This window comes from Pyrgilauda ruficollis, unplaced genomic scaffold (genome assembly GCF_017590135.1).
Source record: "Pyrgilauda ruficollis isolate IOZ18807 unplaced genomic scaffold, ASM1759013v1 scaffold72, whole genome shotgun sequence".
Lineage (NCBI taxonomy): Eukaryota > Metazoa > Chordata > Aves > Passeriformes > Passeridae > Pyrgilauda > Pyrgilauda ruficollis.
Window position 1 is genome coordinate 2,155,687 of NW_024529044.1, and position 138,855 is coordinate 2,294,541.

At 51.1% G+C, this 138,855-nt stretch overlaps 6 protein-coding genes across 11 annotated transcripts in view; 4 read left to right on the forward strand and 2 right to left on the reverse strand.

Moving 5' to 3' along the window:
- The first annotated feature begins 1,713 nt into the window (after positions 1–1,713).
- WIPI1 (WD repeat domain, phosphoinositide interacting 1) lies at positions 1,714–21,891 on the forward strand. The gene is made up of 13 exons (XM_041485839.1): positions 1,714–1,866; positions 3,592–3,674; positions 4,946–5,115; positions 8,639–8,735; positions 12,017–12,114; positions 13,150–13,242; positions 13,488–13,558; positions 14,235–14,342; positions 14,708–14,872; positions 15,001–15,108; positions 16,449–16,570; positions 17,269–17,369; positions 21,356–21,891. The coding sequence occupies exons 1-13, from the start codon at positions 1,796–1,798 to the stop codon at positions 21,401–21,403; spliced, it is 1,335 nt and encodes a 444-aa protein (XP_041341773.1). The 5' UTR covers positions 1,714–1,795; the 3' UTR covers positions 21,404–21,891.
- Positions 21,892–22,763: 872 nt separating this feature from the next.
- On the reverse strand, positions 22,764–40,970 carry ARSG (arylsulfatase G). Its single transcript, XM_041485840.1, has 13 exons — positions 40,245–40,970; positions 39,747–39,934; positions 38,906–38,953; positions 38,716–38,827; positions 38,310–38,450; positions 35,462–35,652; positions 34,728–34,808; positions 31,147–31,255; positions 29,040–29,045; positions 27,879–27,930; positions 25,499–25,527; positions 23,615–23,751; positions 22,764–23,337 (listed from the first exon to the last, which is right to left on the reverse strand). Exons 1-13 carry the CDS (start codon positions 40,445–40,447, stop codon positions 23,009–23,011), a joined length of 1,626 nt encoding a protein of 541 aa, XP_041341774.1. The 5' UTR covers positions 40,448–40,970; the 3' UTR covers positions 22,764–23,008.
- Positions 40,971–47,593: 6,623 nt separating this feature from the next.
- On the forward strand, positions 47,594–55,165 carry SLC16A6 (solute carrier family 16 member 6). Of its 2 annotated transcripts, XM_041485837.1 has the most exons (6): positions 47,594–47,749; positions 50,024–50,265; positions 50,851–50,994; positions 51,662–51,790; positions 52,635–53,456; positions 54,030–55,165. In XM_041485837.1, the coding sequence occupies exons 2-6, from the start codon at positions 50,031–50,033 to the stop codon at positions 54,275–54,277; spliced, it is 1,578 nt and encodes a 525-aa protein (XP_041341771.1). In that variant the 5' UTR covers positions 47,594–47,749; positions 50,024–50,030; the 3' UTR covers positions 54,278–55,165. The 2 variants fall into 2 exon arrangements, with proteins under 2 accessions (XP_041341771.1, XP_041341772.1); XM_041485838.1 differs by lacking the exons at positions 47,594–47,749; positions 50,024–50,265 and having other exon boundaries at positions 50,450–50,994; positions 51,534–51,790.
- Positions 55,166–65,155: 9,990 nt separating this feature from the next.
- On the forward strand, positions 65,156–66,247 carry LOC121363472 (splicing factor 3B subunit 2-like). Its single transcript, XM_041485843.1, has 2 exons — positions 65,156–65,233; positions 65,870–66,247. Exons 1-2 carry the CDS (start codon positions 65,162–65,164, stop codon positions 66,227–66,229), a joined length of 432 nt encoding a protein of 143 aa, XP_041341777.1. The 5' UTR covers positions 65,156–65,161; the 3' UTR covers positions 66,230–66,247.
- An 8,558-nt stretch (positions 66,248–74,805) lies between these two features.
- On the reverse strand, positions 74,806–105,130 carry GNA13 (G protein subunit alpha 13). Its single transcript, XM_041485730.1, has 4 exons — positions 104,032–105,130; positions 101,625–101,851; positions 83,904–83,954; positions 74,806–79,527 (listed from the first exon to the last, which is right to left on the reverse strand). The coding sequence occupies exons 1-4, from the start codon at positions 104,312–104,314 to the stop codon at positions 78,955–78,957; spliced, it is 1,134 nt and encodes a 377-aa protein (XP_041341664.1). The 5' UTR covers positions 104,315–105,130; the 3' UTR covers positions 74,806–78,954.
- A 5,308-nt stretch (positions 105,131–110,438) lies between these two features.
- RGS9 (regulator of G protein signaling 9) overlaps positions 110,439–138,855 on the forward strand; it is a 31,530-nt gene continuing 3,113 nt past the window's right edge. The window contains exons 1-17 of one of the 5 annotated variants that reach the window (XM_041485801.1): positions 110,439–110,553; positions 116,598–116,694; positions 119,188–119,238; positions 119,403–119,509; positions 119,965–120,016; positions 121,072–121,130; positions 121,527–121,603; positions 122,979–123,060; positions 123,409–123,471; positions 129,048–129,077; positions 129,668–129,729; positions 131,868–131,981; positions 132,858–132,973; positions 133,565–133,652; positions 134,161–134,299; positions 134,915–135,000; positions 136,288–136,455. In XM_041485801.1, the coding sequence (XP_041341735.1) occupies positions 110,491–110,553; positions 116,598–116,694; positions 119,188–119,238; positions 119,403–119,509; positions 119,965–120,016; positions 121,072–121,130; positions 121,527–121,603; positions 122,979–123,060; positions 123,409–123,471; positions 129,048–129,077; positions 129,668–129,729; positions 131,868–131,981; positions 132,858–132,973; positions 133,565–133,652; positions 134,161–134,299; positions 134,915–135,000; positions 136,288–136,455 (1,454 nt within the window). In that variant the 5' untranslated portion in view covers positions 110,439–110,490. Of the gene's footprint in view, positions 110,554–116,597; positions 116,695–119,187; positions 119,239–119,402; positions 119,510–119,964; positions 120,017–121,071; positions 121,131–121,526; positions 121,604–122,978; positions 123,061–123,408; positions 123,472–129,047; positions 129,078–129,667; positions 129,730–131,867; positions 131,982–132,857; positions 132,974–133,564; positions 133,653–134,160; positions 134,300–134,911; positions 135,001–136,287 lie in introns of those variants that run through there. The other 4 variants (XM_041485802.1, XM_041485803.1, XM_041485804.1 and 1 more) reach the window with 4 other exon arrangements.

Here is a 138,855-nt window from a genome sequence, read left to right on the forward strand (position 1 = left end):
AGACCCACACACTAAAGCAGCACAGAATATGAAAAATAGAAAAGCTAAACCTGAGGCATCAGAAAGACTCACAGTTTCCCCCCAGAGCACCCCAGCTTCTATTTCACACCCAGCACCCAACTGCTCCAACGTTCCAGAGTACAGATCCTGAGATTTCCAAGGGCTTCACCAACACACAGAGGCTTTTCCAGCCCGAGGAGCAGCTTGCCCTGACCTCACACCCTTCATGGTGACATGGCTGTACCCAACCTCTCCAAAGGCCACCCACACTTTTCTTGCAGCAGCAGAGGACAAGAACTCCCTGTTTCTGCCACCTCTGCTGATCAAACAGCCTTTGCAGGCAGTGAGCTCAAAGGAGGATTGACCAACATGCTTGCATCAGTCAAACTGCAAAAATAATTGTTACCCAAGTCTCGGGTGCTTTATCAAGGTTTCATTTTAAAACCATGGTGATTGCCCAAGCAGCAAACATCCAGCTGTTGCTGTTGCTCAGAAACTGTTTTTTTGGTTTGGTTTGTTTTTTTTTTTTTTTAAACACAAGGCAATGTCTCCCTGGCTTTGTTTGTTGGAGGGCTTTGTTTTGTTTTTAAATTTTTTCCTGCTCCACAACCCCACTTCCTGTCTGACATCCCTGTTTTAAAATCAAACTGTGCTGATCCACAGGGACAGTTTCAGGACATTCAAAAACAGCTTTTCTAGTTCATGTTTGGGTTTTATTAGAACTTCCCACTAGGCACCTTGGAAAAGATGATTTCCCCCCAAACATGATGTTTTGAAAGTTATTGCCCTGCAGTGTCACTGATGTGCTTTGAGTCCTAGGGATGACCCACCATCCACCTCCCTCCAAAATGGTGTTTTGAAGATCTGTCTTTTCCTACTTCCTCCCCAAAATCAATCTATCTTCACTGCTGCAGGCTTCCAGCTCCCTCACAGGGGAATATTACAGGCACTGCAAGGCCCCCATGCAGCAGAGGGGCATTAATCCAGGCAGATATATGTGTCCACATGGAATCTGCCTCACGGAGATGGTATTGCATGTGCCTCTTTTTCCAAAAGTCCTGTGGTGCACGTCAAGTGATCTGGGCCCAATGACTTCAGCCCTCACATGAGGATTACTCATCTAATTAGGGGGTTTGCAGGCCCTGCCCCGGCAGAGGTTTCTGTGCGCCGGTAATGTCACTGCACTGACTCCTGGAATATTTGTCATTTAGCGACTGGCTCGGAGGTTTGTTTTCCTTTGTGTTTTCCCCGATAGATCTGACCTCCCCACGGCAGCAGCGGTGTTAAGCACAAATGCCGTTAGCTTTAGGATGTCAATGCTGTACAAAGACAAAAACTCTTCAAAGCGCTGTTTAGCCAAGGAAGTGGAGAGGCGGACTGACTTGTTTTCCGGTCAGCGGTGCCACTATTACTTTTCCCCGCCCCATCCCCTCGCCTACGCCTTCCCTGGGGCCACCCCCGGCCCCTCCAGCAGCCCCTAGTCGCCGTGTCCCCCTGGCAGCACCGCTGCAGCCGCGCTCCGCCAGATGCGCTCCCAACATCTGTCCGCGCCCGTCTGATGCAACCACAACATCACCACGTGGCCACGCGCAGCTGTTCCGCGCCGCCAGCCAATGGGAGCCGGTTCCGCCACTCCGGGGGGCGAGCCCGCCCCGCCTGCTCCTCATCCCATAGGTCACCCCGCGCGTCCATCAGCGGCCAGCGAGCCAATGGGCGGCGGTACCGCCCGTGCGGCGGCGGAGCGGGGTCGGGGCGGGCGCGGGGGCCGCAGCGGCCGAGGCGCCGCGCCCGCTCCATGGAGGCCGCGGCCGAGGCCCCGGGGGCGCCCGCGGCGCTCAGCTGCTTCTCCTACAACCAGGACTGCACGTAAGCGGGGCGGCCGCCGCGGGGCGGGGGGGACGGCGGCCGGGCCGCGCCGGGCGGGGTCGGCCCGGCCCCGCGGCCCGGAGCGGGGCGGGTCCCCACAGGGATGGCCCGGCGGAACCCCCCCTTCACCGCGCACACACGGGCCGGGGTCGGGCTGCTCCATCCCGCCGGAGAGGCCCCGGCCCTGCCCGCTGCCGGTGAGCACCCCCCGAGCCCGGCGGGGCGGCACCGAGAGCGATCGGCGGGCTTTGCCTCCCCCGCAGCTCGGGGAGCGGCTGGGGACGGGCAGGGCAGCGGCGCTCCCCGGGCCGTGTCTGCTCGGCGCTCTGTGGCGCTTGGGAGGTGCCGGCGTTGCCCAGGGCCACCAGCACCCCCCGGAGGCTCTCGGTGAGCAGCTGTGCCAGGGCACCGCCCCAGCTCGCCATAAATGACAGCCGCGCTCCTCGCTGCCCGGTGCTTTACCTGCTCCGGTTTGAGAGCCGTTCCCAGCCGGGACGGCAGAAACCGCCCGGAGCAGCGAGGCACGCACGGATGTGGCAGCCGTAGCCCGGAGCCAGGATCGGCCCGGAGATAAGAATCAGAGATATCGGCCTCACTCACACCTGGAAGTGCCCTTTCCTTGGCAGCCCTGCTTTGCATTGGTGTGCCCGAACAAAGGGTGCTTTGAGGGATGTGGATGTGCTGCTGGCCACTGTCCCCACTGCAAACGCTGTGCATTGCTATTATGGGCTGGCTGCTGGTTTAAGACCTAGATCTCACTGCTGACTGCATCTGGAGCTGGGCAGAGACAGCGCTTGGTAAGACTCTGCCCACTGCCCTTAACAGTGAGAGCAGAGCTTCCCCAGCCTATGTCAGTGCAGGTGGATCAGCCCCTGGCTGAGGAAGCAGCCCTTTCTGTGACCCACAGCTCCTGTCTGCATCCTCCCAGGTAGATCTGGACCTGTTTGTTCCTCCAGCAGGTACAGGGCCATAGGAGAGGATGAGTTTGCTCTCTCAGAGGGATGCTTGCCTTCTGTAGGCTGCAACAGCCTCAGATGGAGAACTGAATTCCTGAGTTTGTTACTCTGTATTATTTAGGTTGGAATCTGAAGTTGTGCCTTCACACACCACTGTGCCAGGAACGACTCATTTCCTCAATGTCAGGGTTTAACCCCAGCCAACTCCTCACTCAGTGAAGTGGAAAGTGAACCAAAAGGGTGAAAGTGAGAAAACTTACAGGCTGAGATAAAGACAGATCAATAATTAAAGCAAGAGCCATGCATGCAAGCAAAGCAGAACAAGGAATTAATTCCCCACTTTTAATGTCAGGCAGGGGCCCAGCCATCCCCAGGACAGGAGGACAAAGGCCATCACTCCAAATGTCCTCCCTTCCTCTTCCTTTATTCCCTGAGCCTGACATGGATGGCCTGGGATGTCCCTGGGGTCACTTGGGGTCAGCTGTCCTGGCCGTGTCCCTTCCCAGCCCCTTGTGCCCCTCCAGCCTCCTCACTGGAGGGGTGAGGAGCAGAAAAAACCTTGACTGCAAGCACAGCTCAACAATAACAAAAACATCCCCAGGTTATCAACCCTGTGTTCAGCACAAAGCCAAAACACAGTCCTGTACAAGCTGATATGGCAAAAAATCCTCATCCCAGCCAAAACCGTACACCATCCCTGCAGGGACTCTTGCTGTCACCTGGAGGGCTTCAGCTCTGAGCCAGCAGGTTTTTTGCTTTGTCTTTGCAGCTCCCTGGCAATTGGAACCACAACTGGATACAGACTTTTCTCCTTAAGTTCTGTGGAGCAACTGGACCAGGTCCATGAAAGCAGTAAGTCTCCTGTTTCCCTGGGAGGAATATTGACCAGCAGCACCTTAAATTTGTGGGAATCCTTCACCTTTGTTAGAGCCCAGTTCTTCTCCACTGGTGCCATCCTGACAGCAGCAGTCTGTGCTGCAGCCCAGCACTCAGAGGCAGTTTCCCACTAGAATGTTTCAGGTACATGAGCAGCAGCCCACAGGCTTCCAGCACAGCTGCTGGACAACTCCCAGGCTTTTAATCCAGCTTGGTATTTACAAGCAAGATGTTTTTAACAGGTTTTCCATGTCGAGAAGGTCACTCCCAGCAGGCCTGCAGCTCTTAGCTGTGCTCACAGCAGCATGTAGCACACACTGAGCAGCCCAAAACAAGCCTGGCCTCATGGAGCAGGGACTCCAGGCTACTTCAGCTGAGCTGCACGGGAGATAACACTTGCCAGCTGGGTATGTTCATCTGTGGATATGTTCTCAGTGGCTGCAGGAGGAGCCTCAGCAATCAGACACAGCTGCCTCATCTGGAGCAGGGTCCAGGCTCCTTTCTCAGAGTCAGGCAAAGGGAAGCAGGTCCCTGCTGGTGACACACTCAGGGTGATGGGCTGAGGCACAGCCAGTCCCACATGGCAGTTGTGGGGCAGCCTTTGTTCCTCCAGTGCAGCACAGCCCAAAGTGAGCATCACTCAGGGCTGGGCAAAGCTGGAAATGGCAGTCCCTGGGGATTTAGGTGCAGGGCCACCAGCACCATTGCCTGGTGCCTTCTCCACACAGCAGGGGTAATCCCAAAAACAGTCCCTGCAGCCACTGTTTGCTTCCTCAGGGAGGCTGAGAGAAACCAGACACCACACAGAAGAAACAGCAAGCTACAACCAGCTCCTGCCTTACCTCACTAAACCCCTCACATCCCCCAGGACACTCCTCTGCCCAAAGGAAGGGAGCTCCTCCCTTTATATCCCCTTCCCAAGGATCTAGTGCAGCTGGAGGGCCTGAGGATTAGCTTCAGCTGGGCCCTGCCCAGGGGGGAGAGGCACAGCAGCACTGTCAGAGAACTGGGTATGTTCATCCAGTGGATATGTTCTCTGGTGCTTCGTTTCTGCCTGCAGGGCAAGATTCTTTTACCCCTTCCTGCTCCCACCTAATTGCTTTGTGCCAGGCACAAGAAATTTTTCACAAAAATGATGTTGAACACCTTAGCACAAAGCCTCCCAACCCCATCCCCTCTTGAGCTGAGTCTTGTTGCTGCAGTCAAGCCCAGCTGAAGGCTCTGCCTTGCTCTCCTTGTGTGCCCAGATGAAATCCCAGATGTTTACATCGTGGAGCGTCTGTTCTCCAGCAGCCTTGTGGTTGTGGTCAGCCATGCCAAGCCACAGCAAATGAATGTCTACCACTTCAAGAAAGGGACAGAGATCTGCAACTACAGCTATTCCAGTAAAATCCTGTCCATCCGGCTGAACCGGCAGGTGAGAGGGGTTACCCACAGTCAGCCCACTCTGCCTCTTTGCTGCTTTTGCCTTTCCAGCTGGGAGCATTCTGGGAGCTTTGCAGGGGGGCTCTGAGTGGGATTGGAGGGCTGGATGCCTGTGCTCTCCTCCCAGCCCCACATGAGAGGCCTCTGGCAGGAGCTGCAGGGCTGTGCTATCATCTTCCACCACTGTTTCCTTCAGGAAAATGCAGCCTTGTTTTGGTGGCAGTTATTACACAAAGGTTTTTTGTCATCTGCCTTCTTGCCTGTTCAGGACACAGCTCTGCCAAAAAAACACCTTTTCATGTTCCTCCCTCCCTTGGATTCCACATCATGGCTTCAGGCCTACCTCTGCCATCTTGGGTGCAAATGAGACCTTCAAAGTTGGTTACAAAAACGCAGGAGTAACTTATCTGTAACCCAAGAGTAACTTTTCCACACTTATCTGTGGATAAGGCAAAAAGCTGCTTTCCAAGTGCTGCTAGCAGCCTTGTTTTTGTTTTAAAGGTATAAAACCCACTCAGGCCACTTACAGTGAGAGTTTTAGAGTGTTATTCTCTGATGTGACACAGCCTCATGCAGCCCTGAGCTCTTTTGGAGGATTTTAAGTCATCTTTTCTTTTTGTCCATAATTATTTTCCAAGTATATGCCCTAAGAGGCAGAGGACATTTTACAATGAAGAAATAAGCAGTCTGGGTAATTGTATATAATCAGCCTCTCCTCAGTTAGCAACAGTGAGACCTGCAGTGAGCTCTCTGGGCTGAGCTTCCAGTAAAGCTGTCTTTGACCAGGAGTTCCTGCACTACAATTAAATCTGTCCTAAATGGATTTTTTTCACTTAAGCTTACAGTGAAACTGGCAAAAGAGAGACTTCCTTTGAATTGCAGATAGATGTGTGTGTATAAAAATAAACTGGGAGGTTCTGCTGAGCAGCTCTAGGAGATTGGTGTGAATAAAATAAGTTCAGGCTACTCCCCATGTGCTGCCTGAAGGTGATGCACAGTCCCAGTCTTGAATCCACATTTCTTGGCTGCATTATAAGCTGGGGTTTAAATCCTGGGCTGAGCTCATCCTCTGGCTGTGCCACAGACACACCTGGAGGGATTTGAAGATGCTACAGATGTTTAGAAACACAGAATCACAGGGTTATTCAGGTTGGAAAAGACCAATAAAACCATCAAGTCCAACCATTCCCCAGCACTGCCAAGGCCACCACTAAACCCCATTCCAAAGTGCCACATCCACACATTTTTTAAATCCCTCCAGGGATGGTGGCCCCACCACTGCCCTGAACATGTTCAATGCTTCATAACCCTTTTCACAAAGAACTTTTTCCTCAAGTCCCATCTGAATCTTCCCAATTTGGGTAGGTTGAAGAGAAGTCATTATTTCAGTCTGCATTCAGGAGTTAAACTGGTGGCCATCAGATTCTGCATGTGACACTTGAGCTCTTGCCTGAGCTTCTGTAGGAAAGCTGTACTCCCCTGGAAGTTCACAGAAGGACAAATCCCAGACAAGGCATTAACTCAGGGAAATGGTGACAAATTAACCAGGAACAGGTCTCAAACAAAAGGTGCATGTTTCAATCTGTTCTCTCTGTGAAAAAGTCCTCATTGTGCAAACAAGCAAAGCCCTCTGTTGTTGTTGTGGGAATTCTTAGTTCCAAGTTCCATGATAACTCTGAATGTGTGGAGGTAAATCCTGATTTGTCTCAAAGTGGGAAATCAGGCTGTGCTCTGGGACTGCTGGGAAGCTCCTGGGTTTTCATTCACTGCTGAAACCCTGCTGAGCTCTTTGGAGAGGTTTGAGGTGTTTATCTGGCTGTGTCCAAACCCATTTCAGTCCCCAAGCACAGCTCAGCTGACCTGATCCATCCAAACTACAGAAGGAGCTGGTGAGCAGTGACATTTTGGACAATAAGCAGTGCCTTGACCCTGTGTAGCAATCACAGCACCACCTCTGAGGCTCACAGTGAGGATAAACCCCATCCCAGTGACCTCACATGGCCACAGGGCTGCATGGAGGCCAGGAGGGGTGAACCAGCCCTCTCCAGCTCCTGCTGAGCTTGTCCAGACCTCCTCTGCCTCTTCACATCCCAAACTTTCCTGGATTTTGTCCCTGTGGGTGCCAGCATCTCTGGCTGCTGCTTTGCCATCATCTGGAAACCTCCCTTCACCTGGACATCAAGAGCAGCCCATTCTGGGAAAGCACATGGTGGCTTTGCCCAAATCAGCTGTATAAATATTCCTCTGCTTGCAAGTGGATGGCTCTTACTGTAGAAAAGGCAAAGTCTTCCTGGAAATGCAAAATGGCTCTGACACAGCCCCAGATGCTGTGGTTAGCAGGAATAGAAGTGGGAAAGAGTTTGATCTGAGAGTAATGGTGGAGCAAGGCAAAGATTTTTAATGTGGGTGTTTCAAGTTAGTGACTAAGCTCCACATTTAGATACTAAATAAGTGGCCTCATTTCTGAAGAGGTGGAGGCTTCCTGGACATGGATTTGGGTGCTCCAGCTTCAGGATGGATGGGGTCTGGGCTTAGGCTTTTATTGGGATGTTTGTAGTGCTTCTGGGCTCTTGGCATAAGGGAGTTGAAGCTGTGCACTTGCTGGACTTACAAAGCTCAGCCCTTCAGGCAGACCCAAAGCCTGGTCCCAAAAAAAGCCTCTGTGCAGAAAGCCTCTGTGGTGACACAAAGCTGAGTGACCACAGAGATGGTGGCCCAGGGCTAAGGTTACAGCATCAGGCTTCCCTTTGCCCTTCTGCCCTGCCTCCCCTTGGCTTGGCAGCTCCTCGTGGCTGGGTGGATGTTCTTGGCAGGGTCAGCAGAAGAAGTGCGAGCACCTGAACTTGGGAAATCCCAGCCCCTCAGCCAAGATGGTGCAAGGGTGATTGTCCCTGAGCAAATGTGTCTCAGCTCTGTGTTTGTGCAGTTCTGCAGGGCACAGAAAGCAGAGTCTTCTCTGCTGACACCAAAGGGGAAAAGAAACATTCATGTGCTGGGCAGCTGCATTAAGCTTAGCAGCAGTGGCAGACCCAGCACCTCCATTTGTCTCCCAAATCAGGAGGCAGTCAGGGCAGAGGGCCTGCATTCCCATCTGGAGGCACACTGACAAGCAGGATTGCAGCCTCTCTGCTGCCAGGTCTTGGTGATCAAAAGTTCATTTTGAACTGCAGAGAAAAGTTGGGGTAGGGATAGATGGCAGTCAAGGCCTGAGATAGGTGTAACCATGGTGGGTCTTCCTGTTCCTGGGGATGTGGAAGATGCAGAGGAGCAGAGAAGTCATGGTGTTTAGTCTTGTCTCTAAAGCAAGGCTGGATGCAAAAACTCTCAAAACAAGAGTTGTACAAGCCAAACTGTGAGAGGGGGTGAGAAGCAGAAGAGATCATGTTTCTGTTCCATTTCAGTGTGTGGGAAATTCCTGTTGGGTTTGTCTGACAGCAAAGGTTTGGGTTTGGGAAGTGTGGGAGCAGCAGCCAGAGGCACTGCTGGTTCTGTGCATGTCCCCTGTGTCCTTGCAGAGGCTGGTGGTGTGCCTGGAAGAGTCCATTTACATCCATAACATCAAGGACATGAAGCTTCTGAAGACTATTATGGATACACCTCCCAACACAACAGGTGAGCATGGCAGAACTGTGTGAAAGGGAGCTTTGGAGAGCCACAGCACTGTTAGAATTTAAACCAGCCTGTGGCTTGTGCACCCAATCCAGCACTGGGAAGTCAGAAATGCATGGAGGCAGTCAGGCAGGCTTGGGAGAATCATGGGATAAGCAGAGTTGGAAGGGACCCACAAGGATCACTGAATGCATCTCCTTGCCCTGCACAGCAGCATCCCAGCATCCCACCCTGTGCCCAGAGCATTGCCAAACTCTCCTTGGGCTCTGTCAGGCCTGGTGCTGTGATCAGCTCTGTCCTGAGCAAAACCCTGCCCTGTCTGGAGCAAACCCCTGCTCTGGCATCAAAGGAGAGCAGAGATGGGCAGAAGGGTCTGACTTCCTTTTGGGGTCAGCTCCCAAAGTGATCACTGAGGACAGAACACACAGCCAGGCACAGCCCCAGTCCCTGCCAGGGAGTTCCCAGGAGCTGCCACCTGCTGTAACTGCATGCAGGCTGCAAAGCTGAGGGCAGGTGGCTGCAGCACAGATCCTGTGTGTGTGGCACAGGGGAATCCGGCTTTCCTGCTGCTGGGAGAGGCTATTTTTAGCAGCAGAGAGGGAAGCTTGGCCGGGTGCCCGTGGTGCTGTGCTGTCCTGCAGCATCCTTTCATGGCTGGGTGCTTGGGAAGCTGCTGATGTGCTCACGCTTGGCCCCGAGGCTTTCAAGGGATGCTGTGCCAGCAGCTCCCCTGACCTACTTCAGGTCTCACCAGATGGGCTCTCTGTGTGGATTAAACATGCTAAGTGCTGCAAATATAATTAAAGTTTAAAACCTTCCTGAGAAGGCCCAGCAGCAGGATGGGCAGGGATACCCAGGCCTGGAGCTGTTCTACAGAGGGGCTGGAGGATCAGGTCATGGTTTAAGAGCAGCAGGGCAGGACTGGGATGCTGCAGATCACAGGCTGTGTATGGGCTTAGTGTTTTAAACCCCTTTTACTGCAGCAGCTGTCACTGAAATGAGCTGTGTGACAAATGCAGTGCCCCTGTTGTTCCTGGGCCACCTGATTTTGTCCCAAGCTTGACCCCAAGGACGGTGTGTCTAGGAGGTCAGGGCAGTCCAGCCTCAGTGCTCTTTGTGCAGCTTGTTTAGGAGTGGGAATCTGTGCTGGGGGGTTTAGGAGCACATGGAAAATGTGCCACCCCCTAAAGTGTGTGCCCTGGGCACGGTGACAGCAGCACAGGAGGACCAGGGTTTGCTGCAGCCACACTGGCCAGTCACAGTGAGATCTCTGGCTGTTCCTGGCCAGCACCTGGCTGCTGATCCAGCCTCCTCCACGTAGGAGAGGAAAATGCCCACGGTGTCCAAGACAGTTGTTTTTCATGTGATTCACATCAGGGGCAGGATTTGAACCAAGGAGGTCACAGTGCTTGAGGTGGCTTGTGTGCTGTGGGGGCACGTCTTGGGAGTGACTGCAGCTTTGGAAACCACCTCGTGTGGCTCCCCCCAAGCCCTGGACATGCCTGGACCTGCTGCCCTGAGGGCAAGGCCAGGCTTCCTGGACACAGTAGCATTTTTCCATGCAGGTTGAGGAAGCCACCTGTGACGTGGCACTCCCAGAGGTGCCATCTGAGCAGTGCCAGCCTGCCTGAGCCCACCACTGCAGCACCAACCCTCACCATGGCTGGGGGGCTGCTGCTGAGGGGAGAGGAGCATCTTCAAAGGCTGCCCGTGGCCCTGTGATCCTTGTTCTTTGTGTGTCCCCGAGGTCAGCCCAGTACACTCACATCTGTGTTTTCCCCTGGCCTGGTTTTCCGGCTGCTCTGCAGCCAGAGGAGCAGAGGGAGCGGGTGACTCAGCCGGCACTCAGAGCTCGCTTTGTTTAGTTCCAGCCTTCCCTGATCCTGTCTGAAAGGCTGTGCTGATCCCCCCGTGCTGCCTGGGCCGGGGGATCACCATCCGGAGGGGGCAGGCTCATCACAGCAGCAGTCTCTGGGCTATCTTTGCCTTCCTCTCATCCCTCCCTCCTTAACTGCCTTTTAATTGCGCGCCTTTGCTGCTGCCGCGCTCCTCGTGCCTCTCGCTGTGCGCCATTCCTGGCGTGATGTGCACGCTCTGGATGCGTGGGGAGCGGATCCCTGGGGCCTCTGGCCGATCCTGCAGCTCCTGGCTCCGCTGCGGTCTCTTTGTTTGGTTATAAACAATGACCTAAAACGAGAGCTCCGGCCGATCCTTCCCCGCTGCTGCTGGGCGGGGGCCAGGGCCGTGTCCTGACACGGGGCTTGCACGGCACGGCACGGCACGGCACGTCCCATCCCATCTACGTGCGGTGTGTGGCTGTCCCGCCGGCCCCTCCGGGGACCGCGGCAGCGTTCCCGCTGCCTTTAACCCCGCGGCTTCCTCCGCACGTGGGATTAGGTGGGACCCCCGCCGCGGGTCAGGAAGCTCAGGTCGTGCTGGAGCCTCGGGTCGGGTTAGGGAGGGCTGTGAGCACACGGATGTGGGGCAGGAAGCGAGCCAGGCACGTTTGGCGTGTGACAGGATTCACCGGGCTGCATCCTCAGCCAGCAGCGGGACGAGAGGCAGGAAGAGATGCTCTTTTCCGAGGTCACCTGGGGGACAAGCGGATGGATGTACCCACACACGTATCCATCCGTCCCTGTCTCATCCTGTAATTCCTGCCCACTTTGAAAGGAGTGGCATTTGGGAACCTTTGTGCTCATGTTGGCACAAAACCAGAGGGCTCTTATGGGGAAGAATTCCCCCTGTGCTTAAAATTTCGCTACGTTCAAGTTCTTCGTCGGCCGGAAACTCCCTGCACAGCTGGCGCATTTCCTTTGTCTTTCTCTGCTTCCCTTTTCCATTCAGAGCAGAAGGAAATGGCACTGCCTTCAGCCAGGCTGCAACAGAGCTGCACCCATGCTGGGCTGCTCCTCTGAGCTTCCAACCCGGCACCTACACCCTGTGCACATCTGGACATGTCCAGATGTGGCTGGACAGGAGTTCTGTCAGCCCTCAGACCCATATTTGCTGTTTCATGCACCTACTCCTGCCTTCTCCAGGGAGATAATGCAAGGGGAAATCCCAGAGTGTGCTGAAAAGCCGGATCTGGGTTCCCCGTGCTCGGGGAGGGTGGCGGGGCACAGCCGCCGTTCTGTCCCGTACCAGCAGATGTCCCCACGGCCGAGGTGTTCCCAGCGCCGGTACGAGCAGTCCCAGAAGGAGCCGGAGCCCGAGCCCCCGCCGTGCCCCGTGCTGTCCTCCCCCCACTCACAGCCTCAGCCGTGTCCTTGTACCCCTGCCAGGTCTGTGTGCTCTCTCCATCAACCACGCCAACTCCTACTTGGCTTATCCCGGCAGCGCGACCAGCGGAGAGATCGCGCTTTACGACGGAAATACTTTGGTAAGTGCGAGGCTCAGCCTTTGGATACCGGCAGGGGCTGAAAACAAACAGAGCCAACGGGGCCCTTGGGAAGGATGAATAAATACACTCCACCGAGCTGGAGTGCAAGGGAATTGCCTGGTAGGCACATCTGGACGTATCCCCCATGCTCGGAGCAGACAGCTCTGGGATCAGGACGTGCATCTCCCAGCACAGGATATTCAGGGAAACGTGACCCACTGCCCTGCAGCCCGAGGGCCACTGCCAGGCTGACACTGGGGCTGTTGTGGGAGCATCAGCAGCAGATCCCGTGGGAATGATGTGGCCAGCGTGGGTCAGGGGGGTTGGAGCTGCTCCAAGCACGACACAGGACCTGGAGCAGCTTTGCCACACTGAGGGCTGGAAGGGATGCTTGACTCTAAGTCACAGAGAGGGCAAAGTGTCCAAAGTCCCCTTAGGAAATCTGTCCCTGGCTGGATGCAGGGTCATGTTATCCACTGTTTATGCCAGGGCTTTGAGTTACATAAGGCTGGTGGCTCCGTACGTGCAGCCAGAGCTGCGGATCTGCAGCAGGGGAGGAGCAGAGCACAGGGAAAATGCTGCTGCTCCAAGAGGTGCTGCAAGGGCTGGGGCTCCCTGCAGGTACCAGGGTGGTGTCACTGCAGCAGGACTTGCTGTGCAGCACAGGGAATTGCAGGGAAGCCAGCTCTCACCCCGACACGGAAGGGCCAGGCCTTGGAGAGGATGCAGGCACAATCCTGAACCCTGGAGAGGCAGGGAGCTGAGGTTCTCTGCCCTGGGGTGAGTGTCCTGTAATCACAATGGCCGTAATATCTGGGGAATGAACTCAAGGCAGGGCAGAGATAAACTGCTGAGGATGTTGAAGGGATACCATCAGCACATGATGATCCCGTGAATCCATATCAGCAGGTGTGGATAGGCTGCAAGGCAGGAACACCCTGCCCTCACACAGTCCAAGGACCAGCGTGTCCCTTTGCCCACACAGTCTAAGGACCAGCGTGTGCCTTTGCTCTCACGTTCCCTTGTGCCCTACAGAAAACAGCCTGCACCATTCCTGCCCACGATGGGCCTCTGGCTGCTCTCGCCTTCAACTCCACCGGCTCCAAGTTGGCCAGTGCTTCTGAAAAAGTGAGTGAGTGTGCCTGCAAGTACCCTCCCTCTGCCCAGGGCTGCATCAGCACCCCTGAGCTGCCCCTTCTTAATCACAGCCAGCACAGAAGGGCCACTGACTGGTCAGTGTATGGGATCAGATTGAGCCCAGCTGGCAAACAGGAGGAGCCTTTGCACATCCTGAGTTTCCTGGGTGTGTCAGGGAATGGGCTTGGGCTCCTTGGCCTGCTCCTACGTGGTATTTCCATTTGCATTTTTTGCAGGGCACAGTCATTCGTGTATTTTCCATTCCTGGGGGGCAAAAACTCTATGAATTCCGGCGAGGGATGAAAAGGTCAGTTCATTCTTCTGGCAGTGACAAGTACACAGAGGGCTCCCGGAGCCAAAGTGTAAACACAGGGACACAGGGCAGCGTCAGATCCTGGTGGCTTTGGCATCTTTTGCAGAAGGAAAACAAGAGCAAATGTATCAGCTGGAAATGTCACTGTGCCAGGCTGTGCCCAGCTCATTGATTCCTTCCAGTGTGTCACAGAACAGGGCGATGGCACGGAGCAGACATGGAGTCGCTCCATTTACTCTGTCCTTTTTTCTTATTTGAAATTATGAAGTCCCCAAAATTGTCAGAGACCTCATTCTTGCTGAACCTCTGCAGGAGATGCTGTTTGTATCCCCTGTTCAGCACTTTGGATATCTTCCCTGGTCTCTGCAGCACCAGAAGCTGCAATGAGGCTGGCACAGATGTTCCCTCCACAGGCAGCTCTGTGAGCAAGGACATTTCCCCCTCTCTGGCTGTTTGTTACCAGCTTGAGGCTATCCCCATCCTTGCTGAGCAAAGGGATTAGGGAATGGCTCATCATTGAGCCCACAGGCTCAGCAGCAGCTGTGCAGGGTGATCCTCACCATGGATGGATCTCCTTCCTGCCCATCCCCTCCTCTGTGAGCCAAACCCAGCAGTTGCCCTTGAATGCATTGCTGTGGGAGTGACCAGTGCTGTCCTTGCTCGGCTCTAGGTATGTGAACATCAGCTCCCTGGTGTTCAGCATGGATTCCCAGTTCCTCTGTGCTTCCAGCAACACGGAGACCGTGCACATCTTCAAACTGGAGCATCTCACAGACAGGTGAGGAGTTAGCCTGGCTTAACCTGCCTGCCCCAAGGCTGTGTCTGCTTCAAAGGTGTGTGTTTACACAGCTGCTCTCCACGTCCTCACCACGTACTCTCCATGAGCAATTCCAGGTGCACAGTGTCTTTGTGTCCTGAGGGACTCATTCTTTGGAAAGCCACACACTGCACCCCTGCTGTCGGCCTTTCCAGATCTCTCTGGCTTTATTAGGTGCCACTGTCCCCTGCCTTCTCCAGCCAGGCTGGTGCACAGTGTAAATGTGCTCCAGAAAACCCTTCACCCGTGTGAGATCAGGTCTGTTCCTGACATTTTGTCACGCTGATCGTGCTAACCCCACTGACACTGCTTTGTGACTCCCTCAGCCGGCCAGAGGAGCCTCCAACCTGGAGTGGTTACATGGGAAAGATGTTCCAGGCTGCTACCAACTACCTCCCTGCCCAGGTGTCGGGCATGATGAGCCAGGACCGAGCCTTTGCCACCGTCCGGCTGAACATCTCCGGGCAGAGGAACATCTGTGCCCTGTCCACGTGCGTACTGAGCTGCTGAGCCCTGGGCCAGGCCAGCCTTACCTCATCCCCTGCCTGCAGAGCACGTGCTGTGGGTGCTGCTGTGTCTGTGGGTGAGGGTTTTGGCCTCAGGATGCTTTTCCCAGCAGGATTCAGAAGCTGCCTCGGCTGTTGGTGACGACGTCGGATGGACATCTCTACATCTATAACCTGGACCCACAGGATGGAGGGGAGTGCGTCCTAATTAAAAATCACAGGTAACTGTGCTTCCACTCACACCTCATACAGAGACTGATCTTTTAAAAAATGAAGGGAATTCTCACCTGGCAACACAAAATGGAGGAACAAGAAGGTTAGAACTGAGTTTGTGACTGGAGTTACCTGATCTGACAGACGTGGCTGGGAAGCACATCAGCGGGCAGGGACACAGGGCTTCTTGCAGGAGAAACCTGAGATATCTCAGATGCTGTGGCAGCTGTGGGACAACCCAGCTTAGACTGGGCAGGCTGTGCTTTAGGAGATGCCTCCAGCAGCAGAGCTCTGACCATTATGGTGGCAGGAGAGCAGAGCACCTTCTCCAGCTTGGAGTAGGTGCTGGAGAGCTGACTGGGGGTAGGATGGTATGGAGTGACACTGTGAGCTTCTGAGAACAAAGCCCAGTGCCAAAGCAGAGGAATTTCTTCATGGAAGGGGTTGTTAAGCAATTGGAAGGGGCTGCCCAGGGAGGTGGTGGAGTCACCATTCCTGGAGTTGCTCCAGGAATGACTGGATGTGGCCCTCAGTGCCCTGGTCTGGGTGACAGGCTGGTGGTGATCAGTCAAAGGTTGGGCTGGATGATCTCAGAGGTCTTTTCCAACCGAAATCATTCTGGGATTCTGTGAAAACAGAGCCTCCCCCGCCGCTCTTCAGGCCATATGCAAATCCCATTAAGCACGTAACCCCCCCGCACACATCTGGGCTGCTTGGCTCCAGATGTGAAGCCTTTGGGGTGGGGTGAGATGTAACATGTGCTCCAGGCCAGGAGGTGGCTGCCAGCCAGGAAAGTGCCAGCAGCTTTTGGAAAAGCCACAAAACAAAAGCACTTCAAAGCTGCGCTGTCCAGCGCGCGCCGCCCGCAGCCCCCAGCCTTGTCATGTGGGCTCCTCTGAGCATCAGAGGGCTGAAAAGGGCCCTTGGGTCATGAGTTACATTACATCATACTATATCTCTGCTCAAACTCTGTCCTAAACTAGCCAGGACTGCTTTTCCCATCTAGTCTGCTCCTGTTGGAAGCCCTTCGGAGCCCCCTCTGTGATTAGAAACACTGTTTGCCTTTGTAACCTAAAGCTTTTGTGGTCAGTCTGTTCCCTTCTGTTCCCGTGCCAGCATTGTCCTCCAGCCGAAGTGGTGCTTCCCCTATCTCCTTCTTCACCCCCTGCTTTCCTTGTGGAGCACAATGCTCCCCTGTCCACAGCACTGCTGGGGCTGCTGCATGCAGTGATGGGGATGGGTGATGTGCTTCGAGGAGATGTGGATGCATGGGCTTGTCTTAGCTGGAGCTGGGGAGGAACAGCCAGGATCAGAACTAACTCTTCTCTCTCTTGATCTGTACAATTAGTCTGCTTGGCTCAGGAAAGATGGAGGAGAACAAAGAAAACGACCTTCAGCCTCCAGTACCTCAATCTTATGCAGCAACTGTAGCCAGACAAAGTACAGTGCCTTCAACTTCGACCATGCCAGGTAAGCACCACATCTGCCCTTGGCAGAAGCCACAAAACCACCTGGGGCAAAGTGGAAAGTGTCCCACATTCCAAGGGCTCATCCAGGATCACCACATGTGCACTGCACACTGGGGCAGCAGGACTTTGGAGCTCACCAGGTTCATCCCCTGCCACAAAAACAGGGCATGAGTTTTCTGCTCTGCTTCCTGTGCCAGCTCTGCTCCCTGTGCCACAGACAGGCCCAAGGCAGAGCAGGAACCACTCTTTGGCAGACAGCAGCTGCTGCCAGGTGGTTTCCAGGAGTTGTAACCATGGGCGTAGGAGTCGGGGCTCACTGTTTTTGTGTCAGTCACTGACACAGTCAGTCACTGTTTTTGTGGTGCTCTGAAGCTGGTACACCTTGCACTAAGCTGCTGCAGGAAAAGACTGGATGACTGTCTCATTATGTTCCCAAGTGTAAGATCCGCATACAAATGCAGATCTTACTCTGAAATTGGTGCTTAGGTTCATGGCAGGAGGAGGAAAGCTGCTGCCACAAGAGCTGGCCATGTAGTTCATCCATAATCCATAGTATCCCTGGAGACACCTTCCTCTTCCTCAGTCCACGAAGCCAGAGGAAGCAGCTCAGTACTGAAGAGGTGGTAACAGTGTCTGCTGCTTGTGTGCAGCTCCTCCCATCCCTTCCTGCAGTAACCCTTGGTGTTTTCCCCTGGCCAGGTTACTCGGAGGACGGCGGAGCCCTGCGAGGGGAGGTTATCCCAGAGCACGAGTTTGCAACTGGACCAGTCTGTCTGGATGATGAGAATGAGTTTCCTCCTGTGAGCATTCGGGACCCCTAAACCTGCAGTGCAGCCCTCATGCTGAGAAGGAAGTAGTAACCTCTCCCAGAAGAGATTCCATGGCCCCCTCCTTGTCCCAGCTCACTGGGAAGCCTAAAATAACTGGATGGGTTCTAGGGACAGTGCCAGGAAAATGACAGCCCCACTAAACAGCAGCTGGGGATGGGGCAAAAGTGATCAAACCTAAGCAGAGATAGATCTGAACTAACTTGCTGAATGGTGTTCAGATCCAGACCTAACCTTTGTGCCTCGTGCAGATTTCTAATACTACCAGGAATAGTTTTAATTGGAACAATTTAGAAATAAAAACTTAATACCCCGTTGCATTTTCAGTCAGTTGTGTTAGTTCATGGAATGCAACTGGAACATACCTGAACCTCACCAGTCTCTTCATTTCCAAGGTAACTGAGAAGGAAACTCCTTTTCCAAGTACAAAGATGAAAGGAATAACAGAGTTTTAAACCATTTTATGATTTTTATGTGGCACTTTCTCAGTTACCATTGGAAGGAGCTAGTGGATTTTTCAATCTAACTTCAGCCTGGCAGTGTCTTTCTGGCTCCTTTTCCTATTCCACACTCATTAATTAAGTATCTAACCCCTAATTGGACAAATGTTGGTCTGTGCTATGATCTGGTTGTAATCAGTGGTGTCTTCATAGCAGTAATGCAGCAGAATACTGTAATGGATTTCAGGTTGCAGCTTTGGCAGGCTTTTGGAATTCCTTACTTCATTTTTACATATCCTGCTGTTGGAGTTTTGCCTGAAAAGGAGGAAGTACAAACCTTATCCCAGGATTCATTCCATGTGCTGAGCTGACCTCTGTGAGGCACCTTCCTCTGAGCTGAGGCAAAGTGTTACTTAGATAAAAGGAGGCTGGCTCATGACTCTCTTTGAGACAGCACCACCTAAACCCTGCTCAACTCACACAAGCCTCAGATTATTTCTTTCCTTACCTGCAACATTCTGTGCTGCAAACTGGGAGCAGGAATTTCCCACTTGTCCAACTCCATTACTCAAGAAGGGTATTTAAAAAGTCTCCCTCGCTGTGCCCAGAGAAGGTGATGGCCCAGGCCCCTGGAAGGAGCAGCAGGGACAGAGAGAAATCCTTTGTTTCCTTCTGCTAAACCTGCTCTTGAACTCATGGTTTGGGGACAAGCAAATGCCAGCACGCAGGGATCACGCTGCTCCTGAATGAGGCTTCCTGCCGGGACTGTGCTGGATGAAAGCAGCCCCAAACCCCTGCTGTAGCACAGCAGGTGCTTTATGAAATGAACTTTGATCCCTCCCAATCCTGTCATTAACCTGACAGAGCAGTGACATGTGTATTGTTAGGGAGGAGGTGGTGTGGGAAGGGAAGGTGCTTTCCAAAAATACTCCCTGATAACGGTGCCTGAGCAAACGGAGCTTCCAGATAAAGCCCCCGCTCTTGGGTTTGGGGTTTGCCCTCGCAGTGGGAGCACTCAGGATGTTTGGATGCTCTGCATTTCACTGAACTTGGCTGTTTTCTCAGCACTTGAGATCTCCAGTCTCAGTGAAGGGGGTTTCAGGCATCGGTCACTCCTGTGCAGAGAAGGAGGGGGAGAAAACCTGACCTTATCCAACAAAAATGTTTTGACAGCGTTCGGCTTTGCGGAAACATGGGAAGGGTTTTGTTTGTTTTCCAGTGTGCAACAAAAAGACTTTTCAAAACCTCAAAACTTGTGACAAAATGGAATATTCACCCGCAGCCCACGGTATGGCTTTGAACTCAGACATGGTTCTGGAGAAACAGCAGTGCTCAAACCCCACAGTTTCTCCCCATTTTGAAACCTCTTGTCTTCCCTTGACCTCAAGCAAGACTTCAGAGGCTCAGCTGTTAAAGACTGAGGAAAACCAGCTTCAGCCTGACATAAAATCTGTCAAACACTGCCTGTTCCTTAAGTGGAAGGAGGGACAGATCAGAGAGGAGATGAGGAGCCCAAGGAGGACTCATAAAAAGTGGCCTCACAAGAGGGAACGTGGATGTTGCTGCTGCTGGTGCCAGGATTGCAGAAGGAGGTTAAACCAGTTCAGTGACAATTCCTGCATGGATGGGGTGGATTAAGCACTCCCAAGTCACTGCTGGTCTTGGGCAGGAAGGACTCAGGTGTTACTGAGGAGGACAGGGGGCCGAAGCCAAGGGTGCTGTGCTGGATGGGCAGGGATGAGGCTGCAGAGCCCTCACCCTGCATGATCAGAAGATTTTACAGGGTGGGAAGAGCAAAGCCAGCTCTGGCTGCAAAATTGTGGCAGTTTGGGCTGTTTTCTGCTCACCTGCCTGAGCAGCCACCCCTGTTCTGTGGGTGTAGCAGGGAGTGAGGTTTCCAGTGGTGCAGGGGGTGTGTTTGGGGCCAGGCAGGGCACTGCAGTGGTGCTGTGAGGTTTGGCAAAAGAAATCCTACAGGATTCTGCAAGCAGCATAGCTTGTGTGCAGCTGGGGAGTGCAAGCAGGGGATCTGCCCAAAACTCCTGGGATTCTGCAGGAAGAGGTTGCTTCCAGCAGATTGGTCAGTGCTTTCCAGACATAGGTGATCCATCCTGCATTTGGCTGCAGGGCCCAGAGGTGAAGGTTTTATCAGGAGAGCCATTTCATTAAGTCAAGTGAGACTGCAATCAGCTCTTCAAAGGCAACTTCCCTTCACTGATACTCCATCACTCTTAAAAACCATCTCTTTCCCATTGGTTTTTGGCTCCTCCTAAACAGTCTGGGCACTGTCCTGTGCTGCCAAAGGATGCTGCTGCCTGTTGGAGGGAAAAAATCCAGGGGGACAGGGCAAAAATCGGTGCCTTGTCATGAGGTCCACACATCCCTCTGCTGCTCCAGACCACAGATCTTGATACAGCAAACCAGGCTGCAGATACATCTCTGGCTCTGTGGAAGCAGTATTGGCCCAGATTCCTCCTGGCTGCTTGCTGGATGGTGTTTCCCTCATTCTGTTGCATGGATATGGACACTTAATTAATTTAAGTGATTATTTTTTAACAGCCGGCTGGTAGCAGAGGAAAGGCCACAGACTTTCCACTGAGGCTCTACTTGTAATTATGTGTCATAGGGGATGAGGGAGTTTGGCAGAACCTGGCTCCTGCCCTTGTAGCTGAGCCTGGCATTTTGGGCAGCTGGGGCTTGCAGGATTAAGCCCAGCTTATCAGTACATTATCTGAGGTCCCCTGGGAGTTGTGCCATCCAGTGTCAATGCTTGTGCCTGGAAACCTGGCCAGTGATGGTCCTGCAGCTCGTGGAGAGACAGACCTGGGAGGAGGAGCTGGCAGAGACCCTGTGCAGCAGGAGCTGTGAGCTTCACATCCCTTCCAGGTCACGTCTGGCAAGGCTGGAGCTGGGACAGATCTGTGCCAGGGCTGCCCATGCCTCATCAGGAGCAGGGGCACATTTCACCCAGGATCTCTGTGGCAGGAGTAGCTGATGGGAGGTGAATCAGGGTCCTGCTGCTGCCTGTTCTTCTCTGCTCCTGCTTCACTCTCACTCAGAGGCTTTGCTGGTGTTTAGGCTGGGCTTTCCCTCCCTTAATCCTGTCTAACATGTTGGAGTTGAGCTCTGTGATCCATCCAGAGGCCCCAGAGCAACGCAGGGATGCTCAGCACAAACCTTTCCCTCCAGCCACCCCAGAGCTGAGCTTTTTGGGAGCACTTAGTGAGGCAAATGCACTTCACCCCCAGGAACTGCACTCCCCAAAGCCTGGCTCTGCTGAGCCCAGTGCCAGCCAGAAGCCAGAGCCACTTATCACTGATCCAGATGGTTCCTGTTCCCAGGACTGTAAATCTGGGGAGGGGGAGAGCAAATAAATAAACCTCTCACCAATCTGCCTTTGGATGGAAAGTAAAACACTGCGGGACATCCCTCCCCCTGCTCCTCCCATGTGCGTAAAACCCACTGGAAACGCTCCCTGGTGCTGGGAAAAGTAAGGCCCTTGTGTTTTGATTTTGGTAGATAATCTTGTGCCGTGGAGGTCAGCCGGGCAAGGCGAAGAGGTCATGAGGAGAAGCAAAACACCCACGCTTAGGACAGCTGCTGGGAGGTGCTCTGGAAAAGCCAGGAGTTTCGAAGAACAGATCTGTGAGTCCCCGAGATGAGAAAAAAAATATATAAATTAAGGTGGGCCAGACTTTTTCCTCTAAGTGAACACCTGGCCCTGTTAGCCCCTGTTTTAATTTGTGTCTGGGTGGGGTGTCAATGTACTGTATGCACATGGCTCTATTTAACAAACTCTATGTTAGAACCACAGTGTAAATGCTAATTTAATCAGATTTGTATGTAACCAGAATTTTATATACCCATTTGTCCCTTTTCTAATTTATGCTGTTTTATGTGTATAAATGTACTTATAGGAAGAGATATTAAACTTATGTCTTTGTACAGTATATACAGACTATTTTAACCCAGGCAAAGTATTTTTGCAGTGATATTAGAGAAGATGCCATTTGCTATGTTGAAAGACAGAATAAAGTCACAGTCTGTCCCTGGCAGCTCCTGCTGTTCTTTTTGGGGCCCTAAAGGTGTCAGTCTGGATTAAGTTTGGGGAGTAGGAGAGGGTTTGGGGGCTGGGGTGAGGGCAGCACACCTGGGTGAGTCCACACAAGTCCTCTTACGGCCAAAGAAAGATCTGGGTGTGTAAATCAGAATCCAGAATGGTTTCAGAACACCCTTCCTCAGCTGCTGAGAAATCCCAGTGGTTTCTCAGGTTTCAGCTGCACCTTCATTTCTGCCTTTGCAGCTCCCCAGGCCTTTGCACCTGCCCAGAAATGGCCCCACAGGAGCTGTTCCACTCCTGTGCCTGCGCTGGGATCAGCAGGAGCAGCTCCTCTGCCTGGAGCCCTGATCTGCTGGGCAGCCCCAGGGCAGGGACCTCTCCCTGACCTCCCAAAACCCCACAGTTCCACCCTTCTCTTTGCTGAGAGCTGACGGGGAGCAGCCCCAGTTCTGTCCCTGCACCTTCAGGGAACAGCCTTTCCCAAACCCTTGGATGTCACAGCGCAGTCCTGAGCTCCACCCTGGCAGGACAAGCTGAGCATCCTTCCCACGTGGATGGCAGCCCTCAGGGACAGCCTGGGACCCCCTTCCTTCCTTCCTTCCACAGACAGCTGGGTCTTGCCCTGACCCCTCTAATGAACCTCAGCAGGCAGCTGCTGGGGCAGGTGCTCCGTTCCCAGAGCACTCCCCTCGTGCCAGCCAGGAATTTTCTCTCTGCAGCCACCAAACTTGCAGGGGCTGATTGCCCAGAGCCTGTGAGCCCCATCCTCCCCTGCCTTGTGCTCCCACAGCTGCTCCTGTAAGGTTGCTGTTTAGAGGAAAACCAAGCAAATTTCCCAGAGGATTCCTCTCCCAAAGCCCATTCTCACAGAAGGTAGTTTTAATCCAAGAGCTGTCTCTTTCCCAGATAAAGAGCCCTACAAAAAGCCTTCCACATGCCCAGGGTCCAAAGGGGACCCTCTCTGTGCTCCCCCAGACCCACACCCAGCTCACCTCCCTCTTCCCAGCACGGAGCAAAGGGAACCACAGCCTCCATCCCTCTCCATGGCCACCTCCAGCCTGGAATTCACAGACATCACCCTTGGGAAAGGAGCAGCCTGAGCAATTATTTGCTTAAAGACAAAGCCAGGGTGTTCTCTTTTCCATGTGGGGATCCCGTGTGGCTCCATGAACCCCGTGGCACCGGCAGTCCACGTGCTGCACATTGCAGCAGGGAATTGCAGCTGGATCCTGGGAATAATCTGCAACCGAGACATTGTCTGCTGCAATGTCCTGCAGAGCTTGGGCATAAGCCCTGCTGATGGCAGGCAGCACTGCCTGGTACTCCCTGGAGGCCACATCCAGAGGCTCCTGCTCCTGGATGTCACGGTCCAGGTTGAAAATGAGGGGTGGTTGGTGCCGCTGTGCCGGCCCAGTGCTGCCATCACAGGCCATGGCCCCTCCTAGGGAGGAAATGGGAGACAAACCTTGGAGTCACAGAGGTCTGGGGATCACCTCTGTGTTCCTCACCCACCCGGGATGGCCCATTCCCACCCCATCCAAGAGCATTCCTGAGACCAACCCCAGGCTGCAGCACCACCCTGCAGACACAGCTCAGCACATCCTTGGGTCTGCTCTTGGCTGAATTAACCTGAGTAGGTTTTCACCTGCATCTGCAGGGATCTAAGAATTCCAGAAGCCTCTTCCTAGGCTTTAGAACCTCTGGAAGGGCTGCAGTACCTGTGGTGTAGAACGCCTTGTACTGAGCCAGCCGCAGCGCCTCGATCTCGCCCACCTTCCCGGCTGCGCCGCTGTTGGGGTGCAGCAGAACCTGCAGAAGGACAGGATAGTTCCTGTCAGCCCATGGCAGGGAAAACCTGCTCCATGAAATCCACTCCCTCCCCAGATGAGCCACATCCCACCCTTGAACGCATCCACAGTCATCATTCAGGCCCTGGACTCTGAGCAACCAGCAGAGCTGTGAGTGCTGAAGCTGCTTTGCCTTCCTCCTAATTCTGCCTCACAGCAAGAAAATGAGTAAATAATTCTGAAGGGTATTTAGCCAACAATGAACCCACCACATTAACTGGTGTATTGGCTGAGAAATCTCAAATTGGTGAACTGAAACCACTACATGAATTTGAAGTTTCTGCACGGTTTCACACTGAAACCACCACAGTGAGATGATGGCAGAAGGGCTCCAGGAAACACCAACATCTCCCTTGGACTTTCCTGGCCTTGCAGGACCCTCTGAATTTACCTCCCAGTTCGATGGCAGGAAAGGGATCACGAAGGCTCTGGGGCCTTCAGCAGAGCAGGGCAGATTATCATAAAATCACAGAATGGTTTGGGTTGGAAGGGACCCCAAAGCCCACCCAGTGCCACCCCCTCCCATGAGCAGGGACACTTTCCACTGTTGTGGGTTGCTCCAAGTTCCATCCAACCTGGCCTTGGACACTTCCAGGGATGGGGCAGCCCTTGGGATAACCTGTGCCAGGGCCTCCCCACCCTTAAAATTAAGAATTTCTTCCTAACATCCAGTATAAATCTCCTATCTTTTACTCTAAAACCATTCCCCCTTGTCCCATCACTAAATGCCTGAGTAATATTTGGGAACCAGGCTCCTCTCAGGTGCTCCGTGTCACCCAGCACCTCGCTGGGTGCTCACAGCTCAGCCAGCAGTGGGGACATCCAAGGGAGCCGAGCCCCAGGCTGGAGCCAGCAGCCAGCCACGAGCTGAGGGTGAGCTCATGGAGCAGAGGGGAAGGTGAGGTGCTGGAACATCACTCCCACATCCCTCCCGTCCGTCTGACTCACCCCGCTGTGCGAGGGCTCCCTTCCCTGACAACAGCCAGGGGTGAGCAGCGAGGCAAGGAGGGAAGGGTGGGTCAAATCTCTCCCTTTTGGTATTTAGGACACTTGATCCACACAGGATGGCTGCTCTGGCACTGGGGAGTGAGGAGACAAGTGAGCTGGACGCTCCAGCAGCTCCTCTCTCCGATAACATCTGCCGCGGAGCCAGTGCCTTCGCTGAGGGATGAGTCACTTGAGGTTTCCTCCCTGGGATTTGAGTTTAAAAGTGATTCAAGAAATTTCCACTGTGCTAAAAATTAGAAACATCTGCTGGAGTTGTAGGCAGCTGCAGTGCCAAGTTTAGTAACAGCACTCCCAGCTGATGAGTGCAGCAGTGCCTGAGCAGGTGCCCGGCACGGAGCCCTGCCCCTCAGGGAGCATTCCAGGCACCCTGGGCACCCTGAGGTGTCCATCCCACACTGCCTGGCACAGAGAATTCCAGGCACCCTGGGCACCCTGAGGTGTCCATCCCACACTGCCTGGCACAGAGAATTCCAGGCACCCTGGGTACCTTGGGCACCCCGAGGTGTCCATCCCACACTGCCTGGCACAGAGAATTCCAGGCACCCAAAGATACCCATCCCATGCTGTCCAGAATAGAGCACCAATAGGCACCCTGAGATGTCCATCCAAACTGCCTGGCACAGAGCATTCCAGGCCCCCTGAGCACCCTGAGGTGTCCATCCCACACTGCCTGGCACAGAGAATTCCAGGCACCCCAAGATATCCATCCCACACTGCCTGTCAGAGTATTCCAGGGATCCCAGGCACCCAGAGATGTCCATCCCATGCTGCCTGGTCTGGATGTAGCCACTATCTCACATGGAACTGGTTGGAATCTCTTCCAAGAAATGCCAGGATTCAGGGTAGGGGTAATTTCTAAATGCTCTCACTTTCTTTTATTGCTCTCAGTTGTAAGGTAAACTATTTGATAAAACATCATCTTTTGTAATTTGGTTGGATCTTTGTGTTTTGGAGGGGAAATAAGAAGGGTGTAAAGTAGAAGAGGTGGTGCAGTGTGAGCCTGGTGCAAGGAGGAAGCTCTGCTGCAGAGTGCCCTTCTGCTGACACTTCTTGGGCAGGATAAAAGAGTACAAAGCAGAAATCAGCAAATATTCAAGGCCCTGTGAAGCCAAGGGACCAGGAACTGAACCAATTAATCTGTCTCCAGCCTTAAAGCTTTGCCTACACCTTTAACAGCATGGCTGGGATGCTGCCAAGGGCACTCAAACCTCCCTTCCTACAAACAGCCACGTTCCTAAACCTCTTAAAACCCCACACTTAGAAAATCTGTTATAATTTACTGCATAATTAAGGAGCTTGTTTTGATTCAAGAAACATTCCCAGATCTGGAACTCTTCCATTAATCCATGGCTATTATTTTAATAAATAAAAAATAGAGAAGCGGGGTGGGGTGGGAAAGCCTTTTCTCTCCTGAAAATTCATTGCTTGAACTTGGTGCTCTGGGCTATTCACATTGAGCTGATGGACAGAGGGATTTACTGCCCCTGGAACCTCGGTGCTCCTTGGAGGATGTGGTCTATTTTTCCTGCCAACAGCCCTCGCTCTCAGCAGGACCTTGGTGTCACCCCAGCCCCATTCCCGGCTGTGCCAGCACAGCCTGGGACACTGGGACAGCCCACACTGGGAGCTCCAGCGACCCCAATTAGGAAAGTGTGGAAATTGGGCATTGGAGAGAGTGAAGGAGCTGCTTTCAGAGGATTTGTGTCAAGGGAAACCCTGCACAGGGTCACTGTCGGCCGCTCGCAGGCGGGGCTGAGAGGAGAGGAGCCAGGAGGGGACACGGGGGACACGGGGGACACCACCAGCCCAGGGGCTGTGGGGCCCCTCCGAGGGCACCCCACCCCATGGCAGGGTGATCCCACCCCATGGGGGGAATCCCACACAGGAATGGCTGCACCCTGACACCTGGCAAACCACTGATCCCAGCAAACCACCATTCCCAAAAAACACCACTATCAGCAAACCATAGCTCCCAGCAAACCATAGCTCCCAGCAAACCTTCATTCCCAAAAAAACACCACTATCAGTAAACCTTTATTCCCAAAAAACACCACTATCAGCAAACCATTGCTCCCAGCAAACCATCATTCCCAAAAAAATACCACTATCAGCAAACCATCATACCCAGTAAACCATCGCTCCCAGCAAACCATCATTCCCAAAAAACCAACTCTATCAGCAAACCATTGCTCCCAGGAAAGCCTCATTCTCAGCAAACCACCATTCCCCCAGCAAACCATCATTCCCAGTAAACCATTGTTCCCAGGAAAGGCTCATTCCCAGTCAGTCATTGTTCTCAGGAAAGGTTCATTCCCAGCAAACCATTGCTCCCAGGAAAGGCTCATTCCCAGTAAACCATTGCTTCCAGTAAACCATTGCTCCGAGGAAAGGCTCATTCCCAGCAAACCATTGCTCCCAGGAAAACCTCATTCCCAGGAAAGCTTCATTCCCAGTAAACCATTGTTCCCAGTAAACCATTGCTCCCAGGAAAGGCTCACTCCCAGTAAACCATTGTTCCCAGTAAACCATTGCTCCCAGGAAAGGCTCACTCCCAGCAAACCATTGCTCCCAGCAGCTCCCAGTGCCCTGCTCCCAGCCCTGCCCGTGCAGAGCAGAGTTAATCCCGAGGAGCAGAGCAGAGCGTGCTGGCCACATCCCAGCCCCTTCCCTGCTCCATCTCCCAGTTCAGCAGAGGGTTCCATAAATACAAAGCAAATACCAAAGCCCTGATGGACACCGAAAGCAAATCCAGGATCCCGCTGGGAGCTGGCTCGCGGTGCTTGCAGGAGGGTGTACTTTAAAAGCAAAATCAGGATTTATCCACGGGACTGCTATTAAAGCCACTTTTTTTTCTTTTTTTGTTGTTGTTGGTTCTGCAAAAATCTCGTGCAACTCCAAGACAAATGTGTGGTCATCCTGCTTTCCTGCACATGGTGTTTTTTGGGGTGAAAGGAGCTGTGGGATATGGGGTGGGCTGTCCCAATGGAACACTGTCACCCTGGAGCTGGGGGAAGGAGACCTCTGTTGTGTGTGTATCTGGTGCAATAAATAAATGGGCATAAGCAGGTGGAAGCCCTGGGAGCTGCCCTTGCCCACACTGATGTAACTTTTGGGGTCAGAAAGTTGCTGTGCTGGGCACTGCAGCTGCCACGAGCCTGAGCAGTCCCGGGCTGCTGTCCCTGGGATGACAGACACAGCTCTGAGGCACACAGGAAGGTGCCAAGCTGCAGGCACAGGCATTTCCACCTCTGATCCCAGGTTTGTGAACAAAGCACAAAAAAATCTTCATTAACCCAAAGCCCTTTAAAGAGGGGACAGTCATCAGAGCAAGGAGTGAGGATCCCTGGAGGGTCTCCCCAGGCTCAGCTGTGCCCCACATCCCTCCTAGGAGAGCTCCCAACAGCTGAAATGGCTGAACCCAGCTCTGGCCCTGGCTTCACCCCCAGCAGTGGCTCAGATTCAGTCAGGATGTGCCTCTCCCTGGGGCAGGGGCACGGGGGAGCAGGGCACTGATCCTGCCACTGTCACCATGGTCCTGCCACCACCACGGTCCTGCCCCTGGGTGCCTCCTGCTTGCAGTGCGGTGGCAGCTGTGTGAGCAGAGAGAGGAAAGAGCCCTGGGCTCACCAGCCCCCGTTCTCCCACTGAAGGAGTTTTCATTTAGCTGCTAAGAGACAGAGAGAACAAATAAGAACAAACACTGCTGCGAGCCGGGAGGCGCCCAGAAAATCCTGGCTCTCCACTGCAACCCCTGCAGGCACCTTGCTGGGGCACAGCAGGTCCCCCAAAACAGCAGCTCACCTGGGCAGCCTGTCCCTGGTGCCCAGCACCCCCAGCTCCCAACTCCATGCACGTGGATGGTCCCAGGCAGCCCTGCCCCAGTGGATGGAACCTCTGGAAAGCAACACCGGGCTGGGAGAACAACATGACTGAAGGCAGAGGTGGTGGAAGGTTTCTCCAGCCATGGGCAGGTGTAACCCAAGGAAAAAAGCAGGAAAAATAGGATTTTGGTCAAAGCTGGCATCAAAGCAAAGGCACCAGTGGGCACATCCTGGCACCTGAGGGAAAGAGAAAGCCACGCTGCCAACCCTTGCCCTGGCAAGAGAGATTTGACACATAAAGCCACTCCAGCATCCTGCTGCCACCTGAACACCAAGGAAAAGGGCCTGGCAGTGCCCAGGGACAGCAGCTCCTGCCTGTGGGACAATGGGCAGCCTGGCCCCCCGGCAGGACGGGCTGGGAGCGCTGCCCTGCCGTGGCACTGAGCACCCCGGGCACCATGTGGCACAGAACACTGCCTGGTGTGCGGGCAGCTCTGCCCACACCCCCAGCTCAGCCAACCCAGCTGCCAGCACAGCCAGGATGGTGCAATCTCCTCCTCACCACCCTCCTGACCTACTTCTTCCATGCCCTACTTCAGGTTGGGGCAGGGAAGGGCAGGAGCACAGTGGGTGGCTCTGACAATTAAACATAATTAAGAAAAGCAGAGCAGGCAGTTTTGTGCAGAGCCCAGCGTGCAGGTGCTGGTCTGTGGTGAGGCATCAGCGTTTCTGTGCTGGCTGCAGCTCCCTGGCCCCCGGGCACGCTCACCCTCGCTCACCCCTGCGCTCCCTGGCCAGGCAGCACACGGAGCCACGAGGGCCTGAGCAGCTCCAGCAGCCTCTGTGCCCCAGACGGGTGTTTCCATAACCCCAGGGGAGGAGGAGATCCCTGCAGATGGGCAAGGCCCTGCCCTGCCCAGCCCCGGCTCTTCCCGGGGATCCCACCTGGCCGAGTGCACAGGGCTCCCAGCCCCTCCTGTTTCATTCCCTCCCCAGCTTCTCGCTCTTCCCCATCAGCTGGGGGGTTTCAATGTCCCTGTTGCACGTGCTGGTCTTTGGGGGCTGTCCCCGAGGGGACAGAGGCACAGAGAAAAGCCACCTGTGCTGTGAGTACCTCCACGTCCCTCTGTGTCCCTCCACATTCCCTGTCCCACCTCAGGCCACGGCTGGTGACACTTTCCTAAGCATGACCCATCACTCACGCCCCCCAGGCTGGTTCAGTGCTGCTCCCAAAGTGGGGGTGCCCCTTCCTGATGCCAGAGCACCCTGCAGAGCTGGGCCTGGCCCCGTGGCAGTGCCAGGCTCTGCTGGGGGGACACCAGCTGAATGTGACTCCTGGGGAGCACCCGGAGTGCTGCACCTGCCTCTGCTGGATTTCTAGACTTCCAGCTGTCCAACCTGCCCGACTGGAGCAGGGAAAGGCAGGAGATAAGATCTCTGAGGAGATAATCAGAATTCCTGGGCATGGAGGCAGGGACAGGGGGAGGGGATGGGCCCTGATCCTGCACACGCTGCCCCAGCTGCCCGAGGGCTGGCAGCTCTGCCCCACAGCCCATGGATTCGGAGGTGAAGCCACGGGGTGCTACGTGCTCCCCATCCCCTCCACCAGACACCAGTGACTCAGCTTATGGCTCAAACCTTCCCTTGCCTGCAAAAATCCAGCTGCCAGAGCTGCCCTCGGGCTGTGGAACGAGTGAGTGTCTCCAGCTTATCTCCCGGACCTTGGAAACACCCAACACTGCCCCAGGGCCCACCAGTCAGGACCTGCTTCCAGCAGCTGGGACATTCTTTCCCAACACGCAGCAACCCCTCAGCCCCACCACCCTGTGTCCCTCAAGGATGAAAGGGGACAGGGCATCCCAATTCCCAGTAACCCCAAACCCCCCAGCCTGACCCCAGCACCGTGGGGACCCATCAGGGATGAAAGGGGACAGGTCACCCCAATTCCCAGTAACCCCAAACCCCCCAGCCTGACCCCAGCACCGTGGGGACCCCTCAGGGATGAACAGGGACATTCCCCCCGCTCTGCCCCAGGCTGTGCCCCACAGCTGCTGCCCAGGAGGGCTGCAAGGAGAGGTGCAGGCTGCACATGCAGGGGTGCAAATGCTGCAGGGAGAGGGGCAGCACAGAGCCTCCCCTTGCCCTCCCCAGCGAGGAGGGGCAGCGCCCTTGCCCCGGCCGCATCCTGCAGGGATTGCCAGCGCCACCTCTGCTCACAACCGCACCCAGCTCCGCAGAAAGCCATTCAGAGACCGCAGAGCCTGGGCCTGCTCCTCGCTGGGGAGAGAGAACATCGTCATCTTTTAATTATGGCGGGCCCTTGGCCGCCGCGGCCAGGAGCACACCAAGCCCGGTGGCTGCGAGCGCCAGCCCTCCGGCCTCACAAAAAGCCCTTTCAGCTCCTCTCAGCTGAACCATTAAGCCTTGGGAGAGGACAAAAGTACAGTCTGGCACAAGGCAGGGCACGACCAGAGCAGGCTGCTGCTTCCAAAAGCCAGGTGATGTCCTGGGTGGCAGCGTGGGGATGGGGGGTCCTTCCAAATGGGGCCAGCCCGCTCCCCGAGGGGCTCTCACCTGAGGAGAGCGTGGCTCGTCCTCCTGGCAGGGACACGGCCAGGCCAGTACACCAGGGCTGGCACCCTGTGCCCTCCTTCCCAGGTTGTTTGCTTCGCTGAGCTCCCACCTGCAGGAGAACAGGGCAGTGCTCAGCATGCTGCTGATGCTGGAAAACCTCCTGAGCCTGGAGCTCCCCTGGGAAAGGAACTGTTCAGAGGCAGAAATGGTGTAAGTTTGCCCAAAGGAGGGTGGTTTCACTGGGCCAGGGAAGGGAGAAGAACTACAGGAGTTTTTCAAAGGGAAAGGGAAAAGAAAGGGGTCTCAGCTGGGCACTGGTTTGTGTTTCTCTGCTCCAGTGAGTGATGAGAAGTGCAGCAGCTGCCAGAGCCATTGCATTTCCATCCCCTTTTGATGCCAGGTGAGAGAATGGAGCAGGCAGGAAATGGAGGAATTTATTCCAGGGGCTTCTGTCCCCTGCTCAGCACCAACAGCCCCCCCTCCCCCGGCTGCTGGAAACCTGTCTCATTAAAAATACCATCCTGCTAATAACCCTCCTGCCAGTTAATGAACCTGATCCATCCTTTCGCTGACAGCACCCAAAGCACTCTGCTCTGCCCCTGGATTTGAGATGCACAGGGAAGCTGCCCAGTCCCTCCCTCCACCTGCAGTGCTGAGCAGTGGGGCTGGGGTGCTGAGCACCAAAACTGGGGTGCTGAGCCCCGAAATGGGAGCACCAAGCACCAAAAGGGCTGCAAGGGGGCTGGAGAGCCTGTGCCTTGGCTGCAGCCCAAAGGGCCCCAGGCAGCTGGAGGGGGAAGGGGTTGGGAATGGGGCAAAGAGAAAATCCCAAGGCGATTCAAGGAGCAAACTTCCCAGGAGCAGCCTTTGTGCGCTGCCTTTCAGCGTGCGCATGGCAACGGCACTCGCCCCGAGCCATTTCCTCGGGGCACAGCCAAGAGAGCCCCTGGGCTGTCCCCAGCCCGGCCCGGCCTCCCAGAGCCCTGCCCGATGCCACCGGCCGATCCAAGCCCCCAGACAATGCTGCCGTGCCCACAGGACACCAGTGGCACAGGTGCCACAAGGACTCACCCAGGGAAAAGGTTTCTGACCCTGGTACGGGCTGAGCACACCCCCAGTCGCTCCCATTCCCCACCCAAAGTTTTGGTGTTTCCCCCAGCCACCCCAGGAAACCACAGCAATTACAGCAATTAATATCAAGCCCCATCTCTGCACGTAAATGAAAAAACTCATCCTCCTGGATGCGTTTGCAGGGTTTTTCCATGCGTGGCCAGGGGTCTCTGGAAGGACATCAGACGGATATTTCCTGACCAAGCCACCCCAGCACCTCTGGCTGGTCAGGTCAGAGCAGCCTGGGAATGAGGTCACATTAACACTTTGGGAAGTAAACAGGGCTGAAACACCCAAACCCAACCAGGGAATTTTCTCCAGAGTGGGGATGATGCAGCCCTGCTGCTGTGGGGACTTTCCAGGCTTTCCAGGAAAGCTGAACTGTGCATTCCCGTGGCAGGATGAAAACCTTGGTCCCACCACACACACAGCAGGTCCTCAGCACAGGGACACCAGGTCTGGAACTTCCCCAACCTGCCTCAAAACATCCCAGCATCACATCCCCAAAATGTTTTTCTCTCTCCCTGTATCCCCCCCTTGCTGGACTTTTGACCCCAGGGTGGGAGATGAGTTTTTGGGGCTGCGGGAAGCACAGAGACAGGGGCAGCACACACGGATGTGCTGCTCTCTCCCAACTGCAGTGACCACCTGAAATCAGTGGAAAACATCCCTGGAATTTAGGGTTGGACCCTAAAACAAAAGATGGAGTTGCAGGAAACATATAGAAAAATGCAGAAACATATAGAAACATGTAGAAGCATAGAAACATGTAGAAACATGCAGAAACGTGTTGGAAACATGTTAGAAACATATAGAAGCAGGTAGAAACATGCAGAAACATAGAAATATGTAGAAACATGCAGAAACATGTTGGATATGTATAAAAACATGTTAGAAACATACAGAAATATGTAGAAACATGCAGAAGCAAAAACATAGAGACATGTAGAAACACAGAAACATATAAACAGGTCGAAACATAGAAACGTAGAGACATATAGAAACATGGAGAAACACGGAGAAACATGTTGGAAATATACTGAAACATGTAGGAAACATATAGAGACATGTTAGAAACACACAAAAACATGCAGAAATGTACAAAAACATGTTAGAGACATATAGACACATGCAGAAACAGAAACATGTAGAAACATGTAGAAGCATGTTAGAAACATATAGAAACACGTAGAAATATGCAGAAACGTAGAAATATGCAGAAACACGTTGGGAAATTATAGAAACATGTTAGAAACATATAGAAACATGTAGGAACGTATAGGAACATATAGGAACATAGAAACAAGTAGAAACATTTGGAGACACATAGAAACATACGGAAACATATGAAAACACACAGAAATAAATAGAGCCAGGAGCAGCCTGTCGCCCCCTGCCCTCCCACTCCTCGGGGCTTTTCCCTGACCGGGAACAACACCCCCGGGCTGGCAAGGCCGAGCATCCCAGCCTGGCATCCCCGGGCAGTGCCAGTCCAGCCGGCTTTCCAAACAGCCGTGCAGCCACCAGGGAGGCGGCAGGGATGTTTGCAGCCAGCTCGGAGCGCTCTGCCAGCCCGACCTCGTCCGTCGCTCCCGGCAGGAGGGAGCAGGGTGCTCTGCAGGGCACAGGGGCTGGGAAGGGGCCGTGTTTGGCTCGCCCTGTTCCCGAACGCTGCAGTTTCTGTACCATCTGCTCGGGCTTGTGACCGTGGGTTGCTCAAGAGCAACAACCCGGGGCCGGCAGCGGGGTTTGTTTACTAGAAAATTAAGGTTACGATTCCATCGCCGGGGCCAGGAGAAGGAAGGGATCTGGGAATGGGACTCAGCCAGCGCTGTTTGCACAGGGAATGGCCATGGTGCCGTGGCCAGGGTGTCAGGAAGAGGAGAAGGATGACCCTGAGTGCTGACCCCGGGCACGGGGAGCCGAGCCTGGCACGTTAACACCGCGTAATACAAGCAGAAGTGGGAAACGCCTGACTCATGAATGTTTCTGGCTGCCCCGGCTGAAATAAACCCACCAAGCAGATGGCTTGGCCGGAAAAGTAGGAAAGAGTGAAAAAAAAATAAACCCCAAACAAAACAAAACAAAAACCCAACAAAACGGTGGAGAGAAAGAAAAGCAAAGTGCCGGGGTGTGGGGAGGGTGGTGGGTGCTCTGCTCTGGGCAGGATGGGCTGGGGGCTGTGAGACCCTGATGGGCAGATAGCAACACCCCACCTCCAAACCAGCACACTCACCCCAAGCTCCGGGGTAATGGGGACCCCAGCCCACACCCCGCAGCAATTCTGGGGGAAACTTGACTGTTTGAAAGAAAAAAAAAATAGTGCTGGGGTGTGTTGAAGCCCAGGGCAGCAGCCAGGGAAATGCCAGGGTTAGGGTTATAACCGTGTCCCCTCGGTGGGCAGTGAGGGCTTTGTGGAGCAGCCCCCCGTGCCCCCCGGGACTGGGATCCCCCCCACGCTGCCAGGTTACCTCTCTGCCTCTGCCAGGCACCCACGAATGGCCCCAGGCGTCCTGCCAGCTCACACTTCTGTGCCCAGGGGCCATTGTCACCTGCAAGAGAAAGAAATGTCCCCATGAGAGACACCAGCACCACAGGGGACACCCACAGTGGTGGGGTAGGCAAGGACAAGTGACCCTTCCACCCCTCTTTGCCACCCCTGTGATGCCTCTCCACACGAGCAAAAGCAGCTGGTTGATGGATTTTGGTTTTTAGCAGTTTGTTTGCAGGGGCTGGAGGGCAGCCAGGTCAGGGCAGGGGGGGCACGGCGCCACCAGCTCGGGGTGTTAATGAGCGGCCGAGCGGTTCCTGTCATCAGGAGCAAGACATCCTCATTAGGGAGGCTGCTCAGCACAGAGAGCGGATTTGGGCTTCTTAACGAACACGAGGATTTGTGGTTTAATTAGTCATGGCCCCACCACTTCGGCCCCGCAGCCGGAGGGGGGTGGCAGGGTGGGCATCACCCAGCTCAATGGCCACAGCAGCCTGGGACCCCCAGTTCCCACGCTGGGACCACTCCCCACCCACAGAGCAATGGGAGCATCGAGGGCAGGGGACACCGAGGGCAGGGGACACCGAGGGTAGGGGACATCAAGCACAAGAGACACCGAGGGCAGGGGACATTGAGGGCAGGAGACAAACACAGGTCCTGCCCCCGCTCCAGGTGCAGTCCCAGTGTCACCCCCAGCCCGTTCTCCTGCAGTACCTGTGAACCACAGCAGCGTGCTGCCCTTCCCCAGGCTGTCAGCCACCTCCTTTATCCGTGCCACCAGCGCATCCATCTGGCCCAGGGAGGCTCCGTAGATGCCCCTGCCCGGAGCGGGGGGCAGCGGGGGGAACAACGGGACGTGCATATGGGCCAGGGCCAGGTAGAGGAAGAAGGGACGTCCTCTGTCACTGCACAGGGGACAGAGGGAGAGTGTTCAGCCTCCAGGGGAAGGCAGTGGCAGGGGGTTTTTGGGGTGGTGGCACTGCTGAGCCTGGGGACACAAACCAGTGGTCCTTCCACTCCTGCCTCTGCCGCAGCTCCTTGGGGGAACACACCCCATGCACACCACCCAGCTCCAGGCGCCCCTCTCCTTACAGGGAGGAGGCTTGGCTGAGCTGAGCCACTTCTCCCCTGCTCCTGCTTAAACCTCTCCCCACTGTCCCCCTGTTTCAACTGTGCCCCCATTTGGGGTGGATTTGCCCCTTCCTCCATCTCCAGCGGCCAAACACTGCACGCTGCTGCACCCACACACCTCAATCCCCTCTCTCAGAGGGCCCATTTTGGCCTTTTCTCCCCCTCCCCAGCAGGTGCCCGGCCTCGTGGTGCTGGGGGCAGGGGATGTGGCACATCAGGCCACCCCCACACCCGGGCACAGCCCGGGCAGTGCCAGCAGCCCCGCAGCACGTTCACCGCCGCGCGCTGCCCCGCCGCCCGCTCGCTCCTAACTCAGCACAGGACACGTCCTGTTTGCTTGTTTACAGCTATATTTATCTGCTCCAACGAGGCCTGCTCTTCCTCAGGGACTCGGAGGGGAAGGGTGGGATGGCCAGCGGCGAGGAGGGGCCGGATCCTGGGGACATGTCCCGGCTGGCGCACGCGCCCGGCTCGGCCGCCCCATCGCTGCCTCCTGCGAGCTGAGCTCTCGGCCCTTCCAGCGTGAGTGTCGGCACTTCCTTCCTCTGCCCGTCACCCACCTGGCATGGAAAATGAGTAAACCTCATCCTGCCCGGAGCTGCTGCATCCCCCATGCGCTGGAACCCCACGAAGGGTTTCCTCAAAATGCCCTCTTCGGCTTTCCCCAAAAACATGTTTTAAAAGCACACGACCCTTTTAGAGGACACCAGAAGAGCCTCAGTGCCTCCTCCAGCAGGAAGCCAAGCCATAGACACCCCAAATCTGAGCCATGGGGTTCAGATTTGGGGTGTCCATGGTGTTCACATCCATCTCCCCTGAGTCTCCCTGGCACCCTGCCCGTCCCTGCAGGACGTGGGGGTCAGGAGAGCTCAAGTGCCCCTTGCAAACTGCCACTGAGAGACCTCTTCCCATGGGATGCCAGAGCCCCTGGAGCAGGGAAAGCTGCTTCCCCTGGCTCCAGCATCCAGATGGATTCGTGGCTGTGATGCCCAGCTGAACATCCCTCTCATTTGCCACACGGACACCTCGGAATTGTCCTGAAGATCAGGCAAACGTTTAATCAATAACTGAAGACAGCAGTCCCTGACTTTTGCTCCCACACTCGCTTGTGCTCCAGCAGTGCCACGTCTCACTGTCACAAATTGCTCAACCTTGACTGGTTAAAAAAACACCGAGATGGCAAATCCGGTGTTCTTTTGTTGCCCTGTAATGAATGAGTCAGGCAGGGGAAAACTGGAATAAGCCATCAAAGGGAGGGGAAGAAAAGGCAGGCACCTGCTTAATCCTGTTCTCCATGAACACAGATAACCCCAACACACTTCTGGGAGCTTAAAGGTTTTTCCTATTAACCCAGAGCTTACACCCTTGGTTTCACAGCCACAAAGCACCCTGGCAGCCCAGAGGGGTGGGGGTTTGGCAGGACAAGGGGTTGCTGCTGCCCCACAACCCAGAGCCTGGGTACCCTCAGCATCCCAAACGTGGCCAAATCCAATCCCAAATCCACGGCCAATCCTTGGTACTCAAAGGGACAAACTACAGGTTTTATGCAACAAAACAGCGCCCAGTTTTATAAAGAGCCATTTCCCCATGTGCTGCTCCCTGCCCAGCCCTTCATTCACCTCTGTTACACAAACCTTACCCCAAGGACCCGCCTTCCCTGGGCCTGCGTTATCCCGGGATGCAGGCAGGGGATGGGCTCAGGCAGAGCTGCCCGGCAGCGCTTCCTCTCCTCACTCTGCAGGGAGGCATTTTGCAAAGTCACAGCTCGTAATCCGCCAATAATGGGGATTAAAATTACACAACCCGTCAGCAGGGCTCGGGGGCCCCATTCGGAGGAGCCACTTTGCTCCTCGGGGACAAACACAGCCGGGCACCTCCTGTGCTCTGAGGCTGGGGGAGGCAGATCCTGAAGCCCAGCGATCTCGGAGTGCTTTATCCACAAAATTGATCCAATCTCACACACGGGGCGTGTTCAAACACCTCTGGGTGCTGTTCTGGTCCCACCCTGACACCACTCAGCGCCTGCTGACAGCCCCTGACAGCACTTCACACCCATGGATGCACCTCCACCACCCCATTGCCACCTCATCCACAGGGATGCAGGGATGGACAGACCATGGCTGGCCTCCCTCCCACCCCCACCAGTCTTGACATCATGCACATTCCCCCCAGAAGAAGGCACAGTCCCACTCAAAGGCTTTGACTTTCCCCAAAAACATGGTTTTAAAAACACACGTCCCTTTTAGAGGACACCAGAAGAGCCCCAGTGCCTCCTCCAGCAGGAAGCCAAGCCATAGACACCCCAAATCTGAGCCATGGGGCAACACCCATCTCCCCTGGCATTGAACCAGGGCAATGCAGAGAAGTCCTGCAGTGACCCAGGAGCTCTGCCAGCTAAGGGGACAGGCAGGGGACAGTGGGTGGCCCTCACCTGGCCCTCTGGATGAACCGCTCTGCCTCCTCTGCGTAGCGCCTGGCCAGGCTGCCGAGCTCCACGGGCTGCTGGACGATGGTGACATTCTCAAAGAGAGGCAGGGCAACCTCTGTGTAACAGTCCTTCCTCGCCACCCTGCTGGGAAGAGCCACCCCAAGCTTGCCACCAGAGCAGGCACGGAGCCTGGCTGATCTCCTGGCTTCCAGAAAGCCGATGGAGGGAGGGAGGGAGAACAAAGGGAGCGGTGCCAATGTCCCCATGGCACAGGGGGCTCCCAGCCTGCAGCGGGAAACTGGGTGCACAGAGCATGAGGGGAGGTGAGCACAGCCAAGGGCAGCCCTCAGGGCTGGGGACTGCCACCACCCACCTCCCTGTGCCAGCACTGGCACCCCGTGCCCCGTACCTGGCAGCGCTGCTGTGCTGTGGGCAGGGCGGGCAGGGTGGCAGGTTGTAGCCAGGGGTGTCAGTGCAGCCCATGTCGTGGCTGTAGGGGATCCCAAAGTAGTAGTCGAAGCCTGAGAGGCAAGTGAGGGGGTCAGCAGGGTCACGGTGGCCACAGGGCCCTCAGCCCTTCCCGCTGGCACAGCCCTTACCACGGGAGTTGGGGTGATGGTGGCCGTGGTGTCCCAGGTGCCACTTGCCTGCGTGGAAGCCACAGAACATCATTTCAGAGGTGACACAGCTCTGGCCACCAGCAGCCCTCACCCACAAGGTGCCCGCAGCGCTGGGGGCTTTAATCAAGCTACAAGAAAGGTTCCTTGTTTGTGCTGGCTGCCATTCCAGAATGCCGTCTATTTTTGCAGAAAACCCAGAAAAAATGCATAAGGTATCTCATGCCTGTGCAAAGCGAGTGTTTCCAGCCTTAAAAGGCTCTTTCATGTGTTTGTGTTCTGAGCAGGCTTCCTCACCCCTCCCCAAACCCAGCTTCATCCTCTGACCTCCGGCACGCGCTTGCTCCCACCGAACGCGCCGATCCAAGAGGGAGAACTGCAAAAACTGGGGGGGAATGGAGAAACACAGGGATTTGCTGCCAGCACAGCAGCAGGAGCTGCAGATGCAAAGGGTTTGTGCAGGCTGAGGGGGACCCACAGTGACAGGAGGGTGCCCAAAGCCACCAGGCCAGCGGCACTGCCCATGGTGCAGGATGCAGGATGGCAGAGCCAATCCTGTTTGCTAAGGAACACCCAGCACATTCCTCGGGAGATAAAGCAATGAGAGATTAAATGGAAAAGTCTGGATTTCCAGCAGCACCATTGGAAAGGAAGATTTTAAGCTTGGCATTGCAAAATCCAAGGAGGATGTGTGAAATCTCTCTCACGTGATCCTTTAGATTTCCCTTTCACTGCCAGCATTTCACACAAGTACCTCCTCTGCAAGGGCACCTTTGTCACCCTCTGCCACCTGCCCTGCTGCCCCTGGCGCTCTGGGCAGTACCTATAGCCCCCGTGGTGTAGCCAGCCTCCCTCAGGACCTCGGCCAGGGTGGTCTCGTTGAGGGGGAGGCCCCCAAGAGAGGAGATGGCGAAGTTGTGGGTGACCCCGTTGCGCACCCCCAGGCGCCCCGTGAGCAGTGAGGCGCGGGATGGGGAGCACGTGGAGGCAGCTGAGTGGAAATCCACGAACCTGCAAAATGAAAAACGCTTCAACTCACCAGACCCTGTGTGCTCTAACACTGCCCTGCCCCTCCCTGCTCCCCTGGACACTCCCCCTTCTGCTCTGGGGGTGAGGATGAGGAGTGGCAGATGAAGGTTCCAGCAGGGATGGATGGACCTGCACCAAAAGGTGTCAGGCTCTGGCTGCCCTCCCCATGCACCCAAACCCACACCAACAAAATTCCCTTACCTGCCAGTCCTGCAGGGCTGAATTCCCCTGTGCTGCAGGACAGAGTAACCAGGGATGCAGGGTGAGGGCAGAGAAGGGGGGCAGACATTACCTTGTTCCTTCAGCAGCCAACTGATCCAAATGCGGGGTCTCCTTCGTCTCTGCCCAGTTGGCACCCAGATCCCCCCAGCCCACATCATCAGCCAGGATGACAATGAAGTTGGGCTGCCTGCTCACCACACAGGGAGCCCAGAGTCCCACCAGCACCGGGGTGAGCACCAGAACTGCCCATGGGGACAGGGGTGGGGTCCCCATGGTGCCACACGTCCCCTCCTGCCCGCGTTGCAGCACTGTTGCTCTTCCCCACACTGCCCCTGCTGTGTCCCTGTGGATGCAGCTGAGCTTTCCAGGGGCTCTGTCCCTTCCTCAGCTGGTCTGTGGGGCTGGAGCAGGGCTGGGGTCTGGGTTTGCTCCCTTGGCTGCCGACCGAGCTGCAACACCTCCTCCGTCTTTCACACCCAGGCACAGCTGATATTCCCGAAATCGGCGCCAGCAAAGGTGTTATTCTTAGAAGTCAAAAAACACCCTTTGAAGTCACTGTCACCCTATTTATATCTTTCCTTCCTTCCTGGTAAATATCTAATTAGACACCAAACTGAAGTGGTATTTTCCCCTCCAGGAGCGGCTTCGATCCGCGACAGCTCCACTCCCCTCGCCGCAGCCAGAGGGATGCTTGTGTCCAAAAATGGCTCCTTCCCTGCAGGCTGAGCCCCCCAGCCCTGGGTGGAGAAGAAGCTGCTGGGGCTCTGTCAGTCCATCCTTCACCTGGTTACAGCATCCCCTGTGCAAGGGAAACAAAATGGTCAGGACAGGGGAGTGCTCCTGCACCCCAGCCTGGGGCAAAGCAGCTTCTCCAGACACCAGGGTAAAACACCTTCTCCAGACACCAAAGCTTTGCCTTTGAACTTGTTCTGCTGCCTGGCTCACAATGGCTCAGCTGGAAAGGACTGGGAATGCAGAGTGCCCCTTTCCTGCACCCACTACTCAGGCTGGGATGGTTTCCCCTGCTCCTGCCATCCCCTGCTCCCTCCTGCTTGCCAAGGGCTTTCTCCCGAGTGCTGCAGCCCCATGGGGGTTCATACAGGTCCCTGCCCTCGTTTGTGACAACTGGCAAGTGTCTGAAGCTCACTGTCTGAATTTAGTTCTGCTCCCTCTGCCCCACAGCTGCCAAGCAGGGAGCACAGCCCGGCTGCCGGAGGGAGCTGCCTCAGAGGTGGGGAGGCAGGAATCCATACAAACCCAGAAGGCAAAACCCCCAGGAACAGCCAGGATTAAGCACATCCAGCTGCTTCGGGCAGGATTTGGCTTCCAGAGATGGAAAGGTTCAAGGACAAAGCCTCCAAAGACCGATGGCAGGGATGGAGCTGTGGCAGAGCTCCACGGAGCAGATGGAGCTGTGGAATACGATGTCTTGAACACAAAGTTATGGCCAAAGGGGGATGAAGCTGCAGAGATCTGCCAAAACCCTGCTGGGTCCTGCACCAGGAGCTGTGCACTGGCTGTGGGGATGGCCAGGACCCAGCTGTGCCCAGCAGGTACCAACAACTCTGGGGCAGGAACGTGGCATGAGGGATGCAGCTCCCATGGGATGGCCAATACAGCCAGGCAGGACAACACCCATTAACAGAGAGAGGGAGAGTAGAGAAGACAATACTGGGAAACAGAAGAGAAGAACAGGACAGGAGGAGGCAGGAGAGGGAATACGATGAGCCCCATCTGTAGGCCAAGCGGTTTGTAGCTTGCAAAGTAAATTATTCCCAGGTTTTGCTGTTCACATCTTTAAAAGCTTTGGGCTGTCACTTGGATCAGCAGCTCCTGGGCTGTCAGCAGAGCATTGCAGTGATCAGAGATGTGGCTCCATTCATAATTCATAGCCCAGAGTGTTAATTTATGAAGCCTGGAGGCTCTCGGTACATGGGCTAATGGGGGTGGGATGTGGTGGGTGGTGGGGCTGAGCCGTGGCAGGGGGCTCAGCTCTGGGAAAGGCTGCTCAGCCCTGCCCCAACAAAGCCCACGAGCTCAGGTCCTGTTCTGCACCTCCTGCATTCCCACAGCTCCAGCAATCCAGGTTAGGTCTCTGGACATGTCTGATGGCAGCTAAATTGCCTTTACTTTCAAAACAAAAATTCCTTTGCAATTTCCTTGGATTTCTTCATGGATGGGGACTTGAAAGGAGCAGCTCTGCTTGGGTCCAACACCCCTTGCCCAGGGGCTGAGCCCAGCTGGGCCAAGGACAGCACAGAACTGAGCCACCAACTTCACAGTGGTCAGGGAGACCTCAGCCCATCCCAGCCCCTTCCCAGCCCCATCCCAGTCTCCTGTCTGGGACTCTCCAACCAACCCCATCCCAGCCCCTTCCCAACCCCATCCCAGCCCCTTCCCAGTCTCCTGTCTGGGACTCTCCGCAACACCCTGTGCTAGACCTGTGGTTTGGGAAAAACAAAGCACCAAAAGTTGAGTTGATCTCCTCAGGCAGGTGGTGTTCAGGCTTTCTGGGAAGACACACCACCTAATCCTGCCCTCTGGCACCTCCACTGGCACCCAGCAGCTGCCAGCCCCTCCCAGGCTGAGCTGGTGTCTGTGCCAAATCCCAGCCTCTCCAAACATCCCCCAGCAGCACCATCCCAGACCTAGTCCCGCTCCTGAGGGGCTGCCCCGCACCCCCAGCGTGCCCCAGGGCCCCCCAGCTGCACCTGCAGCCTCACAGAAAAACCCAGCCCACCTCAAAGCAGCCCAAGCCACAAGCCTCTGTCCCTTCCCTTTACTCTGGGGAGGGATGCCAGGATGACACAGCTAACAAAAACAACCCAAACGATTTTCAAAGGACACTCTTTCCTCCCTAAATTACAGGGAAAGTCTTTCAGGGCTCAAATTCATGCATTAGCATCAGAGAAAACTCCTTGATCCTTGATGCTCAGAGGCTGTTTGAAGGCGAGGTGGAACGCAGCCTGTGGAATGCCCACATCCAGACCACATCCATGAGTGTGAGGCCATCCCTGGCATCAACTCTGCACTCTGAGCCCTCTCTGACCCTTTCCAGCTCAAATTCCGGGGAGTCTGGGCTGTGCACATCCCCCTGGAGGAGGTGGGAGCCCCGTGGGATCCCCTCTGCACCAGGACCTGCAGCCTTCTGCTCCCCTCCAGCTTTGCAGCAGCCAGACCCGCCCAGAGCTGACCCACCAACTTTTAGCTCTTTCTGCAAAAATCAAAATGACTCAGTAGAGATTCCCCAGGCTGGCAGGAACACTGTGGCACCTCGCCCTGTGCCAAGCAGGAAATACTGCCCAGGTGGCTACAGCTGGAGGAGTCCAAAGCCCGGGGATGAGCAGTGTTGGCAGCGTGCTCTCAGCTGGACACGGCACACCTGGCGGCACAGCACGCACCTTGGACCAGGGCAGCACTGAACAAACAAATAACCTGCCTTCTGCAAGCCAGGCAGGCTGCTCACAGGAACCCGGAGAGGTCCAAACCAGACAAACCAGTTTAGAAAAGCCCCAAAGCCTCTCCAAGCAGGACGTCCCCGTGCTGGCCCCGGTGTAGAGGAGGGGAGATGCTGCTCTGGGATGTCACCGCTGGCAGTGCCACCACAGAGGGGTCACCCGCTCTGTGCTGGCAGTATCTGTCATGTATTTATTACACATTAGCCAGAAGGTTTACAAATCTTGGGGCCAGCATGATCATTTTCACATTTTTCACATTCTTTCACATTTTCACGCCTGCCTGGAGAGCAAAGCAGTGGCTGGAGCCCAGAAAAACCTGCCGCCCTTTGAAGCACACCCAGCTGTGCTGAGCTACCCCCCGCCAGCTCCCGGGGCTCATAACCCACCCAGGGGGTCCCAGCTCTGATCTCCAGCCCAAACCCACCCCGTGATCCTGTCTAAAGTCCCAGCAGGATCCCCCATCCCAGCCACAAGGAGCAGGAGAAAAGGACACAGCAAAGGATGAGCCATTCAAACTGGAGTGGGTACCTGCTGTTATCCAGGACCACTCCAGGAGCTCCCAGTGTCACCCCTTGTGTTTCCCTGGCATCAGGGAAACTGAGGCAGGCAAGCAGAAGGGATGGCTCAGCTGTGCTGGCCCCACAGCTGCTGAGTGACGTGGCATGGGGACAGACCCCATGGTGAGGCTCTTGGTGCAGACCCCACTGGGGGATGCCTGGGGGGGATGGATGGCAGGGCAGACAGGTTTTCAGGGGGCAGAAAAACAAATCTATGTTTTTTTGCAATTTAAGACTCCAGAGATTTTGATTTGAGCAGAGAAGGGCAGCAGGTACCTGGTGAGGGGTCTGCCCGTGGGGCAGAGGGGCAGGAGCTCTGTGCCTGCCCCCTTGGGCCTCCCCAGGGCTGACATGTTTACCAGCAAAGCTCCATTCCCAGCACAACCATCCTGACAATGCTCTGAACACAGTCAGGACTTCATTCCAGGAAAAAGGTTTTCTACTGGCATAGTTTATACTAGTTCTCCTCACAGAACAAGCAGCACCGACAAAAACATACTTCTGCAGATTTACCAGGATTTCTGCCAGCTCCTGGGACAGGAGAATGTTTTTCACCCATCTCACTGCTGGGTCTTTCAGAGAAAACATTTCACATTCAGCCGAGCAGGGCTGGGCAAACCCCAGCAGAATAAATGAACTGGAAGTCCCTGAGCCATCCGGCGGCTCGGGCAGGGGCCCACGCTCCCCTGCTCTTCCCAGCCCGCCCTCTTTCCCAGCTCCCGGCTGATTTATGCCCACAGACAGCCAGGACGCTAGCTCTGCTTCCCTGTGGATTACAGAGCCCTCAGAGCCCAGCCCTGGAGTTCCCGGGATGATGGAGAGGCACGTCCCGCTGCGAGCGCTGCCAGGCACGGGACGGACCCGCGATGGATGTGCCAGGGAAAAGGATCCCAGCTAGGCACAGCCAAGCCAAGCAGCAGGGAAATTCCCCCCAAAGTGGGCAAAAATATAGGGGGAAAAGGGTTTTGCAGTGGGGCTGGGAAGCTCTGGGCTGGCGAGGCTGCAGCCACCATCCCTGTCCCCCCACAGGGCCCCTGCAGCCCCCTTGGCTCCCCAAAGCCTTGTTGCTCTTGGAAAGCCCAAAGGAAAGGAACGGGAAGGTGAGGCAGAGACAGATGCAGAGTACTGACAAGAAATACCAAGGAGCAAATCGCTTTGGGTTTTTCATGCCAAAGATATTTGCATTCTTATTTCTCCCCCGGAGGCACAAACCTCTTTTGTTGTCCCACAACCACTTGCACTGTCGTTACCAAGAAGAATTTCAGCACGGGGAGGATGGCCCATTCCCAAGGAAAAGCTTGTATAACGGGATATTGGCTCTGCAGGGCCAGATAAAGGATGGTCACCCTTCACCTGTACCCCTGAAAGGCAGGGCATGAGCAAAGGACACCGACCCCAAAGGCTCCCTCAGAGAAGGGGTTCCTGTGGCACAGGGAGACAGGAGGCTCTCAAGGACACACAGGGTGCACTCCCATGGCTGAGGACCCAGATTTCTGATGGATTTCTGATGGATTTCAGAAGGATCTCAGCTTGTTCAGGAGGGGACTGTGAGGAGGGGAGCTGCTGAAACCTCCCTGAGAGCACCAGCACTTGCTGGAGGCAGCAGCTGTTGGGCCAGCATTGCCAAGAGAAACCAGCAGCAGCTTTCCCAAAGCTCCTGAAAAAAAGCAACAATTTGCCTCATTTTGGGCAATCTTGAGAATTTTGCCCCAACTACCTGCTGCCCTTGGCTGTGTTGTCCCACCAGCAATCCCACTGAGACAAAGGAAGGGAAAAGCAGCAGAAGGGACTCTGGCCAAGCCAAACACAGCAGCCCTTGCAGTGCAGGGACATTTTAACCTGGCTGCTTTTTCCAGGGGTATGAACCAGGATCAGCAGGTTCCACATTAACCCAGCACACTGTGGTGGGCTCCTGGGCCAGCACAGGGGCAGATCCCAGGAGGGCAGGGGAGGAGAGGTGTGCCCACCCACCCACTCTGACCCCTCTGCTGTTCCCTGCAGGCAGAAGCCAGTGGCCCACGAGCCACAAGGAATGGTGCAAGACTCCAAATCCTGCTGGCAGCATCCCTCTGTGCACAGTGAGCAGGAGCAGCAGCAGAGCTGAGGCTGCCAGAGCTCCAGGAGAGCTTGGACAACGCTCTCAAGGACAGTGTGGGATTTTTGGGGTGTCTGTGCACAGCCAGGGGTTGGACTCACTGATCCCTGTGGGTCCCTTCCAGCTCAGGATGTTCTGTGATTTTAGGATGACTGAACCCCTGCTCCCTCCCTCCCCATGCCTGTAAGTGGTGAGTTGGTCTCTCCTGCTTTGCTTGACTCAAAATCCCCACTTTTTAAGCTTCCTACATAAAGGACATGTTTTCCCTTAAAAAATCCAACTAAGGGAGTTGGTTTTCCCTAGAAATGCAACCAATGGAAATGTTTTCCCCTTGTAATTCAACCAAAGGACATGTTTTTCCCTAAAAAAATGCAACTAAATGAGATGTTTTTCCCAAAAATGCAACAAAAGGGAATGTTTTCCCTAAAAGTCCAGCTAAAGGAGATTATTTCCCAAAAGAAATACAGCCAAGAGAGATGTTTCCCCCAAAAATGCAACTGACAGAGACAGTTCCCCCTAAAAATTTAACTGAGGGAGATGTTTTTCCCTAGGAATGCAACTAAAGGAAATGTATTCCATAAAATACAACTAAGGGATGGGGTTTTCCCAAAAAAAAAAAAAAAGCAACTAAGGGAGATGTTTTCCTCTAAAAATACAACCACTAGAGATGGTTCCCCCTAAAAATTTAAGCAAGGAAAATGTTTGCCCTAAAAATGCAGCCAAGGGAGATGTTTTCCCCTAAAATTGCAACAAAACGAGATTTTCCCTAAAGGAAAGGAGGTTTTCCCTAAAGATACAACTAAAGCGAGGGGCTTCCCCTAAAAATACAACCAAGAGCGACATTTTTCCCTAGAAATGCAACTAAAGGAGATGTTTTGTCCTGAAAAACACAAACAAGGGGCATATTTCCCCTAACACCGCATCGTGCGCAGCGCCCAAACCTCGGAGGGAACAAACACACTGAACCAGCACCGGGGTGGGGGGCTCCGGTATGTGCTCCCCGCATCCCACCTGCACCCGGGGATGCTCCGGACCCTGCACTCAGGGATGCTCCGGACCCCCCATCGCGGGGATGCTCCCGGTCCCGCACCCCGGGGATGCTGCAGACCCCGCTCTGGCGGGGGGGCCGGCACCTGCCGGATCTCCCGGTGCGGGGCAGGTGCGGGCCGGGGGCTGCGGGACCCCGCGGGGCCGGCCCTGCACCGCCCCTCCCGCACACGCGGTGCCGCCGCTGGGCGAGCCGGGCCCGGCGCCGCGCACATGGGCGCTGCGGAGCCGCCGGCGGAGACCGGCTCCAGCCGGTATAAAAGGGCTGCGAGCGAGCACCGAGCAGCAGCAGCCGCCGCCGCGGGCAGCGGGAGCAGCAGCGGCCGGAGGCCGGCGGGCAGCGGGGCCGCTCCTCGCCGAGGGTCGCCCGCTCGCCCTCCCGGGCCATGGGCAGCCCCTGACCCCGCCGCAGCACCGGGTGAGTGGGGCTCCCGCCCGGGGATTCCGGGGGAGCTGGGTGGGGGAGGGCTTTGTTTCCCTTTTTTAATTTTTTTTTCTCTCTTTTGGGGCGCTTTTTAACGTTATTTTTTCATTTTTCCAGCGTTTTCCTTCCCCACCTCCCCTCGCCCGCATCCCTGTATTTTTAGCCCGCGGCCCCGGCGATGCAGGAATCAGGGCTGAAATGTTGGGAAAGTGATGCAGGGAAGGGGGGGCCACGCCGGGCCCCTGCGCTCCGGCTTCTTCATTTTCAATTTTTTCCCCGGCCATCATTATTTCTTTTAATCTTTAAATGTACAAAACATACGCCCAGGTTTGCGGTTTCGCTGGGTTGTTTTTCCTTCCCTTATCTTTTTTTTTTTTTTTTTTTTTTTTTTTTTTTTTTTTTTTTTTTTTTTTTTTTTCTCTCTGTTCCCTAAGCGTGCTTCCTCCCGATCTGCTTTGCCCCCCTCATTCCCCGTGCAGTGACACAGGAATTCGTGGCAGCCCCGTCCCCTCTCTCGGGGGGTCTCCAGGCACTTCCCACAAAGTTCGGGCGGCCGCCGGGGGTCCCGCCCGTGTCCCCCGCCCTGCCCGGCCGCAGCGGAGCCCGGCGCGGGCAGCAGCGCAGGGATGCGGGAGCCCACGCCTCGCTCCATCCCCGGCGGAGCGGATCCCCCGGGAGCCATGCGGCACCGCAGGAGGGGCTGCGGGGCGTGGGGACCCTCCCGGCCCGCTCGGGGACCCCCGGCGTGGGCTCGCAGCCCGGCCGGGCTGCCGCGGGGCCGGTGCCGCGCACTCGCCTGCTCCGCCGTGCGAAGTTCCCCGGTGCGCTGCGGCCGGGGCTCGGAGCGCCGTGCCGAGGAGCCGAGTCTAAAATGGAGGAGGGAAATGCCGGGTGGCTGCCGGGGACGGCGGCGCGGGGGGAGCGCAGCCCGAGCCGCAGGTCCGGGCGGGACGGGGCGGCACCGCTCGGTGCCCTGCGGGGCGGCCGCGGGGCTGAGCCCGCGTGCGTCCCACGGGGCGACTGGCACTGGCACCACCGCGCGGGTGTGGCGGTGACCCCGGCAGTGTCCCCCCGCACAGGTGTGGCGGTGACCCCGGCACCGTCCCCTGCACAGGTGTGGCGGTGACCCCGGCACTGTTCCCCCGCACAGGTGTGGCAGTGACCCCGGCACTGTCCCCTGCACAGAGGTGTGGCGGTGACCCCGGCAGTGTCCCCCTGCACAGAGGTGTGGTGCTGACCCCCAGCACTGTCACCCTGCAGAGGCATGATTCTGACCCCAGCACTGTCCCCTGCACAGGTGTGCTGGTGACTATGGCACAGCAGACCCCCCTGCAGGTGTGGCAGTGAGCCCAGGACCGACCCCCCCAATGCAGGTGATCCTGTCACTGTGCCCCCACACAGGTGTGGTGCTGCAGTGGCCTCGGCTCAGTGCTCCCCCCATGCAGGTGTGACAGTGACCTGTCACTGTCCCCCTGCACAGGTGTGATGCTGACCCCGGCACAGCAGACCCCCTGCAGGAGTGGCAGTGAGCCCAGGACTGTAGCCCTGACACTGTCCCCCCTGTGCAGCTGTGGTGGTGACCCTAGCACAGTGTCCTCCCCCTGACTGTGACACTGCTGTTGTCCCACCTGTGCAGTCGTGGCACTGCTGGGGTTCCATGGGGAGCTCCATGTGGGACCAAAGCCACCCCCACACCCCACAGGGTGACACGGGGCAGGGCTGACACCCCGTGTCTTATGGGGTGATCCCATCCAGCCCCCCCTGCCCCGGGGGTGGCAGCGGTGCCAAGGGGGCTGCAGGGGAGCTGGTGGTAGTGGGGATGTCCCCACCCCTGTTTGGAGGTGTGGGCAGCCCTGAGCTGCCGTTTTGGGGACAGCCAGGCTGGGGACGATGGGTGCCCCGGGGGCTCCTGCGGCTGCACCAGCCCAGCCGCGCTGGGCTCCGCGGTGGATCTTTCACGAACTGCATCCATCCGCCCCCATGCACCGACAGACAGATGACAGCTCCCAGCTCCCGGGCTTGGCTGCTGGGAACAGCTCGCCCGGGTGCTGAGCTGTGAGTTTCTGGTGCTGGGCTCACAGGGCAGCAGCAGGAAGGAGCCCACAGAGGAACAGAGGCAGAAACACCAGCCCAACTCCCACACTTATTCCTCAGCAGCACAGGGTCTGGCTCACGGTGCCTTAGGGGCGCTACAGCTCCCAGGCTGTGCCTCTTCCAGCAAAATTCAGCTTAACCTGATGCCTGGCTGCCTCTCCCCTCTTTTCCCAGATCCAAAATGACGGTCAAAGCTGTAAAGATGCCGTGCACCTCTGCAAACGTTTATACTAAAGTGCCTGATGGAGGATGGGGCTGGACAGTCGCTTTTGCGTTCTTTGTTGTGGAAGCCCTGACATACGGCATCATAAAATCATTTGGAGTCTTCTTCAACGACCTGATGGAAAGCTTTGACGAGACCAACAGCAGGATATCCTGGATAATATCCATATGTGTGTTTGTACAGACCTTCACAGGTAAGAGCAGGCGCTCGGCCCAGGTGCAAGGGGCAGTCATACTGCTGACTCAGCACGCAAGGACCTGGCACCTGTGACTTTTGTGCCTCTAATGGCTCCATTATAAATCAAATCACGGCCATAAAGCTCAGAGGCTGCTCCTCAAATGCCAAGAAATGTCTGTCTCAGCCTGGCAGTCCCTTTGAGCCCCAGCTCGTGTATGTGGGTGGTGCAGGGACATGGTCCGTGTCACTGAGCCTGACCCAGTTGTTCAGGTCTCACCAGCAAGGGGCAAAACCCACAGTTTTCAAACCAAACTCTGCAGTGAAAAGGATTAGAAATAACTTGAGCCTTGCTGAAATCCAGTGGTGTCCGGGCATGTGGCTGGAGATTTGTCCCAGGCTGCCAAGTGCTTGTCTTTAAGTCCATTCTGGTGATTTTGTAGCGCTGTGAGCTGTGCTCCAGGTGGCTCCAGGGTGATGCTGTGCTGTGCAGGGAGGTGGCACCTCACGGGGACCCAGGCAGGAGTACAAGATGAGCCTCTGCAGAGATGGTGGCTGTGAAGTTGCTGAGGTGGGTGCTGACCACAGCTCTCTCCCTCTCCAGCTCCTCTGTCGACGGTCCTCAGCAACCGCTTCGGCCACCGCTTGGTGGTGATGGCCGGGGGGCTGCTGGTCAGCACCGGCATGGTCATCGCCTCCTTCGCCCGCAGCGTGGTGGACATGTATGTCACCATCGGCATCGTCTCCGGTGAGTCACGCCCCTGTCCCCACCTGCCACGGGGTGTGCTTGATGCTGCTGCCCCTCCTGAGCTGATCCCGCAGCGAGGATGGGCCCCGGGCTTGGCTTTCTGCCTGTGCCACCCCGGGCACCGCCCTGGACTCGGCCCTGAGCTCGTGCAGCTGTGCCGGTCGCTTCTGATGAGCTGGGATGGCTGGGGAGACCAAAGCTGTGCCTAGGATCAAATCCTCTAACCTCCTTCTGTCTCTGGTTTCTTCTCCTGATACTTTTCCCCCTCTCCAGCCTGTCCTGGGTGTCCTGTTCATGTCCATGGCCAGGAGCTTGCCTTGCTTAGGGGAACAGTTGCTACAGGCTCAAATACTTCAGGCAGATGAGGTCCTCAAAGTGGACCCCGCTGGCTGTTTGGGAGCAGAAGGCATTTTCTAGCAGGTTTGGGAGGCTGGGTCTCTTGGTTTGGGTTTTACTCTCATTTTTTCTTTTCTTTTTCTTTTCCCCCTTCTAATTTACAAAAAAATAACATACTGGTTTCCCCAATGATTTTCTTCCAGGGTGACTTGCTGAGTTGGCCGAAATGATACTGTAATGACCACCGGGAAAGCCGACTTAACGTGTTCTTGCATCGGTGTTTCCCCCTCCTTTACTTGTTGTTATGGCAATTTTTGGCATTTATTCACAGGCCTGGGATACTGCCTCTCCTTCCTCCCGACTGTCACCATTTTATCACAGTATTTTGACAAAAGGCGCTCGCTGGTCACAGCGGTGGCATCCACAGGGGAATGTTTCGCCGTCTTCTCCTTCGCACCAGGTACGGTGCCCAGGTGCTGGGAGTGCCAAAGGCACAATCCTTTCCCCAAGCAAACAGCCAGAGGCCAGCTCAGTGCCCACAAGTGGTTGCTCACGTGCCCGTGGCACCCAGCACTGCCAGGGCTGGGTGTGACACTGCCCGAGCCCCCCCCGGTGCCATGTGCCAGGGCAGGACATGCCTGGCTGATATGCAGCCTGCCAGGCTCCCTATATAGATCTGGCAGGCTAAAAATAAGCCCGAGAAACTTCAGCTATTTAAAACACACAGTGCCCAGAGCTGCTCCTAAAGGTTACTGGGCTTGTGCTCAGCACGGGCTGCTGAAGCGCTCCAGCCTTTTGGGAACCTGTGCCCAAGGGCCCTGTCACCTCTGCCCTTGGAGGTTTATGTGGTCTGCTGTGCTCTGGGCTAATCCCCACTGCAAAGCTGCTTTGGGTGCAAAGGAAGGCTGGTAATTAGGCAGTGACGTGCACCTTTGAGCAGAGCTAAGAGACTTCCTCTGCTAGCTGGTTTCAGGCTGGGGGCAGCTGAGAAGGGAAACGGCAGCGCTGAGTTTGCCCTCCTTCACTGAAAACAGCACCCTCTTTGTCCCCAAACTTGCTGAGACCTCAAAAGAGGCTACTTAGAGGGTGGCATCTGCTAGCCAGGTGGTAGACACAGCTTTTAGCTTCCGTCTGCTGCAGCAGAGGGGAGGAAGGTGGGTGCCAGGCCCCTGGGTAGAGGGACCCCTGCTCAGCCTTTTTGAGAGGTTCTCCAGTGGCGAATCTCCAGTCCCTTCCCTGGCTGTAAATACAATTCCCTGGTGTAACTACAGGCTTTCCCAGTCACACTTCTCCTCTTCCCTCAGCAATCACGGCCCTGAAGGAGCAGATTGGCTGGAGGTACAGCATGCTTTCTGTCGGGGTGCTGCAGCTGGGCATCACTGCCTGCGGCTCGCTGCTGCGTCCCATCGTCATCAGAGAGCAGGAAGAAGTGAAAGCACAGCCTCCAGAGGAGTCCACAGAGACAAAGTACATGCTTGAAAACGAGCAAACATGCACCTCAATAGAGTCCATAGACTCAGGAGTCGATATAACTACCTCACCCAGCAATGTGCCTGGAAAAACCAAAGCAGAGCCGAAAAGTGAAGAACCAAAGCAACACGGACAGAATCCCATTGACAATAACAGCACCCCTCCAGAACCAAAAACCAAACTACTGGACTTCTCTATCATGAGAGACTATAGCTTTATCTGTTATGCATTCTTTGGCCTGTTTGCAACCCTGGGCTTCTTCGCTCCCTCCCTCTACATCATCCCCCTGAGCCGCAGCCTCGGCATCGGCAAAGACCACTCTGCCTACATCCTGTCAGCCATGGCCATCGCCGAGGTCTTCGGGAGGATTTTTGCAGGCTGGCTTCTCAACAAGAAGCCCATCCGCAAGATCTACATCGAGCTCATCTGCGTCACCCTGCTGTCGGTAGCGCTGGTTGCCTTCCCTTTTGCCTCTGGATTCTGGGGCCTGATGATATGTAGCGTTTATTTTGGGTTCATGCTCGGCACGGTAGCGGGCACACATATTCCCCTCCTGGCTGAAGACGACGTGGTTGGCATTGAGAGGATGTCCTCTGCAGCTGGAGTCTATGTCTTCATTCAAAGCTTAGCTGGGTTGGCTGGACCACCCCTTGCAGGTAACACAAACTTTTCTCTTGGTTTTCTTCTGGAGATGTTTGACAGCTGTTGGTGCTGATCTCTGTGTGGAAGGTATTCTGGCAGCACTAATCACAGCACTCCCCTAAAAACCCTGCAGCCACTATTGGGAGTCTCCCAGAGCCAGAAGACTGCAATGCAGCTCTGCAGAGTCCCACGGACGAGGCACTGAGGAGCTCAGAGGGAAGGGAAATACTGCAGTGCTCCCCTGATCCTGTTAGAAACCCAAACCTGGCATCACTTCAGGCACAAGCAGAGGCGAATCCCTCTCGCTGTGCCTGTGCCACGCACTGCAGAAAGGTGAAGGCTGGCAGAACAAACAGACGCCTGATGCATCTCAGGCTCAGCATCCCTGCGGTGCCCAGGGGCTTCTGACTGGCCTGCAGATGACACTGTGTACCCCAGAACACAATGGGTTTACTTTTTAACGTGGCATCCAATTGTCACTGAGTTTTGGCCACAGATAAAATGCAGATTAAAGCCCTACGGGAGGGCAGGGCAGGGCAGGGGGGGAGTGGGCTGTGGCTAACTGCTGTAAATGTTTTTTTTTCCAGGTGTCTTAGTGGATACAACAAAGAACTACAGCTCAGCCTTCTACTCCTGTGCTGCTGGCATGGTCCTGGGGGCCGTGTTCCTGGCCCTGGTGAGGCCGTGCAAGACTGGGCTGTGCCACCAGCAGCAGCAGCAGCAGCAGGTGGAGGAGAGCACGGCAGGGCCACCACCAGAACTACCAGATGACTTTATAGACATGGATATTGGAAAGGCAGAAAATTCAGGAAAAGGCTCTGACAGCGTGGTATAAAAAACTCTGTTCCTTCTCCATCTAATGTACTCAGTGTAAGGCTGGGGGAAATGTCAGCTCTGCTCCACGTTTTAAAGCTCCATTCTAAAGGGAATGTGAAATTTTAAATGTGAACAGTTGCTACCAACAATTTTTTTTTTTTCAATATTAGACAGAATTTTTTTAACCAACAATGGAAAGCTCCATAGAAAATACGGATAGTCACATAAGAATAACTTCTGTCTAGCATGAAGATGTGATGCACACTTGCTTTCCTGATAACAAGCATAGGTAAAGGTCCAACTGATCCATAAATACTGACAACAGCAACAGCAGAAGCAGCTCAGCCTCTGACTGTCACCCATCCCCTACCACCAATTCCACACAGACCCGATGACACGAACTGGAGACGAGCGTTTCAGACACCACCAGTAGCCAACTGCATCTTCTGGAGGGATACAGACTCACCTTTTAGCTTGGAGGAGGAGGAGGCCAGGCTAGATAGCTGACAATTAGAAACCATTGCTAATGATCTTAACTTGAATGTCACATAATGCTGGGAAATCCAAGGCTCCGTGTGTCTTTATGGCCAGTTATTACTGCACATACTTCATAAGATCATTTTTCTTCTCCCAACTGGGATTCTTAGAACTGTTTTCTGTTGATAGTCAGACCTGATGTACTGTTTCTAATTTAACTAGTATTTATTAATTTATTCTGAGATTGTTAAAGGAGGTTAGCTTAAATAACTGGAGAGGAAAAATGATCTTCTGCATAACGGAAAGCTGTCTTTACATCAGTCTCTTCAATGCCTATCTTGTATTGCTTGTGAAATTGTTGGGAAAATTACTCTTACAGCATAAAGTGTAGCTGTTTTTAATAGGTAAGTCTTAAGTAACCCAGTTATTTAAAAAGGAAAAAAAAAAAAACAAACCCAAAAACAAAAAAAAAGAAGTACAGATCCAGCAGCTCTTTCCATGGAAAAAGGCTCAGCTGGTGCCCACGGACCCAGCACGGCTGCTGGAACCAGCCCACCCCACAGGGAGGATTTGGCCCAGGATGTCTTAATGTACCCAAAACCCTGGCTCACAGGTGCTCAAGGAAGTCTCTGCTGCAGCCCCAGCTGCCTGTGGCCCCCCAGGGCCTTCCCCATCACTGCCCCCCAGCCCTGCCACCAGGGGCTGCTGGCGTGGCCCGAGCTGCACCCCTTCCCCAGCTCTGCCCTAAAGTCAGCACGGGGCTTCTTATTTTTTGCTGCTGACTTCAGTGAGAAATGAAGCGGAGCGTGTGCATGAAGGGAAGGATAAAAGACAGCATTTGAGCTGTTCATTCAGTCTTAATGGGAGAGATTCCTGCTCACAGTGACGCGAGCTTGCTTACCCCACCTATATGCATCTTCTCGCCTCTAGGCAACTCAGGGGGACAAATCAAACAAGTCTGTTCTGGTCTGGGGGAAAAAGAAACCCCAGACCACCATTTCTGTGTACTTAAGTGGAAGTGGCATCATCCATTAACTGCTACACTGACCTGTCTGTGTTTTACCAGCCATAGAAATGTGGGACAATCTGTAAAAGAAAAAAAAAAAAAAAAAGAACAACCTCTTTTTGGGAAGGTGCTTGGTTTGTTTTTTCTGTCTTAGATGTCAAAAAAAAAAATTTAAAAACAAAAAAAAAAAAAAAGAAGGAAAAAAAAAAAGGAAAAAAAAAAGAAACAGGTGAGGGCACAACCAAGTGGCTGGAGCAATTCATCCTCACTGCCCGGGACCTGCGGTCTCGTGTCCTTCCTCTGCCTCAGCACTTTATCATGGCCAGCAGAACCTCGCTGTGTTGCACCCAGGACTGGAAGATCCCTTACAGAGAACTAGAGTTGTGTGAATCGGTGATCAGTGAACAAATAGCCACGTTGCATTACGATGTACTTTTAATTTATTGTTAATTTATGATACTTCAAGCGTTTTGGTAAATGTTCTGTAGCCTGTTCTTGTAAGGTTGTTGAAGTCTTTGTGATACGAGACCTCACTACAGCACTTTGCTATTACAACTGCTTGGAAGTGGAATTAAGGCCTCCAGGTTTTGCGTGTGTGTGGAAGCTCCCTGTTCTGCAGATTTGCGAGGTTCTACTGTATTTAGTTTGGGTTTTTTCTCTCTCTTTTTTTTTTACCAAGTTTCCAATCCAGATCAAATGCTACGTTTGTCACTGACCTCACAGTCCGTTTCTGTTCCTGTCTGCGTCGTGGCACGAGCAGGGGAGCGAGTGGTGAGTGTGTGTGTGTGAGGGCACAGCACAAGCAGGATTTACTGATTTGTTTGTAACAAAATGGACTCTGGAAATACTCTTAAACACTGAGATTTGCAATAAACTTTTTCCTTTTTTTTTTGGTTTTTTTTTTTCTTCCTCTCTTTTTTTCAGCTTTTCTTCTTTTTTTTAATAATAAACACAGTGAAGAGACTTCTCCCGCATCCCTGGTTTGCAGCGGGGAGCTGTCACATGCCACTCCGGCAGCCTGAAGTGGCCCTGCGTTCCCTGTTGGGCAATCCCAGCTCTGGGGGAGCTGCCTGCAGGCTGTGCATTAGTGCTGACCTGGAGGGTGCTGCTGTGAGCCCTCACCGGGAGCCTTGTCCTGAGCTGGTGGCACTCGGGAGCGGTGCCCTGCTGCCTTCACGGGGCACACAGTCATGGAATTATTTTATCAGCGCTGAATTGCTGAATGCTTTCTCCACGCCAGGCTGAGCAACTCGTGTATCAGAAAGAAATCTACTTAAACCCCCCCCCCCAAAAAAAAAGCCACTAAATAGCAGATTAGTCGTGCTGAAGAGCAATTTTCTCCCTCAAACCTAATTTCTTGATTCGCCCTTCCCTGCTCAGCCCGTCCATCATCCCCAGACCCCAGCAGGAGCAGTGCTGCTGCATCCCAAATACTGCATGCACTAGGTTTGCAAATGCCCTGCACCGGGAGCCTTGTCCTGAGCTGGTGGCACTCGGGAGCGGTGCCCTGCTGCCTTCACGGGGCACACAGTCATGGAATTATTTTATCAGCACTGAATTGCTGAATGCTTTCTCCATACCAAGCTGAGCAACTCGTGTATCAGAAAGAAATCTACTTAAACCCACCCCCCCCCCACAAACCTAATTTCTTGATTCGCCCTTCCCTGCTCAGCCCGTCCATCATCCCCAGACCCCAGCAGGAGCAGTGCTGCTGCATCCCAAATACTGCATGCACTAGGTTTGCAAATGCCCTGCTGGCTGAGGCAATCATCCCCACGCTGATGTGCATTATTAGGTACGAGCTGGTTCAGTTCTGCCTGCGGAGGTGAGCCCTGCATGCGAGCAGGGCAGGCTTGAACACCAGCACCAAAGTCCAGGGAAGATAATCTGTCTCCAAATTTGACCCTGGCTCGCTTACAGCAGTGAGCAAACATTATTTGCAACAGTTTCCTCAAAAACAACCCCCCCAAAAAAAAAGCATTACAAAGCCTGCACACAGTTCACGTAAATAAAAGCGCATTTAACTGGAGCACTATCAGATGTCTCCCTGCACAGAAAGATTTTAAGAGTCGTTTTTCCCACCTGGTTTAAATTAATTGCCTGTGACCTTCTCTGTTACCCTGCCACAAAGGCATTAAAGCAAGAACAAAATAGGATAAGGATATATTTATTCAGCAGCACTGTACATCTCTTTAGCAGCACAGTAAATAGGAGAATGTGGGCAGGACGTGCCTCAGCAATCCTTGGTATTCCTCTCCAAAGGAGTTGTATAAACTCTTGTAGTCAATGAGGCCAGTGCTGGCCAAATGTAAATAGAGGAAATTACACAAGGTCAGCTTGCAGGGCCAGAAGCCCTCAGACCATAGGTATCTGTCCCTGCTGAAGCAGAAAGGAAGCTGGACTGTGGGGCTTTGTTTGCTGTTTTGGGGCCTTTTTTTAAAAAATGAAACAAAAACAACAACATAAAGCCAGCCAAACAAAAAAAAACCAAAACCAAAAAAAAAAAAAAAAAAAAACCACCCAAAAAAAAAAAAACCAAAACCAAAAAAAAAAAAAAAAAAAAACCACCCAAAAAAAAAAAAACCAAAACCAAAAAAAAAAAAAAAAAAAAACCAAACAAAAAAAAAAAAAAAAAACAATTTTTTCCATTTGAAATTAAAAGGAAGGGGAAACCTCTTGTCCTTTTTCACTTATTTCAGCAAGATGACACCGGGTTCTTAAGGGGACAAATGAATCCTTGCAAATAGCCAAACTGGGCTTGGAAAGAAAGCAAAGTAGGTGCTTACAAAACAGCTTGAATGTTTTAACTCGTCCCCTCAGATGTTACTTGTTACCATCTGAGATCATCGTGTTCCAGCTGCCTGTAGTAAACATGACCTGAATTCTCACAGTGATGCAAGCCCGGCAGCAGCCTGCCCTCCACACCTCCTGCCTCCTCAAAACTCTTCCTAAAGATGCTTCACAGGCTGGCTTTAGGAACGGGCTGGAGTTTAGGAAAAGTTTGGGGTTTAGGAACGGTCTGGGGTTTAGGAACGGTCTGGGGTTTAGGAACGGTCTGGGGTTTAGGAACAGTCTGGGGTTTAGGAACGGTGGTCTGGGGTTTAGGAACGGTCTGGGGTTTAGGAACAGTCTGGGGTTTAGGAACGGTCTGGCGTTTAGGAAAAGTTTGGGGTTTAGGAACAGTCTGGGGTTTAGGAAAGAGTGCCTTGGACCTGTGGCTGGGTTTGGAGGCTGAGGGAGCAAGCACTGCTTGCCCCAAGGGGCTGTTTTACACCTGGTGCTATAAGGCAGGAAGAAATCCAGGAAGGATTCTGCATGGAAAGGGTGGGCAGGCATGGGAAGGGGCTGCCCAGGGGGGTTTGGGGTCCCCATCCCTGGGGTGTCCAAGGAGCACCAGGACGTGCCCTCAGTGCTCTGTGTAGCTGATAAGATGCTGTTTGATCAAAGGCTGGACTCAGTTTTGGAGTTTTTTCCAACCTTAATGGTTCCATTCTGTGATTCCTTGCACGCACGCACGGGGAGGGCTCCAGGACATGCCCAGCTGCTGCTGGTCCCCAGAGCTGGCTGGCAGCCCCCGAGCCCCCCACAGCTCCAGGCCTCCTCCTCTGGACACGGTGGCAGCAAACCTCGGAGATTTCCCTCCCCACTCCCATTCCCACAGACTTTTACTTGCTGGATTTGCAAATCCACGGCCACGCCAGCACAAAGCTCGCTCTGCAAATTGCACTAAGCCATCTAATAAATCAAATGCAACCCCCCTCTCCTTCCTACTGCAGTCGTCGAGCTCCAGTTACAACAATTTGTGGTAAAATATTACTCACCAGCACTTTGGCCTGTGTGAGCAGCTCTGCCTCGGAGCAGACAGCCCTTAAATCACAGCTTTGTCACAGAAGCCACAAGCATAACCAAAAGTCTCATTACACGCAGAAGCTCTGAGGAGAAGGCCAAGGAGACAATAGTTCCCCTCGCTTCCCTTTGTCAGAGCTTTCATTAATGTTGTGAAGGCTTTTTCTGCTGCATCCACTGCTGGGTGCTGGCCACAGGCAGCCTGGCAGAGGAGCAGCCCAAACCACCCCAGAGAGCCTGGAGCAGCGAGGTGGGGTGAGAGCATCACCCTGCGCTCCTGCTTCAGCCGTCCCAGCAGGGCTGCTCCTCCCCTGTGCCCCTCTGGTTCACTTTAATCCCCACCACTTTGGGCTGGGGCTGTGGCAATTGTCACAATTTGGGGGTTTAAGCACTTCTGGGCTCTTGCCTTTTGCTGTGATGTGACAGGTGTTTTTATTTTTCACGAGCTGCAAAATGAGACAAAGACCCAAATTCTGCAATGAAGAGCAAAGGCCCTTTGTGAAGGTATAGCTGAGGATGGCAGGGGGCAGGCACTGCAGGGGTGGCTGGGGGGGCTTCCATTCCCACCTCTGCCCATGAACAGGACAGGGGGATGCTCCTCCTAAAGCCTGCTGAGCACCCTCCCAACCCCTGTCCTGGGCACGCAGGGAACAGCCCAGCTCCCCACACTGTGCTGGTGGCAGAGGAGGTCTCCTTCAGTGGCTGTAAACTGGAAATGAATGGAATGAACTGGAAATGAATGGCCAAACAAAACAGTGATGGATGAGCATTCACAGAAAGGTCCCCAGTTCTGCCCCTGGGACACTCCTGCCCCTGGAGCCTTTTCTCACCCAGCCCTCTGGCTGCCCAAAGCCTCACAGGTCCCTGACCCCTTCCCCTGCTGGCAGTGCCCTGCCCGTGGCTCTGTGTCCTGGCCAGGACCAGCCCTGGCAGCCAGAGCTCAGCGGTGACAATGACACTGTGAGGACACTGTGACACACACGGCCACTCCTGCTCCAGATGGGATGAATCCCTGGGAGTGTGGGAAGGGATGAAGTGCTGTGGGTGCAGGAAGGGATGAATCCCTGTGGATACAGGATGGGATGAATCCCTGGGGGTGCAGGATGGGATGTAGCCCTGGGGGTGCAGGATGGGATGAAGCCCTGGGGGTGCAGGAAGGGATGAAGCCCTGGGGATGCAGGATGGGATGAATCCTTGGCGGTGCAGGAAGGGGTGAAGCCCTGGGAATGCAGGATGGGATGCAGCCCGGGGGATGCAGGATGGGATGTGCCTCTGGTGCTCCTACAACAGCAGTGCAGGGGGACAAGCCAGCCTTTGCCAAGCACTGCAATGCTGGGAAACTGGGATCAGGGAGCAACAGCTTGGAGAGGAAGCCCAGCAGAGCCATCTCCTTCCCCCAGGCTGCGGGCTCCCTGCCTGCCCTGAAATCACTCCCTTCCCCTGGTGGTGCTGCCAGCCCCGGGCTCAGCATCCCTGCACCCAGCACAGCCCGGACACTCCCTGCGCCAGCCCATCCTCACCCCCAGGGCTGCTGCCACAGCCTTATCAGCCTTATCAGCCCGGGCAGGCACAGCCCTGCCCTGCCCTGTCCTGGGGCTATCAGGGCCACCAGCCCCGCCGGGGTGACAGTGGGTGACACTGGGGACAAACACTTTTTATTGGCGCTTTTCTGCCCAATCCCAGCTGCTCATAGCCCAGCCAGGGCTTTGCCCACAGAGACTCCCTGGCCCTGCACAGCTCCCCCTTCCCAGCAATTCCCCACCCAGGTGAAAAATATATTAAACAGACTGTACCCTACAAAGGGAATGTCTCTGTTTGTTCTCCCATCTGCTGCCCTTCTCCTCCTGCCCCAGTGACAGAGCTCAGAGCCTTTCCCAGCTTTGGCCAATATCACAAAGAGCCCAGCAGGTGAATCCCCTCCCCCATCAGCACTTACAGCAAACCCAGCTGCAAACAGAGCACCCAAATAATTAAACACAACCCCCCCCAAGCTTTAGCTCACGAGGTGTTTTCGTGGAGACAAACCCAGTCCTCCCCAGAGCTACACAGACAGTGCCACATCTCATCTTTATTCACCTTTTCTGTGCATTTCATTTCTTTTCATTTCATGCACAGCTCTGAGTGAGTCAAGATTCCAACCTCTGTGTTTGTCTTCAAGGAAGAGATGCTGACCCTGCAGCCTGACCCACCTGTGGAGCTCTCCTTGGTTAAAAGCCCCTGGAGCAGGGCAGAGGCCAAACTGCTCAGTGGGCAAAGTGGAAACTGAATATAAACCTTGTACCCACATCAAACTCTACTTTGTGGACCAAGGAAACAATAGCAGTAAATATCAAAATGCAGAAGAGGCTCCATTTCAAAGGAGTGATTTTAAAAATGCATCTAGATGTGCTCTGGTGTGGACTTCTAATAGCAAAATTCACGTGTTTTAGAGGAGTTAATTGCTCCCAGTATGTGAGGGCAGGAAGGGAGAACAAAAGCAGATCTGTAAAGCTGATCTGTAAAGCTGAGAGCAAAAATTAGCCCTGAAAATTGTGCACAGTGGGAAATGTGCCCTGTCAGCCTGATTTGGGGCCCAGGTACAGGGGAGTCAATTTGCCAGCACAGGGCAGGAAGTGTCCTACCTGGGAGAGGTAAAGAACAAGAACAGAAACCTGACCAAATCCTGGTTACAGTAATTACAAATAACATCCTGACACAGGAAATTAAACCTCTGACACAAAGCACCCACTAAAAATGTGAACCTGATTTAAAAAAAAAAAAAAAAAAAAGAGAGAGAGAGGGAGAGAAACTATGTAAATAACCTGGATTAAATTCAAGACATTTTCTGCTGAACACCGTGAAATATCTGAGATGCAGCCAGACTTGTCTGCTCTCCCTGGAGCCCTGGGCAGATCCCACAGCGCTCCCCAGCCTCAATTTCGGAGCGTTCAAGAGTGATGAAGACAAAGATTCCTGGATACAGGCAGCTTCAGCACAGACCAAACACTGAGCATCATGTTAGCAACCAGTGGCAGCCAAGAGATACAAACATTAGCTTTCCAGAGAAGAATTTTTAGTGCACTGGTAGTTCCTTGTCAGACAATAAATTTTAAAATAGTCCATAGTAAATGGCAGAGAGTAACCCTTTAAAAACACAAAGTTTCCTGCATAAATTACACTTCAATCCTGCAGCAGCACCCTGAGGCATTTTAATAACCTCTTATGGTTCTCCTTGAACATTTTAGGGGTTTTCGTGAACACATTTGGGGTTTCTGTTGCTGCTTCACTATCGTCTTTGTGCAGTCCTTGATAATAAGGTTCTCAAGTTGTAACACACAAAATGAAAATGAAATGAGAAAGTGGAAAGGTTTTAATCTTTGTGTTGAAAGACTGAAGCAAAATCCTTCTCTCCCTCGCCTGCATTCTGCTGCTGGTGTCTGAAAACAACAGCTAACACTGGTGAGAAGGTTTTCAAGCCTCTGGGCAACACAACCCTTCTCCTCTTTCCCCAAATACCCTCTGTGACACCTGCTTCTACTTAGCAAAACAAATAAACAGTCACTAACCACAAGTGTAACTCTCCACCACTGACATTTCTTTGCATGTCTCAGACCACAGCTTCCTTTGGAAACCCTGAACTTATGTGCTTCTACAGTTTTTGTGTCTGTAAGGCCATAGAAAGATGAGAAAAACAAGCAAACACACACCGAGGCAGAAGCTGCTGGTATCTACAGCAACAGAGACACAAACCAGGCCGGGGTTGTGAAACGCATCCTGCCAGGAGCTCGGGAACCAGGGCTGGCTGAGGGGGCTGAAATCCACCCTCAGGTGAGAGGGGATGGCTCCCGGGCAGAGCTGACAGCAGCAGGGGCCAGGCAACACCTCCAGGGCGCTGCAGTCTGGGGCAGGCACACACCCGGCGGGCAGCAGGGAAGCAGAGCGGCCCAAAAGCTGCCCGGAGCATCCTGCTGGTCCCGCCGTGCCCAGCCCGCCCTCAGGAGGCCTCGGGAGCGGCCGGGCTGATGGGCAGCGCTCTGAGATGTGCTCCTCAGCCCGGGCTCTGCCCTGCCTGCCACCAGCACGGCCCCAGCACTGCGGAAGGCAGGAAGGAAGAGGCTGGGTGCAGCTTGTGTCACTGCCCGGGCTCCCTGTCCTGGGCTTTCTGTCACCTTGGAGCCGGTGGCAGCCTCAAGCTTGCTGTGCCAGCAGAGGGTCAGGCTGGATATCAGCAGTGGTTCTTCCCCAGAGGGTGCTGGGCACTGCCCAGGCTCCCCAGGGAACGGCCCCGAGGCTGCCAGAGCTCCAGGAGGGTTTGGACAGCGCTGCCGGGGTGGGACTGTTGGCTCTGTGCTGGACTTGAATGATCCTTGTGGTTCCCTTCCCACTTAGGATATTCTATTCTATTCTATTCTATTCTATTCTATTCTATTCTATTCTATTCTATTCTATTCTATTCTATTCTATTCTATTCTATTCTATTCTATTCTATTCTATTCTATTCTATTCTATTCTATTCTATTCTATTCTATTCTATTCTATTCTATTCTATTCTATTTATTCCATTCCATTCCATTCCATTCCGTTCCACACAGCCTGGGCAGGGTCCAGGGATGCCAGTCCCACTCCTACCGGTGACCGGAGCCCTGCAGCCCGTGACGAGGACCAGAGCCATTCCCTGGTCATGAAGAGCCGGCGTTGGGGACCCACCGCCCCCCGCGTGTCCCTCCCGCGCCGCTTCGCCCCCGCCGTGCGCTGGGCGCGCTCCCGGCGCCACCGGGGCGGCAGCAGCAGAGGGACCGGGGAGACGGAGCGGGCCGGGGAAGGTGCCCGTGTCCCCTGCCTTGTCCCCTGTCCCTGTCCCCTCCCTGTGTCCCCTCCTTGTGTCCCCTCCTTGTGTCCCCTCCCTGTCCCCTCCATTGTCCCCTCCGTGTCCCCTCCCTGTCCCCTGTCCCTGTCCCCTGTCCCTGTCCCCTCCCTGTCCCCTGTCCCTGTCCCCTGTCCCCTCCCGCAGCACCCCCGGCTCCGCGGTCCGCGCGCGCCCCCTGCCGGCCCCCCTGGGGGCTGCGGGACCGGGACACACGGACAGGGACACACGGACATGGGGACACAGGGACACACGGACAGGGACAGGGGGACATGGGGGACACAGGGACAGGGACACACGGGCAGGGACACACGGACATGGGGACACAGGGACAGGGACACACGGACAGGGACAGGGGGACATGGGGACACAGGGACAGGGACACACGGACAGGGACAGGGGGACATGGGGACACAGGGACACACGGATAGGGACAAGGGGACATGGGGACACAGGGACAGGGACAGTGTGGGGGTGACACCCAGAGGTGGGGGTGACACCCAGAGGGGGGTGACACCCAGAGATGGGGGTGACACCCAGAGGTGGGGGTGACACCCAGAGGGGGGTGACACCCAGAGATGGGGGTGACACCCAGAGGTGGGGGTGACACCCAAAGGGAGGTGACACCCAAAGGGGGGTGACACCCAGAGGTGGGGGTGACACCCAAAGGGAGGTGACACCCAAAGGGGGGTGACACCCTGACCCCCCGTGTCCCCCCAGCCGAGGACGAGATGGAGACGGAGCTGCGAGCGTCGGCGTCGGCCTCCGAGGCTGAGGAGGACACGGGGACATCCAAAAAGGAGGTGACAGAGGGGACAGCGAGGGGACAGTGGGGCACAGGCCACCCCCCCACCCAAACTGGCACCTGGGGGGGGGTCCCCAGGGTGCCCCAGATTTCCCGGGGGAGGGGTCATGGATGGGGTTTATTTGGGAGGGGGGTTGGAGGCTCTGGGGTCACCTGTGTCACTGGGGTGTCACCGTTGTCCCCTCCCTCGGTGGTCATGGGGGGGTTTGCTCTGGGGTCACCCCAATGTCCCTTTTTGTTCCCCCACCTGTGGCAGTTGGTCTCCCCCCGAGGTCACCCCAGTGTCCCTTTTTTGTCCCCTTACTGGGGGGTTTTGTCCCCTCTCGGTGCCATTCCAATGTCCCTATTTTGTCCCCTCCAAGTGCAGGGGGTGTGGCTCACTGTGGGGTCACCTGTGTCACCCTTGTGTCACCTTTGTCCCCCCTTCTGCTATCCCATTGGGTGTCCCCCCCTTGTCCCCCCAGTTAGAGGGACCTGTCCCACCTCGCTGTCCCCTTTTGTCCCCCCCAGTTGGAGGGACCTGTCCCACCTCATTGTCCCTTTTTGTCCCCTTTTGTCCCCACCAGTTAGAGGGACCTGTCCCACCTCGCTGTCCCCTCACTGTCCTCTTTTGTCCCCTCCTGTCCCCTCCCAGCGGAACCGGAAGCGCCGGAACCGCAAGAAGAAGAAGCGGGGGAGGGGCGGGGCCCGGGAGGGGCCCCCAACCCCGCCCCCCCCCCGGGGGGACCCCGAGCCCCCCGCCGGGGACGCCCCCGAGGTGGAGATCGAGTACGTGAGCGAGGAGCCCGAGATCTACGACCCCAACTTCGTCTTCTTCAAGAGGATCTTCGAGGCCTTCAAGGTGACACTTCGCGGGGGTGGTGGCACCTTTGGGTGCCAGGGTCACCCCTGGGTGCTGAGGGGTCATTCCTGGGTGCCGAGGGTGACTCCAGTGTCACCCCTGGGTGCTGCTGACCCGTGTCCCCTGTTCTCTGACTCTGTCCCCTCTCCCTGACTCTGTCCCCTCTCCCTGGCCTTGTCCCCTATTCCATGTCCCTTCTCCCTGTCCCCATCCCTGATCCCTGTCCCCTCCCCTTGACCCTGTCCCCTGGGTGCTTCTGAACTCTGTCCCCTGTCCCTGTGTCCTCTCCCTGTCCTGGTTCCCATCCTTGTCTGCTATTCCCTCTCCCCTCACCTGTGTCCCCTGTGTCCCCTGTCCCCATCTCCTGTCCCTGTCCCCTGGGTACCCCTGTCCCTGTCGCCGGTTGCCTGTCCTTGTCCCTGTCTCCTGACCCCATCCCTGTTCACTATTCCCTGTCCCCTGCCCCTGTCCCCTGCCCCTGTCCCCTGTCCCTGTCCCCTCCCTGTCCCCTGCCCCTGTCCCCTGTCCCTGTCCCCTCTCTGTCCCCTGCCCCTGTCCCCTGTCCGTGTCCCCTCTCTGTCCCCTCTCTGTCCCCTGTCCCCTGCCCCTGTCCCCTCCCGCAGCACCCCCGGCTCCGCGGCCCGCGCGCGCCCCCTGCCGGCCCCCCTGGGGGCTGCGGGACCGGGACACACGGACAGGGACAGGGGACAGGGAGGGGACAGGGGCAGGGGCCAGGAAGGGGACAGGGGCAGGGGACAGGGAGGGGACAGGGGACAGGGAGGGGACAGGGACAGGGGGACATGGGGGACACAGGGACAGGGACACACGGGCAGGGACACACGGACATGGGGACACAGGGACAGGGACACACGGACAGGGACAGGGGGACATGGGGACACAGGGACAGGGACACACGGACAGGGACAGGGGGACATGGGGACACAGGGACACACGGACAGGGACAAGGGGACATGGGGACACAGGGACAGGGACAGGGAGACATGGGACACAGGGACAGGGACACACGGACAGGGACAAGGGCACATGGGGACACAGGGACAGGGACACACGGACAGGGACAGGCGGGGCATGGGGACACCCAGGACAGGGACAGGAGGAGGCGGCGCCATGGGGACACAGGGACACACGGACAGGGACAAGGGGACATGGGGACACAGGGACAGGGACAGGGAGACATGGGACACAGGGACAGGGACACACGGACAGGGACAAGGGCACATGGGGACACAGGGACAGGGACACACGGACAGGGACAGGCGGGGCATGGGGACACCCAGGACAGGGACAGGAGCAGTCAGGGCGGGGACAGGGACACGCGGACAGGGACAGGAGGAACAGGACAGGCGGGACGGGGACACAAAGGACAGAGACAGGCGGGGCATGGGGAGACGCGGGACAGGGACAGGAGGGACGGGACAGGCGGGACGGAAACACAGGGGACAGTGACACACGGACAGGGACAGGCGGGGCATGGGGACAATCGGGACAGGGACAGGCGGGGCATGGGGACACACGGGACAGGGACAGGGACAGGGACAGGGACAGGCGGGGCATGGGGAGACGCGGGACAGGGACAGGAGGGACGGGACAGGCGGGACGGAAACACAGGGGACAGTGACACACGGACAGGGACAGGCGGGGCATGGGGACAAACGGGACAGGGACAGGCGGGGCATGGGGACACACAGGATGGGACTGGCAGGATGGGACATACAGGATAGAGACGCGAGATGGGGACAGTCGGGACAGGGACACGCAGGACAGGGACAGATGGGATGGGGACAGATGGGATGGGACACAGGGGATGGGGACACGTGGGACACACGGGATGGGGACACGCAGGACAGGGACAGGCGGGCTGGGACACACGGGCTGGGGACACGAGGACTGGGTGTGCTGGACTGGTTTGCTCCAGCATGAACTGACAGCAGGATTGCCATGATGAATTTAAAATGTGGGCACGAGGGAGATGGAGCATGTTTTATTAATCCAGCTCATTTAAAAGTTTTAAGAGACCTGCAGAAAGCAGCAGCGAGGGAAGGAGAACTTTGAGGTGTTGGTAATGAGAGCATTGCCCTTTCTGGAGGAGATTTTGGGTAGAATTTGTAAAAAAAAGCATTGTGAGTGACAGTGCACCATGACCACACTGAACCCCGAGCTGGAACCCTTCAGGGAGGTACCTGTCTCCATGCATTTTTCCAAGAAACATTTTTCCTCTATTTTCCTTGTGACCAGAGGCATTCTGGGTTTGCTGGTTTGCACAGGTGTCTCAGGAGCAGCATTTCCTCAACACACCCAGCAGCTCTTTGGGGTTTTTATTAAATCCAAACAAATAAAAGCTCCAATATTTACACTTGTGTGATGCTTTTTGTGTTTGGAAGCTTTTACAAGCACTGGTGAGGTTTGCTGGGAGACAGGAGGAGTTTACCCATGGTTTCTATGGCCATGAATAAATGTTCTATTTTCCCCTGATAATTTCATTACTTCTCCAGCATTTCAAAGAGACATAAACCAGGGAAAAGAGGGATCCTGGAATTCTCAGGAAGCGTTGCTAATGTGGTGATTGAGACTGAATTTCACACCTCCCCTTAGGCCTGCTGGACCCAAAGCTGCTGAGCAAGCACAGCTGCTATATTTAGTGCTCTGGTGTTCCTGGAATCCCTCCTGAGCTCAGATCACAGCACAGAACCACAAACATGGGTCCTGGTCCTCCCTCTGCCCCTCCAGCTCCTCCGCAAAGCTCTGGTCTGAAGTGTCAAACTGACCCAGGGCTGAAACAGAGCAATGATCTTGCCATGGCAGCCAAGCAAAGATCTGTTTCTCCCACTAATTCCTTCAGCTCTGAAGTATTTCTCACAAACATTGGATCAGGAGCTCTTCCCAAACAGCCTGGCACAAAAGGATGGGGTGACATTCATGTCCCATAAACAGAAATCCCATCTGAGCAGAAGATGGAGGAAAAAATCAGCCTGTGCTAAAGAAATGTGAGATCCAAAGAGCTGTGGAAATGGGAAATTAGGTTCAGTTTCTAGTTTCATTTCAGGTGTTTTAGTTGTTCTTTTGCTTTACAGGAACTGTAAATATGTGGGGTTATGTCCCACACCACTTCCAAGAGCTATTCAAAGAAGGAGGAGTTATTTTAATGCAAAAAACCAGCAAGGTTTAGGTTTAAATGCAAAGGTTTAAATTTAGGTTTAAATGCAAAGGTTTGTGAGTGTTACAAATGTGAACACGGAGATGGGGCAGGAGAAATCCTCCCACAAATGGGCCTTGGAAAGTCCAGCCCTGAAACCCCCCTCAGCAAGAAGCCAGGCTGGACCTTTCCTGCAATGATCTCCAGTCCCTGCACTCCCACACTGACAGCACCCTGCCTCGCCAGGGGGCTGGGGCACAAGGAGAGGGGCACGAGGTGGGACACAAAGGAGTGGGGTACAAAGAAGTGGGCACAAAAGAGAGAGGCACAAAGTGTGGCAAAAAATGGGGCACAAAGCTGTGGGGCACAAAGTGGGACACAAAGGAGGGGGCACAAAGGAGAGGGGCACAAAGCTTTGGGGTGGAGCTGTTCCCACCTGGCTGACAGAGCTGGCAGATGCTGACACATCTGGCAGTCACTCACGCCACCGACCTGGGACACCTTTCCAGGCTGAGGATTGCTCTCTGCAGGTGCTTCTCTCTCCCTGCTGGTGCCCTGGAAGCTGCCAGCTCCCAGGAACATCCCCTGCACGTGGGCAGCAATTCCCACCCCAGGCTCCCCCTGCTCAGGAATCACCCAGCTGCCCTGGCAGGGAGGGAATGTGCCAGGCTGTGTTTTCCTCCTCTGCCCTCTTCCCTTGGCATCACCACAGGTGTTTGTCTTGGTAGGGAGAGGAGGAGTGGGGAGCCTGGCTGCAGAGGAAGGCTGGAGGGCTGCCAGGTGCTCTCATTCCATCCCTGCTGCTGTGCAGAGGAGAGAACAACGATTTCCCTTCTAGCCTTCAAGAGAGGAGCTCCCTCTGGCAATTCATTTGAATAATAGATGTCTAAATACTCTCCATATATCAAAATTTTCAGCTCAGCCAACTGGGGTTGCTTTTCTAAAAGGAGAAATCATGGAATGGGCTGGGTTGGAGAGACCTTAAAGCCCACCCAGTGCCACCCCTGCCATGGCAGGGACACTTCCACTGTCCCAGGCTGCTCCCAGCCCTGTCCAGCCTGGCCTTGGGCACTGCCAGGGATCCAGCTGCCCTGTGCACCCTCAGGTTCTCCCCACCCTCCCAGGGAAGGATTTCTTCCTGATATCCAATCTAAACCTGCTCTCTGTCAGTTTGAAGCCATTCCCCCTTGTCCTGTCACTCCAGGCCCTTGCAAATAGTTTTTTTCATCTTTCTTTCAGGCTCCCTGCAGGGACTGAGGACCACAATTAGTCCTTGCAGTGGTGTCAGTCAGCTGACAAGGAGACAGCCACAGACCTGCTGCTTTTGCACATGCAAAAATGTTCCTTTCCCCAGTGACATCCCCAAGGAACACCAGAGGTGACTCCCCACTGCTCCACTACAGCACAGTGAAAGCCAGCTTTTCACTGGAAATGAGAGGAGGATTTAGGATTTGCCACATGCTGGCAAAAAGATAAAAAAAAAGTGTTTAATAATATTTCACCTTGAGTATTGCAGAGGTGAGAGGAGCAGCAGCAGAAGGGTTTCCTGCTGTGGGAGAAGATGCAATACCATCAACAGGGAGGGACTGGAGTGGCTTCTGCTGCACAGCCTCAGGCTGCTGCTCCTTCCCCAGGCAGCTAGTGGAGCACAGCAGAGGATAAAATGAGAAATAAAGTTTTAAAAATAAGAGAAATATCCCCTTTTCTCAAGTTTTGTAAGTGGGCATGGGAGACAGAGGGAAGGAGAGTGTGCGTGGGTCGTCTGCAAGAACAAAAGAGGAAGTTTTGCCCTTCATTTTAGACAATTTTTCAGCAAATGCCAGACGTGATGTAAGAAGGCTGGTGCTGCTGGAGCCTTGCTCAACTTGCACTCCTGCAAATCCTTTGAAAATGCTGATTTCACTGAAGTTCTTTCATTTGCTTCCCTTTTCTTCAGGGAAAATGGAGGCTACAGCAGGAACCAGTCATCAATTCCCAGCTGCTCCCACCCTTGGACTCTGGATCAATAAAAGAGAATCAGCTCATACAGAAAAAATGCAAAATATTCTGTCTAGGCAACCCAAGAAAGATCGGTGTCACTGATAGATGCTGGCTTTTCTTCCAAGAAAAGCTGAAAACAACAACCAGGCACAGACTGGGGGTGCCCAGAGGAGCTGAACCTCCCGTGGGTGGTGCTGGCACTGCAGGGACAGCTGGATGCAGGGAGTTTTTGTATTTGTGGGGTTCCCAGACAAAGGGAGGAATGATGAATCTGACTCCATGTTCTCAGAAGGCTGATTTATTATTTTATGATAGTATATTTTATTAAAGAACACTAAGCTATACTATACTAAAGAATACAGAAAAGGTATTTACAGAATGCTAAAAAGATGATAATAAAAACTTGTGACTCTTTCCAGTCTCGACATAATTTGGCCCTGATTGGCCAACAGGTCAAAACAACTCACGTGAAACCAATGGAACAATCACCTGTGGGTAAACAATCTCCAACCACATTCCAAAGGAGCAAAACACAGGAGAAGCAAATCAGACAATTATTGTTTCCCTTTTCTCTGAAGCTTCTCAGCTTCCCAGGAGCAAAATCCAGGGCGAAGGGATTTTCCCAGAAATGTGACTGTGACAGGGAGTGCTGCAGGGGTCACTCCCTGGAGGTGAGTGATTCACAGCTGCTGCCATCCCCCAAACTGCACTGACTGGAGTATGGTCAGCTTGGAAACAGTCACTCAGCCCCTGAGCAGCACAAAGGCTGGCTGGGGGAATGGGGATGTTAAATTAAATGTCCTTCTCCTTTTTCCCACTCCTGCTTCCCCTCTGGATCTGATAGAGGTGGCTTTTTGCTGTGTCAGAGAAGCTGGTTGTGTTCCAGGCTGCAGGTGACAACAGAGAGGACAGGACAGCACCTGCAGCCTGGCCAAGAGCCACCAAAGTTGGCTGGGGCTGGATAGGACAGAGATTTGGACATCAGCAGGGATCTGGGCTCTAAGATGCTGCCTGTCAATGGGCAGAATCCTGGCGAGGGCATCAGCATCTTTTATACAGGCAAGATCCACTACTGAATACTGGGAGTGGGAAAAACTCACTTTGGATACTGTTGGATGCACAGGATCTCGTGCTTCCTCCTGCTCTGCAAGTCCTAAATTAATAAAACCCAGTCTGCACTGATCAGCGTCATCTTAGTGGGTCACTACGTTTCCAGCCACCCAGGCAGAGAAATGGGATTTATTCAGGTCCTGGATCTGCTGACAAACATGTTCCTGCCTTCCCTGCGGTGCTTGGGAGCCCTCCCTGCCCCAGGAGCAGCAAACACAACCAACAACAAGCTCACAGCTTGGGAGGGCTCAGCCTTTAAATATTAACTGTGAGTGGAGCTGCAAGGAGCCCCAAATCCAGGTTTGTCAGATCCAGTGTTCAGCAATTCATCAAACACAGAGCTGGGCAGAGGCAGCAGCTCAGGGCAGGGACTGCTCTCCCCTGCGTTTCTTTGGGATGTTTGTATTCCTCATGTCCCAGTCATCTGCTGCCTGTTTGCTGAGCCCAGGCTGAGCACTGGCTCTGCCATGGAGCACTCCACAGCCTGACCAGGGCTGCCTTGGAAATGGCAGGGGCTGCTCTGAGCAGGGCACTGAGCAAGAGCCCAGAGCCCAGGAAAACGCAGCTTGTGGGAGCTGCACTCCAGCTGGAAGCAGTGTCTTGCTCCTCGTGTGCATAAAAGAAAGCAGAGAAAGGCAATCCAAGAGCATCTGAAGTTAGGCACAAATAAAACGCTACTGCAAAGCCTTGTGGGACTCGATCCACCTGGGTCACAGAATTCCCAGAATTCCACAGGCACCTTTCAGGAGCTGTGCAGAGTGATAAGGACCTTCTTATCAATCTAATCAAGTAATTCCCATTTTACATACACTGAGAACAGTTCAGATGGTGTCAACACGAGTGGACAGTCAGAAGTACCTCCCTGCCATCACCTGTCCTGTTTTAGAGGGCAAACCCAGCAGGGGCTGTGCCAGAGCAGATTCCTGCCCCGTTTCCAGCTGGATTCCCCAGGGGATCTCTCTCCTGGCAGCTGCTCCTCAGCACTTTGCCCTCCATGGTCACCTCTGCTCCCCGGAAGGAAAGGGACCAAGGTCAGCTCTGAACCTGGCTCCTGCTGCCAGGGGACAGCTCCCCAGTGCATTTTTCCTCCCTCCTGTCAGTTATTGTGCAATCACCGAGTTACTTTAACAGGAAGGAAGAGGCTTGAACACCCAACCTACATTCAGCACTGCACGAGGTGTTCTGGTAAATCAAAAGTGTTGCAAATGTGAAGAAACTTCACTTCCTCCTGGAAATAAATCCTGGAATGTGCTTTTTTCTCCACTTCTGCTCTTCCCAGCACTTCAGCCCTCAGCACATCAGTGTGGTGAGGTGATCAGAGCCCAGGATGGTCCAACACCATTGACCCATTCCTAAGAAGAAATGATTAGTTATTTATATGTTATTGTTTCATAGAATTATCATGGAATGGTTTGAGTCAGAAGGGACCTTAAAGGTCATCCAGTCCTAGCCCCCTGCCCTGGGCAGGGACACCTTCCACTAGATCAGTTTGCTCAAGGCTTTAGCTCCCAAAAACTCTTCACCAGCAGCCTGGTGAAGGTGATGCAATTACACCTGTGATATTTGGATTATAAAACTCAACAAAAGTGACTTGTTAAGCTGAGCTCTAGATGGGCTTGGTTTTACTCCTCAGGTGGCATCTCAGGAAACAGGATGCAAAAAAAAAAAAAAAAAAAAAAGCTTAAAAAACCCCTGGATTTCAAAGTCAGAGGAACATCACAGCGTTCAGCTGGTGTGGCTTTTCCAGAGTGAAAAAGGGACAGGCAGGACCTGGAATGCAAACCACGTGGAGCTGAGCTAAGTCCCGGGCATCCAGCAGGTTTTGAGCTGTTTCAGTGACCAGAGGTGGCTCTGAGCCCCACACCCACACCGAGAACGCTGCACGCCTGGTGCCTGTCAGCAGGGCCAGCACCAGGGCTGAGCTCCAGCTCTGCAAACAAGGATCACCTGGGCTGAGCATTTCTGGGGATTCAGTGACCACAGCATGCCAGCCAAATCCAAGGGTTCTTGTGGAAAATGAAGCATTTCAGGCCTGTAAAAACTGATGAGAAATCAATGTTTTGCTGCAAAATTCTGCTTGGTACTGCAGCCAGTGAGCCTCTTCTCCAGGAGGCAGAGGGTGGCTTAGTCAAAAAGAGCTAAAAAAAAAAAAATCAACTCTGCTATTTCAAGATCCATAATTCACAGAGCTTTGTCGCAGAACACACCCGAGTGCCATCAATATTTTAAATATTGAGCACAAAACTGGCTGTCAAGTGCAAGTCAGCAATTTCCTGGTGCCTCCCTGCCGAGGACAAAGTCATCAGGCTGAGCAGAACCTGGAGGAGCCTTCGGAGCAGTTTGTTTGACTCTGTTACATATTTTATTTGAAACACAAGATGTGTTTGCAGGAGCAAATCAGCCAGGCTCTGCTAACCAACAAAGAGAGTCAGCTGGCTGCCTGTGCTCGTTAATAAACAGAAGAAATGATTTCATCACACCAACATGAGGCTGTATATGTTTATTCATCAGTAATTTTTTGTACACAAGGCAAATATTAATAGCTGAAAGGCAACACTTTTGGAGAGTATGTACAGAGCAATGTACAAGCAAGTGTAAGAGGTGTGAAACTATGAATTGATTTAACCGTTTTATAAAAAAGAAGTGATGCTTTTTCTTCTAACACCTCCCTTAGAAATAATTTATTGCCAATCTTAAACTAAAGCAAGGAGAGAAAAAAAAATTTACAATAAAAAGTAGTCCCTGGAAAGTTTATAAAAAGTTAAACATATAAAATTGTAAGCCACAAACATTTATACAAAGCTAATACAAATCTTGGTTTTGTTAAAGATCTATGAGGTTGTTATAAAATATATTTTTACATAAAGGCTTCACATAAGGTAAGCTCTCACTGCTACTGGAAGCGCAGGAAAGCAGTTTTAAATAGTCTGCAATTCAACTTATTTTCAAGTACAACGCAAAGAAATTGCAAAATGGCACTGTATTGCAATGCTGTGTAATTAAAAACTACATTAATGGTACCATCAGAGAGACAAGACCTGTAAAGTGAACTGGTGAACCGTTTGCAGGAGACTTCCCAAGGGTGTGGAACAGGAGTGGTGCTGGAAAATGAAAATGAACCTTCTGCAAGAGGAACTGCCAGGGGTGCTCTGGGTCATGGGCATGAGGGACAGCTCGGGCTGGGATCCACCAGGAACCCCAGCCCAGGTCAGGAACACCCACCCCATCACTGCTGATAATGCTGAATTTAAAGCTACTCACCAACAGCCTTTGAGATCAACTTGACTTTTTTTTTTTTTTTAAGAGCAGTTATTCTAGAAGAAAGCTGAAGTTTCACACAAACTGATGGCTTATGCTCCCACATACAATATATATAAAAAAAGAGTAACATTTTTAAAGCCCTGATCAACAGCCACAGTTTTTAGGTATCAATCATCTCAGCTGAACACTCTGCAGCAGGGAACAGTTGCTACAACACCAATTTCACCTTACAGTACAGCTTGTGCAGGACAGTGGTTTATCTCCATAGGGTCAGTGATCTTTAGAACACAGCTCACTCCAGCAAACAGAACTAAGGAATTTTGGGAAACTTGATTTTCTGGGACATTTCACTTTCTATCTGCTTTCCCACCTTCACTAGGAATACATCCCATCTGTACCACAGACTGGTTTCCATGAGGAAGCTTCACTCTCACCAGCAAACTGCAATTCTGGTTGTTTCAGGACAAAACTCAGCCTGCTCAGAGCATCAACCCTTCAGCTCTTGTACCAGATTTATGTCCTGCTATAAACAAATGATATGTAGGAACAAATCTAACAGGAAATACAACAGCCCAAGGTGTGCTCCACTCAGGGAGGGCACGAGGAGCGAGCCTGAAGATGGACCAGGGTGTTGATTTGGGGTTTTTGGCTGTAGGGTAACACAGGGACCATGTAAACAGGAACATCCAGGTGTGTGGCTCACCCCCTCACGCCCTGCGAGTGGGAAACCCGAGTGATCTGACTCATTTCATTAAAACAATTCATTTCTGCCTGAGATTCATATAGTGCTTTATCTACCAGGGCCTGCAAGTGACCCAGCACTGGGGTCCCCCTTGCTCTCTTACAGGCCCTGGGGCTCACAGGGAGAGTGATCTGAAAGGATCCAGAACAGGGATTTTCGTGGTGATTCTGGGGAATTTCCCCCACTTCAGCCAAGGTCAGAAGTGCCCAGTGCCTCAGTGACCCTGGCTACATCCTCAGACTGACATCAGTTTTGAGGATCTTCAGTAAATTAACAGGTTCCACTGACAAAAAATTCATCAATACTTTACATAAATGAGTTTAGACAAATCCCTGGTACTCACCCTATCATCCACTAGCAGTCTTTAGTCTTTTCTGCAATCATCTGGTCTGACACCCTCCAAAGCACCTACTGCAGACCTCTCCAAATCAACTGTTTTAATCAGATGTCTCTGCTTTCAAAAGATACTTGTTCAGACAACTGTCAGCAAAGGAAAAACCAACCCAACTCCTCCTCCTGTTGACAACCAAGGGCATGAATTTGTTTTCTGCTTTCCAAGACTGGACTTGGAGGCCACCAGAGGTTTGTGTCTGTTCATGGAGCATTTATAGCCCTAAGGAGAACTTCTGCTCCCATCACAGGTGTGTTGTTCAGTCCTTGAAAGAGCCTCACCAGCCCTTCCTGAGGTCTCTGCCTCATTCTCCTTCCTGAATTGCTCACATATAACCTGAACACACCAGATCAGAAATAATCCATGTCCAGTAGAGGCAAAATCTACATTAAATATCCCCATCCAAGATTCTATTAATCCTCCCGACATCAGTGCTGCATCCTGACTTTAGGATTATGTTTAGATTCTGCACTGTGACTTCTCCCAAGCTCTTTTCAGAATTCTTTCCTCCCCTAACAGTGCCTGATGGCCAGAATCACAGACTAACCTATGATTATTCACTGGATGATATAAAAAAATAGAGGTCTTTCAAAGCACCTAACTAAATAAAAATACACTATATTCCACTTCTACTGCCAGGAGAACGAGGTACAGAGATGTTAATACAACTTACAATCACAGTAAGTAAAGGCTAAGTTCAGGAGACAGGCAGCTTTCCTATGTCCTGGCAGGGCCACTGCTCCCAGCAGTGACACCACCATGTCACCCCTGGCTCGTGGGATGAGAACAAAAATGTATTCAAGGATTGGCCACCAGCATGATCCACAGGAATTGGCCAATTTCATGGGGCAAAGTGGCAGCTGAACTGCCCACACCACTACAGCCTGGGGGAAACGTGGCAGGGACACTGATTTTGTATCACAATCTCACTCTCTTTTTGCAGTGTGCTGTGGGGTACATCAGGATTGCTTTATTTTCACTCTTTTTCATTATTATTATTATAATTTCTTCTTTTAATCACATGGCAATGCTAACAACTCCCCATAAGAAATTGAACAAAACTGCAAAAGGACTTTGGGTAGAACAGTCACAAGCAGCACTCTGGAAGATGCTGTGCAACATATTTGGCTCAAGTACACTTAGGATTGCTTAGACCCAACTGGAAAGTCTCAGAAAGAACCTCATCAGCTGAAGCACATTCTGCTGGGACACAGACTTGAATTTTTTTAGAAGAAAACATTCATCTGTACGGTGTCAGCTACACAAGGCCTCTGCTGGGAATTCATAAGGCCACTGAAAATGCCAGAGGAGGACAGAACACAAGGAGGCACTTAGGTTTGCAAGTCCTTCTCTCCATCAGCAAATGCTCCTGACTCAGAGGAGGCACCTGGGAAGGAGGCAGGGAGTTCAAATAAACCAGTGCTAAGTTAAAGCGCTTCCAGAACAGGTGACCCACAGGTAACACCTACTCAGTGAAGATAAAAAACACAAGCTGGGCTTGCTCCCTCCTTCCCACAGCAGAATGCCAAGAGGATTGATCAGAGTGCTCTGTGCTTTGCCATGGCTCCAGGACGTGTGGACATCCCTGGAGTGAATCCGTGTACTGTGCCAACTATGAATCCCTCATCACTGGACTCAGCACTTCCTGATATGTCTGAAACTCCTGATTCTCCACATTTTAAAGCATCTCCTATTCCAGCCCAATGCCATGATTTATACTGAAGCAGGAAGTACATTACACCCAGGAAGGTGCTATAAAGAGATGATTCCAGCAAGGGATCTGATGGGATTTCTAACCAAAAACAGACCTGAGAAATCATAAGTCAGCTATAGCATCACAGTCTTCACAATGAAGTTAGATGTGAGAAGTTTCTCTCTCTCCCCCCCCCACTTTAAATTACTGCCACAGTCTAATAATTGCAACAATTTCATTGACGTTTTGACTTGGAATTCTGGATTTTCTAGGATAATACACACGTTTGGTAAAAGGTCAAATTTACCACTTTACAGGTAACTTAGACATAGGTCTGCTATAAAATGACAACTTGAGTCAACTTGAAGCTACACTGGAAGAGATTAAGCCTGAATTTCTGCAGAAATTGGCAATAATGTGTTCAGCAGCAGCTTTTAGCCACATATCAAGAAGTCTGACAGGATTTGGATTTCTCTACTCCTGCTGTAAACTTCTAGTTAAAAAACAACACACAAGAGTTACTGAAATAAACCAGTCTTTTTGCACATCACTGTAACATCAGCTGCTTGAGGTTGTCGTGCAGGATGGTATCCTTAACATCACGGAAAACTAGCCGGATGTTCTCTGTGTTAATAGCAGTGGTGAAGTGGTGGTACAGGGGCTTCTGCTGCTGGTCCCGGCGTTTCGTGCGAAAACAATCCACCAGGAATTTTTGGACATCTGTTAAGCAGTGGGGATCCCCTTCAAACTCTGGGAAATAGTCTTTGATGCTGACTTTCTGTATTTTTTCCTCGAGCAAGTCCGTCTTGTTTAAGAAGAGGATGATGGAGACGTTGCTGAACACCCGGTTGTTGACTATCGTTTCAAAAATGTTCAGGGACTCCGTGAGGCGATTCGTCTGCCGGTCCTCCATGAGCACTTGGTCAAACTCACTGGAGGACACGAGGAACAATATTGATGTGACACTGTCGAAGCACTCGAACCACCGCTTCCGCTCCGACCGCTGCCCGCCCACATCGACCATCTTGAAAGGGACATTTTTGATTTCAAAGTCGTACTCGTGAATCCCTTTGGTGGGCCTTCGTGCCAGCAGGATATCTTGCTGTGAGGGAAGGTAATCCTAGAAAAATAAGGAAAGTTTTGTGATTAGGATATGATAATGGGCACAGCTGAGCTGCAGTGGAGAGAGCAGCCTGCATGGGAACAGGACATGGTTTTCAATAAAAAGACATGGATGTGGATTTCCATGCTAATGTTGGAGCTTTTGGGAAAGAGCTGGAGGCCAAAGCAGGAAACACACCCAATATTAAACCAGAACATGTACCCCAAAGAACTTAAGCTTTCCCTTTGCCACGTGACAAGGATCCATAATCAACCTCGGAGGTGAACCAGCAATTCCTGATGCCAGCTTCCCTCATTCTCCATCACTTCATACTTCCTTCATTCCCTTCCACGACGCTGGCTGCCAACACTACAATGGGTTCTAAAGCAGCTTTCTCAAACCAGTAACTATGGGATATCCCATGCCAGCTGTGGGCTCTCCATTCCTCCCACGCTCTCCTGCAAAGTGCATGACTGCTTTCAGAAACAAACCAGCTGCTCCACGAGGTAACTTTGAAGCAATCAATTATGCCTGCAAACTAAAACCTGAGCAACTTCCTGTGTTTGTGCCATGCATCTTTGCATCCTGCTGATCAGTGCACACTGGTGAGCTCACACTGCTTGACTGCCCCAAAATTTACTGTGCAGTGAGTAGAACAGGGGAAGAAACTGAGAGCTGGGGACAGATCTTTCCAGTTCAGTTCTTTCCAGCCTGGGGGGCACAGACAGCTGTATCCTGAAGTTCTCCAGCCCACCTTTTCCCAGAATTTAAGAGGCATTCAAGAGACTATTTTTTTTTTGATTGTTATATGAACATCATCAGTGGATGCAGATGAAGAGGAATTCTTATTAGTCAGCTTTTGACAGCATGAAATTCAACGCTGGGATTGGGGATTTCTTCATTCCTAGAATTACACTTTGGTCTATGGTCCAAGTCTTTCTGTTATCTGCAAAATGCATCTCTACCACACAGCTGCCTGTGCTGGACTTTAAAACCTTGTTGTTCACTTGTTATGGAAACTCCTCCTCATATTTTTCCAGCATTTCTCACCCTTTCAGAGAGCACAATTTAGGTTTTGGAATTTCAGTCTCTTGTTAAAAAAATGAATGATCTGTGATCTTCCTTTGACAGTGCCAGTTCCCACACTTGGAGCTTTTATAGAGACATGTAAGAGCAAGGTTCAGAAAGTCTGATTCAACCAGTCAGCTGGGTGGGGGAACAGGCACACAGCACCATGGCTATTTCAGTACTTGTATCCCAAGTTTAAGGCAGCTGAGCAAGCTCAAACCACAAAAATAAAATTTAAAAATCATGAAGTGAGCACAACATTTCAAAAGGATCACTTTGCTTTACCGTGGAAGTTCCAAAGTGAAACTAGAGAGAGAGAGAGGGCTTTGTCTGAACACTGGGCTCCTTTTCCCGAGCTGCCCATGACTAAGGCTCTGATTTTTATCGTGGCACAAATTACAAAGCAGCTCTGAAGCACAGGCTCCCCACCCTGCAGCCTTTGCTGCAGCACTGCACACAGCCAAACCCCACAGCACCGAAGTCTGGAGGGGAGGAGAATTCCTAAAGCAACATCAAGTTCCCTCCAAACTGACCAAAAGAGGTGCTGTCACCCCCCTGTGTGATTAATGGACAACTTTAAAGGGTGATGAGACTTTTCCCTATGTTAAATGTATCTTGGGTCTTTTCTACTGAAATTAGAGAGAGGAGAACAATCAGCAAAAGCAGTGCAGGGACTGAAATATGAAATGTCACTGGGCACATGTGAAGGGATTTTGAGCAAAGCTGACTGTCAACATGTAGGCAAGAGTGTCACAGGTTCAACATTCATTCCAGCTTCCAAATGGGAATGTATATTCTTTTGTTTTTCAGGAAGTTAGTCTCAGCTTCTCAGAACAAAAGCAACAAGTCTCAGGAAAGCTCAGGAGTGACCGAAATTATTAAATTATGTAAATAAATAAAAGCAACTAATATAATAGGCAAAGCCACATGTACCTTCAATATTGAAACAAGAGCACAAAGCAAACTCTCCTGGGAGTTGGCCTGTAATGTTTATTCAGTAAAGCTTTCAGGAACAAGCTTATCCCCAGCATTCCTGACAAACTCCCTCTCGAGTACTATTACTCATTGAAAATTCCTTCCACACTTGCAGCCACATAGAGAATCCTTTCCAGTGCTTTCTACCTCTACATTCTACCATGGAACTGGGTCTTTAGGGTCCCCTCCAACCCAAACCACTCCATGTTTTACCCTGGATATTGCCTACTCTGATCCAACAGGCAGCCAATGAGGGCTCTGTGAGTTCAGTGCTGGTATCCACTCTGGCTACAGCAGCCCAAACACAACAACTCTCAGGAACTCTCCCAGTATTTTAGCTCTCTTTCTGAAGGACAGTTATGTTTTCTCCCTCATGCCCAGATCACTGGAATACAAGCAGCTTGCCTCTTTCTCAGGGCTGATCCCATTCTCCACATGTGAAGACTGCAGCATCAGGTGAGTATTTTCCTTAGATGGCACTGAGTATTATTTTCAATGTTTTGCCATTGCCAGTAAGTGTTTTTTTCCCTCAAGCATCCTCACATTGATACTGATTTGGAACATGTGCTTTCTTCCTGATTTTCCTATCTCCTTTCCTCAAATTCACTGCAGTCTGCTTCTTCTAAAGGAGCTCCTTTGGTTATCAGCAGCTCTTTTGGCTATCACATCACTGTTTGCCTAGCTCAAATCACAATTTAAGGCATGACTGAGATCCAGTCACAAGATGGAAAGCCAAGTCTCTCTGTGAGGTATTTTGGATACATACAGTCTGCACTGGCAGTTGAAATAGCAACACACAGTTGCAAGGAATCCAGGAGATCCCACGCACGTCTGCCTGTCAGATACTCTTATTCTGCTGATCTGATTAAATCTGAACATTAAGTTCTTTTTTCTCAGTGCTGTTATCAGCTCCCTTTTGGCAAGAGGCACGTGAATTGCAGATCTATGTGTTTATAAGCAATTTAGTTGCATGTCAGCCCAGTTGCATCAGATAAGAACAAATACTTTTATTTACAATTTGGGGAAACAATCATTAGACAATCTTGCACATAGATAAGAACAAACCAGAAGAACCTATCAAATCTTTCACTAACAAAACTTAGCTAGTGCTTTTTCTTTCATAGATGGAATATTTTTTACAACAGGAGATCCTGATGAGTCCCTCTGATTCTCAAGATCATTTGGTCTAACCTGAAGCTAGAAAAGCTGTAATTCACAGCACTGCTACAGAAACATCAGACCTGCAGTAAGTGTGTTTATGTATAAAAATATTTTACAAACCCAACTGCTGACCAAGTTTCACACTTTAATCAAAGAATGGACCAAAATTTCTCCACAAAGAACTTTGAAATGGAGCTGCAAAACTCTATCCAATATTGTTGGGGAAAAGCCCAAGCCCTCTGACACGGAAAGGCAATGGATTCAAAGACCATGAGAAATTCCCCACTGGCAGAATTCAGCAGCTCATTACAGCAAGTGCAGTTCCCCTCCTAAGTGCAAGTTTCATATCTCAAGACCAAACCCAAATTCAGAGACCAGGTGCTGGAGTTTTCATACCAGAGATCTGGGAAGCACAATGCCCACCAGTGCTTTAGTTAGAACAATGACAGTTCAAAGCAGAAAAACAGTCTGCCTTAAAATTTAATCTGTTAAAAACAAAAATGACATTATACATGATGTAACAGGGTTTCACTGAAGTGGTTTGAATTCCTTCATTTGTTACCATCAGCTGGGAATGACCATGGAGAAACTGCCTCCCCACAGAGTTCAAGCACCATATTAAAACTCCTGTTTTAAAGGCAATTTTTCCACATGCCATTCCTGCAATCCACACTGATGAGCATCAGCAGATACCTTCATTATTCAAGTGCTAATTAACAGTTCTATTAAAAAATTACTCTACAGAAATGTCAGGTTTTTCTCCAGAGAAAACAGACTTTATTCTTTACTGAGTTTATGTTAAAGTAGATATTCCTGGAAGGTACCACTGATTTGTGACTGATTTAACTCAAGAGTTCCTAACTGGACATGTAACCCCAAACCCAGTCATTTTTAGATGTCATTTAGTCTTGAAAAGTTACTTTAACAGTCTCCTGCCTGGCCAAACATTTGTAACTTGTTTTTTGTTCTATTTTGACAGATGGTTTATTTCCAGAAAGTCTCCTGGCCCTTACATTGCCCTGTGTTTTTGACATGTCAGTGATGAACTGCTGAGATAATGCGACAGTCTGAGTTAACTAAAGATAAAGTTATTGGAGTAGACACTAATTACATTTCATCTATTTAAAACCCAGAGATCACAAAGACTACTTAAAACTCAAGACTGAAAAGAAAAATAAAAAAGGACTTACTTGTTCTCCAAGTTTATCCAAGTTGTCCAAGAAATACTTTACAGATTCCCCCTAAAAACAAATCAAACAGTTATTTAAATAAGCGACATCCTTGATCCCAATAGTTTACATTCTGAAGTCCAGATAATTTATCAGAAACCTACATTTAAGCATTGTAAGCTTTAATCACTGCCCTTTTTAAAAGCAGCTATCCTAAGAACACAACTGATGATTTATTCTTAGGCCAGTTAATATTTAAGCTTAAAAGCATAAAAGGCACATTTATAATAGTCACATTCTTCCCAAGTTTAGACTTGATAAATAAATCCAAGTGTTATCCACAGGGAGCATCAATGAAGCAGCCACGCCTCCATTATGAAAAGAAACATTCAATTTCTCTGAGGCTTAGCAGAGTGTGCACACACAGGCATTCAGGTGCAGGGATTAATCACCAGAGAAAGTTCATTTCTACTGCAGTGCCACAGGACTCAGGCCCACAGGTACTTCCCTGGAGCACAGTGAGTGATGAGCAGGACAAAGGATGAGAAACCACAGCAGACAAAGTATTTTATTCAAGTTTCCCATCAGACACTAAGCAGAACATCTTACTCTGAGTGATGAGCAGAGCTCCAGTGCATGATATCACATTTACTATCCAGATTTATCTTCTGGATTCAACTCATCCCTGTCCTGGCAAAGGGTAACTGCAGTTTTTAATCCCTTCAGTAATGTGGAACGAAAGATTTTTTCATGGTAAACCTGAACCACAGTCAACCCTGCAGAACTCCATCAGGGTGCTGGGATTAAGGAGGAGTTCTGCCATGGACACTGTTGCACCTGAGTTCACTCGCAATAGGAATGTACTGATGGAATCGACGGCAAAGGCACCTTTTTAAGGTTCTCAGCATCCTCACAGAAGCACAAATCTTCTTCCTTTAGGAAACTCTTAATTACCAGCTGCAATTCATTTCACAGCAAGTGCAGAAAAGAAACCACCTGTGCTTTCACTCTGCAGGTGGAAGAGCAGGAATTCTGACTGAGCTTTCTTGATGAGAAAATCAAACAGCATCTGAGACCGGGGTGACTACACCTAATCCAGACAAGAGAATTAGGACAGGAGCTACACCCTGATAATGACTTCCCCTCGCTTCAATCTGAACTCTGCAAGCTTATCTAGGGAGAATATAAACCTCACTATTCAACTGTGCCATCTAAGCACCTACCCTGAGCAGAGCAGCGTAAATAAAGGGCAAAAAGGGGTCTGGCAGACACATCAGCAAGGTACTTTTGCAAGTTTTCCGGGCACTAAAATAAGTTACATAATACAAGCAGATGCCACACCTTTAAGTGTGCAATTTGAACATCAACTTTTAATGAGGCAAAACTGGGGCTCTGGTTGGAACATGCCTCGTGCTCGACACACCTGCAGGGAGAGAGCCCAACACACCTCTACTGCCTTATTTTACCTCCTGTTTGGCTCAGCTGTCCTGATTTTCTCTGGGGTGACAAACTGCAGCAGGAACACCATTTTAGCAGCACACAGCAGCAACTGCTTGTAACGATAGCAGTATTGTATTTTTTCCATCATCTGTTCTAGCCTCAATCCCCTAAGGAAGGTATGCAGGGAAGAGCATTCCTATTTCACAGAAAATAATCAACCCTGATGCATGAATCCATCAAGCTTCCCAAGAAGGAGTAACAGGATCAGAATTCAGGCCTTCCAAGTGCTAAAGCAACTGTCTGTAGCTGAATACAAAGGCAAAATAAAATTTAAGGTCAGATTTAATTTCTTTTTTAGGTGCCAATAGGAGCTGGCAACCTTCCCTTCCCCACAGGTCTGGCTACATACCTATCAGGCAGATTTCAGACTCAGTAAGTGCAGGTATTTACTCTGGAATACCTGAGCCTCAGAGGCTGAACTTGTGTGTGTGCATACAAACATGCATTTTAATCTTAGACAGCTTTTTTATACGACTTACAGCAATACCTACTCCCTAAAGAAGCATTAACTCCACCGTTAATGTAGAAGTTACTACCTCTCCTTTAAGTCCCAGTGCTTGCAGCTACTGCAATGCACAGAGCAGTTGGAGCAGACAAGCAAACCACAGCCTGGAAAGGTCACAAAACATCCCCACAGGCAGCCTTCCAAAAGAGGGGATTTCCTGAAATGACAAATGCAAAATACACAGGCCTGCAGCGACAGCAACACTCCAGAGCCACCCATCCAACAGCAAAGTCACTCAGGGAACACCGAGATGCCAGCTCCACTTCTGAGCTGTCACCTACCAGAGTCAATGGCACACAAACATCAAGGTGGCCATGCTGAAACTGAAGAGACTGAACTATTAAATCCATCAGTTACAACATAACACAGCTCATTAAGCAGAGACATTCCAGCTTCCCTCCTCCACACCGTGGGCTCAGCTGCTTGGGTTCTCCCCTCATAAAAATCTGCTCAGACAGCAAGTGCTGTGGACATGACTCAGCTCTGTAACCAAGGACAGAAGTTGTCCATTCACTGTTTTTTACCTGCACACCAATTAAAAACCTAGAGCAGCTTCAAACTCATCATCTCTTCTCCCATCCCACTCCAGCCACCCATCCATACCACACAGCCACAACCCAGGGCCCTGACCAGTGGTAATTTTCTGTCTGCCCTGGACATTTGCTATCAGCAGGCTGAGCTCTGCTAACTACAGACACTCATGAACAGCAAACTACCTCACTGAACAGATCTTTATCAGAATGCACTACTGGAGAACCAGAGAGTTTTGACCCATTTAAACAAGCTTCAAAGAGGCAGCATTACAAAGGAGCCAAGCTTCAATCCCTTCCCAAAGTGTGTAGTTTTTTATTTTATCCAATAATGAACAGAAACACATTGAAAAACTCAGCACACAACAACTGAGGAAAGCCTTAATGCCACCCATTTTTAAAAATCAGTTAGAAATGGACTCCATTCACATCCCTGTAAAACAACAGCCCCAAAAACAGCTTCTGTGTTAGGCTGCTTTTTCTTGGTAGACACAGAACCAGATCCCACTCAATAAATCCATGACAGTGACCATATTTAAATAGCTGTATTCAACAGCTACCACCTAAAATTTCCTTTCTGACAAACTGTAAACTCTCTGGTTTACCCAAGATGACTAGAAAAAAGAAACTGGGTTTCCCCACTCTGTCCCACTAATGCCAGTGTGGCTCACCATGTCCAGCCCTGCCACGAGGCTGCTCAGCAATCAATCTGTGGTGTCACACCACAAAGGAGCCACACTAAGGGCAAAATCTAGACAGAAATGAGAAACTGAAGGATCTGCCCCCATTAAAACCCCCACAGTTCTCCTTTACACTCCTGATCTCTTCACACCCACGTTCTGTGAGTACATAGGACGGAAATTTAAAGATTAGCTAAAAATACAGTGATGTCCCCAGGACAGGAAGGACCTTGACCTGTTGGAGGGAGTCCAAAGGAGGCCACCAAGTTGATTACAGAGATGGAGCACCTCGCCTATGAGGAAAGGCTGAGAGAATTGGGAATGTTCAGCCTGGAAGACTTTGGGGTTACCTGATTGTGGCCTTCAGTACCCGAAGGAAGCACACAGGAAAGTTGGAATAACTATTTACAAGGGTCCGGAGTGAGAGGACAATGGGGAATGGCTTCACACTGACAGAAAGAAGGTTTGGTTTGGTTATTAGGAAGAAATTCTCTACTTTGAGGATTCTGTGGCACTGGCACAAGTTGCCCAGAGCTGTGGATGCTGCCTCCCTGGGAATGTTCAAGGCCAGGTTGGACAGGGATTGGAGCCACCTGAGATAGTGGCAGGTGTCCCTCCACACCATTCCATGGTTCTGTGCGATAGTCTCAAACCAGCCCCAGGTGAACCTTCTTTTTAAAATGCAGATGAACCTTCTGAAGTCATTCGTACAGTTGAGCAGTTTGGAAATGCAAATCTCTGAAGGCTGCAGTGACACTGCAGGAAGCAACCGTGCCATGGAGCCCAACTCATCCCCTGCCCACTTCCCTCTCCTGCACTTCAAGTACAGCCCAAAGATGCCAATACAAGGACAAAACCCAGCACAGGCCTGGGCACACATCCCAAATGAATAGAGGTACTGCAATAAGCAAACTTCTTGAGCACACCCCACTACAGCAGAATGAACAACCTACACATCAGCTCCAAAGACCTTCTGGAGTTACAGGAGGGTGCTCTGGCTGTTTTAAACTTTATTAAATTATATCAGGGTATTGGATTTTGAAGCAGTCCCTTTTGAAGGCTTGAGAAAGATGCCCTTTTTTGTTCAGATGGAATATACATGTCTCAGCTGTGGCTCTTCAGCCTCCTCCTGATTCAGAAATGCATGTAAACCACAGGAAGTTGACTGTTAAGTAACTTTATTCATAACTGTCAACTATTCCATTTTCAGCAAGGTTTGAGTCAAACCAGCCTGTGTCTCCTGGAGCCCTCTGATCCGCCCTTAGAGAGCCAAGTCACTTCATAATGAGTGTACAAGAAAATACTGAAATCTTACTCCTGTCAAGGTGACTGACACAACAGCTTCCCCTACAACTCTGCATTTCACTACTTGTTAAATTAAATATCTCCAGTTCTATAATTCATTCTTTTTACTAAGACATTTTACCAATTTGTTCTTTTTACAAAGCAGAGGTGGTCATTTAGTTGTAGGCCAACACCTGCTGGTGTGGTCATCTGCAGTAAACCAGAGCAAGTATCTTTTCTAAGCAAATACAGCACAAAGATCACTGTCTGGTTACTGCCTAAAGCAAAGCAACCACAAAGAGTTTTGGGGAGAGAAGAAAAAAAAAAAACCTACATGAAATACACACCACATGAACACATCTTTTAAACCCAGGAAGCACCAATTTATTTGGTTTCCATGAAAACAATGTCAGCAATCTAAATATGATTTGTTGAAACCTTAGCATAGCCAAATGGCTTTTAAGCTCTTCAAGGGGATCAGGGACACTGCATTTTTTCCATTAGCAACTGCTTAAAAAAGAAAAAAGAGATAGAGAAAAAGCATCAAATAAAGATGTAGTCATCACAAGGTTTAAAGAAAGAAACAATTTATCAAACCATCTTGGTCTGGCTGCAAGTTCAGTGGAACATACTGAACTGACAAGGCTTATTAAGTGTCTGAAATAATAAATGTGATACTTTAAGAAAATAGGAGATATAACTTAGTAGCTCTATATTAGAACTTTAAGAACCACAACCACATAACATTTTCTCTTCCTGAACTTACTTGAATTTCTTGAAAAAGAGAAACAAATATTTCCTATTTTATTTAATTAAAAACCCATAATAACACAAGAAACAAAAACACCACCAAAAATAAGCTTTTTTACAAGCCTAGTTTAGAATAAGAACAGGTAATTGCAGTGTTTTTAGGCTGGTGTGTACATGCCTAAATATGCAAACCAAACCATCCATAACACTGGAGAATCAGCTTGAAGGAAGATGATGGAGATATAAACAGAGTCTGAAAATTCTGCATTTTACAGCACCCTAGTAATGCTTATAGCACACACTTCATTATCTACAGGGTGTTATTCTGTTAGGGGCTTAATCCAGGAAAATCCATATCTGAGGGTTTTGGCAAAGGAAAGAATCTCTAGCAACCTTTTTTTCCTTGCCACCCCACCCTAAGCTGATTTAAAAGAAGACTGAGTACAAATCAATAGTGCTGCCACTGAAGTTTTAGCAGATGTCTTCTGAAATGACAGTAATAAACAGAGGGATAATGAATGGAGAAACATTTCAATCAAATCAATCAATGCAGATTCCCAGAGGAAGGGAGATTAGAGGGCAAAACCTCCTCCACCCAAAGGGAATATCCACAGCATCGCACAAAGGAGGGAGATGATCCAGATGATACATTTATGCCATGAATGCATATCCTAATTACACTAATGAGCTCAAATCCTCAACTGTCTTGATTGTTAGAGCAGCAGGTTTAACCAAGTCTCATGTCGAGACATTCAACTGGTTTGATCTCTTTTGCTGGCCTCACACTTGGAGGTAAATGAAACAATCCTGGGCCCTTCACAGCTGTCAGGTTTCTACAATTTCTCATTCCAGTCACTCCTTCCAGTGCTCATTGACGAGGATTCCTCTTTCAAACATGCCCCAGTCAACAGACTAGGACAAAACTTCCCCACATTCATACCTATAACCTGTTTACTCAAGGAACAAAACTTTAAAAATATACTTTCCCTGTTTTACAGCAGCAATCCAGCAACTTGATTGGTATCTCCTGAAGTGAGGGGAAACAATTTATTTCTGAATTGCCACTCCATACTCTAACACTTGATTTAACACTCACTCTTCAAGCAGTATTAGCAGCATTCTGGAAGTTTACAATAAGCATATACAGGAACTGATTTTTAATAATGGTGTTGAAGGTATTTGGGGAAAAAAAGTCCAGGTAAGCAGTAGTATATTTACTTACCAAACTGCAAATTGGGGTCAAAATATTTGAGTGTGCACTAACACAAAACACATTTCCCTGTGATAGGTTTCCTTCCTCTAAGTGTTAATCATGGCCAAAGCACAGCAGTCCCCATCTATACCCACGTGAACATTACTGTGGCCATGTGCAGAGCAGCCAAGTGTTCCATGAGAAACGAATCCCAAACTGTCCAACACCAAAGGGCAAACTGCTGGAAAATGGCACTGCTGCCTGTGGAAGCATGAATGGAGCAGCCTTACAAGGGCTGTGTCACGATCCACTAGTACAAGCAGGGGTCACGATGGTTTGTTAACTGATCTCAGAGTGCAAAAGGGGAAACTGTTTTTTGTGTATGTGTGAATTTGGACTGTCTGGGAAGGAAGGGACAACTTGAAGTAACTAAGCAGAACCTCCAAGGCAGATTTTGTCTCTTCACCCACCCAGGGAAGTGAAGGGAAACACAGCAGCAGACAGTCTCTTACAGGCTGAAGCACAGACAGTGTGTGTCAAGACCAGCCATCTCCCATCTCCCAGCTTCTTTCTCTTCCAGCTCAACCATTTGAATAGCCTTTTAAACCTGATCTGCCCATTTCCAGAGATAAAATTCAGCACATTGGGATTAATTCCTGTGTCTTTGCAAGAACGGAGAGTTCAGACACAGTTGCTGATACAGAGTACAAAATAATGCTGCTCCTCATCAATACACATCCCAAATGCGTCACAGCTCAGGCCAGCTCTCAGAGCTCAGACCCATTTCCCCCTTTCAGCGCTCGCTGCGTGCGGCTCGAGCTGCGTTTGCCTTTTTTCAGAGCCATCAGAACTGCGTCACGCAGGGCAGAAGTGAAACCTGCCTCGTGTTTGGTCCCACACACTGAGTATCTGTCCTAAAAAAAGGAAAGGTTCAAGTCCTGACTCATAGAAGCCATCTTTTGTAAAACCTTTTGGTGGCAGAGCAGAATTGGTGTTTTCAACAGGTGGATCACTTTGGCTGGAGGGTGCTCAACTCCAAAAGCACAAGAGAGGAGTCACCCCAAGTTTATTTCATGAGTGACATTTTTATCTTGCATAACAGTATTAACAAAGAAAGGTGAAGGGGTTTAAGAAGGGGTTTAACCCAATAATATCCCTTTAATCTATTATCCCCTATTTACTGTGTAATCCAATTAATCCATAATTCTCAAAATGTGGAAAACAAATGGAGGGAGACAGAGCATGCCAACCTGAGCGCCTGCACTGTGACACCCTGGCAGCACCTGCAAGCTGGGGACATCTGCCATACCCTGAGAGTGACAGAAGGATGTCACCAAGCCAGCCTGGAATTAAATACTTCAAACAAAGCTCCAGCATCAGCTGCTGCTCCTTCTTGCACCCAGTACAGCAGTGCTCTCCCTTCAAAGTGCCAGACTCACACAACTCACACTCACATTGTCTCCCATCAGCAGATCACTTACAGTTTCATATATACCATGCCACTCCAATTCAATTAATTAAAACATGATTGAACGGTAAAAAGCAGTTAATCTGCATACCAGTATACCACAGAGCAAACTGTTTCAGTTTTCAATTACTTTCCTAAGAGGGAAGAAATCCATTTCAGTTTTCTTAGTTAGGTATCCCTCCCCTCTGCTGGTGGAATTTAATTGCTGAATTCTTAATTGCTCAAAAAGATGCAAAGTCACTATAGCTTGTAGTAGGAAGCAACATTGCACTAAAGCCTACAAAACTACAATTTCTCCACACCAGGCATTCTGCTATTGTATTTCTAATTCTGAAAGACTGCTTGGAAACCAGGATGTGACATATTCTAGACACAGCTGAGACTCCTTCCAACAATTAAAAACCCTCAGAGTCCACAGCATTAATCCTGGAGTGAAGAAATTCTTCCCTGTGAGGTCCTGGCACAGGTTGTCCATAGAAGCTGTGGCTGGCCCACCCCTGGAATGTCCAAGGCCAAGCTGGACAGAGCTTGGAGCACGCTGGCATGGTGGAAGGTTGGGAGAGGAACAAGATGAGCTTTAAGGTTCCTCCATCCCAAAGCATTCTGTGATTCCATGGTTTTCCTTAGGATCACCATGCCTTCAAATAGGAAGCAAACTCAAGGTTGTTGCAGCTCCTTCTGGATGTCAGAGCAGGGTGGAGGAACACATGAACTGGCACGTGGGACAACCACAGACCCAGAGCATCCAACCAAAAGGCTGCTGCTTACCAGAACCTGAACAGAAATTAACCCATGAAGCAAAGATCAGGTGTACTTTGTTTCTTCAAAGGTCTTTTTACTCCTTCCCTAAGTATTTACTATCCAAACTCTCCTCCCACAAAGTTTACTTTAGGAAAGGCACCAATACCATGCAGAAGATTTTCAAATTTCATTGATGAAACCAATCCTCCAAGCCCCAGAACACAGAGACCTAGAAATCCTATGAAAACATGCACTGCCCAAGGAGAAACTGCCACCTCCCAGTTACTATTTACACTCTGGGCAGCATCTCTATAAACCTCAGATGTTTTGCACACAAAACAGACTGGAACCAGACTGTAAACATTTGCTCTTCTTTCAGAGCACTGACCCACTGGCTCCATGACTTCATGTGTTTGCAACTCTAACTGCATTTAATCTAATGCTGGAGCAGTGGTGAGTCTGCAAATCTGCCATCCATCATTTAAAGCTTTACTTGCTTCCAAGTTGTACAAGACCAGCAAAGGCTCCCAAAAACATGACAAATATTTGGCGTGTGGAAATGTATCAGCACTAAAACTGGCCATACTGAACTCGAAGATGCTTAAAAAGTCCATTATTGCATAAACTCTGCACTAAATCACAACATTTCAAAATCAGAGCCCTGAACTGGATCCCAATGCATTTCTCTAGGATTCAGTTTTAAAGTACATTTGGTTCCTATTTCAGCCTCATGAGAAATCCAGATGACTAAAGGCTTTTTAGTTCCTTCCTCTGTCTCAATTAGAAGAATCCATTTCAATTAAGTTCTGATATTTCTGTTTGCAGCCAGCGATGCACTCATAAACCAGCTCTTGTTCCAAGCTGACAAGATCCTGTGATAATTTACTGTGTCTAGTGAAAGACCTACCTGTATCATTCGCTGAATATTGGGTGTTTTAAAAAACTACTAAAAGTTGTGTCAAAAAGAGCTCAAAGTAGCAGTGAAATACACAAGACTCCCTAAAGAGCACCAAGAGGCTGAAAACATTTCATGTCACTTGTAGAATTTCATACTGTGAATTAACTAAAACTAGAAAGAAATATAAATCAATTACTAGAGCAACTATATAACTTTGCTACTGAAGCCAATTAAGGGTCCCAATATCACCCACTTGTAAAATTTTAATAATCACCCTGCATTACTTTTTCCCCCAAAATTTTGTGTAGATATTTTGAAATACAGATAGTACCAGTGCACTGTTTCCACCCCTAGAAATTCTGCATCCTCTTGATTTGGTCACCAGTGGGTGACAAAATATCATCATGTGCCTAAAGAGAGAAGTGCTCCCAGGCTGGCTGCAGATCCCAGCATTTTGTTTAAAATTATTTCCCCAGCATCTTTAAACAAAGGAAAAAGAAACAGAAACTCATGTGGTACTACACATTCCTGTAGCCTTGAGCCATAAAAAGAATTTGGGGTCTTTTCAGTTCCTTGGTTAAGTCTCTGAAGAGGAGCGTGATATTTCACCTATTAACTGAGGAGACTGAAGGAAAAGAAACTTAAAAGGAATGACTATGATGGAGAGGTGTGCAACAGGGCACAGTGAATTGAGTGCTGTGAAAGGCAGCTCACTCCCTCTTACTGTTCAGAAATTTTCTTTTCTGCAGTAGTTGTTGTCAGTTACTGTGATGGCAATTCAGGATGTTTTCTGTATTTAAAATTCCTCAACTTTTCCAGCTCTATTACCTGATGTTTCTTAGTGCAGACATGCAAGTTAAGAAGATACAGGAAGTAATTTAGGACTTTTTTAGCTGCTGATGTATTCTTAAACATCTTTTTCATCACTATTTAAATTCAACTCATCAGGCAACTCTGGAATAAAATATAAGTGTTAGTCTCCAGGATTATTCAGATTTTTTTTTTCATTAAACACATTTTATTTACAGTTTGAGGCTGCCAAGTTAACTAATATCATGTTCTATGACTCATTTATTCACCTTTAAGATATAAATAAAGGTTTCATATTCCAGAGTAATACAAGACACCACTTGGTATCAGGCAGGCTCCATCAGCACTCTGAGTATACAGCTTATTATTCTGTAAAAGGGCAGGCTCTGCACCCTCTAAACTTCTCAACTGAATTTGATAATTCAGATCCTTAGCAAAGGAAAGTGCCAGCAGACACAATGCTGGCACAGAGATTATCTTGCTTTCCCACAACTACAGTTATTCTGTTGCTTGTTTTACGTAGTGAGTGAGGTCAGCTGTACTTGGGTTTTCTCACATTTTCTTAAGCAACTTCCTCAGCTACCACAAGCTGCAGTTTCCTACCCCTTTGCTAGTTCTGTGTAAGAGGTGCAGCCTGAATCCAGAAGATATCAAAGCATTCACCATGAACTGAAGTCTGGGACAATAAAGAGCCAAAACAGTCACCCAGTACAACCTAGGGGTACTATGTGCTTGGTGAGAGCAGACTTCACCAGCCTCTAAGGCTGAGGTCTTGTTACAGCAAACTCAAATTAGGGAGCAGCAGCACAGTGCCTCTGGCATGGCAGCTCGGTCCTGAAGGATCCCATATTTACACTGAAAAAGATCCCTCTCTGCTTCTTGCCTCAGGTGCAGAACACAGGCATGGAAGATGACACTGCATTTATCCCACACCAGATTTGCTGACAGCCATGAGCCTGGGACTGTGCAGGGTTTGTGTTCAGGAAGTCATTTCTAAATGGACCCAGCACGGGTGCAGCCACTGCTGTTTAAATTCCAAAGGTTGTAACGAGACAGCTCTGCAGGTACCAACATGCAACACCTTGCAGGTGAGTAGAGAGCACGGAAATGAGCTTGCAATGAATGTCTGTACCAAGGACTCAATTTACACTGCACAGCAGAAGCAGCAAAAGTTCCTCTAACACATTTGCAGAATTTTAAAACAACCTGCTGAGAAGAGGTTCACACGCTAAGATGTGAATATTCATATTCAGAAGGGCACTTGCATTTTATATTTATTTAACCACGGCTTGGTTACAGAATTCCCTTTTTTTGCAAGAAGTAGGTCACCTTCTAGTCTTCTGCAACAAAATGTTTAGGAAACTAAGGCACATGACTATCAACACAACACAGCTTGTTGGAGATGGCATATGTGTAAGAACACATCCCTCTGCTCCCACACTGCATTGTACAAGTCTGCATTTTAAAAGCAGTGGCTCCCCATAAACAGATCACACAACCCCAGAATGGTTTGGGTAGGAAGGGACCTTAAAGATCCCTTTGTTCCAACAAGCTGCCATGGGCAGGGACCCCATCCACTAGACCAGGTTACTCAATATCTGCATTGAGTTTGAATTAAGAATTCCATCCTGAGAGATTGCACTGAAACCATGCAGAAAACATAGGCTTGCACAAGCCAAGTATAGCACACAGGACTCCAAAGGCATTCCTGCTTGGAAGACAACTCATCCTGCTTCAGTCTGGCACAACATGTCTACATCAAGACAGCTCCTGCTCAAAGACCTCTCTTTCACAGTCCAGAACCACATTTGTGCTTAATAGCAACAAAAAATAAAAATATAAAAAAAGAAATATAGCAACATTCTGAAAAAAATACAGCAAAGAGGTTCTCCATTAAAACCAGACCAGCACCAACTGGCAATAAAGACCAGTCCACTCTCCAAACACTTCAATATTTTGCTGCTAACAAGAAAAGGAAAAGTGGTGGAAAGGGAAGAAGGCAGTCCCAGAAACAGCATTTCAGCTCTCAGAGGCTGAAACAGAAATCCTAATTCCAATTTGGAAAAGGATAAAAAATGGCACTTTGTATTAAGTTAGTATAATTCACCTGAAGATCAGTCAATCCCCACTACCAATGCACTGGCATACACTGAGGGGTTTTTGGCCACAAACCTGGAGTGAGGACACTCAACCCTCTACTGCTGGACTCTAGAGTTAATCCCTATAAGGAGTCTTACTAATACCAACTCAAAACCAGCATTATCTTGTCTGGAGAAACAGCAAATCTTCAAAAATCCTAGTCTCTTTTGTGGATTTGAATGGCTCATTTTAAAATATAAATTTGTAAAGCACTTTTCTTTCCATAGTTATAGTGACAATCTTTGATAAATCCTTTTCACCTTAAGACCACGAGATGGCAAGTAGCCTTTTTCATGCACACTGCACACAGGCCATCCTGTGATCTGATGTTTGGCAGAGTACTGATTAGAGAAAGGGAAAAAAACCTGTTAATACTTCAACATATAAAGAGCAACAGCTTTTTGGGTTTCCACACAGAAATTTAAGCAATACTCAGTGTAATTGCAACACCACATTTCAATAAACTCTGAATTATATGATTAAATGCCCAAATATTCAATGTTTAGAGAAATGCTGGGTGACTGGATCTCATGTCTGTAATGAAGATTCTCCTGTCAGTCTCAGAAACCTCCTCCCAACAGTTTATGCACTCATGTCCCAGTAGAAGCAACTCTACTGGGAGGAGTTCAAGCAGAGTGGGAGCACTGAACACCCAACCCCAGATCCAAGAGATCTAAGGGGAAAGCCATGCCTACTTCCCAATGTAGGGGCATGGGGAGGTTAAAGAGATGAACACTGGGAGGAAAACACTGCAGAAGCTGCTGAAAGGCTTCTGAAAGCCACTGTCACAAACACAGTGTGGACACTTCCATGAATGACAGGTAAGACTCTCTTTTTCCAGGCTCTACACTTGTGACTTCAGAGGCACTTTGTGCACTCACCTCACAGCTGTCCCATAAGATGGGAATCCTCCTTCCAAAAGGGAAAACCTCAACATGTGGCAACTTAGCCTGGCTTCACACACAACTGACCTCTGCAGGATCAGGCTCTATAATCAGGCACACTTCAAGATGTGTTAAAAGAACAATAAACTTTCCTAATATTCTTCAGTGTCCATTTGAGGACTCATCCTTTCAGTAGAGCTTCATTAATGTTCTTGTGTGTACAACCACTCCACTAATATTCAGACAGAACCCTGAAAAGCCCAAGGAGAGTAAGACAAAATGCAATACAACCTCCCAGTAAGCTGACCCATACTTGCCAAAAATACTTGTCTGCAGAAGAAAAATGCTACATGGAAGCTGCTGCAAAGCTATCAGTGTAACTTCAAGCAGAACACACCTCTTCCTGTCTTCTATAATCTGATCTAGCAATTGCAGACATGTCAGAGAAAAACTTGTGATCCAGAGGTGAGTGCATATCCTATAATCCTTACTGCATCATCTGTGCCTGCAGTTCTATGCAAATATGGACAAAAATGAAGTGTCATCTCACATGAATCTCACATCTCTGCAGCTTTCTGGCTTTAAAATACCCAACAACATTCACTTAAACTGCAAGTAGGGCAGTAAGTATCTGTCTGAAGATCAACAACTGCTGGTAGCAAAGATCAAAACCCACCCAAAAGTTACCTTCAGCAAGAACAAACCCTGAACACATTCAAAGCTTATCACACATCTGAGTAACTTGCCTCTCATCACACTCTTTCATTCTCAGAGAACAATGAGACTCCTGGAGAATACTTCAAAATGCTTCTCTGTCAACAGCTCTCACAGCAAGTTCAAGAAATGACTGACATGAGAGGGAAGTACAAGGCTACTCTTACTCACAAGGGCCCTGCTCAGTGTTCCACAGCACCAAACACTGCTCAGCTGGCAGTGCCCCGGAGCAAAGCTCCAGGAGAACAGCAAATCCTTACAGCCACACACTGAACAGCTCAGCAGCACAAACAGAACAGCTAGGAAATGCCCAGGTAAGTCAGTTTCATGCTGCAGAATTCACAGAATAGCTGTGTTTCTCCAAGTCACTTCGGATTTTTTACCGGAAACCAAGCATTGACGGAAACGTGAAACGTTAATGAGGTGTCAGGTGTTGGGCTGATTCAGACTAAATCTCTAACTCACCCCTGTCAGCCACCCGAGAGGCCAGAGCAGAAACAAGCCTGGTGGATGGAGGAGAGGAAGCCTGAGGATGACCAGAATCTCCAGTGTAAGTTACAGAACTGCCTCAGCTCCAGAGCCAGGCCAGTCTGCAGTTACCTGTGCTAGCGGAACAAGCACCTGAATGAGTCTGGTTTGTAATAAAATGTGAGGGATTATAACATTAACCACCTGGGAAGCACTGAAGTGGCACATATTGCACTAAGTTGTAATTAGCTCTTTCCAGCTTTAAAGCACCATACAAGCATGACCTAATGAATTTTCATAAATGCTGCTGCTAGTGGCCAGAAGGCCCCTATTTTTATACCAAGGAAAATAAATCATATTGGCTATCCCATGACCACTTGAGTTAACAAAATGAGGAAGGACACTCCAGTGAACTAGACATGGAAATGCTGATTCCTAATTCCATTAAAATACGACTAAGTTCTTTTTTTTTTTTTTTTTTGCTGCTATAAAAAGATCACATTGTTTCCTTAAGCTCCCAACATCATCAGTAAAAGATCCTGGAGAAAAACAAGAAAAAGCAAGAGCAGCTTAACAAGCCCTCACAAATGTACATATGTGTTGAAGTTTTAACCATATTCTTGCAGAAACCTCAATTTTAAACCCTCTTTCTCTGTACTTCCTACCTGCCCAAGCTACAAATGGCATCTACACTAAAGCTACAAATGGCTTCTACTACATATTCTTGCTGCCTTTCCTCCAGAATCTACACATAAATTTTGACATTTTTCACTCCTCACCCATCACTGCTCCATTTTCCATTTGCTCACCTCTACCTCTGTCCCAAAATGTCCTATTCCCATGGCAAACTGTTTCTGCCTGTGCTCTCCTAGTATGAGCCATGTTTTTCAGTCCAGTGAAAAGTTAAACTCACTCAACAGTCCGAAAAGAAGTTAGAGCAGATACAGCCCAATAATGCTCCTCTACCACATCAGTCCCAGAACTTTATACTATTTTTGTGCCACTTTTCCCTCTCTCCTCCTACTCATCTAATCATTGCTGCTATCTCTTATTTTTTTGCCACAAGCAGCTAAACTGGAAGCAGAACAGTATTTTCCTCTTTTTCCCCATTCTACAGTGTTAAAAATTTTTAGTCTGGAGCCTTCACTTCAAGAGTCAGTACTTGACACGCCTGAACTGTCTGCGTCTCTCCCAACTTCCCCCTGCTCTACCTCCTGACTGGGACACGCCTGTCACTCCCTCCTTAACCATTTGTGTCCTCTCGTGTCACAGCACAGACATGAACTCTGAACACACTCCTGCAAAGCCTGGAGCAGGTACAGCACGAATCTGCACTGCTCCAGGAGCTTCCCTGTGTTCTGCTGCCCACATGGAGCTCTGGCAGAAGTTAAGCTGAAGCTTACCGGGGTAAAACTGAGACTTCATGCTTGGCCAGCACAGCTCTCAGTGCCTGTACTCAACACAATGACATCATTCAGCTGCCTTTTTTTTCTTTCATGTTTATAACTTGGCATAAATATGTCCAGCTGAGATTTTGAAAGGATTTAGGAAATAAAGTAATATAAGGATAAATAAAGCAGTTACCTTGCTTTCAAAAATTATTGGGACAGTACTAACTATTAAGAGCATCTAAAAATATTCCTGAGTTTTACCTAAAGCACAACATGATAAATATATATTTCTGCAGATAATTTCACAGATTTAGGGATTTACAGAACAAAGTAACAGCTTTTTTTCTGTAAGGTTCAGAAGAACAAATTCTTCACTACCCTCTTCACAACCCACTCAAAGTGAAACTCTGCACATGTTTCAGTTATGGAAAGAACCCACTTCCCAGAGCCTCAAGATGACAGAACAGTAATTGCTCCCTTCCTTTTGCTACACAGCCTCAAGTCACTAAACATGTTTAATCGAAGACAAAACTGTCTTATTGAACTGATTTTAAAGCAGATCCCCCCAGCACAGCAATTACACCAGCAGAAGTCACATCTGCACCAGAAGCTTGACTACAGAAGAGCAATTACTCTTTTATGATCACTTGAAGGTGAAACTCAAGGAGCAACAGGTCTCCTTAGGAACTTATTTACAGAGCTCAGCCCAGGGCTGGGCAGGTGATAGGCCACTGCAGCACCTGCCCATTCTGCAATCTGCAGAAGACATTCCATGATCAGGGCAATACATATTTATAGAATATTTACACAACCTCTTTAAGTCAGGCTATGATTACACAACCATTCATAACAGCTCAACAGGAGACATCATGAGCTATTGTTTGGATTCACACTAACACAAAGGTTATTTTTAAGACATAAAAACACAAAGCCACTTACGTTTGAGAGACCCACAAGAACAGATTTAATCTATTTTAAGGTTCTCAACCCCCACCTCCACAAAAGCCTATGCCACTGGCATACACAAGTCTAGGAACTAACAATCAAATTTAACTCAAATTTTTCATTTCTTTTTGCAGCATTTGCATGGGAATGGAGCAAAGGGAGTTCAGCTGTCACAGACAGTTTGAGCTGCTGCTCAAGAATCAAGAGGTTTTTTTTTCCTTTCCAACCCCACTACTGAATTGTGTACTCTGTCTCTACTCCACTATAAAATTGTGTATTCCATCTTTAGCTGAGAACTTTAATGTAACAAAAGTCTCATTACATGAGTATTAACACAGACATTCAAAATTAAACAGGAAGTATACAGAGGGAATGTTTGCTAGATTGCTCAAACTGGAATAGAGAAGGGAGTGGTTTTTAAATTCTTCTCATTAACCCATGCATATCTTTTCTTTAAAAAATCACATTACTATTAAGCCGTTTTCTGACAAACCTTTTTTTTTTTGCTTGGCTTGGTTTTTTACGTTGATGCACCAGTTAATAAAAGGGTGGTAATAATCATATGGTAAAAACACTGTGCAGGTACCAGCTTTGTTACAAAACTTAGAAGCCCTCAATACCTCAGCTTTCCCACATATGAAATGAGGACGGTTACGTCAGAATCTTTCATTATTATTAAAAAAAGGGGGGGAAGTAGCTAAATGCAGCTGTGTGCAACACCACAGAGTAACAGCCAACCACTCAAAAACGCGCAAGGAAGCGCTGGGTCGGCGTTTCACAGAGAAGCGAGGCAGGAACAAAATCACAGGCGGGCAGTTAAAGACACTGAAGGGCAAATCTTACCAGCTGGAACTCCCTGCGCCTGTCGTAGGCGTGCTGGATGCCACTGTCTGCCCACAGGGCTCGGATGGCTGGCAGGTAGTCCAAAAAAACACCGGTCTCCACCATGCCCTGCGCCACGGTGACGGCGCGGGTGTCGAAAGCCATCACCTTGTCGCCGTTGCTCTGGTTGGCAGGGTCTCCCCACGGGATATGGAGTTTCTCTCTGGCATCCACGAGGACTCGCACACCTGCAACGACAAGGAAGGGCACTGTGAGCAGAGTTTCTCAGCATCTCCTGTTTCACCAGCCCAGAGGAACAATGCATCTACTCTGCACAAAGCTCAATAGGAATATCCACCCGTAGGGAATCGGGAAGTGTCCAAAAAACTGACCCAAACCACTACATATACAGGTAATGTCAAACCCCAGACTTGCTATCTCAAGAACATCATTACCATCAACAGGATTATCCCCACAGTGCAAATTCAATTCCTGAAAAAGTGTTATTTTTAATTACTAATTTTATCCAACCTGTGCTACCAAACTCTTTCACTTGGCTTGAGTAAAAAGTACACTTGGAAGTTTAATTCAAAATATGTTAAACCACCTCATTTCTTGCTTTAAGACTCTCTAGGTTTTGTGCTCTCATCAACTCAGTATCCAGTTATACCAAATTATACAAAGAATATCGCTGACAGTATTTCTATCATTGCCTTTAATATTTTCAGAGAGACTAAGACATGTACTAAAATCACCGCACTTGCTAAAAGTACGTTTCCATAGCTTAAGTGCAGAGGAATTGTATCACCTAAAGGCTTTCCTGCACTTCTGTGGCTGTTTTGGTAAATATTCTCTAGAAGAAAAAGAGTGTTTTAAACTTCTTTTTGAAGTCCTTCTGAAGGATATAAACCCACTGTGCTCATATTGATAAGGTAAATGCAGGGAAATGGTTTCTAGTACTAAATTTACTGATGAAAAAATAAAAAGAAAATTCCAGAAAGAATAAGCAACGGTAAAGGCATAGGAAGAGATATAATGAAATGTGGCAACAAACGACTGTACAGTACCATACTCATTCAGCGCCAAGGTGTTTTGTCAAGGTTCACTCCCTTACCATGTTTTTTCTCTCCGTCAAAGGCAGATATCTGTCAAATCTATCTCTGACTGCAAGAAAACAGCCTCCCAGACAGATGTGCAGTCCCTACTTGTATACCTTCAGAGCACCAAGTAGCTTTAACAATAAACTTTGACCTGGTTGAGATACTGCCTTCTACTGCTATCAATAGTTTTTCCAGGCTTGATTCACCAGCAGGTTTGTAAAACAACTCTCTTTGAGAACTGCTGGATTTTCAGAGGCTGAGTCTGGCAACACTTGCTGTTTTGAGAAACCTCAAAGATTTTGTCCAACTATTACACAGTCCAAATTGAAAATCCAAGGAGCAATTTAGATAAGAGAGAAAATGGCTGAGGATGACCAATGAAGTCAGGATGACAGCAGTGAAAGGAAGTGTCCACTACTCCCCTAAACCATGTGTGGAGGTTTTGGCAAAGCATCTACGAGAAAGGCTCTGCCTGCGGGTTGCAGTTAATTGATGTGTCAGCCGAGTTTCCAACACAACGGCAGCGATTCTTCCACTGCAGCGAAATGCTGAAAGCACAGGGCTGGGCTCCTCCTCACGCACTTCCAGGTGCATCTTCCCCCCATCCATTACTGCTCATTACTGCACTCTCATTACCAGGAAATCACAGAATCACGGAATCAATTAGATTGGAAAAGACCTCTGAGATCATTCATTCCAACCTATGACCGAACACCACCTTGTTAATTAGACTTGCCAGTAAGTGCCACGTCCAGTCCTAAACACCTCCAGCGACAGTGACTCCACCACCTCCCTGGGCAACCCATTCCCGTCTCTGAAGTAAAGACATTCTTCCTAATGTCCAGCATAAAGTTCCTCTGGTGCAGCTTAACACTGTCCTTTCATCCTATCTCTGGTTCCCTGGGAGCAGAGATAGGATGGGACCCCCACCTGGCTACCACGTCCTTTCAGCGGTTGTAGAGAGCGATAAGATCACCCCTGAGCGTCCTGTTCTTCAGGCTGAGCCCCCCCAGCCGCCCCTTGCGCTCCAGCCCCTTCCCCACCCTACTGTCCTTCCCTGGCCTCGCTCCAGCGCAGCACCAAAAGGCAAAGCCCGGCACCTCCCGGGCTCAAACCGCTGCTCCCGGGCCCGGGCGCCGGAGCCGCCCCGCGGGCCGCACCCGGGCGGCGCGGTGACAACCCCGCGGGCCCGGAGGGGCTGCGCGCCGGCGCCGGGGGAACGCTGAGGCGCCGGGACAGCGCGGGGGGCGGCAGTGGCGGCTCTCCCCGCCCCGGCCCGGCCGGGCCCGGCGCTCGCAGGGCGGCCCGTCCCCGCCGCCCTCACCCACCCTTGATCACGTTGCTGTAGATGGTGGCGCGGAACTCCTCGCGGGCCGCGCGGTCCCAGTCCTGCCCGTGGATGATCCGCATCTGCTTGAGGAAGGTGGACTTGCCGCTCTCGCCCGCGCCCAGCAGCAGGATCTTGACGAGGCGCTTCACGTAGGTCTTCTCGCGGTTGAGGCACTTGTCGATCTCCTTGGACTTGCGCTGCTGCTCGGCCTCGCCGCTGGTGAGGAGGCAGCCGGGGAAGCAGCCGGACAGCGCGGAGCGGGACGGCAGGAAATCCGCCATCTTAGCGAGCGCTGCCAGCGAGGGGAGCGCCCGCCCGCCGCCCGCGCCGCGCGCGCCCCGCACCGCGCCTGCGCGCCCCGCCACGCCCGGCGCGTGACGAGCGCGGGCCCCGCCCACAGTGCGGGCTCCGCCCCTGCCCCGGCCCCTCACAGGAAATGGCGGGAGCGGAGCGCGCCGAGTCACTGAGGGCGACCCCTGAGAGCCGCCAGCCCGAGCCCGGCCCCGCACGGCACAACCCGGCCCCGCACGGCACACCCCGGCCCCGCACGGCACACCCCGGCCGTCCCACCAGGTGCCTCACAGCCCTGTCCGAACGCTCCTTGAGCTCTGGCAGGCAGAGCGCTTTTTAACCAGACTGACAGTTTACTTGTAATACTCTGCCTTTTCCTCAAGAAATCCCCCGAGTCGCTTTGAGCTTGAGCTTGAAATTGCGATTTTTCAGCACCGTTCCTGGAGGAGATCCAGGCTGTAGCTCCTGGCAGGTGCCGGCCTGCTCACCAGGAAACGGTGAAAGAACATTCAGGCACAGGGTGCTGCTGTGTAATGGAGTTAAAGGTTTATAGATGCACGTGATCATAATTTTAACGTGCTTTGTAATGGAAAATAAAATTAAGGTGGTGAATGACTTCATGGAGTCATAAAGGTTTGGAAGAGACCTTTAAGACCAAGTCCAACCATCCACCCAGCATCCACAAAGCCACATCACCCAGCACCAGGTCTGGATGTTTCCTGAACACCTTCAGGGGTGGTGACTCCACCACCTTCCTGGGCAGCCCCTTCCGATGCCAGACCACCCTAACAGTCATTTTTTTTTTTCCTAACCTAATCTGAATCCCCCATGTCTCACCTTGAGGCCATGTCCACTGGTTCTCTCCCTGTAGGCAGGCAGAAGAAACTAAATCATAGAAACACACAATCAATTAGGTTGGAAAAGATCTCTGAGATCATCCAGCCCAATCTGTGACTAATCACCTTTGTCAACTGGACCACGGCACCAATTGCCATGTCCAGTCTTTCCTTAAGCACTTCCAGGGTGTCTCCTCCACATCTCTGGGCAGTCCATTCCAATGTCTAATTACCCTTTCTATGAAGAAATTTTCCATAATATCCAACCCCAACCTCCCTTGGAGCAGCTTGAGGTCGTTTCCTCTTGTCCTGTCCCCTGTTTCCTGGAGCAGAGCCTGACTCCTACCTGGCTGCCCCCTCCTGTCAGGTGTTCTAGAGTGAGAATGTCCCCCTTGAACCTTCTTTTCTCCAGGCTAAGCCTCCAGAGTTCCTTCAGCAGCTCCTGTGCTCCAGCCCCTTCCCAGCTCCATTCCCTTCTCCAGACACACTCCAGCCCTTCAATCTTCTTCCTGAACTGCAGGGCCCAGAACTGGACACAGGAATTGACACAGCCACTCCTGTCCCTGTCCTTGTCCTTGTCCTTGCCTTGTCATGGGTATGTTGAGGAGAGAAGACTGAGAGGAGATCTCATTAATGCATATACATATCTCCAATATCTCCAATGCCAAGAGGATGATCCCAGACTCTTCAGGGGTGCCCAGTGACAGGATGAGAAGCAATGGCAGTAAACTAAAACACGAGAAGTTCCACCTCAACATGAGGAAGAACTTTCCATGGAGCAGGCAGAGCCTTGGAACAGCTGCCCAGGGAGAGTGTGGAGTCTCCCTCTCTAGAGACATCCCAAACACACCTGGACCTGTTCCTGGATGACCCTGCAGAGGCAGGGGGTTGGACTGGATGATCTTAGGAGGTCCCTTCCACCTTTAACCCATCTGGATTCCATGGAAACGAGCCCCAGGCTCCCCTGGCTGCAGGGAAGCTGCCGGGCAGGCAGCCCGGGGAGGTCAGCCCTCGGTCAGGGGGCAGGATGGTGCTTGCCAGCTAAGCAGGTTTTGTTCTCGCTGCAGAAAGAGAGTCGTTTTGTTAAAACACTTGGAAAAATCGGCACGTCCTTCCTCTCTGCCTGGCTGAGAAGAGCTTCCCAGTACTGCAGGGCTGCAGCACCGAGCTGAGCAAACAGCTGGGTCCGACCTCTCCCGAGGCACAATGGGCAAAAGAGAGTGGGACTCTTTATCTGATACTCAGTTAGAAGGAGCAAAGGCTTATTTTCAGTGGTAACCCTGCGTGTGAGGGGTAGAACAACTCTTAGGCTGAGGGATCTGCAAGGACTGAAAATCCCAAGGATTGAAAATGCCACACTTCAACCCAGCCCTAAGCACAGCTGTTATTTTAGTCATTTATTTAATAAATTAACTTTAACTACCATCAGTTACACCATCGTGTGCAAAGATTGCATTAAACATTTGTGTCTCCTTGCATCTCTTAGTCTTTGATATCTAGTGAGTTATCCTCTCAATTTTTTTCTGCTTTTCCCCCCAACATTAATCATAACTTAGAAAAAGGAAGAAATAAATGTGAAAACTGTGAGGTGAGTTTAGAACAAGGAAATGTCACTTGGCCCCAACTGGAAGGACCTTCAAAATCTGAAATGGACATCAGTGTTCTCACCTTTGGTTGGTCCCACACAGAGATAAACTGCATGGGAATTATTTCACAGGACCTTACTAGAAAGAAAAAAAAAATGCATTTCTCATAGGAGAACAGGATGTGGTACAAAATTATTACCAGGAGCACATCCTGGTGCTCTTGGTACAGATGTGGAAGCCGGTCATTCCTGAGCTCTGGTCTCAGTTTTAAAATGAAGTTTTAAGACGTGTGACTCAACTCTCATCTCACCTCCCTAGCTGCAGAGGACTCCTGAGTTTCTACAATCAGGTCAGTTAAGTGCTGGGGAGTCCTTGACCTCCGTGTTGCTCTCCCCTTCCCTGGGGAGCTCTCCAGACTCCGTTCCCGTGTGCTGGCCAGCAGCCTGGCTCCCGGCGTGCTGCCCTGCCGGAGGGGCTGTTCCTGCCCTGGAGAGCCTCAGCACCTCCAGCTCAGTGCGAGCCCAGCTGCATCCTCCCACCCCAGCAGCCAGGCTTCATCTCTAAGGCAGGGTGCAGAAGGTCTTTCTCTGCTTGGCTTTTTTCCTTCCTCTTTGCCACTGCTTTCCTTAGCTTTCCTGGAAAGCCCAGGAATGACGGGAAACAAATGCTGCCCCTTTGCTCTTTCCATGAGGCTGCTAAGGAAACTTCTCATTTTCGGTGCTTGTGCCCCACCAGGCAGGACAATGGACTCTGGAGATATTCCTTTAACCATTGCCTTGCTGGCAGAGCTGAGCTTAAGTCACGCCTCTCTCTATGCCACAGCTCACACAATTTATTTTCTTTTTTGGGCAAACTGCTTTGAAATCTTCCTGGAAGGAACTGCGTGCTAAAACCGAGCCCCCACTTGCCACCTGCTTCACTTACGTTACCCCTTCCTTCCCCTCAGGGCGTCCCCAGCTTCCTTACATAGAAAGGTGGCTTACTCACCACATGCCTTTTGTGTTGGATGATTCAACTTTCTGATGTGTGAAGAAGGGGCAACCACGTAGGAAATATGACCTTTTAAAGACAAGGGGGGATTCCCTTGGCAGTGCTTTCCACAGGAGAAACTCTGGAGAATTGAGAGCGGGTTTGTTGAGAGCAATCACAGCTTGTGGGGCTGCACAAGGAGACCAGAGTGATAAAATTCAGCTTTCAGCTTTTCCCCAGCCTGGACACGCTCTGTGTGAGAGGCTGGCAGGGATCTGTGGGCTCTGGAGAGCCCTTGGACACTCAGCATTGCCCTGTGATGTGATGGGATGTGATGTGATGAGTGTATTTCCACTGCAGCATCATCTGCGTGGGGTAGAACACCCATGGAAACTTGCAGCTACATAAATACCACTGTATTTACCACACAAAACAGGAGGTTAAGGAGCATCCCCAGTTAAGAGAATGTCTTTCTGCATTGTCTGGGGGGCAGAAAGGCCAGGGTGAGCGTAGGGAGTCAGAAATCTGGAGGGAGCCTGCATGGCTGCTGCTGGTGCTCTCCACCACTCTTCCTGCTGTTCAAGTCCCTTGTTCTATTGACCAACAAATTCACACATCAGCCAGCCAGGCTGTGTCAAGGACTGGAGAATTCTTTGCTTTCCACAAGTGTGGGTTTCATGATTAGAGGCCCAGGAGTGCCTGCCCTAGACAAGCCTCTATAATCTGATTTAAATGCCTCGTGCTTCATGTGGCAGATCTGCCAAGAGCATTAACTGAGGTGGTTCACCTGGGCACAGGTGAAATCTCAGCTCGTGTCCGACCATGTGTTTGGTGCTGTGGGTCACTCGCAGATGTTAATGAAGCTGAATTTACCTTGGACATCTTGTGGAACTTACACTAAGTAGCTTTTTAACAGAGGAATATCCACAAGCTTCATCATAGCTTGTCAGAGAAGACTAGAAATAGAAAAAAATCCACACCTGAGCTGTGAGGGGGTGTTTGGGGGATCGGAAGGATTTAAAATTATCGGAATCTTTGGAGCTCAGTGAGGTTGAAGAGCTCACACCTCAGCGTGAGCTTCTCAGAGCTATTTTTCCTGGATCTCCTGCAAGACCATTTTATTTTTGAACTCAATTGAAGACCCAGATTTCAAATGTTTCTCGTGAATAAGACACTTATATTCCTCAGTGGAACTGTTGAAGTCAGCATTTTGGGATGAAATTACCATTTTTATTCCTTTGAGTATGTGGGACATGGGAAGTTGTTGGTAGTTGATCCTTTACTTAGGCCAGTGGTAGCACCACACCTGGAGTATTTCTGAGTCCTTTTTAAACTGCAAATGATTCAGAGGAATCATTGCAGACTATAACAAGTTTTTCTATTTTGCCTATCAAACCAAGAAAATGAGCTACATCTTTTTATGTGGTCCTTACTCTGATATTATCTCCCAAAGAATTCCTTGCATGTACTCCTGCCAGTATCTGTCTGTCTAAGAGATGGAAGCACTCAGCATCATCAAAATGCCTGCTTGCCTTTGCTGTCCTTTCTCTTGCTTCCTAACTCCCCTCTGAGCTCCCTTTTTCCTCCCTTTTGCCTCCAGGACCATCTGTGCCACTGAGTTTGTCACCCTTGGCCTTTCAGAGGGACACCAGGATCTGAACTAGTTTGAACTAGTTTGGCAGAACAAAACAGCACTTCAGACCCTGAATTATGAGACACTGCAAACATGAAGAGCTCCCCTCCTGCTCCTTTGGCCATCAGCTGATGCCTTGAAGCATGAGGCAGGATAATGTGGGTACCAGTGTGGAATGACAGAGGCTGCTCGTCATCTGCATGGAGCAGAGTGTCTGATTAGCAGCTGCTGTGACTTACAGGGGAATTCCACGTGGGAAGGGCTGAGCAGACACAGGGGAAAGGCCTTCCAAAGCACTGGCTTGTCTGGGTGCTATGAAAGAGCAGAGCTAAAGATAAAACACTTCCACAGGGCAGCGAAGCAATTGGGAAAGCAGCCTGTGCCTTCAGGGCATTGCTGTTCATGGAAAAAGCTCTGCTCTGAGCTCAGAGCCAGCCTGCTCCCCTCCAGCGTGAGAACCAGAGATCCTAAATCCAGAGCAGTCACAAACACCGTGGTGGGGAAGACACTGCCCTGAGAAACAGCTGCACACGTGTGGGAAGTGTGAGTGCTCCCTGTGTGACACGGCATTCCATTCCATTTCACTCCATTCCATTCCACTCCATTCCATCCCATTCTGTTCCATCTTGTCCCATTCTGTCCCATTCCATTCCATTCCTTTTCGTCCCATCCCATCCCGTCCCGTTCCATTCCATCTCATTCTATTCTGTTCCATTCCATTCCATCCCATTCCATCCCGTCCTGTCCCGTTCCATTCCATCTCATTCTATTCCGTTCCATTCCATTCCATTCCATTCCATCTTGTCCCATTCTGTCCCATTCCATTCCTTTTCATCCCATCCCATCCTGTCCCGTCCTGTTCCATTCCATCTCGTTCCGTCCCGTCCCGTCCCATCCCATCCCATTCCATTCCATTCCATTCCATTCCATTCCATTCCATTCCATTCCGTCCCAGCCCCTCCGCGCGCTCCCACGGGCGCCCCCAAGCGGCCGCCCCCCGCCTTCATGCAAATGAGCGCGGGGCAGCGGGTGCTGATTGGCTGCGGCGCGCAGCGGTGGCGCCGCCCCCGGCGTGTGGCGGTGTCCGCAGCCAGGTGCGCGGGTCGGGGCCGTGCTGCTCCGCTCCGCTCCGCACCGCCACCATGACCGTCACACGGCTCGACCAGGGCCAGCGCTACCGCCCGCGGATGGCCTTCCTGAAAAAGGTGAGGGCTCAGCAGCGCCGGGGACACCCGCACATTATGGGCACGCCGGGGCCGGTCCGGGCGGGGCGTGAGGTGATGCGCGTTCACAGCACCTTGCTCGGCCACCGCTCCCCGGGACACCTCTGGGCATGTGCGGTCCGAGGGGGACAGCCCCTCCCCGGGAGTTTGGAGCCGTGACCTGTTGCGGAGCGCCCTGGATCCCAGCTGGCTCGGGGGGCAGGCTGGAGAGGCAGCGTGTGCTGAAGTGATGGAGAAAATAGGACTGTCATGTTATTTATCTTTTGTAGCTTATCTCAGCTGAATGGTTGCCCTGACACGTTTTCTCCCTCTTCCATTATTATTTTTTTTTCAAAGTCCCTCGAAGCTGCGTCCGTTCCCAGGGAAAAACCCATTATCTGCAGTGCCAGTCCACTCAGTGTAGCTCTGCTCTAGTCGGTCCAGTGTGTGTTCCCAGTGCTTTCAGCTGATCTCCACGTTCTGAGCGTGTATTACAGCCTGCTCTCTGCCTCCTTCCAGTTTTTCAGACATGAGTGTATTGTGGCCAGAAGCAGTAGAAGGAGTGGGATGGTGTATGCCCACGCTTTTGGATGTGATGTGTAATTTTGTGCAGCATTTGGTGGGCTTTTCCTGTAGCATTCATTCAAAGCATAGGCAGTTGTAGTGTAGCTGGTACTGCTGATTTTAAAAAGCAGAGTGTTAAGCTAGCTTTTCTCCCACCCACCTCTCCTGAGTGTGGCTTATCCTGTTGGATGGAATTAACTAAATTTCCAGTGACAAGTACAGCCAGCAGGTTGTTGTTTGAATTGTAGTTAGCTTTCCTCCACGCCCACAACCTAAGGAGGATTCCGGGGGTAAAGGGAGGGGAATTTGGGGCTATTCAATGCTAAGGTATAAGCCTGGCAGTACTTACTACACCAGAGGAAGTAAAGAGGGTATTTTCTTTGGTGCTATGTCTTGCAGGGTAAATTTGGCTGGGGAGCCCTGCCAAGGGAAATACTCCAGGCCAAATTCTGCACTGAGTAATACTCAGTGGAGTTGTGTGCGGGGGTGCAGAGGAGGAGCTGTGCTTTGAGAAAACAACTGCCTGCAGCTGTGCTTCAGCTGCTCGTGGGAGTGCAGCAGGCTCTGCAGAGCGCTCCGAGTTCCTCAGGTGGGAAGATCAGTCAAAACACAGCCAGTGCTGTTACAGAGTGTGCACGGCTCACACTGAGAGCAGCCAGGGGGGCCGAGCACTTCAGTGCTTTGCAGGTCCAGGACCTGCTAGCAGCAGGAAGGGAAGCTCCTGGTGGTCAGTGAAAGCCCTTGGCTCTCATCTCCACTTTCATTCCTGCTGTTTTTTCCAGACCTCGGAGGAGCCATGGAGGCTTGGCTGTTGCATGGCAGTGTGGTCTATGTGCAGACAGGCACATCCTCAGAGCTGCCTGGGAACACCAGGCACCTTTACTGGTGCCCATGGCAGGAGCTGAGGATGCTCATCGTGCACCCAATGAGCACCTTACAGGCTTAGACTCATGAGGAGCTAAAATCCTCGAAAGAAGCTTTGTTAATTGCCTAAGCCTGTGCTCACGCTCTGCCATCAGCTGGCACTCGCTGTGCCTGGGCGGCTGCAGCTGCAGGGAGGGATTCCTGCCATGCTGCCAGCCCGTGGGCCCTGTGTGCATTCACAGCTGCCAGCACCCCTCTGTGCTGCCTCTGCAGCAGGAAGATGGTGACCACAGCAGCAATCCTGCCATGGGACACGGAGAGAGCACAGGGGGTTACTGTAGGGGTGGTGGGCAGTGCCCTGCTCTTGCTGTGAGGCTGCTCTGAACAAATCAGGCTGGATGTGCAGCTTGCTCTTTGTGGCTGAGCTATGAGGGGACCAGAGGCCTCCAGAGCCCTGTAACACCTGCTCTTCATGCTAGCACTTAGATTGTTTTATTCTGTTTTTTCCTCCCCTTCTAAACCATACTGGCTGGAGGAAGAATGACCCAAAAGTCTTTTGGGATAGCAAGCAAGCCTCTGAAATGATTTTGGCTGGATGCTGTGAGAGCTTGAATGAACCCAAGCTCTTGGTGCCTGTGCCTGCTCCAGCAGCCAGATGTGGCTCTGCTGGGCATCAGCTGGCAGAGCTGGGCTGTGCTCTCAGGAGCTCCTGGGCTGGGTATTTTTCCTTGCTGTGCTACACGAGCTGCACAGTGACTCACACCTTGTGGGTAGGGCTGATGGATGCCTTCTTCCTCTGCCTCCTCCTTCTTCCCTGCCTCCTCCTCACTCTGGTCCCTGCTGGCTTCTCCCAGGCTGTGCAGCAGCCAGGGAGGGGCTGTTCCAGGGTCTGCAGCATGGCTGGGGGCTTCTCCAGGCTGAGACTTTCCAGCAGCTGCTGGGCCTCATCTTCCTGGGCATTTCCAGAAGTGTGTGAGCAGCTGAATTGTGTTTTTGCTGGAATCCAGCAGATTCCTGCTCTCTGAGGCCCTTGGTATGGCTGAAACTGAGCCTTAAGCCAAGCTCAGCCTCATCCCATCCTCCCTTTCCTTGTTCCAGGCTGGGAGATGCCAGTGCCACATCTTTCTTTGGAAAAAATCCCCTCCAGACTGGGAAGAGCCAGCTACAGCCCTGCGCTCCCCACTCACAGATTTGCTTCCTTTAGCTGAGGCATCACTCAGTGAGAACAAGCCACTTCCCCTCAGCTTTAATTAAGAAAAAGCCAGAAGTTTTAGCTGGTTAACAATGGATTTTTTTCATTTTTTCTTTTTTCTGATCATCCATCAACGTGCAAAGCAAGGCTGATGGTTGTAGACCTAGAAAACAATTGAATGAGCCTTCAGAGGCCAGAGTGGGGATAAGGACTGTGTTGTTACCTTGGAAATCAGAGCAGGTAGGGCTGATCCTTGCAAACAGCAGCAGGCAGTGACGGGGGCTAGAACCAGGCAAATAGGGTGGAGAGAGCAGCAGATGTTTAATTGCAGCACCAGGACTGTTCACTCAGCTGGGAACTGGAGATTCCTGCTGGGAAAATTGATCTTTCTTGTGTCTGAAGCAAAGATGCCCCTGTCTGGGTTGATGCTGAGAAGGGCTGAGCTTCTCATCGCTGCCTGGGGGCTATGTACAAATCACAAACAGGACAGGACTGCTGAGGAATGTGTTTTGAGCTGTTGTATTTTTTAGCATCAGTCTCATTACATGGTTATGACAATGGGAAGATGCTATCAGCTCACATCTTAGGCAGCAGACTAAGAACTTAATGTTACAACTTACTTTAAAAGTTTTTTGACCAATCACACAAAGCAAAAACATGTTGACAGTAGTTCCATCTAATTGCTATAAGCACGTCCCTTTGGTTAAAACAATGCTTGCTTATTTTGGATATAATGCTTGTTTTTAAGCTTTAAAACACAATGCACAGAGCTCCATTATTAAGCTTAGAACTTCCTAATATCTCACTAGATAGACTTTTCTGCAGCTTAGGGAGTTATTCTAGCCAAGTGTTAATACACACACTGTTGCTCTATTTGTTCTTACTTTTCTACTTCTTCTATATATATTTCTTTTGCTGACTTATCTTACGGCTACTGCTTAGCTCTAATAACAGTTTTTCTGTCTTTGAGGCTTGTCTTTTGTAGAGCTTTAAAACCTTTTTGATTTTATGGATTCCCACACTCCTCACCTTGGCAGTGTTTTGCTGTTGCGTTTCTGAGTCTCAGCACCTGGAGTTTGTTTTTCCTGCATTGTGGATGCCCTGATCCTGGGGGGCTGGTGGGTGCCCAAAGGGTGGAGCTCAGGCAAATAGGGTAACTCAGCCAAGCAATCCATCACTGCTCCATGCTGCAGGAAAGCATCCATCCTCCTCCTCCAGAACCATGGACACCCCATCAGTTGGTGGCCACTTGCCTCTCCCTGGGGCTTCCACGGGCTCCTGAAATCCAGTGATGGTTTTTCTCACTGTATGGGAGTTTGAGTTCTGCTTTGCACTCAGTGAGCTGAACCCTGTGAGTTGGTGCAGTCAGAGGGGACAGACAGTTTTCCTGTTGTGTCCTGTGTGGCTTTCAGGGTGAGTTCACCTCCAGGCAGAGATTCCAGCTGATCTGAAGGGAAATCCCCAGGGGGCTCCTGCCTTGTGATGTCTGTGTGTGTGAGATGAGCTCTCCCTGGAGCCTGGCTCCTTCCACAGTCCTGATATTTACCTCTGTGTGTGTCTCCACCCATCAACCAGTCAGGAAGTGGCTTCTGGCTCTGCGAAATTCAAACCAGACAGCTCTTTCCTGGCTGAAAGTGTGACAAAATGTGCTAGAGCCCTTAGCAAAGCAATGAAGTGTTCCTGCTGTGTCTGAAGCAGCCCTCCTGGCCTCCCCTGGCAGCCTGGTGCTGACAGCAGCTCCTGATCCTGTAATCCACTGTTCCCTTGGGAGAAAAGACACAGACAGGCTGAGGTTTGATCAGCAAGGTGGATGCTTTGCAGCTCCTTACTTTTTAATATATTTGTCATTTCTCCAGTGACAGGAGGGAGTATGGCAGAGTGTGAACACCACGAGAGTTGAAGAGTTTCTGGGTAAAGGAAGGGAACATGCTGTGCTGGGGGCTGTGGGGGTTTCTGAGCCATTCCCTGCTCTCAGCTGGTTGAAGATGTGTCTCTGGAGCCCACCTGGAGAGCAGCAGCTGCGTGCTGGAGCAGGATGTGCTGTGCTGCCTGCCTGGAACACAGATCCTGGTGGGATCTGCCAGGTGGTCACTGCATGGACACAGAGGGATGAGCAGGGCTGTGTTTGCCCCCAGCATCTCTGTTCTCTGTGAAGGGACTGCAGTCACAGAGGGTGACTTCCCAAGGTACCTGGCTTTGCTTAGAATGCCAGTTTCCTAAAGAGTGCCCTGCCTGCCTCACCTCATCCCACACAGTTGAACTTTCTGCGGTTGAAATTGTGAGTTCTGTTAAAAGATCTAAAAATGTCTTCATATTCCATCTCTTCTGCTTTGGTTTTGCTCTTTTAAAATATTTTATAAGTATTTATACAAATATTTATGTTAAATTTTACCAGGCTTCTCCATTTTAGCATTAATATGTCAGTGCCTTTAAAAGCAGTTGAAAATCTGGTTTTACTGACAAGCCCAGAGTGTATCCTGTCACTACAGCTTAAATCCTCACAGAACTTGGCAAGACTTGGGACCAAAGTCACTGTGGTGCCTGTGAAGACAATGCCCTCCATTATATGTGTGTGTCATCAACTCACACTGTTAAATCCTCTGCTCTCAGTTAAAAAGCTACAGCCTCACCCAAAACAAATGTGTGGAGAGACCAAATTGGTCCTGTTGGACCAGTTTTGATTTAATAGCCCTGGAAGCAGAAGACAAAAAGAAGAACATCTTCCCCAAAGCTCTCATGACAGTCAGATAATCAAAAACGAGATGAGGAGTGTGCCCCAGCACAGATCCCAAGTGAAAGCAAAGCTTTGTGCTTTGGGAGTGGTGCTGGGAGGAAGACAAAGAGGAGGAAAATACCTTTGAAAATCTTTATATTTTAAAAAAGAAATAAAGATAATTGGGAATGAGGAATAGAAGTTGTCTGGCCCTGAGTGTGAGACTCATCCTGTTAAAAATGAGTCACCAGGATCCCTGAGGAGTCCCGGGTGGGAGGTGATGTGCATCCAGAGAGGAGGATGTGCCTGCCCCATCCCTGGAGGGGCTGGGTCCTGGGTGGGGGAGGAATGGTCAGAGAGCCCCTCACACACCTCCTGTGCACCCCTTACAGAAGCACAGGTTTTATTCCCTCTCCGTTTTTCTTTCTAAGTGCTCAGTGAGCCAGAGAAGAACCTTTCTGGGTGTAGTGGGGTGTGAGTAGCAGAGAATTAATTTTTTTTTGTTTTGCCTTAGCTCTCATGGAGTGGTTCCATCCTGTCCCTCCTGTGCTAGCCCTGGCTGTGTGTGTGTCCGTGGCAGTGTGAGCTGCCATGGGCTGCAGGTGGAGGGCTCAGAGAGGGCTGTGGCACACCAGTGCCCAGCCTCTGGAATGCTGGCTTCCCTCTGCCCACTCCTGGCATCCATCCCATCCCTTCCCCTCTCCTGCTTTGCAGATCGAAGCTCTCATGATGGAGATGCAGAGCCCAGACACAGGAATCAAGACACAGACACAGGCAGTGATGGTCACCAGCATCCCCCACGCTGTGACAGGTAAGAGCTGCCCTGGGGGCAGGGACTGGGCCCAGTTCAGCACAGAAAATCTGCCTGTGGAGCCCCTGGGCAGGGCTGCCAGTGCCTGGCTGCGTGCTGGAGCTCTGTTCCCAGTAAATATCAGCTGTTCATCATTTGAAATGTACCTGCTCCCTTGATGTTGTTCTCACTCGTGTCTCATCTCATTCCTACTCTTTGAGTCAGACGAAGGTGGATCCCCAGGCACTCTCAGCTGTCTCCTGGGGGTTAACTCAAGTGACCTTGCCTTAGCACAGAGGTGAGGACATGCTGCAGCCTCCAGACCTCCCATGCTCCCAGTAAGGCTGCATCACAAATAAAGATAAATATTAAAATCCAATTGAAACAAGCAGCCTGGAGGCAGACTGAAAGATGGTACTTCAGAAATGAGCAATTAACAATTAGTCTTCCTTTTAATGTTTACTGCTAGTAATAATTTTTCTTGAGTAGGCAGGAAAAGAACAAAATATTCAACCCACTTCTGTGCCTGTAAATGACAGCTTTGCCTCCCTCAAGAGGCTGGAGGAGCAGCAGACAGGGGTGTGCTGTGTCATGTGCAGTGTTACAGGCAGCTCTTGTCACAGCCTCCTCGTGCCTGCTACTCCTTTCAGCAGGCACTATCAGTACCTCTGCTTCCCTGCTCTCCAAGCCTCCACAAAAGCTCTTGTGAGGAATCCTCTGCTATAAATATTCACACATACTCCATACCCAAGTTTCCTCCTCCTGCTTCTTTCTTCAGCACTTGGAAATTCAGAACAAAACCTCCCACTGAAACAAAGTGAGTTTGCTCCAGGCAAGTCAAGAGAATTCCCCCACTGTGTTTGCAGAGCTTGGTAGGCTCAATGTGTTGTTTGCCCCAATTAAAAAAAAAAAAAAGGGGGGGGGGGCAGAGGCCCTGAAGTCACTTGCCCAGGGGAAGAGGCAGTCAGTGGAAGGCTCAGGAGAACCTGGACACATCTGAAGCCTGCTCTCAGCCTCACGCTCCCTGCCCTGCAGTGCAGACCACATCCTGGCTCACACAGCTGTTCTGCAGCTGGGCTGGGTGGAGGCTTTGCCTGTACAAAGGAGCTTCCCAGAGCTGTCAGGGAATGGTTAAGGCAGCACAAAGAGGAGATTCCCTGTGCTGAGGATGACGTCTCACACAGATCAAGTGCAGGGGACGGAGAACTTCTCTTGATGTCTGCCCAATGTAAAATCCCACTTCCTAAAAGTCCTTGGGTGTCTGATGTCTTGGCACTGACCCTCAATGTGTGCTGTCTGCTTTACTCTGCTTCCTTAACTAAAATTGTTCCAAGTTCCCTCTTGCACAAGTCATAAATTCTAGTCCATCTCTGAGAGGCAAGTGACTTCCACTCCCCCTGTGTGCTGGTCATCCCTCTCTAAAATGATATTTTTAGTGCTGCATGATACTGATTGGCTTCTGGGTGTTGCAAAAGAGATTGATTCATTTTGATGAGGGTGTGGTGGAGATATTGGAGCAGGGGACACAGATCCATTGGAGAGAGCCTGGCTCTGCCTGTGCAGGAAGCTAACTAGTTAAATTCAGTGAAAGTCAGTAAAATGGCTCACAAATAAACCTCGATGTTAAATGTGCACCTTTGGGGGAAAGTGCTTACAGAGGGAACTGTCTAGAAATGAGTGATGAGATAATCCTTTAATTTCATCTATTTCAGGAAGCAGGCAGTAGGATAAGAGCTCTGAGCCCCTATTAGAAAGTTAAGTCATCACTGCAATGTCAAGAAAGGTCAACACCTCAGTCTGCAGTCCTAGGGGAGGTTTGGAGGAAAAGGCCAGTAACTGGTCAGGGAACAAGTGCCTTTTTGCCCTCTTTAAATGGAAGGAGGTTCATGGAATTTGCTTCTCAGAACGTAAAACTAAAACTGCTGGAGGTTTATGCTGCCTATGGTGGGTACAACTGCTCCCAGTCCAACAAAAGAACTGGGAGATAAAATGTATGTGAATTTGATAAATGCTGTAACCACTGCAGCTTGGATCTGAGATTTGGACATCTCTTCTGCCCATTAAAGGACTCTTAGAGGATCAGGCACTGGTCTTCTACAAAACTGAGACAGGACTGTGCTCTGTGGCTCTGGAGCTTCTGTGCAGTGAATCTTTCCAGGCAAGGTGGAGCAAAACCTCCCCTTCCCTGGTGAGAAAGCTGTTGCATCCTTAAGCCCTTTCTAAGCCTCTGATGGGGGTTTGGATGCTGCTGAGGCCATGTGAGCTGGTGGCACTCTCTGTGCCATGCCAAGGTCACTGCCTGCCTCAGGCTGGGTGCCCTGGGGGTGCCAGCATGGCCCAGCAGTGCATTTCACCTGTGCCTCCTTGCACTTGAAAGCACATTTGCAGAAAAGAGGACTGTGCCCTCATGGGATCCAGGGCACAGTGAGGGGCGAGGACTGCAGAAATCTCCTTCCCCCTGTGGATTTGGGCACACTCCTGATTTCAGTGCCTGACCTTTGCTTTGCTTTGCAGGTAATGATATAATGCAGTGGATCCTTCAGCGCTTGCAGATCACTGCAGAAGGTGGGTAAAAATGTGAGAATTGAGCCTTTCTCAGCTTCCAGCCATAAAACCAAACTCTCAAGCAGCAAAACCTTTTAGTTGAATTCTCCCCTGCATAAGAGCTCACTTTTAATTCCAGTGAAGTGTTTCTGTGCAATGAAAACATCTGCATTCTCCATTTTCAGAGGCACTCCACCTGGGAGACCTGTTTGTCAAATATGGATATATCTACCCTCTTCAGGAGCCAAAGAACCTCACCCTGAAGGCAGATGGCAGCCTCTACAGGTTTCAAGTGAGTTGCAGCTCCTCTAAGCTGTTGAGAGGGAGTTCAGCTCTAGTTTTTATTGAAAACAGGCAGCTGGGGCAGTTCCCAGGAGCTGTGTAGCTGTGCAGGAGGAAGGAAAAGACTCAGAGAAGTCTGCACAGAGAAGACTGAGATTGCAGTTTACAGGGAAACTGTGATAGTTTCTTAAATGAAATGAGTGTACTTGTTCAACCTAAAAATAGCTGTGCTTTCCTCCAAAGAGTGTTCCCTTCCAGGTCTTAAAGTAGCAAATGGACACAGAACGATGAGGGGGCCCTGAATAATGAATATACAAAAAGCACAGTAAGAACAGGATGGTGTTGAGGTTCATGGCTGGACTATTTCCACTGCTGTCAGTGGGAAATCAGGATATTCCTGGTACTTGGAATGAGTCCATGACTTCAGGGCCTGTGTGCACTAACAGGAGGCTCCTTCCCTTGCAGACCCCCTATTTCTGGCCAGTACAGGGCTGGGCTGCTGATGACACAGACTATGGTGAGTGGTGGCACTGCCTGTGCCCAGGGTGTGGGTTTGTCACACAGTCCAGGGGTGCCCAGGGAGTGGGTTTGTCACATAGTCCAGGGGTGCCCAGGGGTGTGGGTTTGTGCCACAGTCCTGCTCCACACCTGCTCTTCTTGTTCTTGTGCTGTGTCTCCACTCACAATGACCAGCCCTGGCATTTTTTTCATGCTATTTTGTGAATAATTCTCAATAATGATGAATTGAGGGTGTGACCATCTTGTGGTGGCCTTGATGAGAGAAAGTGCTTAAGCTCTTGTGTTCCACTAAGATCCATCACACAGGAACACATCTGAATTACCTTGCTGGGGAGGGAAGACTTTAAACACAAGATCAGATTTCCCTGAGCAGTTAAGTGTGTTCCTGGATCTGAGCCCAAGGCTGTCTTCCTGTAGATTTGGATCAAGCCCTGCATTCAGAGATGGTTCTTTCTTTGTAGAAAGCACAGTGACTTCCAATATCTCCTGATGGCTTTTTTCCATGTAAATCTCTTGTTTCAAACCAAGACATTGTCTTTATGTTGCTTTTTGTAGTAGAGCTGATCATGAATCTTGGGCTGATCAGCTGGGTTTGCTGCTGTGAGCTGTGCAGTTCACAGACTGATTTGTCCATGCCAGGCTTGTCCTCTGTGGTTTTTATCTGCATTATGCTGTAAATCTCCCAAGAAAATAAAATGTTTTTATTAGAACTTGAGCAAAAAACACTGGCCTGTGCTCAGAAAACTTGGAGGTCAAGCTCTGAGGAGCCTCAACACCTGGAAGGTTTGGCCCAGTGTCCCTTGACCCATGGAAGGCTGGCTGAGCTCCCCAGGGAAGGGTGGCAGAAGGCACACGCTGCCTGTCCTGCCTGGGCATCAGTGACATCCCAAAAGCACCAAGTCCTTTTCTCTTCACTGAGCTTTCGTGAGCTTGGAGCTCATGCCTGGGAAGATATTGTAGCAGACAAAGGCTCCTGTCTGTAATGTGGGTAAATTTTTAATTATTCTTGGACTTGTTGTATAAGTGACTGCTAATTTGCTTCTACTTCCACAGCAATTTATCTAGCAAAGAAGAACATTAAAAGGAAAGGGATTTTGGAAGAATATGAAAAGGTGAGGAGACACTGCACTTGTTCTATTACAAGACCCTCATTTGCTACAACTTAAGCCCTTTGTTGCTGATGAGTGGGGCACAGCAAAAAAAATCACCTCTTCAATTGCATGAGGTGTTTCTCCAGCAGTATCAAAGGCCAAGATTTTGCAAGTGAAAAAACGACCAGTACAGAAAACTACTGTGAAGTCAATCATAATTTTAGCAGGGGTAATTGCTCTCCTTGCAATGGTATTTTTGAACTGTTGCAATTCTTGTAATTACATGCAGAACAATCCAGATTTCTTGGCTCAGTGGCCAGCCTGGCCTTGTTGAACTATGGAGAGTCAAGAAAACCGCAGCATGGGAGTGCCCTGGTCAGAATTTTCACACTAACTGCTTTTTTATTTTTATTCCAGGAACATTACAACATGCTCAATCAAAAAATAAACTACAAGTGGGATTTTGTCATTATGCAGGCCAAGGAGCAGTATAAGTGAGTTGAATTGCATTCCCTTGTTTGCATTACTGGGGAGGGTGTGAGGAGCAGAGCTTGGCTTAGTGCACAGTTCAATCACACATTAAAAACACCAAAATGGCTTGAAAATGGCTTGGAGTGGAGGTTTAGATTTTGCACTTGATGTGGTTCTGTGCAGAAGCTGGGTTCTGATGCTGCAAGCCCTAATTAGAAACAACTTCATTTAGCTCAGTGTTCTCCATGAGAATTTGGGATCGAGCCCTGGACTTAGGGCCTGTTGCTGATCTGGGTCAGGAGTTACTGGCACATCTCTCAGCTGAGTGGAGTGAATCAAGAAGCAGTAATGGTCCCAGCAGGGACTTCTGCAGAAAACTGAAGTGCATCCTTAGGTACCCAGCTAAAATGACTTGATTTTAGGAACTGAAACCTTCAAATTCCCAGGAAACTTGGTGAACATGAGATGGGAATACTCCTTTAGAGCTCTTTCCTGCTTCTGTGGACTCACCTTCCTTTACCTCCTGGCAGGGCAGGCAGTGTCTCTGCTGCTCAGCAGCCTCTCTGTTCCCTGGGATGGCAGCCAAGTCCTCGGAGTACAGCTCATCAGATAACTGTCTCATTAAACAGAGACTGTTGTTCTTGTAAATTGAGGTCAGACTTGGGCTAAGAGATGCCAAATGCAGTTTCAAAGTTAGATACCCAGCCTGTGTCTGAAGCAGTAGATTAAACTCGTCTGAGGCTGTTTGATGGTGCTGCTGGGGCAGACTGGTGCAGAGCACCCACCCTGTAACCACAGCAGGGAGGCCGCATGCAGACAGCCTGTTGGGAATGTTCCCTTCCCCATGCTAACTCCCAAATTGTGCTCAGGACTTTTCTGGGAAAGAATTAGTTGGTCCAAGCCCAAACCATGCTAGTGCCTCTTCTGTTTAATTGTGGAGGTGATTTGGGTTTTAGTGCCTGGGAACCCTCCTCAGAACCATTTCCAAGCAGTTTCTTTGAGAAATGCCTGTGCTTTACTGAGAGACAGGGATGAGACATGTCCAGGGTGTATCTCTGGGTGGCAGTCCTTGGGGACATGGGACAGGGACAAAGGTGAAGCAGCAGGACCGAGGGCAAGTCAGCAGAGAGCTCCCAGAGGGCTGTGTGCCTGATCAGAAGGGGATGTGTCTGCTCCCAGCTCAGCTCAGGAAGATGATGATTTCTCAAAAGCCAGAGTCATGTGTGGCCATGTGAACATGATGTGCAGCCCAGAATAGCCAGGACAGGATGTGGTCAGGGGTGGCATCAGGGCAGCCGGGACCCACGGGGCACAGCAGGCTGGAGGTGTGCCCTGCTTCTCATCCCACTGATTTTAGGAGGGCATAATTCCTGAATTCCCCTGTTCTTGGCTTTGCAGGGCAGGGAAGGAGCGGAAGAAGGAGGACAGGTATGCCCTGGACTGCCAGGAGAGAGCCTACTGGCTTGTGAACAGAACTCCTGTGAGTAGAGGGTGAAGGGTGACTTCAGTGACTCGGTGGTGCCCTCCCTGCAGCCACCTGGGACAAGCTCCCATGTGGAAAGGGCACAGCCTCTGGGCTGAGTGCCAGGGGAGGGCCAGCCCAGCCCTGCCCTGAGTCCCCACCACCTTTCCTTGGTTGTTCCCAAAGCTGCAAGGGACAGAGGTGCAGCTGCAGCTCAAAGAGGGGCATTCCCAAATCTGGGAGTTCCCAAGGCACTGCTGGCTGGGAGCTGCTGCCCGTGGAGGTTTGGGGGTCTCCTCCTGCATTGTGTGATGCACAGCCTTTAAACCAAATGAGTTACAAAGCTTTGTTTGTTGTTCGCCACAGCCAGGCATGCTGGATGTCCTCGAGTATGGATTAGACCGTGTCACAGATCCCAATGAAAATAAGGTAAACCAGGTGAGACAGGTTTTTCTTTACACGCCTACTCAATTTGTCTGGGAGGACCCAGAAAACGTCCCTGGGGTTGTCATTTTTTGGGCACTGCAGGCTGAGTGTGTCAGCTCAGCTCTAACAGCTGAACAGGCCAGCGGTTGAGGCTCTCTCACCCCGGAGGTGAGGCCCTCAAAATAGGCTTTGGCAGCTTCTTCTGCCTTGAAAAGACTTTGTCAGCTTTCTTGCCACACCAGTTAGTGTGAGTGCTTGGCTGCAGGACATGTTTTCTTTGCTGGTGAAGCTGAACTAAGGAATGCTCTATCTCCAGGTGCTCCTTGCTGCCTTTGTATGAGTGCTGAATGAACTTTGTGGGGTGTAAAGGGTCAGTGCAAAGATCCAGGTTTAAAATCAAATTACAGAATACCTCCCAGAGGGTAATTAATGTGTGATAAGAAGATGAAGAAGTTGGTGTGGTGGATAGGAGACACAAAATGTTGCCAAAAATGCATACTGTAGACCATAAAGAAACATATTCGGTGAATGGAGAGCGTGAGGGCTGTAACTGGGTGAACTGGTCTGAAATCACAGATCCAGTCACTGGATGAGGAGCTGGAGTTGCTGTTCCCTTTCCCCATCAGCCCTCTGAGATGATCCTGTCTTTGTGCCCTTAACAGTGTTCATTTGGAAGCAAAGTCAAAACATCTCTCAGCAATTCAATGCAAATGTTTCTGCCATCACACTCACAGCGTTCCCACAACTTCCCATTCTTGTAGCAGCCTTTAAACATCTCAGCAGCCAAGGCAGGATAATTGCTTTGGCCAGCTGTGTTCTGTTGCTATAGAGACTGAAAAGGAGCAAACTGTAGGGTTGGGGTGTGTTTTATTTTTTTTTTTCTTGCTGTAAGTAGCAGCTGCTGAAAAGCCTTTTTTTTTTTTTTTTCTTTTTTAAGAGTAAAGAAGTAGTGGCAAGGGAGAGGGATAGTGAGAGGAGTAAGCCAACTTCTCGCCCACAGTTTTACAGCTGACATGGAAGGGATTTTAGGTTTGCAAACGGTCTGAGGGGCTCCATCCATCTGCCAGCTGCCTGGTGGCACAGGGGGAGGGAGCTGAGGGATCTCTGCCCACTTCCACCCTGGCCATAAGAGACAGGGGCAGCTCCAGGGAGGGCAGAAGCCAAAGGACACTAGCTTTGGGGTGACTTCCCTGCCCTTCTCCTTTAAGCTGCTCTCTGAGCTGTGCCTCCCCTCTGGAGGCTGAGCTGAAGAGGGAAGATTCTCCTTGCTCCTCTTGCTTTTGAAAGAGTGATTGAGAATACATGAGACAGCCAGGAGCCCTCATGGGGGACCTTTGGACCAGCAGCTTTGGTTTTGTTCTCTGCTCTCACCAACACCTGTGGCTCAGCAGCCTTTGGTGAGCAGAAAGAATGGGCCAAGCTCTGATTTGTGTCCCTGTTCCTGCTCGATCTGCTTTCGCTTTGTTGGCCAAATTATGGAGTTTTTTATCTTGGCAGTTGAGAAGGAAAGAAAAAAATGAATTCCTGATTTCTTTGAAGCTGACATTAGCATGAGCATCTCTCTTGCTCAGACCCTTGCTGGGCTTCTTCCCCCTCACAGATAGAGTCCTCTGGGGATAAACAGGTGCTCAAGCTGCTTTGAAGGGGACTTTTATTACTGATCCATGGGCAAACCTCGTGGTTACAATGAGTTAGGGGTTGTGGATGGGCAGGAGTCAGGCAGGAGTAGCCACCCATCGAACAGCTAATTAAGGGATGCTTTAGCCTTTTGTTGTTGGCTCTCAGCTTCACACCAAGCCTCTCTGCTTGAAGAGTGACCACTGAGTGCCTGCAGGCTCCTGCACAGCCTCTGCCTCCTGGAACCAGAGCTTTAGCTCCCCCAAAAATCTCTGTGCTGCATTCAGGGGCTGCTGAGTGAAGTGCCCTGGTTTGTTGTGACAGATCAACGAGTCATTGCTGGCCTTTAATTCCATAAATCCCTGCCAGTTTGCCTGATAAAGTTCTGCTGCATCATCACAAGTTTGGAAAGCACAGGGTCAGGGGCAGATAAACAAGGCAGGAGGAAAATGGCCATTTGAACAAAGCTGGGGACATGGATTTGATTTCCAGCTGCAGGGCTGGATGCACCAGCACAGTGGAGATGAGTGTTGGGATGATCTAATGCCAGAGTCAAGATTTGCCTCTGCAGGCTCTCAGCTGGCTGAGTGCAGGGAGCAGGGCTGCCCTGAGCAGGGGTGTCGGGGTGTGCAGAGGCAGCTGGGCTGCACTTTGCAGGGTTGGGAAGGCAGATTTCCTGCCCAGAGCTCTGGAGGGAGGCTGGGCTGGCTCTGCCCTGTGCTTAGTGGCCAATTCCCTGCACAGGATTCCGGGGATCAGCCTCAGCCTGCCAAGCTCTGTGCATGGAGCACTCAGGGCAGAGTGAGGGTGGAACTGCAGTGTCCTGGTCCCAGACAAGCTCTGCACAACCTTCTTCACTCCCAGCTCCTTCCAGGCATCCTCCCAAAGCTGCTTCCAGGTGTTTATGAGCTCTGTAAACAGAGAGGCAAAACCACCATGACCATCATCTCCCCAGTGTGGTCAGGAAGTCTCCCACTGGGCAGAGGAGCAAACAGGTAGCTAGGAATGAGCAGATATCCCAGCTCTTGTAGGAGCTGGTGGCCTCAGCCACAGGGATTAGCTCCAGGCAGGGCTCTGAGCAGCTCCTGGCTGGCTCCCAGCTGGGCTCTGCAGCCCCAGTGCCCGGGGAGCACAGGGCTGGTGGCACGGGCTGTCACCAGGGCACGCAGGGTGTCCCAGTGCCACGGGGTTCTCAGGGTATCACAGGATGTGGAACAGCTTGTGGCACTCACTTGGGCCAGACTGAGGCCTTTCAGTAATTGCCATGTTGATTTGGAGGCTGCAGGGCTGGGAGCTGATCCGCAGTAATTGCGATAAGTCACTCGTTAAGGGCATTGCAAAATTAATCTCATTATGAGAAACCACTCTTTTGTTCCAAAGATGATTTCCTTCCAAATGAGGCAGAGTGGGTGGGTGGTGCAGGGCACTTTGGCACTGCTGCAGGCAGTAGTGGGGGTAGGGGAGGGTGGGTGGTGGGCACAGCTGGCAGGGCTCGGTGGGACACGGAGAGTGCTCAGAGCCACTTGTGGCAGCTCTGAACTGGGAACTGGGGGCACTGTGGGAGAAAGGGAAATGAAATTACGAGCAGCTCTGGGGTGAAATAGCTGAGATTCCTCCCAGTTACTGCTGCTTTGAGAACTAGGGGCTTGGAAGGGGCTGAGCACAGCCAGCACCTGCAGCCTCCCAGGTGTTCAGCAGTGGGCTCCCCTTGGATTTGCTGCAGTTCAGTTTGTGCCACTGCTCAGAGATGCTGAGCCCCTTCCTGGGGGAGCTTTGGCAAATCCCCTCCCCACCTGGAGCACCCCAGCAAAGCCCCCCTTGTTTTCCCAGGAGCAGCTGCACACCACACTGTCCTCCACAAAGACTGTGGCAGGAGGGGATTCTTGGTGTGTGGGGCACTTAAAAAAAAAATCTTCCCTTGCTGATTTTTCTTCACCCACATATAATTTTCCTGTTGTGATGGCATTTTAATGGATCCCTTTCTGTCTCTGTATAACATTTAACTCACTGTGTTCTCTTTGTCTTTCCCACAGCTGTTTGTCTCATGTGTGTGTGGTGTGCTGCCAGCCTCTCAGACCCCTCTAGAAGATAACACCACTTTCCTGCCACGTGAGCTGTCTTCAAGCCACTGTGCCAGCACCCACTTCTCCTTCCCCACTGCACCAGGCCTGTCTGAGGCCCCAGTTGAGAAAAAAAAGTGGAAGAAAATACGTTTTTTTAAATGATTTTAACGTGTTGAAATCAATGCCCTAGCCACAAGTTCCATCAAATGGAACCCTTCAGCTGGCACTTGGAAATCTGATGAGGCCTGGTTTGTATCTCACATTCCCCAGGGATACAGTGAACTCCTGTTGGGCAGGAGGCAGCTGGCCTGGAGCAGAAACACAGGTTTCTAAACAGGACCCTTTAGGGCAGTAAATACCATAAATTTCTCTGTGCAAGCAGGTGATTTTTCCCTTCCATTTCTGCAGTCTGTCTGAAACAATGACACTCTGGAAATGAGATGAAGAAATGGTGTCTGTATAGAAGGTGACCTGGAATCAGAGATGCAGCTGAGAGCAGAGAAGGCTGAAAAGCTGTTCCTCAGCTCTTCCATCATTTATCAGGGTGTCCCAGGAGCTTGTGAATCAGCAGGGGAGGTTGTACAGCCCTGTGAGCAAGGATCCTGCTGTCCTCGAGCTTTTTCTGTCCCTTGATGTGTCAGTCCTTTCCCCCTCTCCCACAGGGGGCCAGCACAGCATCACTGCTGGGTTTTGCTGCCCTGTTTGTCCCTGCTGAGATGGTCTGTGCTGCCCACTCAGAGCTGCTCATGGTATTCCCAGCAGGAAAAGCTTCCTCCCCTCACAACACCACTGTGAGAACTTTTTTTGGTGCCCCACTGGCCAGGCTGGGTCTGGGTCAGGGTCAGGGCTGGCTCGGTGGTGCTGCTGTAGGGATTGGGCTCTGCTGCTGAAATGGTGAGTGGGCTTCTCAGAACCAAGTGACAGCAAAGGGGGGTGTTTTTCTGCCTTGTGCGGAAGAGTTTCTCCCTCCTGAGCAGGACTGGTGATGGTTAAAGTGCAAAAGCAGATCAGTGTCCCCACAAAGCAGCCCTGGGAGAGCATCTTGCCTTTCCCAAAACAGGGGCAGTTTGGGGTGCAAGGTGCAGGGAGGTGAGGGGAGAACAGAGCTGCCTGTGGCATTCAGTACCAGAATCTTCATCCCTCATCCCTCACAAACTGCACTTCTCCAAGGCATGCTGCAGACCCCACCTGCCACAGGGCTCATTTGATAGAATAATTTTGGCATGCAGGTCTTGACTGAAACAGGAGCTGAGCAACTGAAACCCTGCTTGAGCCTTTAAAGGTTTGCTGGGAGCATCCCTGACTTAGCCTGTCTTTCCTTCTCCCTTCTGCAGTTTATTCCACACAAAGTAACTGTGCTTCAAAGGAAGCTGTGTGAATAAACACCCTGCAGTTAATTCCTTGCCTTCGATTGCCTGCTCATTTGTGGATGACATGTAACATAGGCTGAGTTATTCAAATCACAACGTAAACACCCTTTGCACAGCAGATACTGCTTCTGAGGCTTTTAATTGTGGTGTTTATATTTTGCAATGTGTTGGTTCCTGTCTCCTTTAGCTAATATTGAATGATCTAATCTGTGTCTCGTAAATGAATCTATTTTAGCTCCATTAGAATAACCCCTTAATTGAAGGCATACAGACAGCCTGTGATGGGAGAAGCAATGCTAAACAGTAAATACAGCTAATGGGACAATTTACGGTGTGGGGATGCTCTTAGCTTTGATGATACCCTGATTAGCTCAGCTGCTGTGTTTGATTTTAATTGTAATCAGAATTAATTGGAGAGCGCTGCACAACAGCAGCCCTGCAACGGTGTTTCCATGTCTCAAAAAAAAAAAAAAGGCAAGTGTAAGCACCCATCCCAATTTAATGATTTTTTTTTTTGTATATTTTACAGAAAAATACGATGGAATTCTATAGGAGAGAGGTGAGTGGTGCTTCCTGCACTTCTGAGTGTTCATCCTGTGTGAGTTGCTTACACCAGGGTGGCTCAAAGCTCTCTGTGAAAGCAGAATCCCTGCATCATGGAGCTTTTATCAATGTAATTTCAGGACATTCCCTCCCATTGCAGCTCTCCCAGTGACGGGAAGGCTCAGGCAAGGACAGACACCAGGGCTGAAATCCAATAGATCAGAATTAGTGGTGGGGAAATCACAGTGGCGCCAGCACAGAGACAGCCAAGAATCAATGATAATTACATGCTAAATCATCCAGAGCATTGGTAGGTGCTGAGGATGGTAGCTATTATTCAATTTCTATATAACATTGGGGAGTGCTTTTTAATTACTTGCACATTGCAAAGTGCGTTTCTGATGTTTGCAGTAAGCTCAGTGAAAACAGACATTTTACTGAGACAGTTCAGGGATCCTCTGGTTCCTTGGACATCCAGTAATTAGGGAAGAAGCAGTCCCTGCTGTAATTAGCTCCACTTCCTGGGAGAGAACCTGTTTGAGGTTTAGATAGGCCTTATCTTGAAGCCTCCATGATCCTAACCATGGCCATGTCTGATCTCCTCAGATCATGTACTATCAGCAGGCCATCTTGAAGACCAGAGTGAAATCTTCTGTCTCTCTTGGAGGGTAAGTCCTGATTTCCTTCTGTCCACACATTAATTAGTCTTCAGTGCTTATCTCCTAATGAGCTGATGAAGCTGTCTGCTCTGGCAGCTGGTGACTCAGCCAGGGGATCCATGTGGTGGCCCAGTGCTGTCTGGGCTGTCTGGGAGGAGGAGGCTGAGGAAGGATCAGAGTCCCAGGCAGGATGAAGACGCTCTCTGGGAGCTTTGCTGCAGGGCAGCACCAGCCCCTGGGCTGAGAATCCCACTGAAGTCAGGAGATGCTGACACTGCTTTGGTCAGCTGTGATGCCTGGGCACAGCCCTGCAGCCAGGGGAGGATCCAGCAGTGTGTCTGTCCTTCAGGAGGAGCAACCAGCAGGACAGACTGACCCTCCTGTCGCTGGTCCCACCCTGGGCTGGATTCACCCCCAGGAGTGTCCCCATGGTGGTGCCCACCTCTGGTTGTGCAATACTGGTTATTCTATACTGCAGAGGGGAACAGCCTCCCCATGAACATCCAAGCAGTTAATTAGCAATTCCCCTTCCCAGTGGGAGTGTTTTCTGATCACATTCTTGATGAAGCCTCCAGCCCTGGCATTAGGCATTGGTGTGTTTGCCAGAGGCATTCCTACCTGGAGCCTCCCGTGCTGACCAGGCTCCTCGAGGTGCAGCCCAGAGCACCTGCCTGGTTTGCACTGCCATTGCCACCAGGGATTCCTGTCACATCTGACATAAACAAGGTGCTCACGCCAGTTCCCTGGAGAAGACAGTCTTGGATGAGTGGAATGGGTGGAAGAGAGTCTTCTGGTCTTCTGAGAGCCACAACTTGCAGGGCACCAGCAGCTCTGTTTGTTCTGTCACTGACTTCCAGGTCAGTTAAAATTCTGCTGCCTCAATTCTCCAAACTGTGAGCTGGAGCTGGGAACACCTGGCTGCTTTCCAGGAATTCAGTGGTGTTTCACTGTTTGGCAACGGGGCTTTTCTCTCATTAGCTCTGGTGGGATGATGCTTATCACCTAGATCAAAAATCTCAGGAACTTTGGAACTCCACAGTGTCAGCTACAGGGTTGGGTCCAAATCAAATTATTATTAATGAGGATTTGAACAGCAGCTGGGCAGTGTGCATGCTTCAGAGCATTGCAGTGATTTGGGAGAAGCTGCAAAGCTCTTCAAGACCACACAGCAGTGCTACCTGAGCTGACAGGTTTAGATTTGCTTGGTCATGGGCTGGAGTGCCTGGTGCAGGTGCTGGATGCCTTGGCATTCCCAGGGGAAGGTAGGATGGAGCAGCTGTGTGCCAGCCCTGTGGTTTGCTCTGTGCAGGAGCATTGTATAAGTGCAGGATGTGTGCCAAGGGGCCTGTTAGCAACAGGCTCCTGGACACTGCACTCCCAGCTCTGAGCACATGAAAGCACTTTGGCCTGGAAGGAATTTTAAATGCAGAAACCAGAGGATTTTTTTTTTCTTTCAAGAATGAAAAAGGGAGGCGGGAGCTAAAATTCCAGGACATTAATGAAATCAGTTGTAATTAGAAGTCTGGCCAAGTTAGAAGGTAGGAGAAGTGTTTGTCTGGTTCCTGATGGGAGAGAGACAGCTCTGCTTTGTGCCAAGCCCTCAGAGCCAATCGCAGAGGAATGAGCCCTGTGGTAGGTGATGGGGGAAAGGAGAAGCTGGGATGAGCCCTCAGCATTCCCTCACTTTCCCAGAGTTCCCTGAGTTCTCCCAGGGCCCATGGGAAGGCTGCAGAGAGCCCACCTGGGTGAGCACAACCCCTGCGTTCCTTTTCCTGGCACTTTCACCCAGAGCAGTGCAGGATCAGGCCCTGGCCAGCTGAGAACAGAAGGAGACAGAAACTCTCCTTAGAGTCCTAAATCTCTCTTCCTTATAATGAAAAGGCAGAAGGAGATGATGGAAGAGAGTCTTGTACCTTGTATTTGAATTGACAAACTTACTGCTTTGAAAGACAACCAGGAGACTTCTGCTGGGAAATGGGAAAGATTAACTGAGCTAATGAATTGATTTTTCCAGGAAGCCACCTTCCAGATCCCTGTGCTGAGAGTCCTGCACCTCTGAGGAGATCTGTAATCTGTTATTTGGCTATAATGGGGCTGGCTGTAATTCTGCCTTCCAAATTCATATTTTGATTTTGGATTTGTTGCAGGGTTGTGAAGTACTCTGAGCAGTTCCTCTCCAATGATCCCATCCTGTCTGGATGTCTCCCCAGCAACCCTTGGATATCAGATGACCCTGACTTTTGGGATCTCAATGCAAAGCTGTATGTATTTCTGTTGTTTTGCCAACCTGTGGTTTACAGTGACCTTTATACTGATAGAAATCAGGAAAGGGAACCACTGATTTTCGTTGTGCTGTCTGATCTCTGCTCCTGAGCAGAGAAGCGTTCCCTTTCAAACTCATTTTGAAATTGGGAATACTCCATGCTGAACTTTCAGCACTGCCTTCTTCAAGTGGAGCCTTCCTTAACATCACAGAAATTCCTGAGCTGATGATGGGAGTGTACACTCAGCCCCTGCTGGGTGGGTCTTATCTGCCCTGGGATGAGTGAAGCCCACCCTAGCCAGCACAGGAATGGAACAGGACCAGCTCAGGGTCCAGCTGCCCCCCTGGCCCTTTGCTCACCCCTCAGGCTGCTTCCTTAGGAGAGGCTTTGGGTTGGAGGCACACACTGGTGGTCCATCCCTTCTCTGAGGGTTTTCCCTTTGGATAGGGTTTGCTAATTACACAGTGGCATCTCGGGGCTTGGAGCATCCAACATCTCAGTGGTTCTGAGAGCAGCAATCCTGGACTCATTGTATCCCATTAGACATCCCCAGGGGATGCCTGCACTGAGTGCCTTTATGAGAAGCAAAGCTCTGGGCAGTGCCTCCTGCAGGATGGGACTGAGTCAAACCTCAGGGCAGGGCTGGGCTGTCACTGTGAGAGCTGCAGAAATCCCAGTTAAATCCTCATCCCGCTGCGGCCCGAGTTGTTTAATTACAACTTACTTAGTGGGTTGACTTCAGGAGCTCATTACACCACTCTGGAAAACAAGAGAATGCTGAGAAGTCCCTTGGCACTGCAGCAAAGGGCATTTTGGTTTTAATTAATCTGCTAATTAGAGAAAGCAGCGGTGCTGTTTGTGCTCTCCCTGCAGGGTGGAGGTGCCCACCAGGATGCGCGTGGAGCGATGGGCCTTTAACTTCAGCGAGCTGATCCGGGACCCCAAAGGCCGCCAGAACTTCCAGATCTTCCTGAAGAAGGAGTTCAGCGGTGGGTGGCAGTGTCCCTGTGCCCTTGTCCCCAGGCTGAGGTGACATGGCACACGGCTGCTGCAGGCTGTGCAGCCAGGGCAGGCGGTACCATCTAGTGGCACGGGACACACGGTACAGCCCGGCGTGTCCCCACCGCGGGGATTGCCGCAGAGGGTTTGGGTTGCAGTTTAGGAAGGAATTCTTCCCTGTGAGGGTGGGGAGCACCTGGCACAGAGAAGCTGCCCCTGGATCCCTGGAGGTGTCCAAGGTCAGGTCAGACAGGGCTTGGAGCAGCCTGGGACAGTGGAAGGTGTGCCTGCTCATGGGACTGAGATGGACTTTCAGGTTCCTTCCACCTCAGAGCATTCCATGATTTTCTGACTGCTCCCAGAAAAGCTGGAACTGGCCGAGCTCACAAGTTCGTAGAGGTGTCAGTGAGCAGAGAACGGGGGAAAGCTGTTTTCCTCTCGCAGTCACTGGAGAGTGACTTCGGTCAATTGGAGAGACTGGTTTGGGGCCAGCAAAGTGTGCCAGGCAAATCCAGGAGTTAATAAATGGGATTGTGTTTTCCTCAATCTCACTCTCTGCCAACTGTGTCCTTGTCATGCAGGAGAAAATCTGGGTTTCTGGGAGGCCTGTGAGGATCTCAAGTATGGAGACCAATCCAAGGTCAAAGAAAAAGCAGAAGAAATCTACAAGTGAGTGTGAAAATTTTCCACTCTTTCACTCTTTGTGCATGAGTCCCATCAGCTCCACAGGTTCTCATTCTCCAAATGATTTATTCCTAAGATTTTTACGTGGAGGCTGTTATCGGATGTGGCTGTCTTTTGTCCCCACACAGGAAAGGAGCTTTTGGAGGTGAAAGTAGAAGTGGTTTTTTATATATATATATTTACTTTTCCTCTCTGTTCTCTATTACATTTCAGTCTCAGAATATAATTTAAGTATCAGTGTGGAATAGCAAACTTCTTGAGGCTGCCACAAGCAAAGTGGGGAGAGGCTTTTTGCTTCTGTTGAGCTAAAATTTGGCTTATATTACGTGCAAGAGGAAGTGAGTGCACGTCTCTGATGAAGAGAACATTGCTTGCCCAAGATCAGGACAGCAAATTGCAGCAGGAAGCTGAAGGGACTTTTCCTTTCATGCATAGACAGGAATCTGTGAATTCTCCAGCTGCTAATGGCACTCTTGATTCCTCCTCTTGGCAGGCTCTTCCTGGCTCCAGGAGCAAGGCGCTGGATTAACATCGATGGCAAAACAATGGGCATCACAGTCAAAGGCCTGGAGCACCCTCATCGTTATGTTCTAGATGCTGCTCAGACCCACATTTACATGCTGATGAAAAAGGTTTGTTATTTGTTGCCAGAGCCTGAGGGGGATTCCAGCCCTCTGGGCCGTCCAGTGCCTTTGTGTGCTATCAGCTGTCCCTTTCAAGGGGCCTTTGTTTGAAAATCCCTCAAATTTGCTGAGTGAAGAGAGTGCTGCTTCAGGCATTTGTATTTTGCTGCTGCTCCTTCCCTCTCAGCCTGTCCCCAAGGTGGTGGGGGTCAGGTGGCTGTGTTTCAGTTCCAGCTTGGGCACCAGCTCATGTACTGAAAGCAGCAGAACTGGACTGATTTTCACCCGCTGATGAAAAGTTTGCCTCCCGGAATACAAACTCCTCACCTTGCAGTGACTCTGAGACCCTGCTGGCCCAGGCTAAGCTTCATTCAGATCTTTTGATCTGGGTCTTACCTGTGAAGCTTTATTGTGAGATGGAAAATCCTGGGAATTTTACAGCGAGATGAAAGGATATTGGTTTAAATAGCTACATTTGCCTGAAAGATGCAAAGTCCCTTGAGCTGCTGGGGGAGATTATCCAGTTCCCAGCCTCCCTGGCTCCTGAGCAGCTGTATTTGGTGGTGATTTTAATAAGGGTGTTTGCAGCCCATAACTACCAGTTTCTCTTTTTTCTCCTAGTAGGACTCCTATGGCCGCTATTTAAAGTCTCCAATATACAAGGAAATGCTGGCCAAGGCTGTTGTGCCACAAGAGGGTGTCAAAAAAAGGCAAGTGAAACTGGCTGTAATTGTGGGGTTTGTTTTTCTTGTTGTAGCAAGGGTAGAAAAAGCCCAAGTTGCAGCAAAATTACTATGATTTAGCTGTTCTCTTAATTAAATAAAATTTTGCACTGAGAAGATGCTTTGCTTTGAGACTGATGGTGCTGTTTATTCATGAGCCCTTTGGAAAAGGCTTGTGAACAGGAGTGGAGCTGCTGATTGCTCAGCTGCCTTCTCTGCTGGGTCTGCTGACAAGGGCTGGGATTGTTGAATTAATTCATGGCTCCTTTCCTGGAAGGACACAGCACTGGTGTCCTGGGCATGGGAAGGCTCCTGCCCATGAAATATTGGCTGCCAGAGCAGAGACAGACCCAAGGTTTGGGATAACCCGTGGGATCTGCTCATGCCTGGACAAAGTTCATCCCCTGGTGTCAGGGAAGGTGACAGGCATTTGGGAACAAGCAGCACCTTGTGAGTGACAGCTGCCACAAGGTGGATGGCATTGGAAATGGCTTTTTCCCAGCAAGATGAAGGTTATATAGCAAATTCAGGGCATTTGAGCTGCAGCTGCTCCTAAAGCTGAGCGTGCAGTGCCAGACTGTGTGGTGTTTCTTCCTCTGTTCCACTCATCAACCTAGCAGGCAAGAAAGAAGAATTGTGGACTTTCACACTGTTGTTTCATCTAAAGCCTGTTTTAAGTCAGTGGAAAAAGCCCTGCTGCTGCCTGGCCTGGGGTTAGGTCAGTTGTTCCCTGAGCCACACATCCCGAGGTCACTAGCAGATGCTGTCTGATCCTGGTGGTCCTGCCTTCGTGTTTGTCAGTGCTTGTTCTGGACCTCCCAGACCTCAGCATCCCATTAACCTGGAGCTGGTGCCTCATCCAGAGGTGGGTTAGCACCTGTTCCCACTGCTGGGCATTGCTGAAGCAGGTAGTAGATGTTTTTGGGGGCATCACAGACACCAGGAACACCCACATTGGTCCTTGCCTTGTTCTTCCCAAGGGCCCTGGAGAAAACTCCACGGATGGAAGCTGTTTGGCTTCACCCTGAGTGTGAGTTGTGTGCAAACACAACAAAGGAGTGATGTGGGTGTGCCCTGGAGTCCCTCAGGAGCAGGACTTTGACACTTTTAACAGTCCTGTAGCTTGCGTGTGACACTGACTCACCCAGTGCTGTTCAAAGCTCCTTTGGCCATCTCTGAGTCCGAGCTTGTCCTCCTGGGTCACTTTGCTTGCCAGGGGGGAGGTTTTGGTGCCCTTCTCCTCAGTAACCCTCTCCTTCCCCTCTCTCTGCCCAGCACGGGTTTGTTTGGACGCCGCCACCTCCGCTCCAGCCCCAGCCCCATCATCCTGAGGCAGCAGGAGGAAGAGGCCAAAGCCAGGGAAGCCGCCAACACCGTGGACATCACGCAGGTCATGAGCAAGCTGGATCGCAGGAACCAGCTCCAGAAGGAAGCTCCTCCCAAGTAGGCTCTGAGCCCCGCAGGGAAAAGACAAGGCGAGGCTGGTGTTGAGCTTCGTCTCCCCTTCCTGAAGGTGTCAGTGCTGCTTTAGGTTTCCCAGGCCGGCTCTGCTCTCCGCCGGCTTCCCGCACGTTGCCATGGCTTCTGGAGAGCAGATGTCCCTTCCCAGGCAGTGCCGGGCTGCTGCTGTGCCAGTCTCGGGGTTCAGCACCCCGCACACCTCGGGGGGGAGATGCCCCCACACAGCCTGCAGAGCCCGGCTGCCTGTCCCTGCTGCTCCAGGAGTGGGGTGGCACAAGGCAGGGTAGAGCTGTGCCCCAGTGCTGCGGGTTCAGACCAGCCTGCCTTGGCACCGAGGGGGATGAGCCCGCGGGGAGCAGGGCGAGGTCACCCAGCCCAGAGTGTCCCTGCTGGCCTCCATCCCCTCGGGGGGCTCTGCACCCTCCCAAGGGCCGCATCTGGTACCCCCTGAGAGGAGCACACCCCCACTCCAAGAGTCCTGCACCTCCAGCCAGCACCACAGGCAGAGGAGCTGCTTGTGGGGGCAGCAGCAGGAGCATTTCTGAAGGTTTAGCTGACCTTCTGAATTTGAATGACACTCCCAAATCCCCTGGCACGCTGGAGATGATCAGCAGCTCTGCTCTGCTCTCCCTGTGACTCCTGTGCTGTGAGCTGGGTGTGCAGGTGCAGAGAGCTGCCCCTTGCCAGAGTCTGCACGAGGCCAAGAGAGATTTTATCCAATCCTTCCCACCTCTTGTCTTGTCTTTTTCCTGCTCTTCTATTTTCTATTGTTAAAAATCCAACAGGAGGTAGCTGCAGTTGTCATTGGCTTGTAGCCCAGAGGCAAGGGAGAACAGGGTAGAGGTGTTAAGAGCAGATTGCAACTTTAAGTAGTGTTTTCTTTTTCATTTGCTCTGTCTCTTTTGCTCTGTAGAATAAGGCAAGCTGAAATACCACATTAGTGCTAAAGAGCTCAGGTAGATTCTGGGCCTTGCTGGAGAAGCCCAGCATGCCTGGAGCAGGCCAATGGTTACCAGAAGTGTGAAGATTCCTGCAAAGGCCAGTAAAGGGAACTGAAGGGGCAGAAAAGCTTCCTTGTTCGTTAAAATTTTGGGGAAGCAAAGGCAGTGGGTGGAAGCACTGAGGTCTGGGAAACTGCCTCTCTCCAGTTCACATTGTTCATCCCTTTTTAATACCGGTAGGATTTTACAGAAAATGGGAGGTCATAGAACCCCAGAATGGTTTAGATTGGAAGGGATCTTAAAGCTCATCTCATTCCACCCCCTGTCATGGGCAGGGACACCTTCCACCACCCCAGGGTGCTCAGAGCCACATCTAGCCTGGCCTTGGACACCCCCAGGGATGGGGCAGCTTCTGGAGAGAGCTGGCAGGGAGTGGGAGCCCTGGGATAGTGGGGTGCATGCAGGCCCCTGGAGCCCTGGGGTCCTTGCAGGGCAACTCCCAGTGAACAGGGGACAGTCATGATGTCACTGTGTCCCCAACAGCTCCGACAGTGACTCTGGCCCTCCCCATGGCAGGATCAGGGCTGGACACTGATCTGGTATCACTCCTCCACTTGTGGCTGAGCCAGGGAGGTTGTCCTGCCCTTCCTTACCCCAGCAGTGATAAACCTCCTCAGAGGAATTCAAACTGAGTCACCCCAGACCTTCCCTCTGATGTCTGTGCTGAGTCTGTTCTCACTCCTGCTGGAAGCACAGGCACATTCTGCACTGCTGGACAAGGGAGCAGGCTCAGGCTGCCTTATTTAAAATTTAAACCCCAAGGCTTTGTTACATCAGGTGCCCTCAGTCTGCTTGGACATCAGAGCACTGGCAGACACTCCAGAACCTGGCAGGGCTGGCCCAAAGCCACTGGGCTGTGATGAACTCTGCAGTCTCTGCAGAGTTTGTGTAACATGGAGCACTGAGCATGTTGGGATTGCAAGTATGTAGTAACATGTGGAAGATCAAGTCAGGGTATAAATAATAAATAACAAATCTGTGTGTTCCCGTCAGTCCCTCTGATTCTACTTCTATTTTGTCTGCTGCTTTGCTTGTTATGTTCTCTGTATCCATTCCTTCCTCTGATTTTTTATCATCACTGCTTGGCATCACTGCTCTCCTGCCATGGGTTGTGTTGCATGCTCGGGAGTCACTGTGCTTGTGGAACACCAGTTACTGTGAGGAACACCAGTCAGTGCTTGTGGAACACCAGTTTTTTGCTTGTGGAACAAGCAGCCATCCTTCACACCCAGGCAGGAGCTGTTTTTGCCCTGCCACAGGCTGATGGAGCTCACAGCCTTCTGCTCTTCATCCTCTGCTGCTCAGCCCTGGAAGAGGAAAGTTGCCTGGTACAAGCTGAACTTCACTTTGTGCCAGCCGAGAAATTGTTTGTTTCTATGTG

Bases quoted from the DNA above. Each gene is read 5' to 3' on its own strand.
- WIPI1 (XM_041485839.1), top strand. From the start codon at position 1,796: ATGGAGGCCGCGGCCGAGGCCCCGGGGGCGCCCGCGGCGCTCAGCTGC. The intron at 5,116-8,638 runs GTGAGAGGGGTT...GTGTCCTTGCAG, and splicing joins CCATCCGGCTGAACCGGCAG to AGGCTGGTGGTGTGCCTGGA. The intron at 13,559-14,234 runs GTCAGTTCATTC...GCTCGGCTCTAG, and splicing joins TTCCGGCGAGGGATGAAAAG to GTATGTGAACATCAGCTCCC.
- LOC121363472 (XM_041485843.1), top strand. From the start codon at position 65,162: ATGGAGACGGAGCTGCGAGCGTCGGCGTCGGCCTCCGAGGCTGAGGAG. The intron at 65,234-65,869 runs GTGACAGAGGGG...GTCCCCTCCCAG, and splicing joins CGGGGACATCCAAAAAGGAG to CGGAACCGGAAGCGCCGGAA.
- SLC16A6 (XM_041485837.1), top strand. From the start codon at position 50,031: ATGACGGTCAAAGCTGTAAAGATGCCGTGCACCTCTGCAAACGTTTAT. The intron at 50,266-50,850 runs GTAAGAGCAGGC...CTCCCTCTCCAG, and splicing joins GTTTGTACAGACCTTCACAG to CTCCTCTGTCGACGGTCCTC. The intron at 51,791-52,634 runs GTACGGTGCCCA...CTCTTCCCTCAG, and splicing joins CGTCTTCTCCTTCGCACCAG to CAATCACGGCCCTGAAGGAG.
- GNA13 (XM_041485730.1), bottom strand. From the start codon at position 104,314: ATGGCGGATTTCCTGCCGTCCCGCTCCGCGCTGTCCGGCTGCTTCCCC. The intron at 83,955-101,624 runs GTAAGATTTGCC...ATTTGTTTTTAG, and splicing joins GGCGCAGGGAGTTCCAGCTG to GGGGAATCTGTAAAGTATTT. The intron at 79,528-83,903 runs GTAAGTCCTTTT...TTATTTTTCTAG, and splicing joins TGGATAAACTTGGAGAACAA to GATTACCTTCCCTCACAGCA.
- ARSG (XM_041485840.1), bottom strand. From the start codon at position 40,447: ATGGGGACCCCACCCCTGTCCCCATGGGCAGTTCTGGTGCTCACCCCG. The intron at 34,809-35,461 runs GTACTGCAGGAG...TTTCTCTTGCAG, and splicing joins CACGCTGCTGTGGTTCACAG to GTGACAATGGCCCCTGGGCA. The intron at 31,256-34,727 runs GTAACCTGGCAG...GTTCTCCTGCAG, and splicing joins TGCCTGGCAGAGGCAGAGAG to GTGGGAGCTCAGCGAAGCAA.